General features: G+C 41.0%; 2 protein-coding genes across 2 annotated transcripts; both read right to left on the bottom strand.

The window, feature by feature from the left end:
• Positions 1-37789: 37789 nt before the first annotated feature.
• On the bottom strand, positions 37790-129883 carry SLC16A7 (solute carrier family 16 member 7). The gene is made up of 5 exons (XM_063446961.1): positions 129692-129883; positions 63318-63549; positions 48301-48444; positions 44899-45702; positions 37790-40706 (listed from the first exon to the last, which is right to left on the bottom strand). The coding sequence occupies exons 2-5, from the start codon at positions 63529-63531 to the stop codon at positions 40435-40437; spliced, it is 1434 nt and encodes a 477-aa protein (XP_063303031.1). The 5' UTR covers positions 63532-63549; positions 129692-129883; the 3' UTR covers positions 37790-40434.
• A 3519-nt stretch (positions 129884-133402) lies between these two features.
• On the bottom strand, positions 133403-133883 carry LOC134600733 (superoxide dismutase [Cu-Zn]-like). Its single transcript, XM_063445116.1, has one exon. It carries the CDS (start codon positions 133856-133858, stop codon positions 133403-133405), a length of 456 nt encoding a protein of 151 aa, XP_063301186.1. The 5' UTR covers positions 133859-133883.
• Positions 133884-144179: the final 10296 nt, after the last annotated feature.

Raw genomic sequence — 144179 nt, 5'->3', positions numbered from 1 at the left:
AGGAACAGATCCACGCCAGCTCTCCAGGTAGGGAGGCTGGGCGGAAAATGTTTAATTATAAAAATAATAATTAGTGAGTGTCTGTGTGATTGTGTTTGTGTGTTTGTGTATGTGTGTCTGTGAGTGAGTGAGTGTGTGTGTGTGTCTGTGAGTGAGTGTGTGTGTGCGTGTGTCTGTGAGTGATTGTATGAGTGTGTGTGCATTTGAGTGTATGTGTGTGCATGTGTGTGCATGTGAGTGCATGTGAGTGTATGAGTGTGTCTGACAGTAAAGAAAACTGAAGCTCCTGTAGGGGATCTGCTCCACTCGACAACGCTACAAGAGAGGTAGGAGGCACACCAGGAAGGGGAGTGTGACCACTAAGGGGGTGGGAGGGTGTACCAAGGGACACGGAAGGGAGAGAAACCCCAAGGGACAGGGAAAAGAGTTGGGAGGGGAGAGGAACCCTAAGGGACAGGGAAGGGAGGGGACCACTGATGAACGAGGTGGGGAGAGGGGCTGGTTAAGAGGCACATAGGTGAAGATGTTATTTTTGGGTGGGGGAGAGGCGAAGAAAGGCACCTTGCATATGTACCCAAAAATCCTTGCACCGGCCCTTCCTGGAACTCAATAAAAATTGCCCAATAAGGTAATGTATTTTATCTGTATATTCATATGCCCTTCATTCTGTCAGATAGAATATTTCCTTGTCCATTTCATAACTATTCATAATAAAAAAAAAGTTATCTTTCCCCTCTTTTTCTATGTGTTTTGAAGCTTATGCCCAACCACAATATGGTGGTTTGGGCCTCTTTGTGATATTGTGTGTGATGCCCTCATCAAGATCCAGGACTTTCATAAGGCAGGCGCGACATCACTTTTGGTTACCGTGAGCGGCAGTGTGTGCATGTTCTGGCAGCTTGTAGTGGTGTAACAAGCTCCCAGTCTTCCTATTCTAGAAATGGTGCCTGAAGCCATTAAGGAAGGGAAGGATGTCCATAGATGACTGTGAACAGACAATGATTGCTCACATGACATCTGCTTTTTGGGCACGATTATTTAAATATGGAAGAGGACACTATTAGATCCATGCTGAGTGAGGAAACTGTGAACACAGTGAAACACGTTTTGGCAATTTTATAAGGCTGGACTTTAGTCTAAGTGCATCTTTTATAATTTTATTGTTTTATATAGTATTGTTTGCATATACTAATAAAATAGATTACTTAAGCACTGTCACCAGCACTTTATATTGAGGATCCAAGACAGAGGAGGAGAGGCGTTGCTCTAAAATTTGACACTGGTTTAATAACCTTGGCACCATGGATTTACATAGGCTCCAATTAAAGTGAGCAATACTATTTTATTTTCTGCTCCATTGGATACTGTCCAGACATATTGCACTATAACACATTCCTGTGTTCTCTTGAGAGTGGAATATGAAGACAGAAAACAGATTGGGTGCTACCTGTAAAGGCACAACTGCACATAAAATGAGACTATATTCCTACAGGCTCCACTCCATGTGAGTTTAAATTTTAATTTCAGTATTTGAAAAAGCTCCGGGGGTAAAAAGAGAAACGCGTTATGCATGTGAGGTGAGACAAGACTTTGAGAGGGGAAAAAACACATACAAATTGAAGCGTTACAGAGAGTCTTCCATGTATTTTAATATTTGATTTGTTTTAAATTGTTTTAATTCTACTTGTGAAATAAAGGCTTCACAAGTACCAAAAGTCTCTGTCTGTGGTCTGGTTTATGCCTGGTGTATGCACCAATCTCAAAGAGCATGATCCCAACAGGGCTCTTAATGTGAGAGTGGCACACAGTCCATTCAAACGCAGTGAGTTTGATATCATACGATTTTATCTGATTATATGTTTTTAAAGTGTGTAGGAGCTCTGCATTAGATGTGCTTTTATTTTTGTCTTAAAGGTTCAACACAAGCTTAAAAGAAAGCTTGATATAAGTATCATCAAGTTTTTATGTTTATTTTGCGCACCACCTTTTTGGGTTGATTTATGTATGGGGGGGATATTTGCTTATATTGTTTGTTGCTGCTGCAATTTCGTCACAATGAGCACATATATATATGTTAAAAGGCCTGAACTTGTGGAGGCCTGAATTTGTGGGAGGAGTAAGTCCCCTACTTAAACTCCCAGCCCCTACTCACCTCTGCCGTTCAGCTGATTGTTTGGTCCCCATAGCAACCAGCACTTCCGGTTCCCGCCAGAATTTTTCTCGTGTTTCCAGCAGACAGACGTTCAGAACAAGCCCTCCGTCCGTTCGTAGCCTCCAAGCCGTTTTCCGGTCGAGGTACCCGGCTTCCGGTCTCAACACCGGCACGTACTCGTGAGTTAGGCGAAGGAAATAGCGTTCCGCTATTTTCCCGCCGTTCGGGCCTAAAAACGTGGGGGTAGGCTCCCTTTAAACTTAATCACACTATTACATGCTCGTTTAAACTAATCTACACTCGCACCGGTACTTTTTCTCATCGTTTGCATATCGTTTACATATCGTTTACTTATCGTTTACATATCGTTTACATATCGTTTACATATCGTTTACATATTCATACGTTATTCACGACTTAGCTTATGATTCCATGTACACAATAATTTTACCGGTATACCCCTCTTTACATGCGGTCACCCAGGACCACCTTATGTCATTTATGTTAAGTACAAACACGACGCTCCTACACATATGCGATTAGATCTTATTTAAATAGGCTACTGTATGCATTTAGGTCTATTTTAAATAAATCTACATCAGGTTACTATTTAATACCTACTCGTCTGTTTAGTGTTATATATTTAACTCATTTTAATACCAGCCTTTTCGATTTTCTATCAATGTTAGACAGCAATATGCATTTTTACTAACCTTAATACTCCCACTACTATTATAAAATATACGGCTCGCTACCCTAAATTTTCTGTAAAACGACACATATACTAATAAATACTTTGTCTAAACAGTAAATACACCCGGAACATTCACACACATGTGCTAAAGCATTTCTCATATAATCACGCCGCCACATATTTTTGACTTTACAGAATACTTCGGTATCTCACTTTCTGAGCTAAAGTTGATAGTTTCAAGGCCTTTTTCTTTACAGGAACAGGTATGGTATTTTATCACTCTTTGTCTTCATGGTCTAAGTAAAATTCATTTCAATATATAAAATTAAAATACAAAATGCATTACATACCATTGCACCTGTTGTTAACTATGTATATTTTGTTCAGTCAATCCTTAAGCTCCTGAATTTAACCTAGGCTTCCACCGGTCTACACTGGTAACCTACGACGTCCATACGAAATTTCTGTACGTCCTACCAAGGTATAGTTCTCTAATGTCTACTTACAAATCTTCATACAAGACCTCACGTAGTCTCATCATCTCCTTTCTGCTTTTTCAGAAGCTTACGCCCACGATACGTTAATCTCGTTATTTTTTCTATCCAGACATACGGTCATACGGCCTCCAGGCTCTGGATCATACACCAAATCCTGACCCGGTACTCAGCCATACCTTCAGGTACTTACGCCCTTCCCAAATACGTCCATTTTCCAACCCTAGGCCTCATTCAGCCTTCTCAAAAATAAAAAAAATCATCCCAATCAAACTCCATAAACCTTCCAGATCCCTCAACGCAGGATCACGCATGCTGCCCCTATCAAAAAGAAAACAAATCATACGCCACCACGATACGTATAAATACATCAACATCTTTCTTAAATTCCCAGGATTCTTCAACGAGGACAGCTAGACGACAAGACTCACTACACTTAATCTGCCTAAAAGGTTCCAGAAACCATTTGCGTCCAGTTAAGGTTGGTATCCACACACCACTCCAGGCCACGCATTATACCCTTAGTATACAATCGAACTGGCTACAGGGTCTAGGCCTTACGCCTTAAGCTCACCCTATTAGTCCTAATCCTATCCTGCGAGGCCATCCATCCCCGCCCCACCTCAACACGGAGGTACGGCCCCACGCCCAAATCATAGTTAGAAGCCTCGCATGCCCTACTATAGGGCTCTAGTCAGGGCCTCACCCGTCACGGCCACACGTTTTGATCTTTCTTTACTGTCACCGAGAGGCCAACACCCCGCCACCACGTCTGTGGCAATCACGTCATAAGCCAAATCATAGGTAGAGCCTCTCACCGCCACTTGGCATTAGCAGGGCCTCACCTACCAAAACATTCAACAGTTAAACTCTTCGCTTCGGCATCTAGCATTACAGTCCAGTTCTTCCATTTACCTCACCCCCCACACACCCCAAACTTCCGTACTCCCTCACTAATGTATCTTCGCATAATCATTTCCTTTTTAGAATGTCCCAAGAACCCATGCCAACCGAAGAACTGACTGAAGATATACCATTCACGCCAACCAGACCCGAGTCTCCAAGCGATTCTCTCACCCTTTCAACCCCCACGTCCTTGAGAGCATGGACTATTCCCAAAATTACGGCCGAACTTAGGCTCAGGGGAATCCCCTTCCCGGCCACAGCCAGAAAGGCTGAACTTTATAGGCTACTGACCCACCAAGCCCCCGAGCCTAGGCCAGGCACTAGCTCTCAAGGACTACCACCAAGTTACAGCACGTCCAACCAGGATACCCTGGCAGAGATCTTGGCCAATCTTCAGGCCCTCAATAACAGACTATCCAAGGTGGAGAGCGCCATCTCCTCCCCAGGTACTACTGCGGTAGTCCCAGCTCCTATCACGATAGTCCCAGCCCCTATCACAATAATCCCAGCTCCTATCACGGCTGTACCCATCATACCTACATGCCCTCCCATACCCCCCCCCCCCTAGCACCAGGCACAACCATTACACCATTTGAGTCACCAGCACACTCCGTCCCTGACTCTATCAAGAAAGATATCTTAGACGGGAAGGACGTGTGTCTGGTGTCTCTGCTCATAGCCTCCCAGGATGTTCTTGAGAACAAGGCCTTCAACTATGGCGACATTTCTGTGGTACTCAAGACGAGGGATCCCAGGCTTAATAAAAATTATCAATCCCACAGTTTGTGATAGCCTTCGGGATATATAGAGATGTTATTTGCACAGTGTACCCCCACAGGAGAGAGGAGTCAGACCTTTATCTGCACAAGGTGGTGGATCTAGGCATCAAGTACGGGGGCTCCTCGTTCTATGACTACCACAAGTCAGTGTCAGCGAAGGCGGCGACCCATCTAAAACAGTTCAATATCAAAATGAACTGGGGTCAGATGGACACTGAATTGTTCTGTCGCCACTTCGCTGGACTCAGGCCCCCGGCTTGTGCCATATGCAACTCGACATATAGTTGTTTTCAACTCGTCCTATGTAGGTAGGTGGTATCCTCCGTTTCGGTGGTGTGTTCGGTAGCACTGGTTCAGGGCTATAGATTGCCTTCAATTGTATATGTTGACAATTGCTTATGTCCTTTGCCACCGTGTACCACCATTCTCACGGGGTACAGATACATAATTAACATGTATATCATCTGCATCCCATACACTCCTATTTAGCATGAAACAGTTTTAGAAATGGGACCAGTCAACGGGTCCAGGTATGCGAGAAGAAAGAAAAGAGTAGAGGGGGGGGGGGGGGAGGGGGGGGGGAATAGGGTTGGGTATGGGCGTGTCCGTCGTCGGGTGAGCGGTACATGGGTCTGTAATTTCTTATCAGCGTGCTTGGTCAAACCTATCTGAGGCATGTTTCTCAACGATTGGTGTAGTCTTCCCATGGCTCCCATGTTTTAAGGAATAAGGGGTATGTGTCTCGAACTTGTGCCGTTAATTTATCCATGAGGTAGGCCTCTCGGATATTGCTTATGAGTGTTTCATGTTGTGGCATGTCAATTTGTAACCACGTCTGGGCTAGGGCTCGTCGTGCTGCCAGTGTAAGTTTGTTGTACAGCTTCTGCTCTTTATTAGTCAATGAGTCAACAGGTCTAGCTATTAGGAATGACCATGGGTCCGGCCTAATTGGCTTGTTTAGTACTTCGGTCAGGAGGTGAGCTACCTCCTCCCAGTAAGTCACCACCCTGGGGCATGTCCACCACATATGAAGATATGTGCCCTTTTCTCCGCAACCCCTCCAGCATGTGTCGGAAGGTGTTTTACCCATGCGGCACAGCTTAACCGGGGTGGTGTACCACCTCATGAGTGTTTTATAGCACTGTTCTTGGTGTATCACGCATATAGAGGCCTTTGCTGCTGCCTCACAGATATCTTGCCATTCCCCCCCCTCCAAGGTTTGCTGTAGGTCAGCCTCCCATTGTGTCACATATGAGGGGGTGTAGGCCTTATCAGGTGGTGCACTGAGCTGGTTGTATAAAAGGGTGATGAGGCCGGTACGTGGTCCCTCCGACACGCATAATTTTTCATAGAATGTGAGTTTGGCCCTGGCGGCTGTTTTGACCTGTGTCGTGCCTGCAAAGTCCCGTAGCTGAATGTATCTAAAATGGTCTCTGGTGGTTAGTGGGGCAAGGGCATTGAGTTCCTCGAATGTTCTTATCGTGTTAGTGTGGTATAGCTGGTGATATCTTTGTAGGCCTGTATTCTCTATTCCTCTGAAGTCCCTAGCGGCCAGCCCGGGCGGGAATGCCCTGTTACGTAAATAGGGCGTAAGAGGGGAGATTGGGTGTGTGAGCGCGTGTTTGTGGGCTGTAGAATCCCAAATTTTGATGGAGTTCAGGATAGCCGGGCACTTTGTGGAAAGGTCTGGTCTATCGGGTCTTGGTACCCAGATCCAGAACTGTGGAAGGTCTGTGTTCATTAGGAGGGTTTCAAGGTCAACCCACCTGTGGGTGTCGGGTGGGGAATGCCACTCTATAATTTGGGCTAGCTGTGCCGCCAGGTAGTAGGCGTGTAAGTTGGGTAGGCCCAGGCCTCCTTTGCTTTTGGGTGTGTGTAAGGTGGTTCTGGCTATCCTGTGCCTCTTCCCGGCCCATATAAATTCGTCTATGGCCGTCTGGAGTGGTTTAAGGTCTCCCTTGGTGACCTTCACTGGTAGAGCCTGGAAGAGGAACAGGAGGCGCGGTAGTAGATTCATCTTTACACTATGTAGTCTTCCTATCCAGGAGATGGGTTTGACTTGCCATGTTGCAAGGTCTTTCGTTAGGGTGGTCAGTAAGCGTTTATAGTTTTCTATGTATAGGTCGTTGTTGTCTGGCGGGAGTGTGACGCCTAAGTATTTTAGCGGTCGATTTGTGATGTTTAACTTGTAGGTGCTGGCTAGCCATTTGGTGTCTGTGTCCTGTAAGCCTAGTGGCATGCCCACCGACTTTTCAACATTTATTCGATACCCCGAAACCCGTCTGTACTCTTCCAATAGGTCTAGGAGGTTGGGTACAGAGTCCTTCGGTTCAGAGAGGGTTAGCAGAACGTCGTCGGCATACGCCGAGACTTTAAAGTCCTCTGTCGCTACTCGGAGGCCCCTGATCCCTGGGTGGTCTCTGATTCTTATCAATAGTGGCTCCAGGGCTAGGATGAACAGTAGGGGGGATAGTGGACACCCCTGGCGCGTTCCATTTTTGAGGGCAAAGGGGCACGGTAAGGTGCCCGGCACCAGTGTTTGTGCCCTGGGGTTTGCGTAGAGGGCCTGTATTGCGGTGACAAAAGCGACCGGCAGTTGCATTTTACGTAGTAGCGTGAACATGTAGGGCCAGAGCACCCTATCGAACGCCTTCTCCGCATCCAAGGCGAGGATCAGCGAAGGCGTTCTCGTCTCTCGAGCCCTCCATATGAGGTCTGCAGCCCTCCTTGTATTTTCATACAACTGTCTTGTGGGAACGAAACCCACTTGGTCCGCATGAATGTATCTGGTGAGCAGTGGGTTCAATCGGCCGGCAAGTAATTTGGCGTATGCTTTAAGGTCGAAATTTATGAGGGATATTGGCCTGTAGTTAGCGACTTGCGTGGGGTCCCTGTCTGGCTTGGGGATGAGGGCTATGTCAGCCGTCGTGAGGTCTTGGTGTGGTGTCTCCCCCTCTGTCCATGTTCTATACATTTTAGTGATATGTGGCGCCAGCTCGTCTTTGAAGGTCTTATAGTATGAGCCGTCAAAGCCGTCCGGCCCCGGGGCTTTATTCCCTTTGAGTCCTGCCATGGCTGCCTCTACCTCGTCCCTCTCAATGGGGGCCCCTAGTTGTTCCACAAGGTGTGTGGGGAGGCTGGGTGGCAGTGCCTTGTTGAGGAAGTTCGTGATCTCCCCCATATATTCCGTATTAGTCTCTGTCTGAGTAGGGGCGTGGTTATATAAGTTGGCGTAAAAGTGCGTGAATTCGTTATTGACCTCTGCAGGGTCTGTCAGAATAGTCCCATGGTTGTTTCGTATGGCTATGGTTGGCGCTTTGCTTGTTTTGGGTTTTAGAGCTCTCGCCAGAAGGGTGTCCATTTTATTGGACTTTTCGTAAAAGAGTCTTTTTGAGTGTCGGATGTCATTGCTGACTTCTTCCACCATTAATTCCCGTAGCCTACGTCTTGTGTCTTGAAGGGCTCTCGTTGTAGTGTGAGTTGCCGCCTGTTTGTGTTGCATTTCTATTTTGCGTAATTGCTTTTGTAGGGCCACGAGTTTGTCGTATTTTTCTTTTTTATGCTGTGTGGCCAGTTTTATGAGGAGGCCCCTTATTACTGGTTTATGGGCTGCCCAGAGGGTTGTTGGGGAGATGTCTGGTGTATCATTTTCCTGAAAGTAGTTACGAATCTCTTGCCTAATGCTTTCCTGTATGTGTGGGATCTTAAGGAGGGCGGTGTTCAGTCGCCACTTCCAGGGTGTTCGTGTGCCTGCTGTTTGCAAGGTGATTTCAATGTCTGCATGGTCTGACCAGGATATTAAGTTAATAGCAGTGGTCTTTACCCATTGCATACCCATTCTGTTCGTGAGGAAAAGGTCTATTCGGGAATAGGTGGCGTGTGGGGCCGAGTAGAATGTATAGTCATGATCACTTGGGTGCTGGATCCTCCAGGGGTCCAGCAGTCCTGTGTTAAGCATGAATTTGTGTAGGAGTTTATCCTGTCCCCCTCTGTATTGCGATCTCGGGAGTCTTTGGCCCCCAGTTCGGTCTATCGCAGGGCACGGGGTAGCATTTAGGTCCCCTCCCAGTATCAATATTCCCCTCGGTAGGTTGTTGATTATTATTTCCAGGTCTGCCCAGAACTCCGGTGAGGGGGAGTTTGGAGCATATACGTTCACCAAATGATATGCGTGGGAGTGTAGGGTGCCTGATAGAACCACGTACCGGCCTTCCTTGTCTGTGTGTACTTTTGTGACCTGCAACTGGCATCGTTTGTGGAGTAATATTTCTACCCCATTTTTCTTTCCTAGGGCACGTGATGCATACGCTCTTGTGTATATGTGGTCTGACAGTGTGAGTGTCACGTTTCGCGTCAAGTGTGTTTCTTGTACAAAAGCGACGTCGGCCTTTTGGCGACGCACTTCCCTGAGAAGTAGTCTGCGTTTAGTGGGTGTATTGAGGCCATTCACATTTAGGGATGTGATTTTCAAGGCCATGGTTCGTGCCGGGTTGAGGTGGGCTGACTTACCCCAGAGGTGGTGAGAGATTTGACAGTAGTGTGGTCCCGTCTGAGGTTGTACCGCTCACCCCCGTGGGCGTGAGCCCCGTAAAATGGATCGTGCCCAAGTCCAGAAGAAGGTGGAGAAAGTGTTGGGGGGGGGGGGGGGGGTATAGAGAAAAGGGGTGAGAGAAGGAAAAGGCTGTAGTGCGTGTACAACCTAGGTAGAAACAGATGTGTAGGTTAAAAATACAAGCAAATAAACTTTGTGAACTCGCAGGTTCACTATACGTTCAATACAGAACAGTAGTTAGTAACTTTATCCGGGTCTTATCCGTCGCCAGGAGCAATAGGGGGTGGGCGTCCACCGCGCTGAGGGTGTCTCCTCTAACGGGGGGGAAGCTCAGCCGATTCGCACCCTGGCGAGGCTCCCACTTTTATATTAGCAACCGTTGGTTTGTGTACCATGGGGGGGGGGGGGGGGGGGGGGGGGGGGGTCAGTCCCTTGTCTATTTCCCACAGGTGTCCCTAGTTCCGTCGGGGGGTACTCCTTCATTTAAGAACCTTGCTATCAGCACTGTTGCTGTGGATTGCCATTCCTACAGGGGTCAAGATGTTTAGCGTTGTCTGTCACCTCCCACTCTCCGGGTCCCTGGGTTTAGGGTGCTAGGTGGGGGGGGGGGGGGGGTGTAGCCTAGGTCCGCTTGCACGTATAGTTCGGCACCGGGGTACCCTTTATGTCTGCGGCATGTCTGCATACAGGGGTCCGGTCCTATGGCTGTGTCTGCGTGTATGGTCTCCCCAGGCCCGTGTCCCCTTCCAAGCGGACCCCCCATCTTAACGTCCGGGGGTGGATGCGTCTCGTAATCCGCGTCATTAACGGGGCGGGCCTCGCATCTGTAATCCCGTTCTCTGCCGCCCAAGTTTGAGCGGGAACGCCAGGTCACAAGGCCCGACTCTCCCGCTCTCCCCAGGGCGCGGCCCCTCCCTTTCACATAATGAAATCCCCCACCATCCCCACAATGGAGTCTGGTCCACCATATCGTACCCCTTATTCCCGCTAACATCACAAGGACCCCTTAGAGTGGGTTCTTCAGTAAGTTCCACATTAAAGTGTAATGTAGTTCGGCAGACACCATGCATAGGCCCAGGGGTGGGGGTAATGTATCGAACCGCTCATCCACCCTGGTGTAAAAGTTGTCTCTAGGGGCAATCCGCCTCCATGCTTTATTTACTATCATGGCCATATTCGAGGCGTTTTGTAAGGGCTGTGGTGCTGGCCTCTATCTCCCTTTCAGGTCCCTGGCCCTCCAGATATCTGGTACTTCCCCGACCCACCAGGCCCTTCATACTCTCCCCCCGGAACCCCCATCACATTTGTCATAAAGAGAAACCTAACCTCGCCTGGCCAAATGGCTTTAACTATGGCAAAATACATTTTCAATAAACTAAACAAAACATTAGTGTGCTTTCAGTTTGTTATTATACGTTGCTGAAGTCCTTGTTTCAGGCTGGTCGGGAGTTGCGATCCTCCCAGCTGTCAGGTAGTATTGGTGCCGTTGCCCCACTTATCGTCGGCAGTGGCAGATCATCCGGTACCGTTATGTCTAAATCTTTCATGAAATCTCGGATGTTCGTTGTTGGTAATAAGATAGCCGGTGTGGGACCTTGAAAGATGATGATCTTGAAGGGGTATCCCCATGCGAAGCGAATTCCCTTTTGCCTGAGCAGGTCTGTGACTGGCTTCCATGCCCGCCTGCGGAGAAGAGTCGCCGGTGCGATGTCTTGATATAAGAGGATTTCTGTGCCCTCGTGCTCGAATGGTCGCAGTCTGCTTTGCTTCAGGATGGCTTCTTTTGTGGTGAAGTAGTGCCATTTTATTATTATGTCTCGTGGTGGGGCGGATCTCGGTCCTTTGGCTCGGAGAGCCCTGTGCGCCCTGTCGACTTGCCAGAGGTGATCTGGGATGTTTGGGAGGTGTTGACGGAAGCATTGGACTAGTACCGCTTCGATTTCTTCCTCATTCACCGTTTCGGGTAGGCCCCTAATGCGCAAGTTGTTGCGTCTCGATCGATTGGAGACATCCTCCAATTCAATCTCCATTTCAGTTATTCTTTTTTGCAGGGAGTTTGTGAGTGTGGCGGTGTCATTTTGCGCTGCGGCCATCGTGGCTACCTTACGCTCCACTGCTGTTGTGCGGGCACCGATGGCGGCAATCTCGGCCTTCACCTCCGCCGCCGTGCGCTTAATTTCGCTCGCAAGGTAACCTTTGACTTCGGCCAGCGATTGAAGTATGGCGCCGGAGGAGGCGTCAGGGGCCTGTCCCTGTGCTGTGCTTTCGGCCGGGGAGCTTAGATGGCTGTTGTTGGTCTCAGCCATGTTGCCACGTGGCGACGGTCGCTGTGTGACGAGCATGTCAGCCACCGAGATGGCGTCCTTAGGCCCCTTTTTGTTGAGTTTTCGGCTTGACATCCGCGATGGGTCCACCTGGACAGACTGGGGGCAATATGTTGCTCTTTCTGGTGCTTTTAAAATTGGTTGCAGCTAGTTATTGTGCTGTTTATGGAGCCTCCGGTGCAGAGCTCTGACTTTAGGCGTCCATCACTGTCGGCAGTCAGGCCACGCCCCGACAACCTGGTTTTTTATCTAAGGTCTCACCCTAGCAGGCATCTGGTAGATTATCTCACCACAGGGTTCACTAAAGGGTTTCTCACGGGTATAGTTGCCATTCCCCCAGGTACATTAGAATGCCCTAATCTACAGTCTGCACGTTTAGACCCAGTCTCCACAGACTCCCTCATTGCCTCAGAAATCACCAACGGGTTTATGATAGGCCCCTTCACCTCTTCACCATTTTCCTCCTGGCGCACTAACCCCATTGGCATCGCTACTCACAAATATTCTAATAAAAAACGTTTAATTATTGATTTATCGGCACCGCACTCCTCTTTTGTTCCTAGCATAAACGCACTCATTCCAGCAGACGAATTTTCACTTCAATACGTAACCATCGACGACGCCATACATTCCATAATTTCATCTGGTAACCGACCCTGGCTTAGCAAAACGGACATTACTAACGCTTTTAAATTACTACCCATGCACCCCTCACTCTGGCACTTACACGGTATTAAATGGCGTGATCTATACTACTTCTCTACACGACTCACTTTCGGTTCTCGTAGCAGCCCCAAACTGTTCGACATTTTCGCAGAGTCGTTGTGCTGGCTGCTCCTGAACATCACCAGGTGTCACTCCGTTATCCACTACCTCGACGACTTTTTACTTATAGAGCCAGGGTCAACATCACCCACATCAATCAAAAGCACTACTGCACTATTTGCCACACTTGGAGTCCCTTTGTCCCCAGCCAAAACTATAGGCCCCACTACCAAATTGACCTTTCTGGGGATAGAACTGGACTCGATTAACCTCAAAGCTAGCCTCCCTCACGACAAACTGACACGTTTGAGAGGGGAAATAGACTTGTTCCTGCGGAATGATGTTTGCACTAGGAAGGAACTTCAGTCCCTTCTCGGATCCCTGAACTTTGCCATGCGCATCATTCCGCAGGGAAGATCTTTCATATCCAGACTTCTTTGCCTGATGCACGGAGTTCCGGACTCTGGCACAGTTTCTTTGGACCCCCACGCCAAGGCTGACCTAGCTATGTGGGGGAAGTTTTTGAAAGACTGGAATGGAATCTCCATGTTTATTCCCCCTCTCTCCACCTCTTCACCCATCATCCACACAGACGCAGCAGCCAATACCGGTTTTGCAGCCATTTTCGGGAACCACTGGTTCAGGGGCCATTGGCCCACTGAGACGGATGCCTTGCCAGGATTCAGAGAGACCTCAGCTTTATTTGAAATCTATCCCATTGTGGCGGCCGCACACACCTGGGGTCATCTCTGGTCTGGCAAGGCAGTCAAATGCTACTCTGATAACTCGTCAGCTTGCGAAATTGTGAACAAAGGGCGATCATCTTCCCTAACCATCATGCGGCTGATTCGCAAGCTGACCTGGTTGGCAGCATCCGGCTTAGTTTGTTTTCACATCCCGGGGATTCACAACACGGCCGCTGACGCTCTTTCTTGTTCTCAATTTCAGGCATTTTCTCAGGCACTCCCAACGGCTCACCTACAACCATCCAGGACACCACGGTTCCACGAGCTAATCCTGGATTAAGCACACTCTTGAACCACGCTAGAGCACTCACTCACCAAGCATTATAACCAAACACGGCTATCACTTACAATAGGGCACTTAATATATTTAATAAATTCACTGCAGAGTTCGGTCTACAAGGTGACTTCTCTATTCAAACCATGGTGGCTTTTGCCTCCTTTTGCCACCTACACCTAAAACTATCCCACAACACCATTAAACTCTATCTCACGGGGGTCCAGCACCACAGCCTCACCCTTTTCCCTAACAACACGCCTTTCCTTTCTTCATATCCCATCAAAAAGGTTTTGAAAGGTATAACTAAGGTTTCACCTCCACTCTCTACCATTAGATTACCTATAGATGGGCCTATCTTCAGGTCACTTAGCAATCTCCTTGACACAGCCCCATTCGACATCGGCACTAATACGGTGATTAAATCTGCTATATATCTCGCTTTCTACGGTTTTCTCAGACCTAGAGAGTTCACCGTAATTTGCCAAGGAGATATAAAGCTAAGTCTTAAAATATCACACCTCACTAAGATAGAGGATCACTACCAACTTTCGATCCCTACAACTAAAACCAACCAATCACTACATCCTACTATAATTCCTCTCTTCCCTACTGATAATGCCTGGTGTCCGGTAAAAGTATTAGATCACCTACGGTCATCTCTGCACGATCACCCACAGGACTCTCCGCTCTTAACACTAAAAGGGCACCCGTTAACCACCGCTAAATTGATGGTTCATATCAGAATTTTGTTAGCTAAGCTCGGACACAACCCGACGACATTCTCTGGGCACTCCTTCCGTATAGGAGCCGCCTCTGCAGCCTCTAGCACTAACACACCGGTCCATATCATCAAGAGACTGGGACGGTGGAAATCCTCCATATATACGGCATATATTCCACAGCCAGAGAAAGAGCTTCGCCAAGCTTTTAGGAACTTGGTTTTGTAAAAAAATGCAATAAAGTGTGTATTTCTCAAATTTATCTTTTGCCCTCTTTTATTTACAGGCCCACTCGTACGTTGGTTTTTCGGCACACCACAACCAACTTTGCTCACAGTTACTATTCATTACGTATTTAAATTCCGAGCACAAGTTAAAAGGCCTGAACTTGTGGAGGCCTGAATTTGTGGGAGGAGTAAGTCCCCTACTTAAACTCCCAGCCCCTACTCACCTCTGCCGTTCAGCTGATTGTTCCCACCCACCTACACCCTTTTATAATTACATTCTCCTTGGTGGGCCCTCTTTTATTTACAGGCCCACTCGTACGTTGGTTTTTCGGCACACCACAACCAACTTTGCTCACAGTTACTATTCATTACGTATTTAAATTCCGAGCACAAATATATATATATATATATATATATATATATATATATATATATATATATACCCCCTCTGCTCGATCACATGGCTGGAATAGCCAGCTTATGCAGTGCCTAATGCCTGCAAAAAAAAGATTATAAAGTTAATAAAAAGTTTAATTATGTAAACAAAAGTACTTGGATCATATATATATATATATAAATATATATATATATTTATGATCTAAGTACTTTTATATGCACAAACATACATAAACCATTAATAAAAGTGTATTTTTTCATATTAATATATATATTAATATTCAAATACATGTAGAATGACATTAATTATATATATATATATATATATATATATAATTCTATATGTATTTATATATAAAATAAAAATAATTAACAAATAAATTAAAAAAATAATAAAAATAAATAAATAAATAAAAAATATATATGCCAGTTTTAATTTGTTCTAACTTGTTCTAATTTGTTCTAACTGTATTTTGATATTAATATCCATATATATTACATTCAAAATACATTTAGAATGACATTATAAATACATATATATATATATATATATATATATATATATATAACAAATTCAGATAGCACTCTCAGGACTATTCAATCAAAAAATAAAACGTAACTTTTAATGAGCTTGTGAAAAAAATCTACGTTTCAGTCTGCTAACCACAGACTTTCATCAGGACTAATACATACAGTGCAATAACTCACATATATATACCAAAATACATATCAGCAATCAACTTACCCACCACCAGAATTCTTATAATGTTGAAATTGATGAAAACTAACAAAAACTATACAATGTGATTTAATGCTTTCTAGGTTCTATGTTAAAGTAACGGTATTAAACATTGTATGTTATGAATTTGGTAATAGTAAAATTTGAATAGTTTGAAATCAAACACATTATTTCATTAATTCATGTATTTGAACAATAAACATAATCAATTTAATACACTTAATACATTTGCAGCAGAATACAAATGTTTATACAAAATTATTCCCAAGTTAATCAGATATATTTGCAAACTGGAGGATTGATTTGCAAGTGCTGTTGGACAAGACACTTAAATGATTAAAATAGATTTTTTTTTTCATTTTAATGTGTTCCCATTAATCACCATTACTGAAATTAATTGGAAATGAAGGATTCATCCGTAGCTTGCCTAAGGTAATATTTGTCAGACTGATATTTTTCATACATGACAGAAGCACACAAATATATTCAATCTGAAGAACACATGGAAAGAATAAGCGCATTTCATTGGCCTTTACTTTTCAACCATAAAACTGAAAATTAGATGTCAGGGACGGTACAATGTAGCAATTCATTTTGGACAATGATTCAAATTTCTTGTTTGTTATCTGTTCTTTGTTTGTACCCTTGGCAATGTCATATCTATCATCATTTTCAGAATTCCATTCAAGTTCACATAACTATAGCTAAAAGTAGTTTGTTTTCTCATACACAGACATAAATACCATTCTACCTATGCAAGGATGGAAACTTCTATGGCATTTGGAGGGATGGCCATGAGGGCAACCTCACACCATTCTTCTGTGTATCTAAATTACAGAAGGTGAATTGGGATGTCTGTTAGCCGAGTACTGCATGAGTGATGTAGCAGGCAGGATTTGTAGATGAACTATTGCTATGGTGGTCCATCGCAATGTGTTCCAGGCTTGGAGTGGCCCACTGGAGGTGTTTAGAAGTGTCTGAAGGGTGAGATCAGACAGTGCTCTTATTATTCATAAAACATTGTTTGGTGGCGGTAGAGGCATGAAAAACATAGTCTGTCTCTTAGGCATGCGCAGATCTCTATGAATGCTTCATTGTGATGTGCAGTTAATTAATAGGGGTTGCGGAGATATATGATGTCACTCCTTGATGTCACAGCCTCTGTCTGTTAAATCAAATTATCACACACTCCACATAAAAAGAACGATACACATACAGATGCATGAATTACATGTGCAAAAAAAAAGCCATTAAATTGGAGTTGCACAGCAGACAGAAAATTGTCCACTCTTTATTCACTAAGCTGGGAATTTTGGTGAAGTGACAAGGAAATTAATGGTTTTAGGGTAAAATAGCTGAGCGGAAACATAGTGATGTTTGTATTTTTTTACAGAAAATTATTTTATTTTGTTCTATAATGCGGTATTCCATGACATTGTGTTTCTAAATCTTACCTTTCTTTGTATCTGTCTCTCGGCAACAGATTAAACATTATCCCAGATCTAGACTGTGCTGTTGAATTCTTTCAGTCTGAACTCCTACAAATTTGGAATTAAGGTGAGGGTAAAAGGAGCACATATGAACTGGATCACAGCTGACCTCATCCAAATGTACCAGTTTTGGGATTCTTTGTGGTCAAAGTTTAAGCGTACTGGCTCTATGAATGATCACTGTGCGTATAGACAATGGTGAAATATATGCACAAAACAGACAAAATTGGCCAAGGCTCAATATTTCTATGAAAATCTGAACAATAACATCTCAAACCCTAGAAACTTTTGGAAAGTCATAAATAAACTACAAACTCCCCCAATCCACTCCCAACCCTCCACTGTCAAAGTGAATAACCAAAACCTGCAACTTTCCTTAGATGTAGCAAATGCCTTTGACAATTATTTTGACGGATGCTCTACTGCCCTGATTGCCAAGCTAATAAATGACACGCATCCTGAAACTACAAATGTGGATCAGGTCCCACTAAATTTGCAAAGGCCCAATATAGACAAATTAATTTTTAGACCTGTACCTGTTAGTGTCAGTAAAAAACATCTTAATAATCTAAAAATGAAAAACCAGTCCGGACCTGATCAAATCCCAGCAATGCTGTTGAAGCTCAGTGCGCCGGCAATTTCTAAACCCGTCGCAACTCTAATTAATGAATCCTTGGTGTCTGGATACATACCCAAACTTTGGAAGACTGGGAGAGTAGTGCCTATCCATAAAAGCGGTGACACTACTTTGGTTTCTATCTATCGCTCAATATCATTGCTCCCGGTATTGTCAAAAATCTTAGAAAAATGTGTCCATACGCAACTATGTGAGTACTACCAACAATCAAACTATCTGACCCCTGATCAATCAGGCTTTTGCCAGAATCACTCCACTACAATTGCCCTCTTAAAAGTTTGCAATGACATCCAAACTGGCATGGAACAAGGAGACCTAACTGGAGCTATTTTCCTTGATTTTGCTAAGGCCTTTGACACAGTAGACCATGACATTCTACTGCACAAACTCAACAGCGACTCCCTCCCTCTCCCAGTCATGTGTGGTGTTCCCAAAGGTTCCATTCTCGCCCCCCTACTATTTACATTATTTATAAATGATCTGCCTAATGTCTGAAAATCCTCAAATGTACACATGTACGCAGATGACACAGCAATCTATGCGAGCAAATCCAATCTACCGCAGCTTGAGGCTGTGCTCCAAAACCAGTTAACAGAGGTAGAAAAGTGGATTGCAAAAAACAAACTCTTCCTGAACACTGACAAAACTGTCACAATGATCTTTGGAACAGTACCTAAATTACACAAATTACACAATTCCCACCTATCAATCAAACAAATTCAAATGGCCCATTGACCGCAGTCCACTCTTTCAAATACTTGGGTATGATGTTAGATCCCAATCTATCTTTTGGCCTCCACATAGAAAAGCTTGCATCTAAACTTTATGCCTGTTGTGGTTGGTCTTCCTCCTCCTCCTCAAAGCCACATTCCTCCTCTGTCTCCTCTTCCACACAATCCTCTTCCAGCGTTGCCGCAGGTCCACCAAGCAATGCTGATAAGACTGTTTCTGGTGGTGATGGTTACCACAACTCTTCCTCTTCCTCTTCACGCTCATCTATGGCCTGATTCAGCACTCTTCGCAGGGCACACTCCAGGAAGAAAACAAATGGTATGATGTCGCTGATGGTGCCTTCGGTGCGACTGACTAGGTTTGTCACCTCCTCAAAAGGACGCATGAGCCTACAGGCATTGCGCATGAGCGTCCAGTAACGTGGTAAAAAAATTCCCAGCTCCGCAGAGGCTGTCCTAGCACCCCGGTCATACAAATACTCGTTAACTGCTTTTTCTTGTTGGAGCAGGCAGTCGAACATTAGGAATGTTGAATTCCAAAGCATCGGGCTGTCGCAAATCAAGCACCTCACTGGCATGTTGTTTCGCCACTGGATATCTGAAAAGTGCGCCATGGCCGTGTAGGAACGCCTGAAATGGCCACACACCTTCCTGGCCTGCTTCAGGACGTCCTGTAAGACTGGGTACTTATGCACAAAGCGTTGTACGATCAGATTACACACATGTGCCATGCACGGCACATGTGTCAAATTGCCCAAATTCAATGCCACCAACAAATTTCTTCCGTTGTCACAAACCACTTTGCCGATCTCCAGTTGGTGCGGAGTCAGCCACTGATCCACCTGTGCATTCAGGGCGGACAGGAGAGCTGGTCTTGTGTGACTCTCTGCTTTCAGGCAAGTCAACCCCAAGATGGCGTGACACTGCCGTATCCGGGATGTGGAATAGTACCTGGGGAGCTGGGGGGGTGCCGTTGCTGTGGAGCAAGACACAGCAGCAGAAGAGGACTCAGCCGAGGAGGTTATGGAAGAGGATGGAGTCAGAGGAGTAGAGGAGGTGGCAGCAGGCCTGCCTGCAAGTCGTGGCGGTGTCACCAACTCCTCTGCAGAGCCACGCATTCCATGCTTGGCAGCCATCAGCAGGTTTACCCAATGCGCTGTGTAGGTGATATACCTGCCCTGACCATGCTTTACAGACCAGGTATCAGTGGTCAGATGGACCCTTGCCCCAACACTGTGTGCCAGACATGCCATTACTTCCTTTTGCACAATCGAGTACAGGTTGGGGATTGCCTTTTGTGCAAAGAAATTTCGTCAGGGTACCTTCCACTGCAGTGTCCCAATAGCTACAAATTTTTGGAACGCCTCAGACTCCACCAGCTTGTATGGTAAAAGCTGGCGGGCTAAGAGTTCAGACAAGCCAGCTGTCAGATGCCGGGCAATGGGGTGACTTTGTGACATTGGCTTCTTACGCTCAAACATGTCCTTGACAGACACCTGACTGTGGGCAGATGAGCAGGAACTGCTCAAGGCGAGAGACGGAGTGGCGGATGGTTGAGAGGGGGCAAGGAGGACAGCACTGGTTGACGTAGCTGAAGATGCTGGACCAGGAGGAGGATGGCAGCTTTGAGTTTGTGTGCTGCTTGTACTCATGTGTTGATCCCATAGGTGTTTGTGATGTGGGATCATGTGCATTCGCAAAGCAGTTGTACCTAGGTGGGTGTTGGACTTCCCACGACTCAGTTTCTTTTGGCACAGGTTGCAAATGGCATCGCTGTTGAGGCAGACACACAAAAAACATGCCACACTGCTGAGCTCTGCCATGACAGCATTCTGGTGGTGGACACAGCATGCATTGATTGGCGTGCTGTCTGGCTGACCCCGGGTGCCGATGCATGCTGTCTGACTGTGCCACTAGCTCCTTGCGACGACCTCCCCATGCTTCCAACTCGTCTCCTCCTCCTCTCTGTCTCCCCATCTGAACTTTCCCCCTGTTCTTCTTCTTTTCTAGCGGGCACCCACGTGACATCCACGGACGCATCGTCATCATCAACCGCTTCACTTGTATCTGACAACTCAGCAAAGGAAGCAGCAGCGAGTACAACATCATCATCACACCGTACATCCATGTGTGTAATGCTACCTGACTGAGACATATGCCTGTTATCTACATCCTCTGGCAATAATGGTTGCGCATCACTCATTTCTTCCAACTGATGTGTAAATAACTCCTCTGACAGATCAAGTGAAGCGGCTGTGGTGCTAGTGTTGGTGGTGGCGGCAGGCGGGCGAGTGGTAACTTGAGAGGTGCCCGAAGCTAAGCTGGAGGAGGATGGTGCGTCAAGGTTCCGAGCGGAAGCTGTAGAAGATTGGGTATCCTGTGTTAGACAGTCAACTGAACACTGGGCATTATTCTAGGGCCAAAGGGAATCACAGCAACACGACCACGACGGCCCCTGCGGGGTGGCCTGCCTCTGCCTGTCATTTATTTTTTTTGATTAGTGGTACTATGCGTGCAAGCTACTGTGACAACAGATATGAGTGGCACTGTGCACTGGCAGAAGTTGGCAGAGTAGACGCTGTATTCCTGACACACACGCTTGCGGACAACTAACTGCTATTCAATCTATTACAGTCAAAATTGTATTTTTTTTTTTAAATGTACACTACTGTTATGCCAGATATGAGTTGCACTGATGTGACACTGTGCCCTGGCAGGCGCTGCAACGCACACGTGTGAAGGAAACTGACTGCTATTATTTCACAGTCAAATTTCAATTTATTTTTTTATTTTTTTAAATGTACACTACTGTTACACCAGATATGAGTTGCACTGGTGTGACACTGTGCCCTGGCAGGCCCTGAAACGCACACGCGTGAAGGAAACTGACTGCTATTATTTTACAGTCAAAAAAGTGTGTGTTTTTTTAAAATGTACACTCCTGATACACCAGATATGAGTTGCACTGGTGTGACACTGTGCCCTGGCAGACCCCTTGAATGCACACGTGTGAAGGAAACTGACTGCTATTATTTCACAGTCAAATTTCTAGTTTTTTTTTTAATGTACACTACTGTTACACCAGATATGAGTTGCACTGGTGTGACACTGTGCCCTGGCAGGCCCTGAAACGCACACGTGTGAAGGAAACTGACTGCTATTATTTCACAGTCAAAAAAGTGTTTTGTTTTTTTTAAATGCAAGCTATCGTGACACCAGATATGAGTGGTGGCACTGGGCAAGTGGGCACAGTGTACGCTGTGAGCCTGACACACACACTGGCATGTAGGCAACTGCAATTAGATAACACAGGGAAAAAAAAGCAGACTGATGTTCTAGCCCTAAAAAGGGCTTTTTGGGGTGCTGTCCTTACAGCAGAGATCAGATGAGCCCTTCAGGACTGTAGTGGACACTGAATACACTAGCCTAGCTATCGATTTCCCTATTAAATCAGCAGCAGCTACACTGTCCCTCCTCTCACTAAGAATGCAGCTTCTGAATGAATCTAAAATGCATGCTGTCCAGGAGGTGGGAGGGTCTGGGAGGGAGGGTCTGCTGCTAATTGGCTGGAATGTGTCTGCTGACTGTGAGGTACAGGGTCAAAGTTTACTCAATGATGACGAATAGGGGGCGGACCGAACATCGCATATGTTCGCCCGCTGTGGCGAACGCGAACAAGCTATATTCGCCAGGAACTATTCGCCAGCGAACTATTCGGGACATCTCTAGTAACAATGCAATGATTTGTGGACCCAGGACATACTTGAAAATGAGAGAAATCTCAATGTATCTTTCCTGGTAAAATATTTTATAAATAAATAAATCAATCAATCAGTTTATGTCCCACATAGCTTTTCACAATCTCTTTCTTCATCACTGTATGTCTTTCATCTTGGGGTTTATTAACCCCTTAAAGACGCATGACATGTGTGACATGTCATGATTCCCTTTTATTCCAGATGTTTGGTCCTTAAGGGGTTAAACAGTGAATTCTATTGATTTGAAAACAAACTTGTAAAATCTATGTAACAAAGTCCTGATTTTGAAACATACTATGACACGGTTAGTGAGTGCATGGCTATTTTTTTTGGTTTTAATTCTTTATTTTTGCAGTGCAGTGTGTAATCATGGTCAACAAATGAGAGGAGTACAAATAAAATAAGTACAGAGACAATCAGAGCACGTCATAAGAAATGTTGTACAATTGTTCACATAAAACGTGTTAGCTCTTAAGACGAAGCCGACAGAGAGATAAGAATGCAAGAGAATGTTAACGAAGGGCAATATGAGCCCAGAGGACTCCAAGGCTGTGCTACAGTGTATGCTCACAAGGTGAACAAGTTAAAGAAAAGAAGTGTACCATATATACAGGTGTTGGAACACGCTTAGTCACAATCAGTGTGCGGGATGCATATGTTACAATGAAAAGCTAGGTGATGTACCTATGAGTAGATATTGGCACATCTAATAATCACGCATCCTTTCAGTTGGCCCTAACCAAGGGGGTAGCTGAGGGGTGGGGGAGAAGTTAGGTCATTAATCTGAAGGTAAAAAGCAAAAAAAAAATACCAAACAAGAAATGCAATCTCTGAGTGATACAATATGATGCAATCGTACTACTAAAACAAGAGAAAAAATAATAAAGCATGGTAAAGACTTAGATACAACATATCAGAGTTGGCTTTGCACTAACACCCCAGCCAGCAGACAATTAATATTTCAGTTTTGCATATTTCCTTCCTTGTATCCCTCACTGTCATCCCTTTCTCTCTATGTTGCTTGTTGGAATCTTACTGTCCACTATTTCACCCCATGCCCCCCCCCCCCCCCCACACCCCCTTTCCTTCTCCTCATATCCAGGACATACTAACTACTATTCACAAAAATATTTAACCATGCATTCTAATGATGATCTGATTAGTTATATCTCTGCCTACCTCTTGTAAAGTAGCATCACAAATTTGAATTGTGAACAAATCTCCTCTCTACAATGCCGCTTACAGAGGAAAATATAGCAAAGGCAGTTCCATCATTGAAAGCCCATAAAGTCACTGGCCCAGACAGTTATATAAATGCTTATTATGAATCCTGTTTACCACTACATTTTCTTTATTTACAAGCTCTGTATATATCGATGCTGGATGGTGACTCCTTTCCAGATTATTTCCTCTCGTTTAGCAAACTCTGAATCCCGATGAAAACTAATTAATTCTATATCTATGCTGTTAAAGACCCATACAATTTTACAACATGACAGGAGGCTTCATTATTTCCAAAATCTCTCTTTACTAGCTCCACAGCAGCAAAGAAACACATAGAAAAAAAAAACAATCACAAGAGAGTAGGATGTACATGAGGCTTTGCTGCTCCATCAACCAGACAGATCAGAGTATTACTCTTTTCCATTACTTTATGTTTCCATTGCCTTTTTTTTAAGGTTGTTTCTGAATGTATATTTCTTATATATTTTGCTGTTTGTTCTTGCTTTGCTTCTGTACTGTGTAAATCTGTGTTTTGTTATTAATGTTATTTATTGTGTTTCTACCTTATTCTTGGTTTCTGCCCTGTCCCCTTCTTGCCCTCACTTTTCTGGGGCTTGAGGGTCTTACTGGGGTTGCATGTTTATGTTGAATTACGTCATTTATATAAGCTGTTTAAAGGGATTCCTCCCATAACCTTGAATTAACTGTTTGAGCACTGATTAGTGCTCTCTGTCAAAGCTGAGGCCAGCACTCAAGGTTCATACCCTCTGCACCTGGGGTGAACCATCCTTCTATATATTTTACTACACTGTGCTACTGCGTGGAGACATGCTGCTACAGCCTCTGTTAACTGCTGAACAGGATTTCCAGGACATACTGCTTAAAGAAATATCTCCCATAACCTTGAATTAGCCGTTTGAGCACAGATTAGTGCTCTCTGTCAGGGCCGTGGCCAGCATTTACAGGTTCATACCCTGTGCACCTGGGGTGAGGCCCCTACTATATTTATACTACACTGTGCTACTCTATGGAGACATGCTACTACAGCCTATGTTAACTGCTGGACATTATTTCCAGGACATACTGCCTAAATAAATATCTCCCATAACCTTGAAGCAATGAGCAATGTGTAGGGGCCCTAAATGAAAATGGGGGACACACTTATTGTCCTCCCTCCCTGGCCCCCACCCATGAGTGGCGAGAGGGGGCCCTGAATGACAATGGGGGAGATTTATTGTCCCCCCACCAGCCCCTACCCATGAGCGGCAGATGGGGAACTTAAAGGAATATGGGGGGACCTATTGCCTTCCCCCCTCAGCCCCCATCGATGGGTGATGGGTGGGGCCCTAAATGAAAATGGGGGGGACCTATTGTCCTCCCCCCTGGCCACCACCCATAAGCAGCGGGTGGGGGCCCTAAATGAAAATGAAAAATTAAATAAAGCTCTACCTACCACCCTCACTGTAAAAATAGTGAGAGGGGAACAATAAAACTAAACACCTAAATAAATTTAAAAAACTCACCATTTGATGTCTTTTTTAAAAACCTTCTTTTTTCAGCCCCAAAAAAGGCCAAATAAAAATCCATAATACCCGTTAAACTTTGAAAATAAAATAAAAAACCTGAGTGCAAAAAAACGCCTAAAAATAAAAATCCTGACACACAAAAAAAAAAATCCATCTTCACCCAGCGAGTGCACCGAGCAGACTGAGCTCTGCAGGGTGGGGAAAGGCTTATAAAGCCTAACCATGCCCTGAAATTTGACTTAGAGTGCTCTGATTGGTTGATTCCAAGCCAATGAAGAGACTGACAGGTAAGTCTCTACATTTACCTGTCACTGCACTCTGATTGGTTGGCTTGGAATCCAACCAGTCAGAGTATTCTGAGTAATTTTACACAGCGTGGGAAAGTTATTTGGAGTTTTCTCATGCTGTGTAATTTGACTCATAACTCTCTGATTGGTTGATTAAAAGCAACCAATCAGTGTGTTATTATAAGTCAAATGACTCTCTGTAAAATTACTCTCTGATTGGTTGATTGAAAGGGTGGGGGGCCCTGAATGACAATGGGGAGACCTATTGTCCTCCCTCCTGGACCCCACCCGCCGCCTATGGGTGGGGGCGGGGGGGAGGACAATTGGTCCCCGTCCATTGTCATTCAGAGCGCCCACCCACTGCTCAAGGGTGGGGGCCGAGAGGTAGGACAATAGGTCCCCCCAGTTACATTCAGGGCCCCCATCCACCGCTCATGGGTGGGGGCCATGGGGAGGACAATAGCTCCCCCCCCCCATTTTCATTCAGGACCCCCCATGGGTGGTGGCAAGGGGGGAGGACAATAGGTCCCCCCTATTGTCATTCAGGGCAAACACCCGCTGCTCATGGGTAGGGGCCAGGGGTAGTACAATAGGTTCCCACCTCCATTTTCATTCAGGGGTGGGACGCTAGGTCCCCCATTCAGTTTAATAGCCCCCACCCAAGCAGCACAGGTGGGGGATCAGCTTTTTTTTTTTACAAAAGTGAGCAGCCACAAGCTGCTCACTGTTTAGTAGACATACCCATACTCGCTATATAGCCAGTAGGAGCAGAATTTACTAATGCTAAGTAATCTTTACTTAGTATTAGTAAACTTGGCTGAAAGACCAATTTAGGTCTTTCAGACTTTTGGTAGATAGCTCCCTAATACCGTGGGAATTAGGGAGTTATCTACTAAGCAGCTGCAAGATGCACCTGCTGCACTAATAGATTGGTATTCCATTCTTTCAAATTAAATTCCGATCCAAACAAAGTCCCGAATTGCATCCTAACATGAATGGAGAAACTGTTCTCATTCTGTTAGGGCAAAATTTGGTAGTTTTGCCGGCGTTCGGGAATACGGAAAGGAGGCATCACGAGAACACAGAGGAAAGGTGAGAATTGTGGGAAAATTTCTCTGACCACAGTAAAAGGAGCACACTTTGGTCAGGCGTAGGAAACCTACATAAGAACAAATAGTCCCTACTTTGGGAAAGCATTGGATTGGCTAATAATAGGCAATGCTGATGGTGTCACCAAGGGGGCGGAGCTAGCACTGGAAATAAGATGAGTTTTAATAACTTTTAAGGGTGCTAAGTGGGGGGCAAACCAACTAAATGGTGGGTTTAGCACTATAGGTTCAGGAATACATTTTTGTGTTCCTGACCCTATAGTGTTCCTTTAAAAGAAGGACAGCAGTCAAGGATGTAGCATTTTACCCATTCTTCAGTGTGAGGCCGAATTCAGTAAGGAAGAGCAAATTTGCAACTATCTTTTTTTTTTTCAGAAAGTGTTTGTTTGAACACATCGACAAGGGTACAGGTATTAAATTGTAGTGCCTCCCTGTAACCTTTAAGATGTTTAACCCCTTAAGGACACATGACATGTGTTACATGTCATGATTCCCTTTTATTCCAGAGGTTTGGTCCTCAAGGGGTTAAGGAGGACAGCAGTCAAGGATGTAGCATTTTACCCATTCTTCAGTGTAAGTCCAAATACGATTGAGGATATACATCAATCTTCTTGATGTATTCATTTTTAATCTGGACACTCTATACATCCAGATGATTGTTGCAAATTTTTTTCAGCCTGACTGAATTCCAATTGTTTCTCACTTTAGTAAATATGAGAATTTCCACTCCAGTGTTTAATGAATAATCATGATAGGGTTATTCACTAAAGTGAGAATTTAAGGTAAATTCAAGGTAGATTTCAGGTTTAAGGTGAAAATGGCCAAAGGAGAAAATTCTCTAAGCTAGCCATGCTTTCCATTCTGCTACCCTGGCCTTGAATTTGAAATTTACTTTGAATTTAATTTGAATTCTCACTTTAGTACATAACTCTGTGTGTGTATACATGAGGTCAGGAAGAAAAGAGTTAAAACTTAAGACAATGTTACTTACGAAAATATTTTTCTCTCTTTCTCTTTGCTTTCTTTTCAATTGCAGTCAGCAAAACGTGTTTTTCTTTTAGTCACAGATGTTAAAATAGCTTTGATCAGCTTACATTCAATTGTTACTGAGATCAAAGAGAATTGCTAAAATGCTTTCAGGCAACGTGCATAAGAAGTGCTTCCATGTATCCAAGAAATGAAACAGATGCCAAATCAACATTTTTCTTAAAGATGACAGTGCAACATATTGTATATTTTTTTTATTTAAATACTAATGTTTTCAAACTGATAGACGCTTCTACTTTAAAGGTTTATAAGATTCCATTTCTAGAATTGTGATCATGTCGGTGCTATAGATTTGCTCTCAAGTATTTCAGTTTTAATGTTCGATCCGCTAACATCTTTAGGACAATACTGGATGACATTTTGAAGCCACTTGACACTTGTATTGTCCACTATAACTGAATAATGTGCAGACCTAAACTGACCAAAAACACCTGACTAAATTCTTGAACTGATGCTGATATTTTCTTTATGCAGTTTTTTTTTTGTTAAGTAATAATTATTGAATACTGACTGCTCAAAGTTGAAAAATGTGGGCAGAGAGTTGACTGCTAAGGACCAGTCTTTCTCTAGACTTGGGACATGAGGAGATAATGCTTTCTTTTAGGTCAGAGCACTGGGCATCAAAAGTAGGGTAAGTGGCAAGAGTTATAAAATAATGTGATTTAATGTTGAAGTCAATAAAATAAGAATTCCATTTTCTTTTTTTAAATCATCCACCCAACGAGTCTCATGGCGATAGGAACTGCAAATCTCTCATGGATAATATAGGATCTTAGAGAACTAGAAGTTTTTTATTATTATTATTATTATTATTATTACTACATTGAAATGGAAGCAGTACGGAGGTAAATGTTGGAGATGTTTTGCTGTTTGTGTCTGCAAATTGCAACTTCCACAAAGCTTTTTCCTATCGTTGTACAAATGTAGCACTTATGGTGTCTTGAGGAAGTGAGTTACGCTCAGGAGTCAGCCACAAACAGTCTTACTATATAATACAGTATGTTTTTCTTTTGCTATGTGAGATTTTCAGTCATCTAGTAAATAGCTGTATGTTAGTTCATTTTATATCTTTATAAAAGAGTAAACTATTTATATCTGATTGTTTCATGAAGCACAATATATGTTGAATTTCTAAATATTTCGCAGCTATTCCAACAACAGGGTCTGGTGATGTGGCTTTGCAAAATGCAAGGCTCATCCAAGTATAATTGATGGCAATAGCAATGCACTTGAATGTGATACTGGCCATACTCCACAGACAGCAACCATGAGTGCTATGCTAAATACAGCATATACTTATAAAACAAAGGGCTCTTCAAACAAAAAATTATATTTATAGGAAATGATGACACATTTAATATGAATGTGATCATATTAAATAAATGTATGCAAATAAATTATAGGGAAAAAGTTAAAAATCCTTACAGATCAATATTGTTAAGTAAAAAATGTGTTTCAAATATGGCAAATTGGGTTTTCCACTAATGATGATGTAATTCTTTGCAGGGTCACTCTAAACACCAACACCAGTTCAGTATGCTGACATAATTATGGTGCCATTCTTTGACCCTGCAGTCTGTCATGCCAAAGGTAATTGTTGTTTTCTTTAAATTGGAGCATGGTTAATGCATAACATTCTATCCTTTATTATGGAGGGGTATGTCATCATCTGCACATAACCCACTAACAAAATGCTTCATAAGAAACTTTTTAAGGTACACATGTTTATTTTTTGTATTATTTCAATGTCACTGTTAACATTATAATAATGCATTATCTACATAATGCATTTGAAAAGAGGGGTTCATGTTTCCCTGTAATATGAATGAAACATATGTTTAGTGTAAAAAAACAAGGCGCAAGAGTGTACTGGGAACGGACAGCAGCTAAAATAGCCTGACCTTCGGTGGTTCCTCGCTCAGATCTCAAGCTGGTTTTAGCTCATCTTGTGCCATTACAGAGAGAACATATCTGAAGCATGTCAGACTGTTCCCACCCATACGGGCAGTCCAGATCTGAAATGCCAGCAAGTTCCCTCTGCACGAGAGACACAGCTACTTATTTTTCTCTCCTTAAGTTTAAAGGGCAATCCAGACGTGAACCCCTTGCTCATGGTGCCTAGAGAAATATTGGCTATACCTCATTGATGATACCTTACAAGGTTGAAACGATCGTATGGGGTTGTCGTATCTCTCATGCAGAGGGAACCTGCTAGTATTTTGGATCAAGACTGCCCGTACAGGTGGGACCAGTCTGATATGCTTCAGATATGTTCTCTCTGTAATGGCACAAGTTGAGCTAAAACCAGCTTGAGATCTGAGTGGGGATCCACCGAAGGGCAGGCTAATTGAGCTGTTGTCCGTTCTCACCTCTCTTGCTACTTATTTTTCTCTCCATATGTTCAGTGTAACTGCAATTCAGTAATACTCCATTAGATGGCAGCATGGTACCAAAAGGGCGTTCTGTTCTCGGTGTGTAATATAAACTAAAACATAAGAGAAACAAAATAAAATGCATTTAAACTAATTAAAGATCAAGGCAAAAGGTATTCAACAGCTGGGTTGTAAATCTGTATAATATAAAAATGATATACATATTTTTTTCAGATCTATTTTAACATATCCAAGTGGTGAAATGAAAAGAGACATGATGTTTGACTGGTTGGGGTGGAATGTTTTATAAGTAGAATGAAACATTAAATGTGGATGATAGTGGGTTAAGGGCGAGCAACATAATTTAGAGACCATAAACCTATATTAAACTTATATTCTAATGATATAGTGTTCTGCTCTGCATTTATTTCATGGTCCCACCCCCTAAATTCCTTTAACTCACTTTTTTTCAGCATCAAAATCCATTCCCTGTGGCCATTCGATCCACCTCCCACGATGTCACGCCACCTCCTCTGCTCATCGCATCCGATGCTACTCATAGAAAGCACCTGTAGTGGCTGTCAGGAAGGTGGCTACTAGAGGTGTATTTAACCCTGCAATTGAAAAAAATGCTGTTTCTATTAAAATGTTTTACATTGCAGGGTTAAAAGTAAAGTACTGCAAACAGATTACTTCATTGAGTCAAATGGTCTGGGTGCCTTTATATGTTCTTTAATAGTGAGTGGAATGACATGTGGCTTGGTTGATTGGGTTTACAAGACAAAATATGTAGAAAGGAGGGAGAAAAAAATCTGAGTAAATGTTTTTCCCCTTATTATTTTTCAGTAAAATGCAATTTAGTATGTTTAAAAAGTTGCCAGTTCCTGTCCTTTTCCTGTAGGCACTTGCAAGGCTAGCTGGTTGGATGGGCACTGAAGTATGGGGGTTGACTCCTGCCAGAGCCACATAAAATGACAATTTTTTACATTATGCTGGGAACTATTACATGTCTGTTAGTCGACCCATTGTACAGTGCTTTGTTAGTCTACCCATTGTACGAAATCTGATGGCGCTATATATATAATCAAATAATAATAATAATAACTATGAACGGAGATTTACAGTGCTCCCCGACTCCTCTTTGCTACCGTGGGGATTTGAGACAAAAGGTAGCAGGGGAAATTTGGAGGTGATGGCTAAAAGAGTTAACAGAGAGAAGCAGCTATTTGTAAATTGTAAAGGGAATGTAGAGGTAATTGAGTGAGAATCTCTAACAGCTGGAGGGGTATGCTATATATTTAGGGGGAACCTGGGTGGGCGGGAGGAGGGGAGGTTTGGTGGGAAGTGGTGAGAAAAAAAATGCAGAGCATCACATTCGATGTTCCTATGAGTAAGTATGAGTGCGAGATGAGGTCTGAAGAACAGAGATGGAGATAGAACAGTTATATGAAGGTATTTACAGTTAGGAGGAAAATAGGGGAGGGGAGAGGAGGGGAAGGGTAGAGTAGCAATGTGTTAAAAAATTTAGCAACCAAATTCTATCACCCAAAATATTAATAACTGTGTGCATGAAATATTGGTCAGAAACATTAAATGACGATTATAAAAACTGCATGCACGCTTGACACATAGGCCTTTAAAAATAATTACAAAAGGGGGCCTGGCAGCGAACATGGCCGGTCGCACGCTTTAGGAGCTCCAGCTAAGACAGGCACAAGAAAGCCACGATCGAATGACCCAAACGTATTAACGGTGACCATAATCGTACACAGCACGACGAGAGCAGCTGAATGGTATCGAACCGGCAACGGTGCGCTGCAGACAAACCTGATCCAGCTATGCGGCCTAAACTCGAGCGAAGTCCGGGACCCTGGGGAGATGGCTTCCCTTCCGCCACTGGACGGGCTCCCGGGCGTGGACACACTGCAGCCCTGCTACCCCCCCCTCTGGACCGGCGGGGGATATCCCGGTCCTCACAGGGGTTGAATAGCCCCATGCAGCAAACAATCCAAGCGACACAAACCCTGTCCACGAAGGACCACCAGGGCCAAGCTAAAATGGCGGCGCAGAAGCAGCGCAGAACGAGGCATGAGATGCACAAGCCACCCGAACACATAACCGTGTTCTTTGAACAGCTTCGCACGTACCTTTGGGAGAAGTACAAGGCCAAGAGACAGCCCTTCCAACAAGCGGTGAAAGCGGCGGCAAAGTGGATCCGCCCGGTGGTTCGACGCTACCTGAGGGGAAATCCCCCACGCGGCCCCAGTACAGCCTCCCGCAAGCGACCACACATAAACGAGCCCTCCATGAAAGCGACGTCTTCTAAGACATCACCAAGCCCCCTTCTCAGCACCCGGCACAGCACGATCCGGATTTCTGCGGTCACAGCCACAAAGAAAGTATCAGAGCGGCTACACACCTTTCTGAGCGGGGAAAACGAAGGGTCTTTCCCGTTATGGGAGCCAGCTGAACGGCCTCAGATGTTGTACCACACTGGAACTGTGACTCATCTCTGCCTTGGGCTGGACTGTGCTCTGCCCCTCGAGGGCATCGGATGAACTGAGCCGGCAAGTGGGACTCTCTGGGACTAACAACCAAAGAGTGTTTTCCTTCAGACCGCTTATTATTTCTTCTGTTCACGTTATTATTTTCTTTACCTTACAGATGATAGCCGATATACCAATATTCGGCCCTGATTGCTAACGCCTTCCCTTACCACTCCAAAGGGGCCTCCTAAGGGGTTAGTGTTGACAGGCCAATAATAAGTTTGGAGTTTAAATGTTACCCTCAGTGTTTTAATGCTCCGGCACCGCTGGCCTCCCTGCTTGGCCTTTACTTAACACCTTAGTCAATACCCATGCCTGGAATGCGTAGGACGGCCATTTTGACTCACAGGCTGTACATAGCAATGCCATACAGGACAGGCACTTAGGGAGAATAGCGATGTTGAGGCATATTATAAATTATAGGCAAGTTATAGATCGTACTTATTTTTGATTTTACTGAGCACCTCTGACGGGCTATACGTTACCCTGCCTTAAGCCCTTTATGTTATGGCCCATATATGTATCTTGGAGCCGCATTAGGTCACTAGCTAGCCCTATCTAAACTTAAGCTTAACTAGCGAGGCTTTATACACCTGAAACCTGGCATGATGTCCTCTAAAAATTGATGCCAAGCATATCTTAACACAAACAGTAAGTTCTGTTCAGCTTGTTAATACCGACAGTGTTCATGTCAACATTGTGCATACACCCTTACTAACATACCTGTTCCTATACCTCAAGCGACGCAAACCCAGCAGATTAAATTAACATTATTAACCCACGTTTGTAACTCACTTTAAATAGTCAAGCTACATATATATTTTCCTGCCTCACAGTTGGAACAGCGTACGTCCACATATTTAGTAGGGGCATATAATACTGCTTACTGAATGTTTTTTATTTAATCAGCAATAGTCGCTCTTAATATGTTGGTACATCTCCTTTCGAGGAATTTTCTGTCATACCACCATTTTGTTCTAACATCCCCTCTCTCTGTTGCATTATATACCGTCCACACCTATATGTATTCACACTAAGAGAGAGTACTCTACATGTAAAGCCTCATACTTTACTTAACGTAACGTTGATCCATATTTGTTCAGACATAGCAATTGTACATTAAGCGATACAACTAACAAGCAGACGCTGCAAAAACACTGTCTTACCTAGTTTAACCTATTAAGATTTTTTGCATACGACAGCCTATAGTTTGTTTATACATAGACAGATGTCCCTGACAGGCATCTCACTATACATAAAAGCAACAAGTATAATCTGTGTATCATACTAAACACTTACATAATAAGCCATTCTTTTTATATTTGTTCACTATTCTCAACTTGTAACCACTCATAGTCACAACTAGCCTTCATGTTATAATATACAAAAATGTGCATTGTATTCCCATGCCATGCCTCTGCCTATCTATGTTATCTGTTAAAAAGTGAGCACTTGCTGTTGGGGCATGTTAAATGCATTTGTAACCATGTTTTCTCTATGCACTCAAAAATAAAGAATTAAAAAAAAAAAAAAAAAAAAAAACTGCATGCACAGAAAATTACAGTGGCAAACTACTACAGGTATAATTGGAAACAATTCTATAGTAACACGTGATAATATAGTAGCAATGTAAGAATAAATGAGGTGAAGTATTTTCCAAGCTACAGTCAGTACATTGGCGTTGTGGGAGTTGCTGCAGGATGTTAAATGCAGAGCATCACAAGTAAGAATTCAAAGTAAATTCAAAGGGAATTTCAAATTTAAGGTCAAATTAGACAAACGGGCTTTTAATTTAAGTTCACTTTGAAATATCACTTTAGGCAGTCAATGGATTGTGTCTAATGCTTCCGAAGAACATTGAGTTTAGTGGCAAAAATTCATTGAAATACATGTTTTCATGTGAACCAAAAATACCCAATTATTGGACCTACTTTGATCCCTTAGTTTTGTTCTATGTATCTTCACCTATATAACGTTTTCTTACTTGTTGCTCATTTAAGACTCCACAGAAATGATCTTTGCTGGTAACATCTAGCTATTATAAGAAGTGGGGATATTGCTCAGCATTTGTGCTCATTTGGTCAGAGCACCTCAACTGCCACCATTGGGGTGGAATATATCAGTAAATGGCAAAGAAGGGGAAATGCAATCAAGCAAATCAGGTCAAAATAAGTGTTACAATTGAGGTGAGTATTTGCTACGAATGCCAAGTACCCTCTGAAATTTATCTAGCTTATTATGTATGTTTCTTGCCCCGTGTTTGTTTAAGGTAACTATTTATTAGTGACAAATTGGTTTCAGCATTTCAAAAATATTATATTTGATTCAAATTAACCAACACAAACACATGTAAAAGTTTATGTGTGTATTTTATTTTGCGTTGTATATATAACAGATTGTTGACTTATATACAGTAACATAGATCCAATAATCTTATATTATAAAAATAGAGCAGTGCCAAAATGTTTGCAAGAAAACATATCTAATAACTGAACTTATATATAAAATACAGGTTGAGATCAACATTTGTGTTTACCATCACAAGACATTCGTACACATGGCTGCAAGAAGAAAAAAATGTGAATTTCACATGTAACCAAAAAGCAACAACATGTACTGAATTTAATGTGACATGTTAGTAGCATAACTTGGGAGATCATATAGAATGCAGTTTTAACTCGTTTTTAATATTAAAATGCTTGGCAGATCTGAGGAGAGAAAGCATGAGAACCACTGTCTCTTAATTCGTATATACTTCAAAAACTCCTTCGATTCTAGATCCTTTTTGTCCCAGGTTACATGAACACAATTTTTATTTTCCTCTTATTTTATTTTACACAAATATTGAAGAGATAACATACAAGACATTCAGAAGCGATGACGTTCAACATATAATACTAGTGATCTCTACACTTTAATTTTTTATTTTTTTATTTATTCTTTGCATAAATATAGCAGAGAGTAGAATTTTAAGAGATTGTATTCCTTACCTGGCAATACCTCAGACAAGTAATGAAATATTGACCTATTAAGACAAATACCATTTTTTTAGATGCTGTCTATAGATGCAACAAAATAAATAAACAAAAACAAACAATATACTAATGAAATTCATGGAGTTTTTGGGATTAAAGCTTTCCAAGGATACCACCAGAATTTTAAAATTATTTCCGACCACATCCAGTAGTTATAGTTGCCTGGATAAAGACAGGCATTGGGCATTATATTTTATTATTGTGAACTCCAAATATGCTTGCACAGTGCACAGATCTTTCCATTAATCCTCTGACATCCTTGGACTATAAACCTTGTACAATGTGAACTATATGAGCTCACGTACAGTAAAGGAGATACAATCTCAATTGTAAAATTATAAAGTGCCCTGGATTATGTAGATGCTACATAACTCAAAATAATAATAATACTAATAATAATAATAATTGCATTAAGGGCATATGAGGTGCTACCATTGCGTACATGTGATCCTAATGTTTCAGAACCAATGACACACCAGAGCATTTACTGACCTGTATCAGATACATCTCACTCAGATACTAAATGATATGGGTGAGAAGCCAAATACTTACTGGCCTCTCAAACAAGGTGTGTTTGCAGAGCAGAATTGACCATAAAGTGACCCTGGGCAGCTGCCTAGAGCCCAGATGTTAGACAAGGTTAGATCAATAAATTTTCTTGGCCCCATTAACCATCCCTAGGTGAAGAACGAAGAGGGGTTGGTGCTGGTAACCTGCTGAGGGCTCTGTGGGATGTTATATCTTCTCAGCAAGTTGTAATGCAAAACTTAAAATGCACTTTTGAAAAGATATGCAGCAATACATTCGGTTTTATGTGCATGCATTCTTGTAAAATGTTATGCAAACTGACTCTGTGTGTATCTCATTGTCAAGGACAATTTTTGGAACTCTATAAAAACATCTATATTCCACCAAACCATTTACACCACTGTAAATGATCCTGTACCCAGAACAAAAAAACAACTAATTATTTGGATGTGCGTTCTCCCTAGTCACAGAATGAAAACAAAATAATAAGGAAAATTGCATTTCTAAGTCTCCAAGAATTTTGAAATCATGTAAAAAAATGTTTCAAAAATGACATTGATGGAAAAATGTTATATTTCTAATTGAACGGAAAACTATTAACATTTATACATGTTATGCTTATATTTCTAAAAAATACGTTTAAAAGCTACAATATCCCCCTCTGCTATCTATCAATCTATCTATCTATCTATCTATCCATCCATCTATCTATCTATATGTCCTTCTATCTATCTATCTATCTATCTATCTATCTATATGTCCTTCTATCTATCTATCTATCTATATGTCCTTCTATCTATCTATCTATCTATCTATCTTTTATCTATCTATCTATCCCGGAATCTGCAAACTTTTGACAGATTTTTAAAAATTCATTTAAGTTATAAATTGCTCATGAATTACAAAGCCTATGTATGCATTTTAGATTTTATTTGAATATAGTAGATATGCAAGGACTAAGTATTTTCACAAACTTTGCAACTCAGATGAATAACAGGGAACACCAATTGTTATATTGTTACATTGAAAGGTTCTATCTAAACACCAAAATCATTTTAACATTTCAGCAATTTACTTTATTTTTGCATCCCGATCCACCCCCCCCCCCCACACACACACCTGTGACTTACAAAGCTTCCCCACACACTCCTTGAAAGTGTGTCTTACAATGTGTTACTTTATACCTTCGTATTTCCTGTTCTAAAGCAGAGCAGCCTCGTGTGTGAGATAAGATAGTCAGGTAAAGAAAGAAGATGTCAAAACGTTGTCGGTAAAGACTAAGCATTCTTCCAACCTTGCAGACTGGACTGCATCAGAACATTATATTTTTGAACCTTTTTCTAACAAAATGTGAGCATTGTATTCTATTTATATCATTTCTAAAACATCCAATATTATTTAACAACATTATATATTTTTTATTAGTATTTATTTTCATTTTTTCATGAAAATAATTACTGTGTCACTGTGTCATTTGCTCTTATGTTGTTTTGTTTTAAAATCCGTGGAACACCCAGGGTTGTTTATTTTCCTAGTTTATTAATTATTTAAAAGCTTCATGTGTTTTTAAGTCTTTCTTAGTATGCAATCATTGTCAGTCCTCGTATATTTAGAATCATTGAAGTAACTAATGAGATCACAGAGTCTGCAGGTACATAGGGCAGAGAGGGGCATTGATGGAGGGGACATAGACACAGGGGGGTGGAGAAAGCACTTGTGAGGGTAAATGGTAACTGGAACTGCATTGTTCCTACAAGTAAAATTATTTCAAAAGGTTTCATAATCAGATTATGTACCTCATTCTTTATATGAACATGATGCAGTTGATAATATATACTATTAAAATCACGTACCTCCAGACATCATAATACCTGTCGAGAAAGCAACACAGCCGACCGAAGAATGCTCACATTTTATGACAATGGACCATAATCTCAAACACAGCCTTAAGTCATAGAACATTCACAATTATTGCATACATGACATAATATACACGGCACTGGCACATTAGCACAAAATACACTATATTGCATCCTGCAGTTTCCTGCAGAAATGCAGAGGCTGATTCAATAAACATTTGATACTATTTGCTAATTAGTGATTTGATAACGGCAAAACGTCTGCTATTTTGGATGCAAAGTACTACATTTTTAAAAAACATTCTATTGGTGTGATTGTTATTTGTCCAGAATAGCATCTGTTTTACCTACATAACTCTCCCCCTTTGGCTTGATTGACGTTTTAGTGCAGGACACTGCATAGTATAAAAACCATTCAGAGTTTATGACTATGTATTAACACACACACACACGTTTTGCTACAAGTATGGAAAATGACACACAGAAAGCACCATAAGTTATTGTGTTTAATGATTGTAGTTGTCATATAGTCATCTAATTTATTAATATTCTCCCTGGTATCATTAATCATAAGTAGAATTCTACAGTGCAATCTTGACTAAAAGAAAATGTACAAACTATATACAAAAGAGAAAGGAACGACAATACTAAGTGAATGTTCTATCACAAAATAATTTACCTATGTTAATGACAGCGATGAAGATAGGTTTACTGCATAGAGAGTAGTGTAATACCTGGCAATCAGTGCTATTAACCTTCAAAAAGAAGTAAGTAACTGAATAAACTATGAGAATTAGAAATACAAAATTAGTATTGAGGTAATATTAATGACTTATCTGTTTCTTACAATAACATTTATTGCCTCGTGAAATGTGTTTTGAGAATTAATTTAACCCATTTGTTGCGTGTTATTAAAAATAGCGTTTTTATTTGAAACCAGAGCTGCAGTATTTTCTTAGTTAGGTATAGTGCAGGACAGAGCTCATTGGCTGAGCAGCACAAGCGGGCAATGTGCTAGTCCTAGACCTTAGGTCAGGCCTAAGGTTCATGGCTAGCTCAGGAGGACGCAGGGCTTAGCTCAGGAGAACAAAGGGAAGCTCCTGAACTTAAGCTTATGGCTCCCACTGAGATGTTAAAGAGGTGGGGCGCTGCATCCAGTGGTCCCCCGGTAAAAATATGCTAAAATGGTTTGATTAAGTTCAATGGGGAGGTGAGTAATAAAAGAGCTCTCCTGGCACTATAACCAATACAGCACGCTGTAGTGGTTATGTTGCTTAGAATGTTTCTTAGAATGTTGCTTATGTTTCTTAGAATGTTCCTTAGAATGTTGCTTAGAATGTTCAAGGCGAACTGTGACAGTAAACAGAGTAGGGAGTTGCCTACATGTGCGTACAAGTACGATAAAAAGCACAATTTTTCAAAAATATTCTCCAAATCATGGAGCAAACAGAATTGGATTTTTTGTGGAAATTAAAAAAATGTCTCTGAGCCTACAGGTACTGGAAGGTGTAAATTGGGCCTTCACTGTTAATATGTCACCATATAAAACACATTTTGTGTTTTGGTTTTATATCTTGTATTTAAATTCTAAATTAGTAAAGTGAGCTATGTCCAAGCTTTCCCCCCCCTCATTTCTATATAGCACTTAACACAGTGATCTTTGATCTTTTGAGGTTATTTACATGAGCATTATTTTATATTTTGGATTTAGCAGTATTTGTAAAAAGTGCACAGAAAATTACTTGACCTTAAAAAAATAAAAAAAAATAAAAGTATATATAAACCTGAGTGTTTAGTTTCTTTGCCATTTTTCTAATAACGGTTTGATCCAATTTTAAATTGCTAATTAGATTTCTAATCCAAGTATAAAAATTATTGACTCTGATTTTTTCAATGAAACTTTAAATATAAAGTTTCCAGAAACATCCGTTTTCCATGTTATACTGATGCAGTAGGGGTTGTTTACTAAACTGTGAATTATGGTTTGTTCAACATCCAAATTGTTATCTGCCATAATATTTGTGAACATAACGTAACTCGATATGTGTCCAAATTCCGCTATTTTGGACTTAACTTTATTTTTGAGATTTTCAAATGCACTAAAATTCACGGTTTACCAAATAAATTCCAAAGTTACGATTACAGAGTTACATGTTAGATAATATTTACAAGAGAAAAAATTCCCTTTTCTTTATATTTAACCCCATGAAGGACAAAATCTAACACTTTCAGAGCTTGAATGTAGAGCTGTTTAAAAACTACTTTTGGTAAATAAACAGAACCTATCATATCATATACGATCTGAATGGAAGAGATTGTCAGGACAGCATAGACTTTCTTTGCCTAAAAAAATATGATTTTTTTGCCAATTACATTTCACCCTGATCTGATCCCAAATGTACAAACCAAATATAATTCAATATTAATGATTTAACAACATTATTTCCATTTTAATACTTGTTCATGTTTTTAAAGCTCCAAAACTAACCATTACATATATACATCAATTTCCACATCATATACTAGTTTCCTTATCCGATGGATTTGTTTGAGAATTAGGGGCTTCTTTTACAGCGATGTCAACACTTCCGGGGTTGTTCAGAGGTTCCTTTTCTGTCTGTTGTGGAATTTTCTCAGCAATGTCCTGTTCTTTGGCTCTCTTTTCCTTTTCCAATAATCTATAATTTATTGCATTTCCAATAAACAAATAAATACTAGCTACAATAACTATACAACCACATACAAAGTACATGTATTTATAATTTCCAGTGATGTCCACCAGCCAACCTGAAAATTAAAACAGAGATAAAATCTGTTAGCATGCCAGTTTAGCAATAATTGTGTTTGCATGTTGATTACTGTGCATTTAGTCAGTCATATTCACTTATAATAATACAATTTCCCATACTGCCACAACAATCCCATTGTTTAAAAAATATAAATAAATAAAAGTTTTAACGCATTCATCATTGACCACCACGGTAATTATGAGTGACAGGGAGTCTTGGGGTGTACATATACGTACTGTCTTAATTCTCCAGAATTCCTCAACCACTTCATTACTTGGTGGTTGTGGGGGAATGAGATTTAGATGTAAGTCCGGAACATGCCCCCAACACTTCTTTCTTAAAAAATGTTAGACCCCCAATGATCGACTACTTTAAAATTAAACATATGCTAAGTGTCAAAATTCTAATTTTATAACTAAGATGGCCATGTCTCAGATTTGGACATGTCATTTCACCCAATATTAACCAAGGTAAGCATAATGGTTATTTTGCTGCCAAGTACGTAGCAGACTACACATTTAGGTATATTATTCAAGGAGGGAAAAAAAACAAGTTTAAGGAATTATCAGCAAAACTACAGTGTTTTGTCTGTATATAAAATCACCTGAAAATTTAGCAGAAAGTTAATAAAATGGCAGCATTAATAATGTATAAAGAGTATAAAAAGAAAGCCTTAACTGTCCTTAAAAATACTATACAAAATATATCTGATTGCGTGCTAAATGATTAGGAGAGAACAAGACAAAACAAACATTTAAAAATTGCTCTTGGTCTCAAGGTGTAAAACAACCCTTATCACGAATGGGCTACTCATTTATGATTGATGGTTATACTATGCCATTAAAATAAACATATTTTTTTGTTAGTAATCTTAATAAAGTACAGAAGTTGTTTCAGCAAAATAAATAATTACATTCTGGGGGAAATGGATGTTATTTGAACATTAATATATGTATTCTAAAATTTAAGTAAAGAAAAGCAGATTCATGCTGTATTGGATTCAAGATAGACTTATGAACATAATTTCTTCATACAAAAGTAAATTTGCTTTCTATCCTTGAAGTTAATATTTTTATGTCAAATGTCGATCTTAAACCAATGATTCTTGGAAAAAGATCTTTATTTTATCACATTTTTTAAATCTTCCCTCACGATATTCTCCTGGGTTTTTAAAACTCCTTAAGGTAATCCTATTATGTCCTTCAGTAGACAGGTATTTATAATAAAGGATTTGCCAGTGAAATTGAGATTTAATGCTCACGCCTACGATAAAAGTCCAAATCTATATTTCGAGTTACTCAATCCAGTGTTTTAAGGAATCTGAGGGCATAGTCAACCATAACAAAGTAGCATGAATCCTTTTAATAAAAATAGTTTGGTAACAAATTATTTATTGGTGTATACATCATATCCCTGCAATCTCAGTGCCCAGTTTAATGACATTTATAAGTTAAATTACTAAGTTTAAGCAAACCTAGCCACGCCTCCCCTGGCTGTGACTCACACTCTGCCTACACACTTCCTGAAAAAGAGCCCACTTTTTTCAGCTTCCCTTATTGTACAGTGTAATTTAATTAGAACTTATTATACTCTGCTGTTATGTGACTCATAGAGCTCACAACAGAATCCTATATGTGATTAAAGTGCAATGAACAGAGCAGGAGATAATAAATGCTAAAGCACACTTAAGTGTATATAAAAATTAAACCTTTTTTTCATGGAGGCTGTGTGAATCACAGTCAGGGGAGGTGTGGCTATGGCTGCATAAACAAAGTGATTCCCCTTCTAAATGACAGAGAACTGAGCAGTGAGACTGTGGGGGCATGATCCATATACATCAAACTTGATTCATTAAACAAAGGTTGTTTTGGTGTCTAGAGTATTCCTTTTACATTGGGCACTCCAATCACTAGAGATGCATGAGTGAGTCATGATTTATGCATTTAATAAAATAGAAATCTTGCAGAATAGTATTATCCTATTGTAGCAGCACTGTATAGGTAGCAGAAAAAGTATTTATTGAAGTGTCCGCTGGCATGGATTTCTATATGAAGCCGGTAGCTGGCTTATATAATTCTGTGTTAACTGACATGTAATTTATTAATAAATGTAAATAAATACTCTTTGTTAATTTAATGTGATATGCTACTTACTCCCACTTAACTGTGAAAGCTATATTATTCCAGATATACTTGAAAACTAAAAAATGGGAAAAGTATCCTTCCTTGAAAAATGCTCTGACAATATATTATTCCTGTTTATCGGTCCATCGGTCCATCGGTCCATCGCTCCGTCCGTCTATCTATCAATCTATCGATCAATCTATCTAGATTGGATTAGCGGCACTAATCCAGTAGACAAGATGTCAAAATGCCAGAGTATAATGATACCTTTTTTGGGGGGGGGGATTAACATAATACATAAAAGACAAGCTTTTGAGAATTTTCCTATCGTTTATCAGTATTGCTTCAGACCTGAGGAAGAGAGGAAAAATTTGAAAGCTATATATATCAATCCAGTTGCACTCATAGGACTTTAAAGTGAAAAATAGCAATTAAATGTGAAAAATGTATAGAAATTACTTTATTTTAATGGCATAGTATCTGATTGACGTTTCAATCCCGCTGAGTCTTTTTCAAGATCTTATATATATTAGCTCTCTATCCATAAATACATTCATATATACGTGGATGCCCCCAGGAAACACATTGTTATAAACGGGATAAGTGCAGAGACTGATATATATATACATACATATTTGTTTAGCATTTTATAAGTGAAGAATAGAAACATGTATGCAGATGTCTGTTTTCAGAGTCAGGATGAAGTGCCAAGGATATATATTTTTCTTTTGTAAGCAATAATCATATCTACAGATTCCCATTAATGGAACGTCGAATGTAATTCTAGAAGAACTATTTGCATAAACTTTTATCATAAACTTACCAGTTGTGGTGGCATCAGCAATGTGCCTTAATATTCATTTTTTACAGGAAAAAAAGAACAGGATGGGAGCAGCTGCTTTTTTAATTTGTATATATTTAAAAATTCAATGATTTATTCTAGTTTGTTACTAGTAAACCTTTGTGACGTAGGTCATTTCTTTTTGCATTTCTGTTAACCCACTACATTTAAAACTATTATGACTTAGGGATGTACTCTAAAAGCCCCACAAGCTTATCTAATACAGTTCTTCCTACTTGGTCACTTTCATGCAAATCCTCAGGAATGGGGAAGCTAAAATTGGGATGAGGAACTGTTGCTTTCCAGGATTTTTAATATTATGTTTACGTATTCTCTATATTCAATACATATGTATCTATGAGATGTTAAATACAAAATGAAATATAGAAATTATCTTTATTTTGCAATTCTGCATCTTAGTTCCTTGTCACTTTACACCCAACAGTCAGCACAGAGAAAGCACACAGAGAAAAGGTGAAAATAAACAATGTAATTGTAATGTTTGCCCTGGATTTACCTTGTCTGCACCAGATTATAATGTGACCGGATTATAATTTGCTAAATATTTGATATTAGTTTTATGTAAAAGAAAATTGAGCATATCATGAAAAAAAGGTTAACAGAAGTTATAAATTATTTTACATTTTCAGGCCCTCGTCATTGGTTAATCCAAATTAAACTCCTACGAATATATATATATATTTTTTGTTTAGATGGAAGGTGTGTACTACTGTGAGGAGTATCTATTTCAGGAAGCAGGAGGTATGTCCATTTTATCCATAATAGGAGGGTCTTTATTTATTTTCTTTAACTTAGTGCAACACACATTTAGGAGGTGGTAGCTGGACATTACAAATATTCACCAGATACCAGCCCACCCAATGCTTTTTACTGGTGATGCACCAGCAATATTTCCTTTCCTGCTTTGCTGCGGTACCTTCTATGCTGGTGCTATCTTCTATCAATTGGTGAACAGCTGCCCAGCCCACCCCATTGATGCACAATGTTATAATGTCATATCTCATAGACTGGTTAAAAGAAGAACATTTAGGAATTCTCTCTTTGTTTTGTCCTACAATTTCTAGTATCCTACCACTATGTCATATCCCGATCTCATGTAACTACCCATTTAAACCTCAACTCCCACTATCCTCTCTCTCTTGCTACTTTCTCAGAATCCTTAATGTAGTTTATTGTGATGTAGAGTTAGAAAGAAGAACTCTTACCTCCTAAAGGCGGCCCAATTAGAACAGGACAACATTCCACAATTGTGACGAGTCCCACAGCGCTTGAAAATCTAGAGGCTCCAACAAGGTCCATTAGTGTTTCAAAGAGCACACTGCTAACCATTCCAAAGGCAAATCCAAAAAATACTGCATATATCACTAGACCAGTGTAATCATTGGCAAAAGGACACAGAATGTGGCAAATACCATTATATAAAATGGCAAAGCAGAAGAAATATTGTATTCGTGGACGAACGAACCTTGAGTTTGCAACCATTCCCATTGTAGGTCTTGCAACCATATCTACAAAAGCTAGGATTGAGAGCAAAAATGCAGCTGAATATTCATCAATGCCCATATGCTTGGCATAGGGTGCCAGGAAAACAATAGGTGCAAAAAATCCAAGAAACATTATCACGTTTCCAGATAAATAAATTAAAAATCCTCTATGTTTAAAAAGTGATAAATCTAAATACTTGTTAATATTTTCACAGACAGTCAACTTCTTCTCTTTGCTTGAAGTCATTGGGGCTGCTGCTTTTTCAACATCTTTTTTTGTAGGCTTGGGTCCAATTGGTCTCATTAAAGAGCCAGCTACACAGCAGTTTAAAAGAAGTCCCCCAAGTACTAAGAAGCTTCCTCTCCATCCAAAATAGTTGAAGAGAAACTGGTTAAGTGGAGCCAAGGTGCTTAAAAATACTGGACTACCAGCCATGGCCAATCCATTAGCAATCGGGCGCTTTTTGTAGAAATACTTCCCAATAATTGTTAAAGACGGTTGAAGATTAAATGCTAAACCAAATCCTAGAAGAAATAAGATGAAAACAACAATTAATGATAAATGCATTTATATTTCTATAGCTTTATATAATGTTATAGTGTTATAGCTATATCTAACTTTACCAATGTAAAATTAATTTGAAGAGGGCAAAAAATGCACCAAGACTATTTCATCTAATCATAGGTTGGGTGCAGAACCCCTGTGTGTTCAAGCCAGGAATGTAAAACATTAACATCTTTTTCAAACAGTAATATTTACATTTCAGGCATTACATAGTGGCTGTCTTCTGCTATAACTGAGTTAAGCTTGATTATAGCTCAAATGCTGCTCCTAGAACAGCATTTGATTGGTGCACTGAGGCATTTTGGTACACATGTGCACTAGCCTCCCAGTGCTCTCCTGTTTGAAAGCATTGGATTAGCTTTGATCATCAGCATTGTTTATATCAACTGAAGAAGAAGAGTGGCAGTGTGGAGACTGGCAGGGGAGGACAGAAAGGTAAGTAATATGGAGGGACACCTAGATAGGTGTCAGGACACTATAACCTTAGGAATATATGTTTGTATTCCTAGCACAATAGTGTTCCTTCAAAGTTCTTTATTTGTAACTAGACAATGACTTAAAGTTGTGAGGAAAGTGTAGCTAGGCACATTATGGGGGATAGAGAGTGCAATTTGACTGTACTTTACTGTGTCCTTTGCCATATCTACTTGTACATGCCCATGAACATGGATTTAGTTAACTGAGTGAGAAAATGAGGAATAAAAAAAAGCATAAATATCTTGGATGTTTACAGATTGCTTAACAGATAAAGGAAATATATAGAGGCAGACAAACAGACAGAGTAGTTAAACATGGATCTAGATTGCCTTACACTTGCTGTTTTTGTAAATGGCTAAACCTTTTGGAGTTGTGGTCCAACTGTAATAGGATATATAATAATCCAAAAAAACGAACTGAAAAGTAGACCTGTATTCCTTTGAGTATTTATTCAAATAGGGACTTGGGCCATTATACTTGGGCCAATAAAATATTTTATCAAAAATGTTATCATTACCAGTAGGATGAATCCCTAAAAGTATGAATTAACCTGAAAAGTCTCAATAATGGTAACAAATAGGGATTGTGGGGGTTGTACCTATGATGAGACTCAACATCACTAGACCATGAAGGCTTTGCACCACTTTGTGGCATTTTATCCTGAAGACCTGGAATGAAGCAAGGGTTACTTAACAAGGACCAGGAGTGATGATACATATCTTCCCCTTCTATCACAGAAGGGAAGACACTGTACATCAGAGGGAAGACACTGTACATCAGTCTCCACTCCTTCAAAAAAAACGTTAAAAACCCACTTTTTCATAAAAGGGAGTGGGTTTAATAGCTCCTGTTAATAGCTCCTGACTGATTCCTCTTCTGCAACTGTCACTAGTCTAATACTATCCTTACCTTTTTGTGTCGTTTTACCCCACTCCATCTAGCATGTAAGCTCATTGAGCAGGGCCCTCAACCCCTCTGTTCCTGTGTGTCCAACTTGTCTGGTTACAACTACATGTCTGCTCGTCCACCCATTGTAAAGCACTGCGGAATTTGATGGCGCTATATAAATATAATAATAATAATAATAATATCTGCCGCCTCCATTAATTGCTTTGCAGAACACCAACAACGGAAGAACAGGACAAGAGAAATTACTGTTCTCCCACACTATGGATCAACAAGGATTCCACATAATCAGCAGATCCTGGAGATACATTTAATTACAGTAAGTCTTATTTTCTCCCTCTTCTTCTCTTTAAAGTTATTTTCCATTATCTAAAATTACTCGCCTCAAAGTTTTGAGCACATGGTATATTTGCATTTTTCTAAACACTGCAAGATGTTTCATTTATCACCCAAGTGCCTCATTACAATATTTTATTCAATATACTCTTACTAAAATACTTCATAATATCTGTACACCCCTCAACTTTTTAGCAAACCTCATGAGAACAACTATTTATTGATCTACCTATGTACATTCGAACTTATAAACCGTATAAACAGAGCAAGGGCATTGTCAAGGCGGGACAAACAGTGGGAGATAAAAAAGAAGTTAGAGAAGATAACAGAAACAGAGGTTGAAGTTGATAGAAGAATGCATTCATTCTTCTATCAAAGAACCATGTTCTACCAAAATATATTGACTGATCTTAGTTAGTTTTTATGAAGTCTTTTTATGATGTCTAGGACAAGACATTCCAAAGCTACACATCTTGAACTGATAAGATCTACCTCTTTTGTTTTCTCAAATTTCTTCACGCTGACATGGACTGCCGTAGGAAAAACTACTATGCATATGTTTCTCATATAATCATCCATGGATCCAATGAAAAATAATTTTTAAAAACTCAATTTTTTTATATTTAGAATTCTCTTAGAAAAAAAAAAGATAATATCCATGTGTCAAAATCTACAGGTTAAATATATTATTGCATAGTTGTGAAGGTAACTATATAGGTTTTGCTTTCTCTTGGTCTAGCAAACTCCTATGCCATCTTTCTAATCTTCCTTTGTCTCATACAATATCGTTCGCACCAAAAAATAAAAAAAATATGGTAACAAAAGACTTTCGCACTCACCTCCAATGACACCAATGCATATGTACAGTTCGAGGACACTGTTGCAGAAAGAAGCAGATACCATCCCCACAGCACATAAAAAGCCACCTACTAAAACCACTGGCCGACTTCCATATTTATTTACCAGGATGCTGCTTATTGGACCTAAAAAATAAATAATGTTATGAGATTTTATACATTTGAGAATATACAAACTAGTTACATAAATATAGCAATTCTGTCTATCTGCCTATCTGTCTACACATACTTTTCACTTTCTTATTTTGTGAAATATTTCAGCATAAAAAATATTTCACAAAATGGATTGCCTAAAGCCGAATAGATCAAATATCAAATATTCAGGAAATTTTAATCAAGTTAAATTATTGAAAGCAAGGTCATACACAATTTAACCTTGCCTAGGGCATTTTATCAAGACACATATCAAAAGAACAGGTATATATTTAAGGAGAAATTAAGAAAGCAAGTACCAAAGGGGAAACTGCAGAATATAATATTTAACCAATGCATCAAAATGAGCATGTGCTTCTAAAACATCTTAGTCTGTGATGTATTTTAAGACTTGCTGGCCCGCATAGTTTAGGGGAAATTTAAACCATTTTATAAACACACATGGAACTGATCATCATGAACTAATTGTGCTTCCAGCTATTTTCAGAAAAGCATTTTAGTTGTTTTCAATATTGATAATCCAAGACCTTTGTTATGTGAAGAATAAAGGCTTTATGTGTAGGGACCAGGAATAGTCAATCACTTTAAAGATTATGAACTAAAGAACTGTCAAAGTTGTACTTAAACTTCAAAATAATGAGCAAGAGATATCATACGAAGATGACAGTGGCCATTGTATTGTCTCCATTGTGATGTCTACATATCAACATTTCAAGACAGGTAAATGTAAATGTATTTACTTGAAAAATGATGCCAATGTGAAATGAAATGAAGAATTAAATGATGAATATGGCTTTTTATCAGAACAATTCAAAGACTTCTTAACCACACATGCAAATTAGATGCTGAGAAGTACATGGCTGTATTGAAAACTATTACAACGGGAGTCCCCAAGAGGTATATCCCCAGCTGTTGCAAAAAGGCAATGGTCGTGATGCTTTGACAGCCTTAACGTTGCCAGAGCATCATGGGAGATGAAGTTTTGCAGCTGCTGGGAATCTACCATTTGGACCCAGCTGCCAAACATATTTCTATAAATGTGGACAGAAAAATATAATTTCTTTATCTTGCTAAGAACATCACCATGTGTCCCTGCAGACATGCCCAATATTTGGCAGATAATTATAAACATTGGCTCTACTGAACCAATGAACCAATGGAGCAAAAAGATACAGCTGTTAACGTTGCTGCTCGGGAAGTGGTATGTTGGTTCTAGACAGCGTTCAATATCATTTTATTATGATTTTCAATATGGCTTTCTGTTTTGCCAAATATTTTTATGAGCTTTATTTTAGTAGCCATGAGTTGTTTTAACAGTCAGTAAATCTATTGATGGGCAGTGTAGAGTTTCTCAATGCCCAGTGATGTGATCATCAGATGGTTTTTTTTATTTTAAGAAAGCATTATAATTTGGCCTGAGTCATTTAGGCTCATCCATGCATCCCTCCACCCAGCCGTTTACCCATCCATCCAGTCATTTATCAATTCATCCATCTGTCCTCTAATCCATCCATTCATTGATCTATCCATCCATTTATCAATCCACCCATCCATCCCTCCATTCATCCATCCATTCTCGCATCCATCCACCTATCTGTCTATCCATCCTCCCTTCCTTGGTCCATCCATCCATCTTTCCCTCCCTCCCTCCCTTGCAGTCTATCTCTGTCAATCAACAAATATACATATATTATAAATATATATATATATATATATATATATATATATATATATATATAAATGTGTGTATACAATGATTTGAGTGTATGTAAAGTTCAATTTTAGCATGGTAAGGGAATACATAAACTGCAAAAGCATTTCTGTCAGCATACTAATGAACTGATTTACACAACAAATTTCTAACACTTTTACATTGTAGACATTGATAAATATCCTTTAGCATTCGAAAAAGTATCAGAATAAAAAGCACTAAAACGACAGCAGAATTCTGACAAATAGGACAATAAAGAAGTGGCTAATACATGATTAATGTTAATAAAATACAAATTTTAATTTTAAACAAAAATGCACAAAAATATTAGATTTTCAAAATGGAAATATTTCAATTGATACTTTGTTTTACCAAGGATGGAGAGGTTTGTCTATAGCCTGTCCCTGCAGGCTTTTTAATGTACACACTGTCTTTTCAGAGAAAAAGCATCATATATATCGCTGCCTAGTAATACCTCTTGGTATTGTTACTCAGACGGCCACCAGAGATGCTTCCTATTCCAGTGCAGTATAGTGTGCAGCACCTATGTTCAGTGTCTCCACGCTCTGCATGGAGATGCTTAACATTCCTCATAGAGATGCATTGATTGATTGAGTCTACATGAGGAGATGCTGATTGGCATAGCAAGGTGTTTTGCTGCGCATGCACAAGCATTGGATTGGCTGAAATCATCAAGTGTGATGACTTCACCAATGGAAGTGTAGCTGGGTGGGGCCAGTCATGTTGTGAAAAAAGGTAAGTAAAAACAAATTTTTACTGCTATCTAAGGGGGACCAGGGCCCTAAATAGATAGTTAAACACTATAGTGTCAGGAATACACTATTGTTTTAAGAATACATTTAAAACCAAACCCAGCACATTGGGCACGTGTCTATATTTTCACACCTTTCTTGATTACAGTTTCCTACACAATGACAAGGTTTCTGATTTGAGCTTTTTACAAAGTTTATATCTAATATATGTCACTAACTAGCTTAATCTAATGTAGCCTGTTAACAGTAGGCATGTACTTGTTCGCAAAACAAATACTTCTGACCAGCACACAGTTGCCACTTCTCACAAACTCTAGTAATTGCCAATAAATCAGTATGTTGCTGGCACTCATGAAGGCACTGTCATAATCAGTCCACTAAGCCATCTTGAGCCTCCCCATAGCTACGCATGAGTGTTTGCATACATTGAAGGCAAGCAGTAGAACTGTCTTTATAATCAATATTCTACACATGATCTATACCAGGGCCAACTGGTGAAGTTTAACGATGGTGGGGCGCTGCCCTGCTTGACCTGTTAGGTCAGGTGGGGCGCTGCCCTGCTTGACCTGTTAGTTTTCACCCACTTTATTAGATGCTGGTTTTGCCCAGTTCAAAACCAGCTGCATCCCCAGTTAACAATAAAAACCCTTTTCAGTAATCCTTGCCATGCCAATCGATTTTTATTTTATTCATTTTTTTCATAATAAAAACTTGGGGACCTACCTACCACTATTGGACCAACCTCCGCTGACCTATGCATTCCTTTGCTAGTGGCATAGAAGTCTATGCTGTGAAATGACTAGTGGATGACGGGAAGGGTGATTTTCTTTTTTTTTTTTTTGTATTCTTTCTTTTATTGAGGCAATAAAGGTACAATACAGAAGAGAAAGGAGTGTTAGAGAGTAAGCACATGACATATGCAATGGTACATCAACTCCAGTGTACAACAGCCTCATTTTTTTTTTAAGTAAAACAGTAAAAATAAATCAAAAGCAAGGTTGGTAAGCTCCACAAACTCAGGCACATTATCCCAGACAGTGAAAAGAATCTTAGCTAAGCAGTAATAAGTCGTCTATGCAAGTGTGACGACAGTGGATATGTTAAGTTTGCGAACTAAACAGTTAATGGAAAGCAGGATACAAGTCAAGTGTTACGATTCACACGTGAGTAAGGCAGGCAATATACATTGATCTAAACATAAATATCACTGCATGCGAGATTCACTAAACTGGTAAACAAGCGGTACACGTTTGTTACATAAGGGGAGCAAATTAAGAGAAACAATTAGGCCTACATGACTGACTAAACACACTTAACAGTAAATTTGTTTAGGCTATCTTGACACAATTTATTGTGCTTAGTTCTAGTGCTATATATGTTAAGTGAAAGATTAATAATCTGCTTTGTCCCTTTGGTATCATTCTAACAGGTTAATACAAGACGGGTGCTTATTTAGGGTTAAACAGGCTGAATGGTGAATTGTAAGATTATAAAGTTACAGGCTTTTGTACACAGGTGAGACATTCTACTCTAGACTTGCTTATATAATAGGATACGTCTTTCTGGGTATAGAGTGATGATCTATAACATGCTTAGTTGTTGCTTCCAACGTGTGTACAGTTATTAGTTCAAAATATTTAAGAGTATGTCTGCCTAGTGAACAGAGATTAGGTCAAGGAAGAGTTAGCTTGCAGGCAAACCTGCAATTTATCAAATGTGTAGTTCTCCTGGCATATGCGTTGTCAAAGAATGTAAGGAGCCTGGTAGGACAGTCCGCTGGTGCCTAGCCGACGCCCAATCTAGAGGCCTTAACTTGGGCCTCGGGATGGACGCCTGTGGTCATGGATGCTGCAGGTACTCCTCCATTGCCTCCCAGTCCTGTGTGAGTGCCTTGGGTGGGGGGGACATATGCCTTGTGGTGTGACAGTGTCTCCGCTCCCCTTGCTGATTGGCGAGTGTGAGGTTCAGTGTGTCCCTTTGTTGTACTGGTGTAGCTCTTCAGAGTGCTGGTTCAGCTGTGCATCGCTGCAATGGGGTGGAGTGCTGACAGGTTTTCTGGCCTTCGCCTGGTGTAGGCCGGGTGCGGGTACCTCGAGTGCGCCAGTTTAGTTTGTGGGGCGGCAGGCAGAGTTTGGTGGCTCTCCGAGCTTGTCTGGACTCAGGCTTGCAGTAACGGGTGTTCGGTCTGCTGCCTTTAAGTCTTGGTAGATCTCTCACGACCTTCTGCTGCTTTGTGTCAATAGGTGGCGTTGCCTTGCGTTTCAACGGAGGTGCCTTTGTGTGAGTAGTGGCAGACCGTCGAGGGACCGCTGCGGCTTTTGAGCCAGCATAGCCTCCCACCGTGTCCAGAAGAGGTCAAATGCCGCTGCTATATGGTCCTCCTGATGGCTCACGTTAGGTATCCGCGCTGAGAGAGGTTGGGCGGGTGGGGGCATTGAGGCTCGGTCGGCGTCCGCCATCTTGGCCTCTGGGTAAGTGCTGCTTGCAATCCTGATAGCTTGTGGGGTTCCGTAGCCCTGTGGAGTCTGGACCGGGATAACCCCCGCCGGTCCATGGGGGGGGAACAGGGGCCCTTAGTCGTCGAGGTGGCTAGCCGTGGCGGTGGGAGGGCGGCCGTCCCTCCCGCGCTCGCCATGTGGGTAGGCCTCAATTGCTTGTTCGGCAAAAGTAGGTCATAGCATCGTGTGAGGGGTAACATTCTGTTCCGCTTATAGTCCCTTCACGGTTGGTGACCGTTGTGGCCCGATTAGTGGCTTTTTGAGCGGAATATTTGCGATAGAGTGCAGCTTATTGCAGGAGCTTGTGAGGTTCACGTCCTCCCTGCTCAGCAGTCAGGCCCCGCCCCCTCGTGATTTTCTTTAATTATAAAATTAGTAATTTATATATTTGCTGGTAATTCTGTTAGAAAAATGTTAATGCCTTGTTGTTAAGATAAAGTTGTAGTAAAACTGACCAGTATTTGTGTAACGGTCATTGCAGAAGTAATCTAGACTAAAAAAGATTGCTTGTTGAGAAACATTGAGCATTGCCCCCTCAAAAAAATCTGAATATTTATTTTTTATCGTTAGAAAATATCACTTAATCTGATATCCATTAAACGCTCGCATTTTGCAGGGATTTTATTATTAGTGGAATATTAAACGGAATTTTACTTATTGAATGTTTGTTTACTTATCACTTATATTTAGAAAATATGTGTTTGTGAGGTCTAACAAAGTTAAATTAACTCCTGAAATCTACACATCTCTCCTGGAATTCGTTGTCTTCAATTTAGCACCCTGTCAATCAGCATCATAAATGTTTTTTTTCTGTCATTGGACATAGTGGTAGAGGAGAAAGCAAAACAACGTTTTCTCTTTCCCATTTGCATGTTGTAGCATGTCTGTATCTGGACTGAACTATATTGTGATGTCCCTTGCTAAATCTTTGATATATATTTGAAAAGAAATGGAGCATCATATAAGATGGTTAACTGATGTTATTGATTAGTTTCAATGTTTTGTTCAATAGTGTGATTTCCATATCTATCTATCTATCTATCTATCTATCTATCTATCTATCTATCTATCTATCCAAATCCAGATATCTATCTATCATCCATACATTGATCCATCCATCTATCATTCCATCCATTCATCTATCTATTGTCTATCTGTGTTTATCTTATCTATCGATTTCTATTAACATTTATATTGTATTTCTCTTTCTGTGTAATCTATTTGTATTTATTGTCTATTGGATTTTTGTTTAATCTATTTTCCAGGGGCAGACATAACACCATATGGATGACCAGATGGCTTATTGTAGTTTTAGAAAATTAATTCTCAATATGAAATAAGTAATACACAGAATTATCATCTTTTTACATATTTGTTGTATTACATTTGCTTGTTTAATTCTGCAGTGATAGGAATTACTGCTGAAGTGTATGTAAAAGTCTGCTAAGTTATATTTTAGCATGTTAAATGTAATACTGATGAATACGTTTCAATATTTTTACCATTTTCCAAATATTGCAGCAGATTTAGAAAGGCATTCAAATGAAAATATCCTGCTTCTCACTATTTATTTCACATTTGAGACTTTCAGAGTTGTTTCACATTTAAGATGAATCGCGTGAATGAATTTGCGTTTGGTGCAACCTTCGCACGAGTGTAAAAATTCTGTCTAACAAATTGGTTATTTGGTTCTGCAAGTGTGTATCTTCAAGCCTTACTTAAGCAAAATGGAAGGGAAAGTAAAGGTTCTTAATCATGGAGCGAATGACGCTCCTTTTGAGACAGAGTTTCCTAACAGGACTCTATGGGTTATAGACCTAGCAAAGAATTCAATAAGTCTAGCAATTGGAAGGAAGGTCAATTATCCAAAGGAGGAAGACAAAAATACTTAGGAGTGTTTAAGGGATGTGGTAATACATTCTGAAGATTCCAAAACCCAAGTCCAAGGAGAGCATTTGTAAAGCGGCTACTTGGACTTCTTCTAATACCTTCATCTCTCATTATGACGTGGATTTTAGAGCCTCAAAATTTTCTTGCTTTGGCAGAAATGTCTTATATTCGGTTTCCTCTAAATAAAGCATTTTTGCATTTTGCAGCACTTTGTGTTTAGTTGCCTTTTGTTTTTTTATCACTTTCATGGATTTAGTGTGGGTATTACCTTATGGTAATGCTGCCATAGATTGTCCATGAACATAGAAAATTGTTTCCATACTTACCATAATTTTCTTTACCTGAACATATCCATAGCAGCATGGATTTCCCATCAATGTAGACTGAGGATATACAAATCCAAGGGGTGTATTTAAAGGTTTTACTAGTTGTTCTTAACAGCCAGATTGGTGGAGATAACCCTATGGTAATGCTGCCATGGCTATATCAAGGAAAAGAAAACTATGGTACATATGGAACTAACTTTCTATATTTCCTTCTTATGTGGCAATGGGCAATAGACTTGAGCATGGTGGAAAAATATGTTATGGTCGAAATACTTCTCCTGAAAATACAATATTTTTCAAGGCAGACGAATTTTGTTCACTTGGCAATTCAATTTTGCTGATTTTTCGTTAACTAAGAAATATTCTGGAAAACAGATCAGATGAACCACAATTGAGCAAAAGTGGGTCAATCAGTGTACAGCAAAATATATACAAAATACATGATACTGTACTTACAGTACACAGATCAAATTAGACAAATTAACTAATAGAGAAAAAAGAGGAGTAGCAGTAAAAATCACGATTTATTTATTATATCTGTATTTTTCTTTTACTGCTCTTCCTTGTTCCCTCCATTGGTCATTTGTCACGTGATCTGTGAATAGTGACTGTCCCCCATGCATCAATCGTTTTTTTCCCCCATCAGTCATCTCTTTTTGTGGTGCCACAGGCAGAATACAGAATCACAAAACAAAATGAGCATGTTCAGGCATTGTACATTTTGGTTGGTTCGTGATTCTAATACATTTCTTTTCTTTTTTTTATCATTCTAACATTCTTTATTTTTCTGTGCATAATAACAGTTACAGACATACTTGCTATGCCACAACAGCATATGCTAATAATATAATGGCAGAAAAACAGTGCACATTTTTATAGTAATTTGAGAAAATTAACTAGTTAGGCAAGTCAAACTGGTATGTGAACGTAAGATTAAACAAGCTAGGTCTAAACACAGTCATGGATTATTTAGTGTATTCAAGCAAAATATATTGGGACCCAAAAAGGCTTAGGTAAAAAGTGGCTGAGAGCAACCTCCCATGTAGCAGCATAATGCCCTGTAGGCATGTGCATGGGGAAAAATTTCGGTTTGGCATTCCGAAATTCGGAATTTTCGCAATTCGGGACTTCGGCAATTCGGCACTTCAACACTTCGGAACTTCAGCAACTTCGGAACTTCGGCATTTTAGCACTTCGGAACTTCGGCAACTTCTGCACTTCGACACTTCGGAACTTCGGAACTTCAGAATTTCGGGACTTCGGGACTTCTATTGCAGCACTTAGTAGATAACTCCCTAATTCCCACGGTATTAGGGAGTTATCTACCAAAAGCCTGAAAGACCTAAATTGGTCTTTCAGACAAATTTACTAATACTAAGTAAAAATGACTATACCGCGAGAAGGGGAATGACTATATCGCGAGTAGGGGAATGTATAGTAAACAGAGAGCAGCCTGTGGCTGCTCACTGTTTTAAAAAAAAAAATAGGCCCCCCAGCAGGTGGGGGCCCTTAAGTAAAATGATGGGGGGACCTATTGTCCTCACCCCCCAGCCCCCACCCCTGAGTGGTGGGTGGGGGCCCTAAATTGGTATAGGGGGGACCTAATGTCCTCCCCCCTGGCCCCCACCCCTGAGCGGCGGGTGGCGGCCCTAAATTGGAATAAGGGGGGACCTAATGTCCTCCCTCCTGGCCCCCACCCCTGAGCGGCAGGTGGGGGCCTAAATTGGAATAAGGGGGGGACCTAATGTCCTCCCCCCTGGCCCCCACCCCTGAGTGGTGGGTGGGGGCCCTAAATACTAATAAGGGGGGACCTAATGTCCTCCCCCCTGGCCCCCACCCCTGAGCGGCGGGTGGGGGCCCTAAATACTAAAAAGGGGGGGACCTAAGGTCCTCCCGCCAGCCCCCACCCCAGAGCAGCGGGTGGGGGCCCTAAATACTAATAAAGGGGGGATCTAATGTCCTCCCCCCTGGCCCCCACCCCTGAGCTGGAGTTATCTACTTATTCATTCCTGTCATTACACTGACTGGCCAAGTAACTTACATTTTATATGAATGTATGTTACTTGATTGTTGTAAGTGTTGCAAATGCTTACAGCTAAATCCTAGCTATGTTTGTATACTTTTTATTTAAAATTGTATACAGTGTAACATTCTTTATATAGGAGGGCAGTGCTGCTTCAACAGGTCTTATGGGGCCAAATGTATGTAGAGGCGATTAAGTTGTAGATTAGAAGTCCAAAAAATGTGCAGAATACTCGGTGCTGCATGGAGCACAATTTTGCGACCACTCAGCTTGGCTGCCAGGCCCCGCCGCCTCAAATATATATCTGCTCAGAGTTCTGGAATTCGAACAATCACAACTTAGACAAAATTAGGACAGCTTGCAGTTCTTAATTAAATTAATCTCCAAGTCTAATGGCTATTTTTGCCTGGCATACCAATTATTTTAGATTATTTATAGTGAAAATTGAAGTAACCAACAATATGTTTAAAGGACCACTATAGTGCCAGGAAAACAAACTCGTTTTCCTGGCACTATAGTGTTAATAGGTTCCGCCACCACCTTCAGAGTCCCAGTCCCGCCGGGCTCAAGACGGGTTAAGGAGTTAAACACTTACCTTTCTCCAGCGCCGGGCTCCCTCGGCGCTGGAAACTCTCCTCCCTTTTCCGACGTCATCCGACGAATGCGCATGCGCGGCAAGAACCGCGCGCGCATTCAATCAGTCCATAGGAAAGCATTTCTCAATGCTTCCTATGGACGGCAGCGTATTCTCACTGTAAGACTAATGCTTATTATAGTGAGAGAGTTTAGGTTGGGTTAACATTTTGATGGGAGGTAGCTGATGGACATCCCATGGACCCCTATAGAGAGGGTGTTTTTTATTGTGGCATAAGGACTCAGGACTCATTGACCCACTTGCTTTTCAAGGGACTTGACACTCAATAATCTTCTATTGGACTAGGTGCTTGGGGACCCTCTAGCTAACCATTCATTATTACCCTTCACCATATAAGACAAAGAGCGAAGGAAAGAGTAGGGGTCAGTTGTCGGCATGCTCTTACCAGGCAGGTTGTTTTTACTCTTTATATCCTTTGCACAAGCAAATTAACCCCTTAAGGACCAAATTTCTGGAATAAAAGGGAATCATGACATGTCACACATGGCATGTGTCCTTAAGGGGTTAAGAGCATCTGATTATTTACTGTTTATTTGAAGTACTTCTCTCACATTTGAAGTACTTTTCTCTCACCTTTTGATACATGTGGACCAATTGCGAGTCCCTATAAATTGTATTTTTTTTCATTGTTACACAATGTATTTTAATGCAGGCACCTGTGTTTTCTTTGGTATTGAACCACTGACAGTTGGATAGCTGAAAAGGTTCAGATACGATCAGCCTATTTAAACATATCTTCACACCCCCTACACTCCTAATTTTCATCTCTTTCTCTCTTGCAATAATACCAGCTTGTGGGTGTCAAGGCTCATTTTTTCCATATGCGAAGTTAAAAAAACACTAAGGTGGTCTAATTAAGTTCATATTATTGCAATCCCAAAAAATAAAGAGGTTGAATATAAAATTTACAAAACAAAGCATAATCTCACAAAATTCATTTATAGCTCATTTATTTTAAGTCAGGACCTGATTGAGGATGAAAATGTTTGTTTAGCAAAAAAATCAATGTACATATAGCACAGGGACTTTAGCTACCTAAGCCTACCGCTATGTATGAATATAAAATCTGGGTCAAAGTTCTCTAGGTGAACAATCAATAGGATGTTCTTGTTGTTTGGTCTTCTCGCATAACTTTCACCTAGATTCAGTTTTAGTACACAACAACATAAATAATTCAGTAAAAGTCATTGATTTCTCAGGTGTCTACTTGCTGGTGTTTTACATCTAGTGGTGTAAAGCTTAAGGTCTCACTAACTGAGTGTCATCTGTCTGGTTACCTTGAAAATACTCTGAAAAAAATCAATGTATGTGTAGCACTGTGACCTTTGTTACTGATGTGTATATACAGTATATCTGGGTTAAAGTTCTCAAAGATGAGCAATCAATGTCATGTTCTTGTTAGTTGGTCTGCTCTCAGAACTTTCACCTGGATTTGCATTTAGTAAACACACATCTCAACAGCACAAGCCATACAGTCGATGGCATTGATTTTCAGGTGTAGAATGGCCCACTTTCCGGTATTATTTCTACATGTTGTAGTACCATGCGTTAGATTTCACTCATAGAGTGTCACCAGTCTGATGACTTAGTGTAGCATTACTGGACATGCAGCCATCATTAAAAAAAAAAAAAACGTTCAGTGCCACAGAGCAGCACAACTCAATGATCTCTTCTTTGAAACTAAAGGGGAAAAAAAATATTTTGGTTGAAGGATTGTGATGACAGGGCCCCCATTGTCCCTCTCTTGGGTGGAGAATTATTTTAACAATTCGGAGGGCATCCTCTGGCCAGTTTGACATATGACTATCTGTGGACTGCAGGTTTGCCATTTGCCAATCCCTACCCAGTATTTTATTCTCTGCATCAACACCCCAGCACATGGGTCAAAGAAGAATTGCTAAATTGAACTTATGTCTCTAAAATACGTAAGCTATCGCAATCAGCAAAGGACTCATCTTTTTCAGGTAAATGTGAATCTTTGTCTGGTTGCTATGCTACTAGGAAAATATACCTGTATTAATATTTGTCCTTTGAGGACTGCAAACACAAAGAATCAGTTGTGCCCAATCAAATAATCATGTTTTATTCATTTTTTTTTTTTGCACGATTATTGCCATTTATCTTATTTTATTCACTGCTCTTTAGGTTTTGTATGAAGTCTTTTATAAACTTGTCTCAGATCATTTAGCAAACAAATAGAATTGCAGTATCTATTGTTAAAAACCTTAGGCAAATAGACTTATCATTACTGTATTATACCGGATACATGTTTTACACGGTGTAGCATCCTGGTGTATAATTTATCCTGCTTTACAGTTCTCCAGTAGTGTTATGGTTCCATTAGAAAACTACAAAACATGAACTTTTACAAGTCTTTACTGCCATAGGCAACAAAAAGTACGCAAAATGAAGGGGAGGGTTACCAACTGTGGACAATTTAATATGGAAAAATGATACGATTTAGGACTCTTGAGCTATAAATCATGAGATTAAATATGGATCATGTATAAGAAAATTATAATTTGTCCGTCATTAACCCTTTAAATATTTAAGTAAATATAATAAGCCTTGGTTACATCATCTAACACTTATAAAGAGTAAAACGCTCACATTTTTTAAAACAATAAATGGGTTTGCTAAATGCTAACCACTAGAGGGCAAATTCCATAATGTACACTAGGGCTACTAACAGGCTTTACAGATTCATATCTATCTACGCTTCAACTGTAAGATTTATTTTTTTCTAATTTTGTCAATTTGAAAGGGATAAAAATGACTACTCTAAATGAAAACTCAAAGGCTTATCTAAATGTCTAATACAGTGAGATGACATTAATTTATCTAGGTGAAACAAACTCCAGGTTAACTGGTTAAGATTACAGCTACTTGTGTAGATAATTTCTAACATCTGCTAGAAATATTTTAATTTTAATAATAGTAGTTAAAATGTTGGAGCCAAAAGATTTAAAAGCAACTGATACAGACCAGTGAGTGTCTGTATGTCTACAGAGGGTTGGTTACATTTAAAACATGAATCACATGTTTATTCATCCATGAGAAATTGTTGAGAGAGATATATATTGCATTATGGAAAGACTTTCAGAGATATTTCTTGGTAGGTGAATGCAGGTAAGGTTTTCATTTAAGTTTAAAGTTCTTCTCATTTAAAGGACCACTATAGTGCCAGGAAAACATACTCATTTTCCTGGCACTATAGTGCCCTGAGGATGCCCCCACCCTCAGGGACTCCCTCCCGCCAGGCTGGATGGAGAGTAAAGGGTTAAAACTTACCTTTATTCCAGCGCCGGGCGGGGAGCTCTCGTCCTCCTGTCCGCCTCCGATCCTCCCTTTCGGCTGAATGCGCATGCGCGGCAAGAGCTGCGCGCGCATTCAGCCAGTCGCATAGGAAAGCATTTACAATGCTTTCCTATGGACGCTTGCGTGCTCTCACTGTGATTTTCACAGTGAGAATCACGCAAGCGCCTCTAGCGGCTGTCAGTGAGACAGCCACTAGAGGATTTGGAGGCTGGATTAACCCTATTATAAACATAGCAGTTTCTCTGAAACTGCTATGTTTATAAAAAAAAAAGGTTAATCCTAGAGGGACCTGGCACCCAGACCACTTCATTAAGCTTCATTAAGCTTCATTAAGTTTAAAGTTCAGTCTATCTAGACAGGAGAGGTGAATGGGCCACTGGGTTATGACTATATTACATTTAGAAGATTCTATAACATTATGTATTAAGAGATATATGACCTATAGAATGAAAGATCAAGCCTTTGTTTGGCGGTAGTACCAGTTCTTCAGAATAAGAGATTAACGATTGAATAGGACATCTTGCAGAAATTGGTGATACGAAAAAGAATGGAATTGGCAGTTTCTTGAAAATGTTGTTTAATGACTGTGTGGGTTTTTATCAAAAGATCCGTGAGATCAAGATAAGTGTATTTTGTTGTGATTACTTTTTTGCCTATAGTTTGAATGAATAAGTAGATTGTCTATCTTTTAATAAAGGAGATTGAATGAGGGCATCACAAAAATAATTAGTTGCATGAATTGTCAGAAAAGTGTATATCTGCCTAATTCTAAAATGCTCATATACACAAATGGGAGAGAAAAGCCACCAATCCTGCTTTGCACAGGATAAGGTGGGGGGTCAGACTCTTCTTTCAGATACTCACAGACATGGAATGTAGTAGAACAATATTGTTGAGTAAAACTGAGAAAAAAAATGAATTTTTGGCTTATTCTAACTCTTGTAGACACAATGGATTTATGCAATGCATTCCCAGTCAATTTTCTAAGAAGGTCTGTTTACGGCTGTAACTTGCCACTTACTGCATGTTTTCTTCTGACATCATTCAAACTAGGTATTTACATGAGCAAAAAACATAGCCCAAAATAGTGAACTATGGTCAGATGTGAGCCTTGAATTTTAATAGTAAAGAACATAGACCTTTTTTTTCCTTAACAATTTTTTTCGCCTACTCTGCATTACCTGAATACAAGTAATTGCCCTAAAAAGATGCATTATAACTGATTGTTTTCAGAAAATCATTGTCAATGGAATTGCACATTCTTAAAACAAATATCATTATACTTTATTTGCATGTTCTGCAAAAATATTGTTAATTTTTTCACATGATGAGGCATGGTATACGGGACAAATGTCAACTAGAAAATCAGGGTCTCTAGGGCAGACCTTGTTATTTTTTTTTTATCTATCACTGCTGTTTTCAGCCACTTTTTGTGATAGTGGAGCCAAATTTGGTTGTTTTTTTTGGAACATCCCCCTTCCCTGCCCTTATAGAAACAATGAGACTTCCAGAACAACTAATCAGCAAAATTCCAAAATATTTACATAATGTGTACTAAAATAGTAATAGATATTACCTATATAATGTATCACTTAATAGCACAATGATCACATTCCAAATGCAAAAAGCATATTGAGGAAGATGGGATTTACCTCCTGCATACATAACAGCCAACATAATTGAAGATATCCATGCGATTTCACTGTATGAAGTGTTGAAGATCTCTTGAATCTCCTTGAAGAACACTGTAATAGCTTTTGGAAATGCATACGAGAACCCAATTGAAATAAAGGCACCAAAGACTACAACCCAGCCCCATTCTCCATCTGGAGGGGTGTGCTGCAGTGTCACCGGCATATCTGGCATCTTTCAAAAATGTATACCCTGTAAGATAAAAGGAAAATATATTTAGAACATGATAACGGTCTGTTATATGACAGCAAGAACAGGTTTTACATTGAAACATGTGTGTGTGGGGGGAGGGGGGGGGGGGGGGATTCTGAAAAATACCTTCAAATTGATTTGATTGCCCAAACCCAATTTAAATTTAAATTACATTGAATCAACATTGGAAAGTCTGATTTATTTGAAAATGAATCCCACCAAATCACATTTGAAGTTGCTGTTATATGGTATATTTACTCCTCTAAGACAACTATCAGGGTAGCCACTAAAAAAAAGAAAAGTAATTAATACATTGTCTCAGTTAACAAACACTCAAGTTACTGCTAATTAAAGTGCTTTCTGGGAACTATTATTAGGAGGGTTATGTGGTATTATTTATTAAGTTATGGGTCTGACTCCCTGCCTGTTTATTGTTGGTTCCGCTCCATTTTACCCCTCTCTCCTGGTATTCAACTTCCCGGTTGCTTGGTTACAGAATATACGAGGTTGCTCTAGCAGCCGTTTAACGTACCACTTCTATGGTAGTTAGAAGTGATCCCCTACATACATAATAGATCCCCTATTGTCATGCCTTAATTATGGTATCCTCTTACTTCCTGGTTCCACGGAGCTTAGCCACACCTCTTTATGACACGGTCTCCCTATTTAATCCGACCGCACCAGCTGATCGAGGCTGGATTATTGAACTACGTTCCGTACTCACGAACCGGCTGCAACATCGTTGTGAAAGCCCTCTGTTACCGGACCGGACTGGAAGACTTCAAGTTCCCTTCACCTTTCCTCATCCACGACTAAAGCTGAACTCTCTCCATTCAGGATAAACCGCCTCTGAGGAGATCTCGGGAACCAGTGTTCTATGTGCCGGAAGCTAAGTAAAACCTCTGTGATAAGCGTTGCATCTCAAAGCTGTTAATTCCTGTCTCCAAAGTCCTTCGATAAAACAAACCCGTTACAGCTAACTTCAACTCATACTTTGTCTCAGTTAGCTGCATCTGTCTTGCTTCAGTTAAAGTCTATGGAACAGCTATTGTAACTTCTTATCACCTAATTCATTAATACTACTAAAGGACTCTTTCTGATTCAGTGTCTGCTAATTACTACTGTTTACTACTTAAAGCTACAGTGCCTGTAATTGTGGACTTCAGTTATCGTTTACTACTTAAAGCTACAGTGCCTGTAATTGTGGACTTCAGTTATCGTTTACTACTTAAAGCTACAGTGCCTATAATTGTGGACTTCAGTTATCGTTTACTACTTAAAGCTACAGTGCCTATAATTGTGGACTTCAGTTATCGTTTACTACTTAAAGCTACAGTGCCTATAATTGTGGACTTCAGTTATCATTTACTACTTAAAGCTACAGTGCCTATAATTGTGGACTTAAGTTATCGTTTATTACAGTACCTGTAAATTGGAATTAAAGTCAATACCTTTTTACTTTTTATAATAAATATTCAAACTATAAGAAATCTGCAGTTGTGTTCCTTCATAACAAATGTTTAGACGTGACAGAATAATCCAGCCTTTGTAATGGATCCAGCAGATTTCGATTCTACTATAACTACGCTGAATCAAAGAGTTGATACACTAGCCCAAGGTGTGCAAGACCTGCAAGTTACTAACGAAAGAATTCTCACTTATGTCAGAGATCTACAAACTCATACTCCTCATACTATTCTGCACTCGGCTAGTGATCCTGCTGTATGTAACCCTGAAAAGTTCTCTGGAGATCGTTCAAAATACAGGGAGTTCCTCAACACCTGCAAATTATTAATTGCTTTGAAACCTAGATCTTATCCTACAGAAAGAACTAAAGTGTGTTCGGTTATTTCCTTTCTAAGAGGTGAACCTATGTCATGGGCCCATTCCTTTCTGGAAAACGATGACCCCATCTTAGACTCACTGGATGAATTTTTTGAAGCCATGTCTCTTCTCTATGAAGATCCTAACAAACAAGCTACAGCTGATTTAACAATCAGAACTCTACAACAAAGAAATAGACCCGTTGAAGATTACATTGCTGAATTTAAAAGATGGGCAGTAGAAACGCAATGGAATGACATCACATTGCGCAACCAATTTCGAATTGGTTTATCTGAAGCTGTAAAAGATGAACTATCTAGAACAGAACTCCCTACTACTTTGAACGCTCTAATTCACTTATCAATCAGCATTGACAGAAGATTAAGAGAAAGAAAGGCCGAAAAAGCCCTTTTTCATTTTAAAGACCGTAAACCTTTTACTCCCTCAAAAGCTCCAGAAAAGACTTCCTTACCAAGTGAACCTATGGAAATAGGGGTAATAAGAAGTCCTCTCACTCCTGCAGAGAAGAACCGAAGACGTCAATTAAACCTATGCATGTATTGTGCCTCTCAAGATCATCTGGTTTCTGATTGTCCCTTATTAAAACGGACAAAGGCCGGTAGGCAAGCCTATACCTCTGCGATCTTCAGTGCACTCCCCTCAACACCGACCACTCTGTTCACACCTATATTCCTTGTAATACAGTGGGATAAGGTGAGAATTGTTACTGAAGCTATCATCGATTCAGGTGCAAATGGAGTATTCATCGATTCAACCTTTGTAACAAAGAATAAAATTCCTTGTGTTCGAAAAACCATTTATGTTCCTATTAAAGTGATTGACGGCTCCTTTATCTCCTCGGGACCGATTCTTCATGAAACCATCCCTTTAAAGGTAACCACCAATCATATTCATACTGAATTTCTAGTATTTGATGTTATTCCATCACCTCTCTATCCCGTTATAATAGGGATCAACTGGTTAAGGAACCACAACCCTCAAATTTCTTGGTCTCCTTTCTCTCTCACCTTTAACTCACATTATTGTAAAGAAACATGTTTACAGCAAATTCCTATTCTTCAGATCTCCAAAGAACCAACCATACCTTCTTGTTATTCAGACTTTTCAGATGTCTTCAGTAAAAAAGAAGCTGAAACGCTCCCACCTCATCGTTCCTACGATTGTCCTATAGACCTCATACCTGGTGCCCCAGTACCTTTTGGGCACATCTACCCTCTCTCTGAGGCTGAATTGCTAATTCTCAAAGAATATCTAGATGAAAATCTACGGAAAGGGTTCATTAGACCCTCTAGTTCACCCGCTGCCTCAAGTATGTTTTTTGTAAGAAACAAAGTCCAGACTATACGTCCTATCATTGATTACAGAGCCTTAAACAAAATAACAGTTAAAAATCGTTATCCTCTTCCCCTCATCAATGAACTGGTTGAACGATTGAAAACTGCTACCATCTACACCAAGCTTGACCTTAGCGGGGCATATAATCTCATCAGGATAAAGGCTAATGATGAATGGAAAACTGCTTTCCGAACAAGATATGGCCTTTTCGAATATCTGATGATGCCTTTTGGCCTCTGCAACGCCCCTGCAACTTTTCAACATTTCATAAATGATATCCTTAGAGACCTATTGGACGTCTGTGTCATCATTTATTTAGATGATATTCTCATATACTCCAACACTCCTGAGGAACATAGAAAACATGTCAGATGGGTGTTATCCAGACTCAGAACTCACAAATTATTCGCTAAACCCGAAAAATTTATTTTTCACGTCAAAGAAATAACCTTCTTAGGTTATGTTATCTCCCCTCATTCAATAGGTATGGATAATTCAAAAGTCGATTGTATCATCAACTGGCCTGTTCCCTCTACAGTAAAAGAATTACAGCGATTTCTAGGGTTCGCCAACTTCTACAGAAAATTTATTAAAAACTATTCTGAGATAGCTCACCCACTCAATCAACTTAACAGTAAAAAACATCCCTTCGATTGGAAAGAGAAGGCTCAAACTGCCTTCAGTGAATTAAAGAGAAAGTTTACAACAGCTCCTATTCTTCAACTTCCAAATCCTTCATATCTTTATGTCCTTGAAACGGATGCTTCGGAAATTGCAATTGGAGCTGTCCTTTCTCAACACAAAACTCCTCAAGAACCTCTTCATCCTGTCGCCTTCTTCTCACGATCATTATCTCCTGCCGAAAAGAATTATCCTACAGGAGAAAAAGAATTATTAAGTATCAAAGTGGCTTTAGAAACCTGGAGACACCTTCTTGAAGGCGCTCAGAACTCTTTAATCATATATACTGACCATAAAAATCTCGAATATCTTCACTCCAATAAAACACTGTCTGCTCGACAAGTAAGATGGAATCTCTTTTTTTCCCGGTTCAACTTCCAAATCGTCTTTAGACCTGGGTCTAGAAACAAAAAGGCTGATGCCCTTTCCAGGATCCATAAAGACACTAAAATTGAACCTCCTTCGCCTAAAGTCATTGGAATCTTATCTTCTCTTATTGATGACATTAAAGATCTCAGTGAAGATGCTCTTGAACTTCCTAAATCAATTAAATTATCCAAGAAAAATGGTCTCTACTATTTTAAAGACCGGATTTATGTACCTCCCTCTTTCAGAATTAAAGTACTCGAATTTATTCATGATTCTCCTCTGGCAGGTCATCCAGGTATAAAAAAGACCCTTGAATTGTCTAAAAGATACTATTGGTGGCCTCGTCAAGACCAAACTATTGAATCTTATGTCAAATCTTGTTCTGTATGCCAAAGATCAAAACATGTCCATCATCAACCATTCGGTCAATTATTGAATTTACCAATTCCTGAACGACCTTGGCAATCCATTTCTATGGATTTCTTGGTAGAATTACCTCCTTCTCATCATCATACCACCATTTTAGTGGTAGTAGACCGCTTCACGAAAATGTCTCATTTCATTCCTTTAAAGAAGTTACCCTCATCCTCTGAACTTTCGAAAATATTTCTTGATAACATAGTTAAACTTCACGGACTGCCAGACGAAATCATTTCAGACCGAGGAACTCAATTTACCTCCAAATTCTGGAATGCATTATGTGCCACTCTTCTTATCCAACGTAAACTATCATCTGCATATCATCCTCAAACAGATGGACAAACTGAAAGAGTCAACCAATGCTTAGAACAATATCTACGATGTTATTGCTCTCACTTACAAGACGATTGGATAACTTGGTTACCTATGGCAGAATTCGCATACAATAACTCTTTTCATACCAGCAGTAAAATGACTCCATTTCTATCCAATTATGGATTTCATCCTTCCTCATTTCCTGCTCAGACAGTTTCTTCATCTAATCTCTCCGATTCGAATCAAATCTCTCATATGTCCTCTTTATTCAAGAAATTGCATGAGAATCTAGAATTGGCCTCCTCCAATCAAAAGAAGTTTTTTTATACAAAAAGACAACCTTCACCCTCTTATAAAATCGATGATCTTGTCTGGCTTTCCTCAAAGAACATCTCTACAAATCGTCCATCAAAGAAGTTAAGTTCTCTTTTTCTTGGTCCTTTTCCAATAATATCGGTTATCAACCGTAATGTTGTTAAATTGAAACTTCCACCAACTTTAAAGCTACATCCTGTTTTTCATGTGTCCTTGTTGAAGCCTCATCATCCTGACCCTTTCCAAAGAAATGTCACTACTTCTCCTGATCCCATATTGGTCCAGGGTGAAGAAGAATACGAAATTCAAAGTATACTGGATTCAAGGATCCATCGTGGCTCCTTACAATACCTCATCAGATGGAAAGGATATGGAATTGATGAAGATACATGGGAAAACTCCTCTGTCGTTCATGCTGACAAATTGATTTCCAAATTTCACAAGCGTTACCCTTCTAAGCCAAGTCAATAGCACCCAGAGGTTGCTCATTAAGGAGGGGGTACTGTCATGCCTTAATTATGGTATCCTCTTACTTCCTGGTTCCACGGAGCTTAGCCACACCTCTTTATGACACGGTCTCCCTATTTAATCCGACCGCACCAGCTGATCGAGGCTGGATTATTGAACTACGTTCCGTACTCACGAGCCGGCTGCAACATCGTTGTGAAAGCCCTCTGTTACTGGACCGGACTGGAAGACTTCAAGTTCCCTTCACCTTTCCTCATCCACGACTAAAGCTGAACTCTCTCCATTCAGGATAAACCGCCTCTGAGGAGATCTCGGGAACCAGTGTTCTATGTGCCGGAAGCTAAGTAAAACCTCTGTGATAAGCGTTGCATCTCAAAGCTGTTAATTCCTGTCTCCAAAGTCCTTCGATAAAACAAACCCGTTACAGCTAACTTCAACTCATACTTTGTCTCAGTTAGCTGCTTCTGTCTTGCTTCAGTTAAAGTCTATGGAACAGCTATTGTAACTTCTTATCACCTAATTCATTAATACTACTAAAGGACTCTTTCTGATTCAGTGTCTGCTAATTACTACCGTTTACTACTTAAAGCTACAGTGCCTGTAATTGTGGACTTCAGTTATCGTTTACTACTTAAAGCTACAGTGCCTGTAATTGTGGACTTCAGTTATCGTTGACTACTTAAAGCTACAGTGCCTATAATTGTGGACTTCAGTTATCGTTTACTACTTAAAGCTACAGTGCCTATAATTGTGGACTTCAGTTATCGTTTACTACTTAAAGCTACAGTGCCTATAATTGTGGACTTCAGTTATCGTTTATTACTTAAAGCTACAGTACTTGTAAATTGGAATTAAAGTCAATACCTTTTTACTTTTTATAATAAATATTCAAACTATAAGAAATCTGCAGTTGTGTTCCATCATAACAAATGTTTAGACGTGACACCTATAGACACACACTGCACCAACTACACACACACTACATTCCTGACATACACACCCTAAATCCCCTATGCACACACAAGACCCTCTATACTCAAAAACACAAACTATATTCCCTAAACATACTCCTTACACCCTTTTGCATACACTACATCAGCAATACATACATACATACACTACAGCCCATCTGCACACATTTTCTACACCCCTTAAATACACTATGACCCCTATACACACACACTCGCTCACTCTCTACAGCCCCTAGCCACACATTTTACACCACAAACACAAAACAACTGAAAACAACACAAAACACCACACTATCAGCTCACTCTACACACTGGCAATCCCACAAGCAGCCTCCAAACACATGCACAATATGCTTACCCTATACCACTTCTGAAGACACCAGAGACAAGTCACAAGCAAACACAGCGCAAGTGTTTAATTAGATCAAATTGCGCTGCGCAGATCAAACACAGGGACTTTTTCTCATGCAAGAGCTCTTCAGCAGGGCTCTGCGCATGGTCTGCCCTAGAAGTGCATTGAACCAGCATGCTCACTTTAAGAGGGGGCGTGTTTGTCATTGGTGATGTGAAAACATGCCCCCGTATTGGCCCCACCCCATTCTCAATGGACCACTGTGATTAAAAAATGAGACAAAATTGTTTTCTAAGTCCGGCCCTGTTCATAGGTCTTGTGCAATCAATGCCTTGACATATCAGAGCTGTTTTGGCAGCAAGTGAAGGACCTGCTTGATATTAATGTTGTGGCTGATCAGTGTATTGATATATTTTGTATGTACTATATATATTTAATAAATTATTTTAATAGTTTGAAAAAATCTTTAAAAAACTTATCCGAATATATTAACTCAAAGCCTTTATTCCTATCTTTCTCCCCATTAATCACTCTAACAGGGTTATTTAACCAAAGTTAATATCAGATTTAATGCCAAACTGAAAGCGTGGCTAACAGAAAAAAAAAATTCAGATCGGCTACTCTAGCCTTACATTTGGAATTCCCTTTGAATTCACTTAGAATTATACTGCAAAAAAGTGAATATTTACAAAAGCATACATGATTACATGCTAAAGTGTGACGTTTTGGGTATTCAAAGTAAATTCATACTTAATTTCAGATTTAAGTCAAAACAGGAAATGTAATTTTCCAATTTGTCCAGTGTCTCCTAAAATTTGACATTGGCTTTTTAATTTATTTCGAATTCCTGATTATTCACACTTTATTGACTAATCCTGTGAAATATAAATCCCACTGCCTCAGTCATGTACCAAAAAAAAATGTATAATAAATTATAATAAAATATTACCTTAAATTAGTTTTTTTTTTTTTTTTTTTTAAAAGGCAGTTCAACAGTAAACTGAAGTGTGTAAAACCCATCATGTGAAATCTACTGGATATATTTTTTTTTTTTAAATATATATTTCGATTGCTACGTCTTTTAAAGCAAAAGAAATATGAATGTATTTTTCACTCTACATTTTTTATGTTGCCTTTTTTATTCCATAACTGCATGCACTACCCGTCCAAAATCTAACAGTATGATAACGCAGCTGATTACATTTTGGGAACTAGGCTGAAAAACTTGCTCCTTATAGAAATTCAGTTGATAGAAGCATTAGCATGTTTGAGCTGGTTTTCGCAGGCACTTAAGCTACCAAATAAAAATGTGTGAAAATGCACGTTCAAAGGAGAAAGAGTGCATTCTCCAAATATTATTAAAGATACCGGAAGCAGCACATGGCATTCTAAAAAAAAACATCAGCTTACAGTAGTACTGCACATCTTCAGATAATCATTATGTATAAGGATTTCTCCACCCCTCCACCCCTAAAATGAGGAGAGTGCAATTTGAGATATTTTTCTTCGGCTATGTTAGTTGCTGGGTCTCTGTCTGCCACCTCTGATGTCATTCCATTGAGGAACCTAATGTGAATGCGTGGTGAGTGAGTAGACTTCCTATGGGGTTTTCTTTGATGCTGGACATCCTCATGCAATTTCTGGTATGTGAATGTAGGGATGTATGAGTGGAGTATCAGTGTGAGTGTGAATGCAGGGATGTATGCGTAGTTTATCGGCGTGACAGTGAATGCAGGGATGTATATGGGAATAATCGGTGTAGAGTGGCTAATAGCATGCCTTCACTCATGGGCAGCTGCCTCTGCTGCCTGAATGGCACCTCAATAAAAAATCCTGAAATTCCTTCTTAAAGGACACCAGGCATGTGCAAAACCTGCTGAAACAGGGCAGATTTCAAACCAGCCCATTTTTTTCTACAGGCTAGATGTTCTCAAGCAAGCTTCCCCAAACAGCTAACAATGAGGGTGAGGGTGCCTGCAGAACTAAACCTATTACAGAATTAAATATTTTTCCCCCCATATTATATTTGGCTTACCACCTTTCCTTCCAAAAAAATAATCTTAGTGTTTCTAAACTACTGCAAATAATATTTTTTTCCCTACATAAAAATTGGCGAGGTGCTGCCCCAAGTGGCCCTTCGAATAAGACTACACTGCTGCAGCATAAACATTTTATAAAGCACAGGAAAGCAAATTATTGTGCTGCCAATACAACATGAAGATATTCTATGTGTCTACATAATATTAGTTTTTTTATTAATCTAGTGGTATTTGAATAATTCTGCTTTCATGCTAATGCTAGCATTTTGGACATTGTTTTAATATTTTAATATTATAATACTATATTTCTATAAAGCACAAAAGAATTATAAAAAATAAAATTGTGTATTTTTTTATTTTTAATGTTACCCAAAAATCATTATACTATGTATATATTCTATATTTGTTAACTATTCTATTTCAAATAAATGGTATCCTGTTTTTTCTTACTTTTTAACCCCTTAAGGACCAAACTTCTGGAATAAAAGGGAATCATGACATGTCACACATGTCATGTGTCCTTACGGGGTCAAACGTGGTATTTATCGGGTTAAGCTATTTATATTATGTTAAGTTTGTTGGTAGTAATATTAGGTTTTAATTTTTTTTTAAATCTCCAGAGTTAATAGGCTATTGCCAGACTATATTTGTAGGTAAGTAAATTCTCCAAATATCAGCTGACATGTCAAACCTGTCCAAGAGGAAGGCATGTGATTAAGGTTTACATATTCAATGGCATGACTTCTTCCAGCTTCAGGGCTGGGCTGATAGTACTGCAGGTGGTGAAAGTCAAAAGTGTCACATTGCCTGTTAATCATTAGACAGAACAAACAATTATTAGGAGTAAGTTTCCCGTTAAGATTAAAACACATACATCCTAATTGAAATTAGTTTGAATTAATGATTGTAAAATCATTTCGGCTTCTCTCTGGGAAAAATAAATAAATAAATAAATAAATAAGATGGGGAAAGAAAATTTGGGAAGGTCAGATGCTGTATTTTTTGGCAGCTTAAGGTCCATGTATTTACCAGAGTTTGTGTTACCGGTGTTACTATGTTTCCAGGTAATTTCATTATATCTAGCACTAAACATCAGTACAAGGTCATTTAGAGAAACACTTCAAGTAACATAACCACTACAGATCATTGTTGTTGTTATGGTGCTAAGAGTGCCCTGGTGCCTTCGCATTGTAAGTAGTCTACCTGTTTTAGAACTGTTTGACTCTTTTCCTGGGGTTTGCTGGGTGCAGTTCCTGCTTAAAACCTTCAATTAGCTCTCACGTGTTAAGCCCTGCAGTGCTGAGAGTCTGATTGTTCTCAGCCAATGAGATAAGACATAAGCCCCACACCATCTTTATTTTCATTTGCCCAATATATTGATAGTGGATCAATGGGCGGGTGGCTACAGGAGTAAATAATCTCTTTTCACAATGTATTGTTAAGTTTCTCAATTTACCATGTCACATAAAATATGCGTGTGATCGATAAATGGATCCAAAGAAGCACCTGTATGCATACAGTCCATGCTTGGTTAAAAACATAAGGATACATTATTACATCCTATGGTTCCTTGAGGCCATGACCCACAATTCTGCTCCATCTTGCTGATTGTACCATTGATGCAGAACAAATAATAAATAATACAAGTAGAAAAGTGTAGAGTGATGACAACATGCTAGAATATATCAATACCATGCATTAGAGCAGGGGAAGGCAACCTTCAGCACTTCAGAGGTTGTGGACTAAATCTCCCATAATGCTCACAGAACCACAGGGAAAGCATCATGGGAGATGTAGTCCACAACATTTGTCATGCCAAATGCTGCCTACCCCTGCATTAGAAGATTGAGACAGTTGGTGTATAGGCAGACTATTCAGAGCTTGTGGAATATAAAGCAGGACTGTGAGTTTTTAGACAACTGGTTTGATTTTTGCCTTTGGCTAAAGGCTTTAGAGTAGGAATGGACTCCATGTCTGTTCTGGGGTAAAGGTTGGCTAGAGTTAAAATTGTTAAAATAAAGTGTAGGGGAAAAGTAATGACACAAAACTGAACTGGAAACAGCTCTACCATTAGAGAAAACATTTTGCGAGTGACTTAAATAAACCACTGATTTAATTTTCTTTAACAATGTCCAAAAACTTGAGATTGGTAGCTGCCTAATATATTTGCTTGCAAATGCCAGATGTTTGACAAGCAAAAGAAAAAAAAAGACCTAGAGATATTGGCAAGTGATGAACTAAAAGATTTCATTGTCGATATTGGAACACAGTGATATTTTATGCATGGCTGTGCAGTTAATTTAACCAGACTTTAGTAAGAACAGAGTAAAAAGCAACATAGGTAGGGCACAATTATACGTCAAACTCAAATTAAAGCCTAGTATATTACAATTACCCGATTCTTGATTAACCCCTTAAGGACACATGACATGTGTGACATGTCATGATTCCCTTTTATTCCAGAAGTTTGGTCCTTAAGGGGTTAAGATATTGAAACAAGTAGTTCAGTGAAGGGGAACACATTTTTGAACCAGCTAAACTGGTTCATATTTTAGCTATAATAAATGCCTGTATGGACCTAGTAATAACTCATAATTTAGCATTTATGTCAAACATCCAAGTAAGAGGATAAAAAAATTAAGTGGAATATTGCAAATGTTACAAAAATACACTTAACAACAATACCATGGGGTAACGAAAAATAAAAGAACCTAATTAAAGTCAACATGGCTTATCAAAGATATCATTAGGGAAATAATAAGTAGAAAGTGGCATTTAAGATGTAGCAGCAAAATAAATCAACAGTATAATGTAGGGAATACAAAGAAATACTGGAAATCTGCAAAATTGTAATAAGATTGCCTAAACAAGAAAACAAAAAAAAAATAACCATAGGGAGTATGTCAAATCAATTCTATTTTTCAAGTCTATTAATGGATAAAGTTAAAGATAAAAAAATAATCAATTGAAAAAAGAAATAGAAGAACTGGTAACATTAAATTAGCCAATATCCGATTTACTGACAATAGATGAAGTACAGAAGCAATTAAGGTCAACAAAGCAACATATGTTGTATATTTGAATTATTTGTGTTTTCTTCACTAAACATCAAATTGCAAATACAAATAACAAAAATAAAGCTGAAGTAGCCAAGGTAACTATAGCTCAGGTTGAGAACATTTTCAGATTAGCCAATTTTGCTCCAATTTTACAAATCATATCACAATATAGTACAATTCTGAGTTTAGAGAATACATATCTCAGTTCTTGAATAATCACAACATTTTCAATCTTTCTATTTTTTGGTCCTTATAGAATACAGAAAGATATGTGAGTTTTACCTCTGCGGAAATTATTTAAAAGGTTGCATGGGCGGATCCAGAACCGAATCACGTGAGAGGCACTTGGAGATTATTTACAGGGACAATGCAGGCATAATAACCACTACAGATCTCTGCCAGGATAGGGCCTGTAGCAGGAGAGAGGGGCACTAATGTGTTTGTGCGAGTTGTGCAATGTGTGTGTGTTTGTGTGTATGGGGTGCAATGTGTGTGAGTGGTGAAGTGTGTGTGTGAGGAATGCAGTGTGTGTGTATGTGTGTGTGTGTGAGATGTGCAATGTCTGTGTGTGAGGGGTGCAGTGTCTGTGTGGGAAGGCAGTATGTGTGTGTGTGTGAGGGGGCAGTGTGTGTGTGTGTTGGGGTGCAGTATGTGTGTGTGAGGGGTGCAGTGTGTATGGGGGCCATGTGTGTGTATTTAGGGCAGAATTTGTGTGTGAGAAGTGTAGTGTGTTTATAGGGGGCAGTGTGTGTGAGGGATTCAGTGCGTGCATGGGGGGGGAGGGAGCAGCATGCAGACAGAGACTGTCACTCACTGATCGTAGGCTCAGGCTGCCAGGGCAAGTTGAATTATGCTAAAGTAGTAGTCACTCATTGAGTAACACCAGCTAGATGGGCTGGTCCACCACGAACTCAGGGTTAAGGAAGGATTTAAAAAAAAAAAAAAAACTGTCCAAATGGATTGAAGACAGACCTTCTATATAAAATGAACTTAACTGCCTTGTATGAATAAGTAAAATATATAACAGAGCATATCAGTGGATGTGAGCTTTTAACATTTTGCTGTTTGATGTAGTTCCATGGATCACATTACAGTACAAACATAAAGAGACTTGGAAAACAAGCTTGCACTTGGTTTTAAAATGGATTTTTAAAAAAGACCATAGAGAGTTGTTAATGGAAAATAGATTTACCTACAGCAGTAAAAAGGTTCTTTATTGTAAGAAAAACAAAATTCACTGTGTTGAGATGTAGTGTTGTCACATTTAATACTTGGTTTTAAAAAAAGGGGGTCTAGATTAATTTAATTCCTCCACCCCTGAGCATGTTTGATTGAAAATATATTAGCATAATATGTATTTGAAGAATGGATGCATAGTTAGCATATATACATATTATAACTCAGCAGTTTTTGTGTATGTATTATTTGCAGATTCGTGTAAAAATAAAAATGTTGTAAATTTATACAAATTTTATTTTTAACTTATTTGTTAAGCCTTTATAAAAATGTTTGTGAAAAGCTGTAGATAATATACAGTGTCCTTCATCTTTCAATATTTTACACAGCGTCTGAAATGTTAGTATAAAAACAAAAATGCTTAGATGTAACAAAAAAGATACATAAAAATGGTCAAATATCTTGCTTAAAGGTATTTTTAAGGACCTTGAAGGCATTAATAGCAGAGCTGATTACTAAAAATGGCAAAAAAATAATAAAAGTAATGTCTATATTTGAGCATAACCCTATCATACAGCAAATATAGATTAATCATATATTTCTAATCTAAACACATTTAAAACTTTTATATGATTCTTTATCAATTTCTGAAATGCTAATATAATATTGACAGTGAAATGGTAGAGTCCATTCACTTCTCCCCTCTCCCTGACTGTAGGAATGAAATGACCCATTGAAACTTTCTTTACTGTTTGGAATCTTACATTTTCAGCACATTTGCAGGCCTTATATCAGTGACTAGTGGCTTCTTACAGAGACATTTGTTCTTCTACTGGATGGTCATTAAAACTTGAGTCTAAAATGTGTCAGCAAGGCTGTAAGGACTAGATTTTACTTTGTAAGATACATGAAAATAAAAAATATACTTGATTTATTCTAGAACTAATACTAAGATGATCAATGTAGGCCATGTTTTAAGGCAAATTATTTGTAATTTTGCTAATATGTTCAGATGAATGAACACATGCAAAACATCTCTGAAAATGGAAATGTCGTATATGTGTGACGAACTGCCGTCATTAAGTACCATGCCCACCGCTTATTCGTGTGTTTTTTCCCTTGCATTATGTGTTCCTACTTGTATTCCGTGTATTGTGCCTGTTTCCCCATTCTGCAGCACTCATACGAACAGAACCCGTTCGTTTCCTGAACGAGGACCACCCCGATAGCCCATTAGAATGTTCACACCAATCAATCAATATGTTCGCACCTGCAATATAAGTGCAAAACCACAAGGAAAGTAATTAATAAGTGCTTCCTTGGATGGCCGCCATTCTGTATAGACGAATGCCGCTCAAGGGGAGCATTTGTATCCCCAAAGGAGATGCTTCACTTGGGGGGGTCTTCGCACCGGGACTCCATGAATGGGTCCTTGAGGTTGGTCGGGACAACTTTGGGGTAATGGCGGTTCGATTCATCCTAACTCGTCCTAAAAGAGCTAAATCACTATCTGGGATAGAGGCTGCCCAAAGAGCGATCTCTCCGGTGCTCCCTGAGTGGAGATATCCACCGGAGAGAGATGCAAGCGCATTAGAGAATGCCTGGAACTGTGAGTGGCCACCTGGAAGTCTGTGCCAGCCAATAGGATCAAATTGGTTCACGCCCTTTCTCCCGATTGGCCGGCAAAACACCTTCCTTCCCTGAGCGCTGATTGGCACAATTTGGTTCGTGCCCTTTCTCCGGATTAGCTGTTGCTTGGTTTAGGCACAAAGTTTGAATTCACGGACTAAACCAAGCAACGCTGTGGAGATAATTTCAGGATATACAGAACCTCGAACCCAGACTTTGGACGATGATATCTCAATCTCTGTACATCCGATAGCCCCGCTATTTGCGTGGTCCTAGCTGGGACCCAGGGCTATCCATGGATGTATGTTTCATGTGTGTACCCCATTCCCTTACTGGGGTGTGGGGCTCCTAAGTGTTTCCCATATATGTAATGTAGAGCAAATAACGGGTCGCAAGAGTATTCTGAGAACGGACAGCAACTGAAATAGCCTGCCCTCTGGTGGGTCCCCGCTCAGAACTCAAGCTGGTTTTAGCTCATCTTGTGCCATTACAGAGAGAACATATATGAAGCATATCAGACTGGTCCCACCCATACGGGCAGTCCAGATCCGAAATGCCAGCAAGTTAATTGAGCTGCTGTCCGTCCTCAGCACTCTCTTGCGACTTGTTTTTAGCTCTCCTTAAGCTTAAAGGGTAATCCAGACGTGGACCCCTTGCTCATGGTGTCAAGAGAGATATCAGCTATGCCTCACTGATGATGCCTAACAAGACTGAAACGATCCTCTGGGGTTGCTGTATCTCTCGTGCAGAGTGAGCCGGCCTGTATTTTGGATCTGTTCTGCCCTTTTGGGTGGAATCAGTCCGAGATGCATGGTCTGGTTCTCTTTGTAATGGCACAAGATGAGCTAAAACCAGCTTGAGAACTGAGTGGGGATCCAACAAAGGGAAAGCTAATTGAACTGTTGTCCGTCCTCAGCACTCTCTTCTGACTTGTTTTTTTGCTCTCCATATATGTAATGTGTTTTATGGTTGTATTTATTGTGCAGTATGTATCTACCAGTGCGGGAGATGGTTATCTGTAAACCATCACCCTCCAGCCTGGGATTGTATTAAACAGGATGGAGGCCCCCTATGGGGGTCTGTGCTTAAAAGCTATGGATACCAATAAAGTATTGTCAGTGTTGTACCTCCAGAGCTGTGTCTCGTCAAGTTACTCGGGGGGGAAGGGTTAATCCCTAGGTTAGCTGTTCCAGCGGGGAAAGTCCTTGTGAGGAATGAGTAGCTCCCAGGACTGTGTGCCATCCAGCCCCTGGGAGCAAACAGAGCTAGTTCCCTTTCCAGTTCCAGCTAGAAAGCGGACCCTTTTCGGAGATATCCATACGGGGTACAGGGAGCTCTGCCATACGGGGTACAGAGAGCTGAATTGCTAAATTTAGGCCAATATATCCAAGCTGAGACTCTAGACAAGCTGGGGAATTTTCCCAGATCAGTGATTTAGGCCTGAAGTTTGCAATTTGGTTGTAATGTAGTACAGTTTCAGATGTTCAGTGAATAAATATCAGTGACTCGTAAAACAGTCATAGTGAATTAAAATCACTTGACAAGCAAATTGCTGTCAAAACAATCATATTGACTTCAAGAAGATAGATTCCATAACAAAGTAGCATATTTGCAGTCACAATTCAGACACGTCAAGAGAAATAGAACTATAGAGCAAAAAGATCAACACTCTGATATGATTTAAAATCACTGCTTATTTTCATACCTGGCAATACCAAAGGTTTAACCTTGAGTTTTCACTTAAATCTTAGCATCTCAAGATGAACCGACAAATTCTCAGGGTGACATGCACTCAGAGGAGAATTTTCCAGCAGATATGATTAGACATGAACCTCTCATCAGGGGCTGGGATATGGTTACTATTTTTGAATAACTGAATGTCCACTAGACTTGACTAGAACATTCATTATGGGACAAATCACCATTTGCCTGAATTTGGGGCAATTAGCCATTCGGCTTAAAGGACAAATTCCAAATTGCCTTTGACGAGTCATGAAACAGTTGAAATAAACAATGGATGAGCTGTTTCATTTGTTTTGTGACTTAAGTGCCACCATTTGCCTGCTGGCGATACTAGACTGCTGCTACATAAACAAACATTGCAATAAAAGGGTTACTGCATACCGTCTAAAGCTTTTCATTGCCCAACATTTTTTATTTCTTTTAACTTTTTTTTTTTTTAAAAGCAATCTATACACATATTTGCTGTTTATTATATGTTTACATGCTGGCTACGCAAAACACAATTTTAAAACTGAATTTAAAGTGGTCTCAAAATAAATATTTAAAGGGATACTATAAGTGTACACTATAGCTCCCCCTGCTTCCTATGTCCATCCCACCCCCCCACCCCACCAGGTAAATAAAAACCCTTTATTTACTTGCCTTATCCCATCGATGCTTGGCCCCCTCCGACGTCCCACGACGAGTGAGCGCTAATGCATTAGACCTCCCCTTAGGAAAGTATTGTGCAGCACTGCCCCAGGAAGCACCTTTAGTAGCCATATGAGGAGTGGCCAGTGGAGGTGTCCCTAGGCTGTAATGTAAACACTGACTTTTCTCTGAAAAGACACAGTGTTTAATACTTAAGCTTGCAGGGACTGACTATTTTCAACAGAACAACTACATTAAGCTGTAGTTGTTCTGGTGACTATAGTGTCCCTTTAAAGTATTAAATCATTGATGAAAATAAATATGGAGAAAAAGTGGAAAAAGGTTCAAATAAACTGTTAAAAAATAATTCTGTTCAAAAAGCTTTGTAACTTATAAATTGAAAAACATAACATAACTTTTATAGCAAAAACATTTTTACTACAAATAAACTATAACTAAATGAAGAAAAAAAAAAGAAAAGAAATTAAGACATATTTTTTTTCTTTGGGATGCTATACACACAGAAGATCAGACAAAATCAATCACATAATCTGCAGGCACAAAACAAGCTCTGTATATGCAGTTTTAGGTCATTTAAATAACTGCATTATTCTGGTTTCAACTAAACTAAAAAAAGTCTACCAACCACTTAGCCTTCTCATGACTTCTTTACACTTTTCTTCTGAATCTTATCTTGCTGAAAGTGAGAATTTAAAAAAATAAAAATAAACGTGCACATTGCTCTTTGGTTCACAGATCAAGTTTGAAAAATCTAATTAGAAATAAAATATATATTTCAGATGAACCAATTCGCCAAACCAAATATTTCCTCCGTGTAGTCCTTGTTATATCCTAATTATAACTATTTTACATGCCCATATTAAAAAAAATAATAATATTCAAGTTTAACAATAAATGAGGTTTTGTGGCTGCCCATAGCCCAGCAGCCACTGGAGCTGTGGCTAAATCATAAATTCTACCCTTTCATACCATGATATGCCAGCAATGGACAGCTGTCATAGACTGAAATCAGTCAGCTGACACTCTCAGCCTGTAACCACTGCTCGTTTCTGTTCGGGGTAAGTCTTCCTTGTTAGCCTAGGCAGTATAGAGAATAAGGTCTGCTGAGAATGCTTGTTTAGTGTTAAACAACTAAAAATAGTTTAACACTGAATGACAGTACAATACCTACAGAGTTCCTTTAATTTTGTATGTTTAATAAAGACACATAATAAGAAAGTATATATTTTCTTCCTTAAGTTTAGAAAGTGGTTGTACAAGTTGAAACTTGTAGGGTAAAATGTAATCTAACTAGTTTACTCACTTCATATATCCTAAAAGCTTTAGTTCCTGTTTTCGGACCCAAATAATTTACGTCTTAACCGTTTGTACTTAAGGAACACCATAGGCACCCACACCACTTCATCTCATTGAAGTGGTCTGGGTGCAGTGTTCCTGTCCCCTTAACCTCTACCAGACAGCCACTAGGGGCGCTTCCTAGTGTTTCACATGCTTGCGCATTAGGTTCCTCCCATCAGCTGACGTTGGAGGAGCGTCGAACCAGTGCTGAGGTTAAGTAAGTGCCTATAGGGTTATTTAAACCTTTCATGGCTGGGGGAACCAGGTAATATGTCTGTCAACAGCTCCCTGATTGCTCACTGTTCTTAAGGTATTCACTGCCTGAGCTCTCTGCACACAGTCATCATCTGTCTTCATATGTCAAGTGTAGTGTTCACTATGGTCGATTTGCCCCTTGCTAAACCTGCTGTGAACGCATGTCATGTTGATAACTATTACTTATTGTTAATAACCCCTTCAGTCACTTACCTGGGTCCAGCGCCGATGTCCCTCTGCGCTGGCTCAGCTCTTTCCTATGGGGATTCCGGCGACGCTGGAAGTCCTCATGTATAGCGTGAGGACGTCCAGCATCGTTTAAATGACGAAAAGTTGTCTAAGAAGGGTGATGGGAGTTGGCACCCAGACCACAATGAGTTGAAGTGGTCTGGGTGCCTACAGTGTCCCTTTAAGAATAAAGGTGATTGAACAGAGAAAGGCAGCCTTAAGGAATTCTCAAGGCACCATAATAACTTTATAGCAATCAAGTTGTTATGTTGCCTGGAACTCTGGGCACCACACTTACGATTTGTACCCATGTGCCAATGCTCTTAGATAATCACAGCAGTTCCCCCTCCCCGCTCCCCCCATTATGTTTACTAATGCTTCTACATAAGCCTGGAGCAGAAGAAAAGAGAGAGAGATCAGCACTTAAGGATACCTCTTACGTTTAACTCCTAAAGGTAGTACACTATAAGGGGATTTCAGGAATGATAACAACTTCATTTAGATGAAGTTGTTATGGTGCCCAGAGTATCGCTTTAAGATGCAGAATTCTGCAAAGCATTTTTTAATTATTTAGACCAAAAGCCATACATTGCATACATGTTAGATTAATGGCTTATGTGAGTTTCTTTGACCATTTCATAAGCCATTGAGATGACTAATTATCATCTATGTAAGGATAATGCATTCCTATTAGTATCCTCTGAATGTCATGACAGCTCTATAAGGAGCTTTTCTAAAAATCACTTGAACTCCACTGTTTATAAATTGACACATTTAGGACTGCTGGAAGAAATAGCAGACTTTATATTTACCTTACATTTTGGAAATAAAAAAAAAATCTATTTTGCTGAGAGCCTGTAATGTTTAAGTAGATTAGAGTTATTTTATATCTATGGTACTGTTAATATTAAGCAAATTTACCTTGTCATGTTGCGTACTTGGTTTCAGGTTTAGTAGGCTGATTTCTTTGAATCATGTTGCGTATTTTATTTCAGGTTTAGTAGGTTGATTTTTTTAAGGTTGCATCTTCTGCAATACATGTGGCCATGTGTTTTTATTTATTTTTAAAATAATAATGTTCATGATTTTGTGCTTCATTTGTGCCTTTGCGGTGCTTATGTACTGACTCAGACTCAAGAGATGCTCTATTTTTGTTTACTTGTCTAGCCTCCCTTGTGTTTGTCTTTCGGAGTGTAGAGCTACACTCAGTAATTAGATGGAAGTTATTTAAGTTTTTATTGTTTTTATCCTAAGAGCTATATGACAGTTCTGCAGCATCGGCATTCTTGCAATGTTCTTTTTGTCATCAATAGTGTATTTGACAATGAACGTAACCGCCGAATTTGATCTCCATGATGATAATTACAGCTTATGTTACATAACAGCTTAAAAACAAACATTGTGTTACAATAGTATCCAATGTGTATTATCAACAAAGTGGCTAGCAAGGGTTAAATGGATTCATAATATGAGTCCAGTGATAGAGCAACCAATGTCTGATATTGTCATTGGATAGAGGATGTTTTAGAATATGCCTGTGTTCCGGGCCGGATTAACATAGGGCTGATGGAGCTGCAGCTCCAGGCCCATGCCCATGGAATAGGCCCATTGTTAAAAAAAAAAAAAAAAAAAAATGTTTCTTTTTTTTTTTTACTTCTCTTCACATGCTCTTGCTTAAGTATGGAAACTTAATAGGGATGTAGGGGAAAAAAAATAGAGATTCAATACAAATAAATGGAAAGTCAAGGAATTTGGACTGAGGAACCCACAAGCCACTTATACATTTAATTCAGTTCATTTAGGCATACCATTAAATAAAAAGGATTTGGGAATAAATTACAAATAACTAACTGGGCAGCCGGATGCAGTGCCGGTCTGTCATTGCAAAGGCTAGCGATGTCATGCTAAGTGTCATGCCGTCTTGGGGTTGACTAGCCTGAAAGCAGAGAGACCAGCACTCCTGTCCACCCTGAACGCACAGGTGGATCAGTGGCTGACTCCGCACCAACTGGAGATCGGCAAAGTAGTTTGTAAAAACGGAAGAAATTTGTTGGCAGCATTGCATTTGGGCAAGTTGACACATGTGCCGTGCATGGCACATGTGTGTAATCTGATCGTACAACGCTTTGTGCATAAGTACCCAGGCTTACAGGACGTCCTTAAGCAGGCCAGGAAGGTGTGTGGCCATTTCAGGTGTTCCTACACGGCCATGGCGCACTTTTCCGATATCCAGTGGCGAAACAACATGCCAGTGAGGCGCTTGATTTGCGACAGCCCGACACGTTGGAATTCAACACTCCTAATGTTCGACCGCCTGCTCCAACAAGAAAAAGCCGTTAACGAGTATTTGTATGACCGGGGTGCTAGGACAGCCTCTGCGGAGCTGGGAATTTTTTGCCACGTTACTGGACGCTCATGCGCAATGCCTGTAGGCTCATGCGTCCTTTTGAGGAGGTGACAAACCTAGTCAGTCGCACCAAAGGCACCATCAGCGACATCATACCATTTGATTTCTTCCTGGAGCATGCCCTGCGAAGAGTGCTGGATCAGGCCGTAGATGAGCGTGAAGAGGAAGAGTTGTGGTCACCATCACCACCAGAAACAGCCTTATCAGCATCGCTTGCTGGACCTGCGGCAACGCTGGAAAAGGATTGTGAAGAAGATGAGTCAGAGGAGGAATGTGGCTTTGAGGAGGAGGAGGAAGACCAACCACAACAGGCATCCCAGGGTGCTCGTTGTCACCTATCTGGTACCCGTGGTGTTGTATGTGGCTGGGGGGAAGAACATACCTTCAGAGAGATCACTGAGGACGAGGAACAGGACATGAGTAGCTCGGCATCCAACCTTGTGCAAATGGGGTCTTTCATGCTGTCGTGCCTGTTGAGGGACCCTCGTATAAAAAGGCTGAAGGAGAATGACCTGTACGGGGTGTCCACGCTACTAGACCCCCGGTATAAGCAGAAAGTGCCTGAAATGTTACCGAATTACGGCAAGTCGGAAAGGATGCAGCAGTTCCAAAATCAATTAAAAAGTATGCTTTACACAGCGTATAAGGGTGATGTCACAGCACAACGGGAATCTAACAGGGGAAGAGGTGAAAGTAATCCTCCTCCTCCCACGACCACGCCGGCAAGGACAGGACGCTTTAGAGACGTGTTGCTGATGGAGGACATGCGGAGCTTTTTAAGTCCTATGCATCGCCACAGCCCTTCGGGGTCCACCCTCAGAGAACGACTCGACCGACAGGTAGCAGACTACCTCGCCTTAACTGAAGATATCGACACTCTGAGGAGCGGCGAACCCCTTGACTACTGGGTGTGCAGGCTTGACCTGTGGCCTGAGCTATCCCAATTTGCGATAGAACTTCTGGCCTGCCCTGCTTCAAGTGTCCTGTCAGAAAGGACACACAGTGCAGCAGGAGGTATTGTCACTGAAAAGAGAAGTCGCCTAGGTCAAAAAAGTCTAGATTACCTCACCTTTATTAAGATGAATGAGGGATGGATCCCGAAGGGACTGAAAGTGGGCAATACATTCGACTAAAAAAGGCCTGATGAGGGGGACTACTTAACACACCACTCCTATCTGGTGGCACATTAGATTGCACGCGCAGTGCCCCAAATTTGAAGTAGGAGGTCCGACCAAGCATCTTTTTCCATCTCCCGCTTCCTAAAATCGATGCCTTATATACACGTCCCCTGATAGGGGCCGTAACAGGGATTAAACTGATAAGAATAGTACTACTTAACACACCACTCCTATCTGGTGGCACATTAGATTGCACGCGCAGTGCCCCAAATTTGAAATAGGAGGACCGACCAAGCATCTTTTTCCATCTCCCGCTTCCTAAAATCTATGCTTTATATACACGTCCCCTGATAGGGGACGTAACAGGGATTAAACTGATAGGAATAGTACTACTTAACACACCACTCCTATCTGGTGGCACATTAGATTGCACGCACAGTGCCCCAAATTTGAAGTAGGAGGACCGACCAAGCATCTTTTTCCATCTCCCGCTTCCTGGGTGGAGGAAGAGAGACCTTCAATTACAGCAGTTTGCGGTTGTGCAAATGGACTGTTTGCGGTTGTTTGCGGTGCGTTAAACGGGGAGTTTGGTCTGTCACTGTGAAGCGGACGTAACCCTTACACTACCTGATCGATACAACATCATACATGATGTTTTAAAGCACGTTATTTCAAACAATTTAGGAATGTTAGGTGATTTATGCCCTTTATGGATTAAAACCAGACTCTGCATCAACTATGTAATTTTCCATGGGAGTTTTGCCATGGATCCCACTCCGGCATGCCACAGTCCAGGTGTTAGTCCCCTTGAAAAAACTTTTCCATCACTATTGTGGCCAGAAAGAGTCCCAGTCGGTTTTAAAATTCACCTGCCCATTGAAGTCTATGGCGGTTCGCCCGTTTCGCCCGTTCGCGAACATTTGCGGAAGTTCGCGTTCGCCGTTCGCGAACCGTAAATTTTATGTTCGCGACATCACTATTTATAATAAATTAATATGGAGACTCCAAATTTTAGGTGTGTCCCATTTCAAATATTTTGGTAAAAAAATATGCATTCCTCTTTCAATACTCCACAATTCCGATCTTGAAGGGAAACCATACACTTTCAGAGGTTTTACCTCTGCTTGTACATACAACATAAATGTATACAGCAGATATCTGTAATCAAGCTTGTCTTTTCAGTCAGCATGAGATTGACATTTTTAAGTGAATTGAAATTGTGCTCCTTAAAAGAAAAACAATGTTTTGTTTAAAGGAATCACCTTACTGGTAGTTAATCTATGATAATATATTATGTTTTCTTTCCATTGTAGCTACTCACTAAAGACTTATGTTTCAAAAGAGGGTGGGTACATAGTTCAACGTATGCACCGTCAAACATTACTCTCCCAATCTGATCAGCCGCCTGTCAGCTCATTCCACAATCAGACCATTTCTAGGAGGCTAGCCCTATCTTCCCAGCCTCAATGTGTACATTGTGTTTTATTTAACCCCTGCTTCTACTACACAAGCTGTTCAAAGTACTCTAGCATAGGGGCATGAAATGTGTTGCTGTAAACACAATTGGCTGGATTCCGTTACTTGAACAGCAATTTTACATAGACATTAATGCAGGATTTGCTATTCAGTTAGCAGAGTAAATCCTTGGAAAAATCATTCAGCACAATTCAACAATGAAGGCTGCTAAATGCCCAATATATTTTACATTAAAGGAGCCCTATGGTGTCAGGAATAAAGACATGTGTTCCAGACACTATAGTGCTGCTATGGGCTGGTGCAGCTGATTAGGTTAATGGCACTGCTCTGATTGCCCTAAAAAAAGTGAATTTAATCACCTTACTTCCAAGCTTCACTGGTCTTGCTGTGCCTTTGCCTCCATGACTAAGAGTATCAGTCATGATGATCTTAGCCAATCCAATTCCCTTAGGATTGAGAGCAGGGATGTTTTAGCCGCGAGGCAAACAAGGCATTTGCCTTGGGCGCCATTTTCCAGGGAGCGGCAAAAAAAGCCGCCCCCAAATGCCCAGGGCAAATGTCTTGTTAGCCTTGCGGCTAACAGACATGCCGGCGGGCTGCTGGGTGGTCGGGCGGTCGGGCGGGTGGCTGGCGAGGGAGCACTTCCTCTGAGCTGTCTGCTCAGTTCCCTCGCGTGCCGCAGAGTGAAGCTGGGAGCCGGAATATGACGTCATATTCCGGCTCCGCCTCCCAGCCTCACTCTGCGGCGCGTGAGGGAGCTGAGCAGACAGCTCAGAGGAAGTGCTCCCTCGCCAGCCGCCCGCCAGCGCTGCCTGACCGCCCAGCAGCCACTGGACCACTATGGAGAAAGATGACCACCCCCCCAGCATTCCCAATGGTAAGGAGGCTGGGGGGTTAAAGTAAACAAAAAAAAAGTGTTAATGTAAGTGAGTGTGAGTGAGTGTGAGTGTGTGTGTGTCTGTTAGTGAGAGTGAGTGTGTGTGTGTCTGTTAGTGAGTGTGTGTGAGTGTCTGTTAGTGGGTGTGAGTGTGTGTGTGTGTCTGTTAGTGTGTGTGTGTGTGTCTGTTAGTGTGTGTGTGTGTCTGTTAGTGTGTGTCTGTTAGTGTGTGTGTGTGTTAGTGTGTGTGTGTGTCTGTTAGTGTGTGTGTCTGTTAGTGTGTGTGTCTGTTAGTGTGTGTGTGTCTGTTAGTGTGTGTGTGTTTCTGTTAGTGTATGCGTATCTGTCAGTGAATGTGTGTGTGTGCATTTAGAAGGCAGGGCGGGGGGAAAGGGTGGCGTGGGGGGGGGGGGTGCCTGAGTTTTGTCCTGCCTAGGGCAGCACAAAACCAGGATACACCACTGATTGAGAGGCTATTGTGCATGCACTGCAAAATGCCGCTCTGCCCCAATAAGTATCTCCGCATAGAGATGCATTGAATCAATGAATCTCAATGGGGATATTCAGCACCTCCATGCAGGGTGTGGAGTCTCTGAACGCCAGTGCTGCACACCGTAATGCATTGAAATAGGAAGCATCTCTAGTGACCATCTGAGTGGCTGCCACTAGAGGTGCTTCTAGAGAAAAGACATACATGTTTACACTGAACAGCCTGCAGGGACAAGCTATAGACACCAGAACTACTGCATTAAACTGTAGTTGTTCTGGTGACTATAGTGTTCCTTTAAGTTTACTCTTTTAAAAGGAATAAACAGGTAATTCCAATGTACAGCCATTTGGACTACAAAATCCAGATATTGTTCACACTATTTAACAATGACTGGATTTTGCAATTCGGGCCCCAAACAGGCCTGAATTTTGTCTGGGTTTTAAATGGCTGAACGCCACTGAATGGCTGAAAATAATCCAAACTATTTGCCGGGCCTAATGCCCACACACTGGACCCCACGTATCATGTTTCTTTGCTGTCAGAATGCTCTGATTGGTTGGCTTACAAGCCACTAATTAGAGTACTCATTGATAATACATAGTGTGGGAAGGTTCCCTACGCAATGTGATAGCTGACATGGCATGGAGAGACTTAATCAGGGCTTTCTTTGCTATGCAAGTTCAGTCTGTGGGATGGGATGGGGTATTTCTGGCGACTGGGCAGCTAGTTTTAAACTTTAAGCAGATATCACCGCATAGGGAGTTTTAAAAGGCCTTTAGGACTCCCATGTTATAGTATAGTATAGTCTCCCTTGTAGTATAGAGTTTTCACATGATATAGGCACTATAAAAATACACATTTTAATTTGTTGTCCCTGCCACCCTCCATACTGGGTTTATCCTATGTTATTTGTATCAGATATTGGATCATTTTCTAAAGAAAGAATTGTTGGGTATTCTTAGTGAATTCAAAGTAAATTACAAATATAAGTCCAAATAAGCTGAACTGGAAGCTTAGTTGGCTTGGCTATATATTTTATAACTTTGAATTTAATTTAAAAAAAATCATCTTTGAACGATGAAAGAGAGGGTCAGAAAGGATAGGATAATGGAGCAAACTTAATTATATTTGAGAAGAATAAAAAAAATACCTGGCGCAACAAAATATCATAACATATGCATTGCTCCTAACTTGCATGGGTGCCTGGAATGTCCCGTTATTTAACTACTTAATAACTGGGTTATATAAATTCTTCACTATCATTACAACCCTGAAAAGCGTTCATCTCTCTCACACAGCACCAGGATGCTGCTCACTGTAGGGAGTTTATCATACAGGCTCAAAACAAGAAGTATTTAGAGATGTTAAACAACAATTTAAAAATGAAAAAACTGTCATAAAGTAGAATGGTTAACCCCTTAAGGACACATGACATGTGTGACATGTCATGATTCCCTTTTAGTCTAGACGTTTGGTCCTTAAGGGGTTAAGGCAAAATATGACCAAGTTAGGCTGCTATGGAAAATAAAATAGTAGAGCACACTCGACTATGTATATCAAACAAAGCAATCAATCCACAAAGCATCACGTTGCATTGGTTAGTTACGATTATTCATGTTGTTTATACAGATTAACTAGAGAGATAGTGACAGTGGAATTTTCATTGGAGTTTGCTTAGGTTAGTTCCACCAAATTGACGTTCTTATATGTCGTCTTTTTTTTCTAGAACTTTTTAGGAGATTACATTTTAGTAAATGTTTCTTATGTCGAATTGTTAAACATTCCTTTTTGGCATCTGTACTCTATAAAAACATTAAAATAAAAAAACTTTAGCATCCACCCAAAATATGTGTTCATAGGGACACCACAGACAGAATAACCACTACAACTTATGGTAGTGACTAGGATGCAAGTCCATGCAGACAGTCAGGGCTGATTCAATGATCCTTGGCTACACAGGTAAAAATGCATTTTGTCCATCTTCCAATCTTCACACTCCTCACCCCTCCGCTCTCCACAGTTGCAAAAAATATTGAGAATAATGAGAGATGCTAGCCGCTACTTAGCCAGTGGCTTTCAGTAGACGTACCTGGTAACTCCCTGTTGCTATTTGCAAAATTTGACAGTCTGTAAGTAGCCGTCACTTGCTGAAATCAGTGACAGGCATTTCAGAGAGTAGTTGCTGGCAAAAAATAGCAACAAGATTATAAATGAGACATCTGGGAATTTTATACCCCCAGCTGGGGTGCCCTAAGGCAGCCACCTACGCTGCCTTATGGTAATGCCAAATTTGGATACAGTCTCTTTGTTTTGTCTGTCAAACAGTTTTCAAGTAGTTGGCAAAAAAAACAGGGTTCTCCTTGGAAAAAGAAACCAGGTCTAGAAAGGTCCATTCATTCTGCCTTTGCTTTCTCAATCTGAAAGTTTAACTTTCTTATCTATATGGACTATTTAAAAGGGTTAGCTGCACCATATCACTATTAACACCTTCACTGCAGTCAAATTAAGACAGGATCTTTCATCAAATATGATTTTAATAGCTCTGAAATGTCAAAATCAAGAATTCATAATAGATAATTAAGTGACTTGGGCTGATGCAAACATTTATACCTTAAAAATGACCAACTTCTGTTGCTGTAAAAACTCTAAATAGCTTTGAAATTAACCCTGGTGAATCGAACTAACTTTCTATAGTTGTATATGACCGTAAAATAAGCAACATTATTAAAAAGTATATTTCTGCTTCATTTCAAAAAGATTTCCCAGAATAGAATTTTAAGCATAACCTCTACTGAACCAGTAACTTGTACAGCTGGTCTGGTCTCTTTGCACTTATAAAACTGAACTCATCTTTGCATGCCTGTCGAGAATTTTTCTGAATGGCAGATGTGCTAAAAATATATCTCAACGTTTTATAAGTATATGAAACTAAAATTAAAGTCTATGCCAGCCGGTAATATATCTTCCACTTTTTTATGAGTCTGTAAGTACAATACTAGTGGTGTTTTTATGTTGACTGCCCAGCACCCAAAGCACACTAAAGCAGCATTTTATCACAAAAAAAATATTAATTGTGTAAATATATATATATATATATTATATAATATGTCAGTAATTTTTAAAAATAAAAATCCATAGGAACTGTTGATTTGATAAAGCAGCATTTTATCATAAAAAAATATTAATTGTGTAAATATAGATATATCGTATATTACGTCAGATATTTTTAAATGAAAATCCATAGGGATTGTTGATTTGGAACACTAAGCAAATAATAAAAAGCAAACAGCAGTGACATAAATATTCACTTTCCTCCGTTAGATATGAAATCATTTATTCTAACTATTAAATAATTCTAAATTATGAGCAACACTATAGTAGATAGAAATATAGAACCGGCTAATAAACAAATTAATTGCTACAAATGATTAATCAAAGCTTGTACTATAAAAATAAACCCAATACAACACCTGTTAATGCTGGAAAAAAAGCTGTTTCAAAAAGGTGGCTTTTCCTGAAACTTTGATTGCTGGGCTCTTTTACTTGTTCTGGCTGCAATGTAATGAGAAGTTCAGAACACTTTAGCAGTGGAATGCCTTTGTTGCTGATTGGCTCACAGTCAGCCATACCCCCTTCATTGTTTCCTAAAAATATTATACTCTATTATAACAAGACACAGTTCTCGTTTGAAGGGCTACTACGTTTATCTATTTATTCTGCTAAAAAGATGGCTAACAAGTTAATAAAATTGAGCTGTTTTATTTCTAGAAATGATTACATAACTTATCAAGTTGCTAAACTATTTGGCACAGTAGAAAAAAATCTCGAAAGTCAGCTGCTAGGATTTATTGTTTGTATAGATACTTTAATGTACACGTCTGTCTCATTGACTTTTTTTTGCCAAGCAACGATTTTCATTTGTATAACTATTTTGCTTGATGTAGTTTTATTATTAAGTTAAAACAAATTTTGTAAGTACTATAGCTACCAGAAAGCAAAAAAATGAATAAAAAAAGACTCAGATTCCCAGTGTTGGTTTTGCTGATATAAACCAAAAAGTGCAAATTGTATCTTTTTCTTGTGCATCCTTGACTCCTTTCCTTTTATTTAGAGATGTTTTAGTTTGTTTACAAACCTCTGTGGCAAAACATTCATTCATAAAAGAAACACTGATTTTATATGTTTTAACCTCTTCACTACCAAACGATTTGAAAAACTACCACCGGTATCCAAGTATTTTGGGTGTCCTGGAAAGTCCTGGAAATGTATTTTTCATTTCAGTATGTACAGAGGGGGTGTTATTTTATGTAATAAAAAAAATTGTTGGACAGGAAACATTAAAAAAAAAAAAAAAACGGGGGCGGCGCCTGACTTCCGGTGCGGATGGCTGCTTTCTGTTAGAGCTCCGTACCGGCAGGCATCCAAAGCATCGATAACAGCAAGTATACCCGACAAACTTATTCCCCACTCGGCCCACAACATTCCCACAACGGCCCCGGACCGACCTGACATGGGAGGGGGAAGGAAATCCAAACATCACTGCCAGCCTGAACGATCTGACGCACAGAACCACCGCCATTGAGGATCAATTGGACCGTACCTCCTCGCGGACACAGACGAATGAGACCGCCATTGCTGCCCTACAAGAGCAGGTACACCAGCTGGAAGAGGCCCAAGAAGACCTCAATAACCGTTCCCGCCGTAATAATATACGGATTCGAGGGGTACCAGAGTCAGTGGGTATTGACACACTAGCATCCACGCTGCGAGAACTGTTCTGCGGCCTGCTACCCGAAGCCTCACCAGCCGAACTCCTGCTAGACAGGGCACACAGGGCTCTCAAGGCCCCCCTCCCCAATGCAGCCCAGCCCAGGGACATTATTATCCGCATGCATTACTTCCACATCAAGGAAGCACTCATGAGAGCGGCCAGAGACACCCCGCTACAGATAGAGGGACATCAGGTATCCTTCTACCAAGACTTAGCCCCGAGCACTCTGCGCAAAAGGAGGGAACTGAGGCCCCTCACCCTGGAACTGGCCAGAAGACACATAAGGTACACCTGGGGCCACCCCTTTAAGCTGCAAGTCAGACAAAATGACAGAACCCACACCTTGCACAATATCTCGGAAGCCACTGAATTCGCAGAACGCCTGGGTCTACCCGCCATCGACTTCTCTGCAGAACCGACAGACAGGCGACCCATTGGAAGAACAGCACCCAGAGGCCCACACCCAAACCCGATGGGAAGCCCAGCGCCCAGAGGATCTCGCCCCCCAACCACCAACTAACCACGATCAAAAGCAAGCGGCACCAGGGAACAGACTACCACTTCCGCCATAATCCCCACCAGCGACAAGCCACCAGGACAGCATGAAACACATCCTTGAGACTGCCGAAGCTACGGACTCACTCACCAGAAGACCGCACTCTGCCCGACCGATTGCCGACAAGAACCAGATAAGATATGACTTTCTCCTGTACATGTATACTCAGCCCTTGCTCCCATGACAGACTTAAGGGACACGATAGAATACCGGTTTCGGCCTTAGCCGTATCAAAATGTACCAATAGGGGAGCCGGAATGGCCCCGTTAGGCCTACCCCAGACTTCCCGCGAGCAACACTGACCCCCAAACTAGGGCCTCCCTGCTCCGATAGCCCTGATTACTCCCCACCCTCCCCCCCCACCACACAACAAAAATAAATAAATAAAAAAAAAAAAACAACAAAAAAAAAAAAACACAAATGCAAATGCATACAAAATTTATATATATGTTACCGCTACGAGAATCATGATTGCCTAACCCTCTAGCACAGATCCTCACCTACAACCGAGGAAGTCCGTACAGGCACGGGCCACTACCCACGCTGTATCTATACCCCTCTGGCAGCATCACTAGGAACAGGTGGAGTAGGGGACGCCCAAGCATAGCTAGGCAAGCGACTCTCCGCTGCCCCTGTGGGGGGGATGCGCGAGACACGCAGGCAATTCAGGATCCACACCCACCCCACCATGTCCCATACGCACTAGACGCTACCCCGCATGCTACCAGTGGAGCGCACCCAGGGAACCCATCGCCAAAAGATCAGGCATCCCCTTCTCCCCATGCTCGCAACCCCGCACAGGGCCCCTTAGCGAATGGGACTCTCAGTGTATATGAAGCTAATCTGCATTACGGAACATTCAAGCTGTTGATGTTATGCATGCCAAGTTTTAACTGTTTTAACTGTTATATGTTTTATTCTATGTGACGCTCCCTCCCCTCTGGACTTAGCAAAGGCTACATGGAAGACAGGACCCACAGACACACAAAGGGCGACACGGACAGCTAACCCGATCGACAACTCTGGGATGCTGTACCAACTACACCACGACCTAACGGCAATGACCTACGACGATCACGACTCCGTACGAGGTGAGACACCACAGGCCTGACGGAACCATCAGTGACATGGACCGACCAATACACATCAAGGTATACACACCACCAGCCTCTATGCCTGCCGGCGACTCTGTTAGAGAGACCGCAACCCCTGACGACACAACACCACCCGGGTAAGAATACCCACGGAGCGGTTAGACGCTCACCCCCGTTTACTACTGGCCACACTATAAGCCCAGTAGCTCATCCCCTCTGACTTCTCGTCTACACTCTCCTGACCCCACCGACCTTTCCTCCCCGCTTCCCCCCTCCCCCCCTCTCCCCCCTCCGGGAATAGAGCGCTAGAGCCCCCCCACTTCTTCCTCCCTCTCCCCCTCCCTCAGCCTTGCAGCCTTGGACCGCCCGGGCGCGGGCCCCTCGTCCACTTACACTCCCTACACAGCTACCGCTCAGGAGCGCCACTCTAAACCAATGCCCACACACCTACGCTGCGTATCCATTAACGCAAAAGGCCTGAACTCTCCCACCAAACGACACAGCATACTCAGATGGGCACATAAGCAAAACATAGACATCCTACTTATCCAGGAAACCCATTTCACAACCCAACGAATCTTTCCCTTAACGAATAGATACTACACGAAAAGTTATATGGCTCCCTCCCCGGACTCCAAAACCAAAGGAGTCGCCATTCTACTAAAAGCCAATTGCCCCCTCTCCGATATAGTATGCAACAGGGACCCGCAGGGACGCTACGTCATGATACAAGGGAGGGTGGGCACCACGGTCTATGCCTTCTCCTCAGTTTACGCACCTACAACACCAGATACGTCATTTTGGCAACAATTAACAACACACTTCAACACCTATTCTACTGCATGCCTCATCATAGGAGGAGACTGCAATGCAGTCCACACCCCGGCCATAGACAGGACGCATCCCCATACCACGCGCACCCATCCATCGCAGAATGACGCCCTATTCTACCAATTCTTAGCATCACAAAACCTGATCGACATTTGGAGAGCGCAACACCCAACGACCAGAGATTATAAATTTTACTCCCACCCGCACGGCACGTATTCCCGCATAGACCACTTCCTTGTGACCCCTAACCTGGTGCCCCAGGTCACCAAATCAGAAATAGGCTCCATATCATGGTCAGACCATGCAGAGATTGCGATCACCCTGACCCTACCGACCATCCACAAACACTGGACGTGGAGACTAAACCCACTCCTCTTACATGACGACCTAATCAAAGACAAAATTACAAAAGAGTTAAAAGACTACTTCGATCTTAACACACGGGCAGACACCGCACCCGCGACTATATGGGCCGCACACAAAACGGTCATCAGGGGCACCCTCATCAGCTTAGCGTCACACCAGAAAAAACGCTCGCAACAGCAAATCACCGACGCGATGACGGAGCTCCGCCACCTAGAAACCCTACACAAAAAGAACCCACACCCCACCACGCTAACCAAACTGACAGCACTTCGGGATTTACTCAAAAGCCTTACACAAAAAGACACCGCTAAAGCCTTGATGTGGCTGAAACGCACATTCTATGAAAAAGGGAACAAGGCGGACACAATGTTGGCCCGCCGCCTCAAGCAACGAATCGAAGCCAAACAGATCTCAGCTATACGCACCACAGAAGGAGACACAAGCAATTGCCCAACACGCATAGGTAGTATCTTCCAAGAGTACTACACTGACCTCTACAACCACACCCGACACTCCCAGACTAACCTAGACTCCCTACACGCCCGTATAGATAAATTCCTGAATAACGCATCCCTACCCGCGATGACCCAGGAGGCTAAGGCCTCAATGGGTCAAGAGGTGACGGTGGAAGAGATGGCGTCAGCCCTCGGCCCCTTCAAGCCCAACAAGAGCCCAGGCCCAGATGGCTACTCTGCCTTATATTATAAGGAATTTAGCCCACTACTACTTCCCCACCTGTGCAGGGTATTTAACGCCACACTACGGGGAGAAACCCTCCCACCGGACATGACTGGCGCGAATATCTGCCTCCTGCCCAAGCCCGGGAAGGACCACCTAGAGCCCTCTCACTACAGGCCGATATCTCTACTCAATGTAGACCTTAAACTCATGACTAAGGTTATGGCAAATAGACTGAACCCGTACCTGGGCTCCCTCGTCCACCCAGATCAGGTGGGATTCATCCCCCATAGACAGGCCGCAGACAACACCCGGCGAGCAGTGGACCTTATATGGCTCGCTAACCACAGACAAATCCCAACTGCAGTAATATCACTTGATGCCGAAAAGGCCTTTGACCGCCTAACATGGTCATTTTTACACCGCACCCTAACGCACATAGGATTACCGCCGGAATTCACCTTTTTCTTGCAGGCGATATACCACGCCCCTCAAGGAGCACTCCTGCTACCCCACATACCACCCCCGCGCTTTCCCATCACCAACGGCACGCGTCAGGGATGCCCTTTGTCCCCCCTGCTATTTGCCCTCTCCCTGGAGCCCTTACTCCAGGCGGTGCGAGCCAGCGGGGAGGTGGAGGGGATCACGGTAAGGGGGGAGACATTCAAGATCTCGGCGTACGCCGAAGATATCCTCCGGACTCTAACCAACCCAGAACACTCCCTAGGGCCCTTCCTAACCATTGTACAGGAATACTCCGACATCTAGGGCTATAAGCTCAATTTAAACAAATCTGAACTCCTCCCTGTACAGCTAGACTCCGCGAGAATAGAAAAGATACGCCAAACATTCCCACTTAGGATCTGCCATATGGCTATTTCCTACCTCGGGATCCAATTACCAGCTGACGTCTCCTCCCTATATGCCAAGAACTACACCCCTATACTCCTTAAAGCACATGAAGACCTCATCAAATGGAGGCCCCTGGGGATATCGTGGATGAGACGCGTGACCTCCATTAAAATGAACCTCCTCCCTAGGTTCCTCTACCTCTTCCAAACCCTCCCCATCCCACTACATAAACCAGACTTCAAAGCCCTCCAATCGGCTATTGACACGTTCATATGGAACGGACGTAGGCCAAGGGTACGTAGGAGCACACTATACGTGCCCAAGAAAACAGGAGGCCTGGGCCTACCGAACTTCTTGCACTACCATACGGCGGCACACCTAGCCCAGATCCAGCAATGGCATATCCCGCCTGGAAAGAAAAGATGGGTGGACCTAGAACACCTGATCTTTGGACGAGACCATCCGTCCCTATACATGTGGACACCCAGACCTCATAGACCCCTACCACCACCGACGGCTCCCGCGATTAACCACGCACTGGACCTGTGGGATAAGACGAGAGACAAATATGACCTCTCCTCTTTCCTATCCCCGATGACCCCAATCTGGAGGAACAAACTGTTTCCCCCAGGCCTCACACCCAAACACTTTGCCAACTTTGAGCAAAGAGATATCTCCAGAATAGGGCACCTCTATCAGGGCACCGAAACCATCCAATTCGCAGACATCCCAGAATCCTCTTCCCTAACAACGTTCGACCATTTCAGGTACATCCAACTGCGTAGCTTCGCGGCTACACCGAGTATCAGGCAAGCGGGGACGGCCCCGCCCACCAAATTCGAACACGAATGCTCGACCCGCCCAAACAGAAAAGGCCAAATATCAGACCTATACATGACCATCGCCAACCACCCCACACAACGCTCCCTCCCGTACATTTCAGCGTGGGAGAGAGACCTAGGCCCACCAACTGAATCGACGGACTGGTCCGACATCTGGGAGGCAACAGCCTCAGTATCCATATGCGTAACACACTCAGAGCAAGCATATAAAATGCTGTTTCGGTGGTACCTCACACCACAACGCCTGGCCTCCATGCACCAGACACCATCTAACACATGCTGGAAACAATGCGGGGAGACAGGGACATTCCTACACTGCTGGTGGACGTGCCCGTAACTCAGCCCGCTGTGGCAAAGCGCCGCCCAATTAATCACCAAACTGTTACACAAACCGTGCCCGGTGGACCCTTGGGCCCTGTTGCTATCCAAACCCATAGACCCATTCACGAGATCAGAAAACAAACTAATAGCCCGAATCGCACTGGCTACCCGCAGAGCCATCGCGGAACTCTGGTCCACGCCCCGTATCCCACCGCAAGACATGATCACAAGAAAAATAATAGAGAGCTCGCAAATGGACAAATTGACTGCTCAACTCCGAGACACCCCTAAACAATTCCACAAAATATGGGACCCATGGCTAGAGGGGGACACGACCACCCCCTGGTGACATGCACACACAGACAGGGAAACGATCACCACCATGATTGAAGACTGACCCGCTAACACATCATCACAACACAGGCTCACCACAAAACTCATACTCAACATCGCACACTATTGGCCCTCCCTGGGTTCAGGCGGGGGAGCACGGCGCCCCGGGCGGTCCACAGGCTGCATCCCCTTCCTATACCCCAACCCACCCAAATAAAGCCACCCGCAGGGACACCAGCCAACCCGCCTAACCCCACCATCCCAACATTCCTTCACACAACCAGACGCAAAGCACACCCACGGAAAAGGGAGACGCACAGATGACCACTATACCAACACACACACTACACGAACCCGCCGTGAGAGGACCGTTACTGAGGCCCTACAGATAGAACATAACAGGGACCGCACAAAGCTCTCCACACAAGACGGGAGGCTGACAGACCCGACATCAGGATCTACTACTGGCTTACCCTCCATACGAGTCCCCAACACCCTTACCACTCACCGCCAACTCGACGAACAACCGAGCATACCCAAGGACGCAACTCTGAACAAACCATCCCCAACAGACAAGATCCAACAACGTCCCTTACGGGACAAGACGCTCTAACCCTGACTGGACACATGACTCGTCCAGACCCCCACCCTCCCTAACCTGAATGGAAACCTCTCACCATGACGACACTGGTATGCACAAATACTAGCCCACAACCGAGCAAGAGAGAACGTATTGACTCCTAAAAGCTAATCAATGTCGATATTCCACTGTATACCATTGTACTACAATACTCTTATGTGTACCCTGCGATGGTACAAATCTGTTCGGATGCAAATGTCATTCCCCCACCCCAACCCTTCCCCTCTTTTCTTTTCTGTACCCCCTCTCCCGAATATTGATATGTTTATTCACATACACATAAATCCGATAAATAAAGAATGATTAAAAAAAAAAAAACATTTACCAAATAATGAAGTTACAGATTAGAAAACAGTGTTGTAAATAAAATAAATTTGTAAATATGTAATACTGATAATTGTCCATTCATATGCCCTTACATGAAAATCATTTCATATGTGCTCATATTGTAGATAGATAGACAGACAGACAGACAGACAGACAGACAGATAGAAAGAAAGAAAGATAGATAGATAGATAGATAGATAGATGCATTGATAGATAGATAGAATTATAGATAGACCGATAGATAGATAGAACAATAGATAGAATGATAGATAGACTGATAGATAGATAGAATGATAGATAGACAGACAGACAGACAGATAGATAGATAGATAGAGAGATAGATATATGGATAGATAGATATATAGATAGATTGATTGATAGATAGATAGAGAGATAGATAGATAGAATGATAGATAGGCCGATAGAATGATAGATAGATAGATAGATAGACCGATCGATAGATATATAGATAGATAGATAGATAGATAGATAGACAGATAGACATATAGACAGATAGATAGTTGGATTTCTCTCTGTTTAAAAATTACCATTTACAAGTACTAAACACAGGTACTAGAAATGCTAGTATCTGTCGAGGTATCTCATATTGGCAAAGAGAAAAAAAAAATTCTATCTTCATCAAAATGGAGATGCAGAAATAGAATTAAATTCAGATATGATATCTGAAGTCAGTGAAAAGCATCCTCACTTTGATTACAATTTGAAAATAATATACATCTAAAAGTATTTGATTTGTTTATTGCATGATAATTTGAATTACAGACACAATGCAAAAATATCTAATTTATTGATGAATGTATTAAGTTCTTGCATTAGGCAACAATTCAATGAGAGTGTTATAACGAATGTATTAACCTCCCTTAATAATGGAGCTCACATAACTTTTACCTGTTTTATCTGTGTAATTGTTTTAGACAAAACTGGATTAGAGACTACTTATTTTAGGACCTCTGTGTTATTTGAGGCAAAATGTGCATACCTATATAAATACCTTCTTCTCATTGGTCTTTCCAAGACTACTTGAACCAATCAACTTCCTGAAACTATGGACACACCTATACTACTTGTCACGGAATTCGTATGACTACTGATAACACAACAAGTTAAATATGTCTAGAATATCTCATTAGATTGTGTAAGGTTATATTGAAATACACCAGCACTTTTGTTTCCACTTGCATTTTCCATTAGAGGTTTTAGAATTGGCGCATTGGTGTTTAGTCACTAAACAAAACATTTTTATAGTAGTTTGTAAACAGAATTCAGGCTACACTAGTAACGCTGTGACTATAACTGGGGTGAATTTTGCCAGTGTAGCATTTTTATTTTGCCCAAACAAAGTATATAGTTCAGTTTTTTTAATTCACTCCAATTCCAATTGAATAAACTATATCACTGGAAATTGGTTATAGGGAGAAAATAATGTAAAGTTGTCGCGGGAGCAAATTTAAATGAAAATGAGAAATGCATGACTTCTCACAAAAAAATATTTGTAGGCTTTAGGAAGTACAGAAAAACCATGCTGCAAGCAAATCACAACACTGGGAAATTAATTTGTGGTGGAATTCATATGTTCTGATTGGAATGCGCAGAATTTATTAACCCTTCATGTAACCATATCACCTAAACGAAACCTACATACCTAGCAATAACTGAAATTTGTATTTATAGATCCTTAAAGAATTACTTTAACCTCTTTAACACACATCTGTTTACCTTATAATCCCCTATAACTAGCTCAGGAATAGATCATTACACCAGCGCTCTGTGTGTGCCGATGACAGACGTATATTTTGCACAGAATTGATAATAGGCAGCCTCGAGCATAGTTCCATGCTTCCTAAGTCACATGTGATGTAAATGACACTAGCACCCATCAGGGGTAGATTAAGAGCCCACTGGGCCTGGTTCTGTCAATTACAATGGGTCTAATTACAGAATCTTATCATTAGAAAACACTAAAACAGTCATACCCCCAAGCGTCATGTATCTGGCGGAGGTGGTGCTGGAGAGAAACTCACATGATGCAATGATGAGAGAACTCATACCCTATGCTAATTGTAACGGACCGTTTCACTTACAAGAGGATAAAATCCGTTTAGGCGATAATCCTCTTTTTGAGAGACAGGCACAGCTACTGCAGAACACCAAACTCCCGAACTGGATACAAGATAACACTCCGAACTGGAACAGCTGAACAAGAAAAGCATACAATCCGCTTACACTCCTGGCAGTCAGCTTACAATCCAATTCCCCCCAAGAACGAGACGACACTTCATTTTGAGGGTTAAGCAGGAACTGAGGACTGGCTCATCCAGCCTGGCTTTTATTTCCAACTCACACATACAGGCCAATCCCAGGGGGAGGCATAAAAGAACCAATGACATAGATGTTACCTCCCACACATCCCCTCCCCTTAGTGTGACACATAATCCCATTATGCATACAGTTTAAAATATACTTTTACACAACTTTCCTTACTCTAAAACCATACATCACATTCACATAAAAATACATATCCACAATCAATCCATTCAGGGGAACAACATATTAAAAAATGGCATGGATCAGACCAGGGGTTCAAAAGTTAGTAAAGTATCTTTTAAAACCCCTAGCTTCCCAGCTCAGACTGTTTTTTACAGAGCCTTCTCTGTGCTGGAGAAGTAATCTAATTATCTCCAGCACAGAGACAGACTCCATTAACCACATGGTTACAGAAAGACATAAAACACTTTAAAATACAGAAAGTTACTTTTTAACCATAACACACAGACATTTCACATATCCCCAGATAGCTGGGATCTGAGCGCACAAAACTACCGAATAGCGCGCAGATCCTATTCACACAGTACAATTGCCATGGAGCTAAAGTCTTTCCCATAGTCTTTCACTATATGTATAGGCTCCATGGTATAGCTATCTGGGGTATCACATTCCCATAAAGTCTGGTCCATAGTCCAAAGGCAGCAGGCGGGCAACCAGGCTTCTCCAGTTCACAGTGGCGAAGTTGGTTTCGCCACACTAATCTCTCGCTTTCATTTCTCAAGGAAATTCATACCCCCTAATAGCAGTATCCGGTGAAGCAAAGCATCTGTGGGTGGGCTAAATGGGTGAGCCAATGACGCAAATCACATAAGCGGCACCGCCCAAAGGGGCAGACATGCCCAGAAATGGGGCAGGTCTACCTGAATAATTGAAGATCAGCATGGCGTGAATGCCTGTCAGGCAGTCTGCTAATCATGCAGACTGGCTAACTAAGGGACCACAGACAGGTGACTGGTAAATATGACATTTTATCACAGGATTTTTATTTTTCATATGTTGTATCAGCCCTTTCCATAAAACTTATAAGTAGGATGCTTTATATTGAAGTCAATGGCAATCAGGGTGGAGTGATGGTAGCAGGTTTGGGGGGACCCTAGCCACTGAAATGGGGGTGGTGCCCCAAGCCTGTAGAGGTTAAACTATTTGCAATAGAGGCTAGATTATTACATTGGGTAAGAGTAATACCTAGCCTTATTTATGGAAGGAGTTGGAATATATTATTAGGACCAATTAAATAGCCCTTACCTAGTCCACATATTATAGGACTAGGGGTTTAGCTCTACTAGCTAACATTACCCCTGACTTCACTGATCAGGGTGATGGGTAAGAGCCAATTCACTTTTCTAACCTTAAAAAAAATAGTTGGAAATAGAGATAATTGTTGTCTGCAATCTTAAATTACGCTTTTGCCATATACTCTCCCAAAACCATGTACACTTTGCACTTTGGTTGGAAAAGATTCCTAACGTTTCATTTACTCTTTCTATATTTTCTTTTATTTACCAGAATGTATATTTTAATGAAACACTTGTAGACTAAACTGTTAATTGTAACAAAAGCTAGGAAGTAGCCGGGCATTTAATTCCTTTTTTTTTTGTCTAGAATGATAGCTGCATCATATTTTCCTACCAAGTCAAAAGAACCTTTCAAGCCACTTGTGATCTGTAAGCCTGCAAAACGAACAAGGGGACTGATTGTAGAACCTAATTATCATCTATTACTTGCTTGTTCTTGTGTGCTTAGTACACTTCCCTCCTACTAAAAATAAATCCTTATGATGCGGGCCTAAGAAAATAAAAAAATAACATTTGCATTTTACAAATATTTCTTGATTAGAAAACAAGTCACCAATATAAATATTATAAATGTAATTATTGATGTAATCAACATGAAATTCAAAATCAGCTTTAATTTAGAGTAGCCTGCAGAATAAATGCACCACAAGTATCGCCATAGCATGTTGATTATATCAATTATAGTTGACATTTAATACAGAAAAAATAAAGCTTCTCACAGCATGTATGTCCTATAAAAATGTACTCGTTTGACTGGTATTTATGTTTTAAAATACATTTTATTTCAGGTCATGTAAAACTTTGTCACTTCAGAATAATGTTCAGCATATGAAATGCATGATCACTTTTTAAATCCTAAATTGCACAGAACATCGCTCTATGAATGTGCGGACTTAGCATATTGCGAAGTGTGACTTACCACTGTGAATTGGAGGACCTAAGTTGATGGGAGAAACTCTCATTAAAACTCTTATTAATTTTGCCCCTCTGGCCTTACATTCCAGAGACGGGTAGAATGAGATAGAAATAAGCGTGATATATAAAGGAATTCAAAGTGGATAAAAAAATTTGAAAAACTACTTTCTAATTTTTGTTGCAAGCTGTAGTTAGATGTAGTCATATAGTGAAAAGCACAAATCAAAGATGTTATGCAACATATCATGCCAGCCAACATGAAATTAGGAGAAAGGATTGTCTGTCAAATACTACCTATGAGTGCCAAAGGGATATAATCTCTTATATATAGTGTACATATGTGGTGTACCCACTGTGTGGAAAATGTTTGCTGGGCAATAGTCCAGTTTGAAAGATGTTTGCTTGATTTCTTGCTGAATGTTAACCATGTTTCTATAAAATTATATTTTGAAGGATCCTATTTGTAGATAGCAGACTTGTGCATTCAGTTTCAAACATATCCAGATTTTGTCTGGAATTTTGGGCAGCCTGCAATGCATCTGAGTTCGTAACTCTGATTGACCATATGACCAAATTACAAAACAATCGAAACGAGGAATGAAAGATCCATTTAATTTGTTTCATGATTGGGACATATGGAAGGGCTAGGGGGTAGAAGGAATGGGACATATGGAGGGGCTGGGGGGGGGGAGTATGGTACACATGGAGGGGCTGGGGGGATGAGGTATGAGATTCATGGAGGGGCTGAGGGGGGAGAGGGAATGGGACACATGGAGGGGCTTTGGGGCAGAGGGAATGAGACACGTGGGAGGGCTTTGGGGTCGAGGGAATGAGACACATGGGGGATCCTGGGTGCGGGAATGAGACAAGGAGTGGGGAATGAAACACATGGGAGGAGGGCCCCAGGGCAATGTTTGCACCGGGGACCGGTGGTTTCTAGTTACGCCTCTGTCTCTAGGCTTATGCTATGTAAACTAGTGCATTTTGATCATGTATGATCCAGAAAAGTTTACTCAGTTTGTTGGTAGAATAAGTGTCCATGCTTTTATGAATGGTTACTTTGCATTCATGTTTCAAAGAATTGAATTTATTTTATTTTCTAGTGTTGCTCTGTTCTTCCAATTCATCCTGTGTGTTCACTTTATTCACTTATTCACTGGGATCCTGTTTTGATATGTTGATGTCCTGTTGTTGAGTGAACCTTGTCAAGGGCATCACATACAGCATGGCTGGCAGAGGATCATGTAGTTTGTGTTCTGGAATTTAAGCTCTCTCAACACGGTCTTGTTTTTCTAGAGGTGTCTACATTCCATGTTGTGAGTGTTCATCTAATAACAACTGCAATAATAACATAGTTATTTACTAAAGAGAGCATTAAAGGTGAATTCAAAGAGAATTTCAATTTTAATGCCAAAGTACTTGAACTGAAAGTCTCTAAATAATGTATCTAGTTTGGCTATTTTGACCATACATTTGAAATACACTTGGAATTCTTACCCAACCCCATACAAACTATTTTAGAACTATTTGATTCTTACCTGGGTGCTGCTTTCTTTTCCTGAGTGCTGCTCTCAGCCGCCATTACCATCTACAGGAGAGTTGGAAGCTTTCTCTGGGATAAAGGTGCTACCATCACCTCCACCTCCCAAGCTCACTGAGTTGTTGTCTTTGACTCCATCCTCTCCTTTACCCCTCATGTCCAGTCGATCAGCAAATCCTGTCGTTTTCATTTTAAAAATATAATGTGCACACACCCCTATTTAACTACGGACGCAGCTAAGGTGCTGGTCCATGCAGTTGTACTCCCTCTCCTTGACTGCTGCAATCCGCTTCTCAGTGGCCTTACATGTTCCAAACTTGCCTCATTATAGTCTATAATGAATGCGGCGGTGAGGCTCATTTTCCTGTCCGCCCACACCCCCCACCCCCCCTCTGTCAGTCCCTACATTGGCTTCCCGTAAGATATAGGGCTCAATTTAGATTTTGGTACTTGCTTACAAGTCTCTACATAATGCTGGTCCAACTTACCTATTGTCTCTTATACACAGGTATGTCATGTCTAGGCCCCTACGCTGTGCCAAAGACCTACGTCTATCATCTTTTCACACTCCCACCTCTGATGCTCGCCTTCAAGATTTCTCTAGGGCTGCACCATTCCTGTGGAACTCCCTTCCCTCCCCCCTGTCCCCATCCCTTCAAAAAAAATCATTGAAACCTCACTTCTTCAGGAAAGCGTATCAATTAAACTGTTAACAGGTTTCCCTCATCACACCCAGATTCCTCTCCTGCAACTGTCAACACAATCTAATACCACTAAGCCCTCAGTGAATACTTTAGTAACAACCTACTTTTCTACCCTTACCTTTTGTTTCACTATACTCCAATCCCTCTAGCATGTAAGCTCATTGAGTAGGGCCCTTGACCTCTCTGTTTGTGTGCGTCCAACTCAGTTGGTTACAATAAAATGTCTGTTAGTCCACCCATTGTACAGTGCTGCAAAATTAGTTGGCGTTATATATTGACATTATATATTGTTATATATTGACATAAATAATAATAATAATAATAAGCCTGGCGGTGCAGGAGTTAGCTTATAAGCTTATCACATTTAGCCAATCAGCTAGCATTGCATTTGAGAGGCAGTTAGCCAGGCAGTTAGCAGTGCCTGACGAACCCCAGGTAAGGAGTCCCACCATAAGACTTCTTACATGGGGACGCCAGGGCACTCCTGACATCATAGCCACTTCAGTACTCAGTAGGGGTTATGGTATGTGGAGTGTTCCTTTAGATTCTTAAATTAACTTTTGAATTGCATTATGGACTTCTTAAATGCCTCTTTTCTTTTAGTTTTTTGTACTTCGATAATAATCTGTTTTTCTTTTGCAAATTACAAGTAGCTGAAGATGTTTCTGATTTATTCTTCAGCATGCAGTTATTATATATATATACATATATATATATATATATATATATATATATATGTAAATATATATATATATATATGTAAATATATATATATATATATATATATATATATATATATATATATATATAAAAATACAAGTAATGTTGCACTCACTGTGGTTAATATTCACTGCCGGGTGCTTGTCTGGCAAAAATATAAAGAAAAAGTAGATAGCACTCCACGGACTCACTTTGTTTAAATATAAAATTTAACTTTTAATGCTCCAGGTTAAAAAATCGACGTTTCAGTCTGACCAATCAGACTTTCATCAGGACAAGGTTAGCAATAGACAAGATTCCACATATATACCACACCAAAACCCCTAATCAAACAGTGTACTCACCACACCTGGCTGGGTGAAAGCCCCCCCAAGCCGTCCGGTCAATTGCCCCGCCGAAAATGCCGGTCGCGTGTGGATGACGTCATCACACATCGCACACGCGTCCGTCCAGCGCACGGCACTGAGGGGAGCGTCTCCATGGCAACCAGACGCTATCCTATCTTAGCGGGCGCGGACAGGGGCTTACAGGGTCTGCCTCCCAACAAAGCAAAATGTGGTCAGATTCACCAACTACGAGGATAAAACAGTGTCATAAAACACACTTAAAAAAGAAAACACTCAATAATATACATAACACATGTTATACATAAAAACAAATGTTGGAGCTGGGGGACTGTCTGAAAGACCCTGTCTCGGACATGCAGGGTATGGCTACTCCCTTAAAGGAACATACAATCATGAGACAATTATGTGTGAACTATCTTTCTACATTTTAAGCACTAACAATGAAAGAAAATGGGGGCCACATCAACACACTTCTATCTGTTATAGTCCTGCCAGTCACTTCAGCTGACTGGATAGTAAATAGTGCGGAACTATGCAAAACCATATGTCTGCATTTAATTGTATAAGCACTAACAACCCTAATTGATATCATGCTGTACATCCCCTGGCTACTAAGCATCGCACAAGGCGATTAGTTATTTAACAAAGAAGTCTATTCTGTTTAATGATATGGATCACCTATTAGAATCTGCGCTTAAACCTAAATATCCTTTGCTAGCGTTATCCAAGAATAAGAAACACCAAATAGGTCCTAATCAGACCGCCTCATATTAAGGGAATGAAATAATAGAACATATGAACAGACCGGCATTTTCGGCGGGGCAATTGACCGGACGGCTTGGGGGGGCTTGCACCCAGCCAGGTGTGGTGAGTACACTGTTTGATTAGGGGTTTTGGTGTGGTATATATGTGGAATCTTGTCTATTGCTAACCTTGTCCTGATGAAAGTCTGATTGGTCAGACTGAAACGTCGATTTTTTAACCTGGAGCATTAAAAGTTAAATTTTATATTTAAACAAAGTGAGTCCGTGGAGTGCTATCTACTTTTTCTTTATATATATATATATATATATATATATATATATATATATATATATATATATATATATATATATATATATATAAAATTAAAAGAACATGTACCAGTGTATACACCTCCCCAATGTGGTCACAGCAAAAGAAATGAGTAATATTACCAATAAATAACTTGACTGTAATACAGACAGCATAGAGCTTGATGGGGATATGGACTAAGACAAAAAAGAAATAAAAAACAACATAGTGCAAACTGTATAATGACTGATGAAAAGTAAATGAACATATGACTCTCACTCACATGCTCCAGAGCCGTACCAGGCTCTGTAGATCAGGCTCAGGGGTGCCAAATACTGGCTAGCGATCCAGATAATTCAAGTAGATGGGACTCCAGAAATGAGTACAAAATATTTATTGTATAAAAGTATATTAAAATTATATTAAAAATATATACACTACTGGGCACTATGGGGAGGGAACCCAAAACATTCAATGATGTAACTTGAAACAAAATTGGAGTTCCACTTACCCCTATTACTATAGTAGCCCAGAGTGAAAGAAACACATAAAATAACAAATAACAAATGTTATAGATGCAAGCAGACGCGTTTCGGCTAGCAGCCTTCCTCCAGTGCTTGTCGTATATATATATATATATATATATATATATATAATAACTGCATGCTGAAGAATAAATCAGAAACATCTTTGTCATTTGTTTGTGCTTATTCACTGATTCTGTTGCCAGTTGAACAACTGTTACCATATACGGAACTGCTGCACTTGATCTATTTTACTTGTAGATATATGACTAATGTTATGGAAACTATTTGAATGTGAATGTTGGAGGTTTTAGCAAGATGCCTTATGAACTATAGTAATATATTACTGACAACATGATGTTTAATGCAGTAAGAATATGATAGGTTAAAACATAACGCAACATAGTAGTTTAAAATAATAACAGGTTTATAGACAAGATAATTGTACTTATAAATTATGTAAATTATTTTAAAGTGGCTGAATTAAAGGGTATTTAACATGTCTTGTCTGCAGGCAAATGTTGAGAAGGAGAAAAGAAAGAAGAGGATGGTAGGAAAGTGGTATAGCACTAGGTTTAACAATTGTTCAGGATTGATCCTCAAAATTAAGCTGAAGGAAAGATGCCGCTCTCTGCTCTTTAAATATCCATGGATATTCCCCATTCCGAAACTAGGACCTAGGATTCAGTCCTGCCCCCTCCTGCTGACTGCTGGTGAGAGCAGAGACTAGAGGTCCTCTGGTCTATCTTGAGATGGCCACCTATGATGTAGAATTATTAAAAAACCTTATTGTACTTGTATTCAATTATTGCACTAACTCCATTTTAACCTTATACTGTGACAATCCTCCATTTTGTCCTCCTAACCTGACTTGTTCATTTTAAAACTACATTACATGACAGTATTTCTCAGCACATCTAATACAATAGACAAGGACAGTATTCTCCATAAGGATATGACTAACCCAGGAACTGTTGAATTTCCCCTAACTCGCAACATAATATAATTTAAAGGCCATGAGAACACAGTAGTAATGAAATGTTCTATTCATAAGAGACCTTGCACCTAACCACGAGATTTGACATCACCGACCGAGTAAAATGACGCTCAAGACCCCTTGTCCCCCACCCGTGTCCGGAAAAGTACCACCTCTTGGTGGGTGGACACGGAACTAACCACTTAGCTTTTGATCCAATTAATTATATTGATAGGTGGACACTAACCCAGACACTTAACAATTAATCCAATTAATGATGTTTATTCACTGATATCTTGATAATCAATGATGACGAAAATGTCTCTTAAAAGGGCCTGCGCGCCCTCTGATTCTGCACTTGCCAATAAATTTCCTCGAAGTTATTTTAACCTGAACTCCGTGTGTCAGACTGAATTACTTCAGCGTATATACGCAATTCAATTCTCTTTAATTTGGACAGGAACAGATAGACACTTAAACATTTTGGTTTACTGAAAAAGTACCATAACAACTTTGGCGCCCGAACAGGGACTCCGGGCTATGTCTGGCCGGTGAGCCGTCCTAAGGAAGACAAGGGTGGACGGAGGAATCCAGGGGGAAGGAAAGGGAGACTGATCACCTCCAGTTACACGGTAGAGACTTCTGCAGAGCCACCGGTACGTTCCGGCCCCTTTGATTGACCCGTCCACGTGTCTGTGACTGCTTCCCGGGAGGACATCAAAGACAGGTAATATCTTGCCCGGAGTCTTATTACCCATTTGTTACCTGCATTTAGTCTATCTGTTACCTGGGTGTGTCTAGTTTGGTTGCCCGGGCTGAATGTTTATTTGTTTCCCCTTTTTGGGATAAAGGGGGGGGTGGACCCGTGGTAGTTTGTTTGAGGGTCCTGTGTTTGTCTGTCTTCCCCTTTTTGGGATAAAGAGGGGGGTGGACCCGAGGGGTTTGCCTGGAGTCCTGTTGCCTGTTTTACTCCTTTTAGGAGCCACGTGTTTGTGGCTGTAGGGAAAAAGGGGGGTTGACCTGTGGATGTGTTCCTGGGGGTCTTCTTTGCCTGTTTACTTCTTTTAGGAGCCTCGTGGCTGTGGCTGTAAGGAAAAAGGAGTTTGTGGAATTGTGGGATCTGTGTAGAATCATAGTTTCCTGTGATCCAATTTTGTGGCACTTTGATAGCCTAGCTAGCTTCACTGTGCGCTTTCGGACCATCCAGCTCTAGTTGAGTTGGGGACGTCCTGACCCGGACCATCCAGCTCTAGTTGAGTTGGGGACGTCCTGACCCGGACCCTTCGGCTCTAGTTGAGTTGAAAGGTCCACTGATTATTTTAACTGTGATAGGAGACTTAGCCTTGTGGCAGGGGACTCAGTTTCCTGGGGGGATTCAGGCAGGCATTGCTTGTTTTCCGCATCACGTGGTAGTGAGACTTATAGAGTGGGTTTTATAAGGGCACTACGGGAGTGAGGGTGGCGTGGCCACTTTAAGTGGACTGCTGTAACGAGGGAGGCTAGAAAGGATTTCGGACCGGTGTTAGCTGTTATCCTTGGCCGCTGGTAGTGAGACTTGAGGAAGTCATTCTCCGAGCGGGGACACTACGAGGTTGAGAAAGGTGACTTTGGAGTAAGCACATGTAGAAAGAAAGGGATTACTGTTGATTTCATTTGAACTGTGATGCATGCACTGTATTTCAACTGTACTGTTGTCTTGTTTGTTTAATGTGGAGTCATTTAAACTCCTGTATCTGTCTCTAAGGATTTTCCTTCCCTTACTCTTTACCTTTTCTACACTTCCTGTACTATTGTACTATCCACTCCCATTCCTCTTAATAGAGAAGTGATTGGTCACACACTTCTCACCTCGCTCCAATCCGTGTCTACCACCCCGGGTAGGCGGATTCAGTGACTAGTCTACGTTTTGGGAAGACGCACTTGAGAAAGACCCACGATTCTCAGGTGGCAGTCGAGCATTGTAGACGTTCTGGTTCAATTTTCCTTATCTTTCCCTATATCTGGGACGCTGGTGTAGGGGAGAAGGGATTATGGGGCAGGATTTAGGTAAGCCCAGTAAGGGCTGGTTAGCATGTGATTTAGTTGATGACAGAGAGGGTGAGGAGATGGTTAAAGGTGTTGAAAAGATTGCAAAAGTTTGTAAAATTGCTGTGCCGACATGTGGTAGATTACAACCAGAAAGTTGGCGTAGATTGTTGATGGAAAAGAAAGGCAAGCTTGCAAATTATAATTTATTAAAAACAGCTGAAGCATGGTACAGAGTAGCAAAGGCTATTCAGCAAGAAGGTTGGGTTGAGGAAGAAATAATTCACAAGGGTGTGAAATTGTTTGTGTACCATAATAATTGTGTTGCTGGGGCTCTTCCTCAGCCAGCGCCCCAAAATGGCGCCCGGGGGATGTCTATCCCAAAGGTCCAGTCAGCAATGGGAGATTGCCAGCTGACTATGTATCCCACTCCCAATCCTCCCAATCCCCATCCCGTCACCTCTCCCGTTTGCCCGGTCCTAAATTCTGATGGATCCTACTTTTCCCCTTCTCCTTCCCTAACATTCCCATCATCCTCATCCATCCCCAAGCCACCTTCTGAGTCTAATGCTAACATCTCGTCTGCCATTCCTTCCTCACACTTTGTCTCCGTAGATAATCCTACCCTCCCATCTGCATCTGCCCAGTTCACTAACCCCTCCTCTCCTGCCACTGTCAATCTTGCTGATCCCACTCCGGCTCCTCCTTCTTCACCCGCCTCTACTGACTCTTCTCCACCCTCTCCCTCGCCCGCCCCGACCACAGCCCAGGTTCCCACCCCCTCTGCTAATCCCTCCCCAACCTCACTGCCCACTCCAGGTTCCGCCCCAACCCCCACCCAAATGGCCTGGCCATACCCCTTCCCATACCCCTATCCTCACTGGCCATACCCCTTTCCCCAAGCCACTCCCCAGGTTCCGGTCATGCCCAGTCCGGTTCAGTCTGCCCCGGATGTGCCCACATCCAACATGGCCGCCACGTCTTCCCTTAACCCCAATGCAACTTCCTTCCCCGCCTCCAATATGGCGGCCCCCAGCCATTCAGCACCCCTGATGCCGGTGCTTCCCGGTGATTACCGGTCCCAAGATTATGACCCAATGGCAACTCCCGCCTCCGGAGCTCCCTCCTATCCCCCGGCCCTGTCTCCTCAGGTGATCCCCTCACGCAGAAGGTCCCAGATAATAGAGCTAGATGAGGGAGAGGATGACAGGCTGTCCCAGGTTTCAATGGAGGCTGCGAGAGCCCACCGTTCTATTGAAGATCCCTTCGGCCATCAGGGTCGGGGAGAACAGGCCCCTCCTAAATATGTCGCTTTTAACCCCACACAAGCTAGTGCTTTAATGAAATCTCTCCCTGACCCAGAGAAACAGCCTATGCCTTTTTACCGAGGGATAGTTCAGATACAAAAGACTTATTCCGCCGCCTGGCGTGACCTACTGAGCATTTGTGCTATTAAAGCAGGGGATGCATATTGGCCCAGCATGGCCCGCCACCTCAGTACAGATCTGCTTACAAGTGATGTTGATTATCCCTCCGGAGTAACCTTTTGCAATCAATTGAGAGATTGGGCTAAGGATAAACTTGCAGATCAAGCTGCTGGCCTTACTGATGTTGTGCAAGACAAAGGAGAATCAGTGGAAAGGTTTCATGCAAGATTATATCAAATGTTTACAGATTTGGGATTTGATCTCACTGACAAAATTCATTCACAAATGCTATCAGGTGCGTTTGTCCAAGGTGTTAAAGATTCCATACGCAAGGGAATCATTGCTGCACGCCCTGAATACAAGGTTGTTCCCCTAGATACGTTACTCCTAGTTGCTAGAGGTTTGGAATCTGCCCAAACCCCCAGAAGACCCAATTCAGCTCCTCTCATGGTGGCCCGTGCCACCCCCATCACCCCTGGCACCAAGGGTGTCAAGTTAGAGGACGTATCATGTTTTAATTGTGGGGCTAAGGGACACTACAGAAGTGACTGTCCAGAACCCAAAAGGGAACCGGGGGAGCCCAAAAAGTTTCCTACAGGGGAGCCCAAAAAGTTTCCCAAGCCTGCCCCGGCCCCTAAGACCATGAAAACGGTTCCAATTGTTGAGGAACCAGATGATGATTAGGAAATTGGCAAACCTGTGTCATTAACCCCTGTCATGGCAGTGTTTACAGGGGATAAGGGAGGGGGGCCACTTGCCACAGTAACTTTACCCATTGAAGGCCAACCTACCACATTTCTTATTGACACAGGCGCAGCCCGAAGTGTTCTCAGAGAACAAGACCTGCCAGACCCATCTTTCTTGTCAAGTATTGATGTCTCCTGTGTTGGAGTGGATGGCCAACCGAGACACAGTCCTCTAACAACCCCTCTGCGGGTTGGCACAAGCTTACTTGCTCGTTTTGTAGTTTCCTCCACATGCCCAATTAACCTGTTAGGCGCTGATGTCCTTTCACGCCTACAGGCGTCTATAACCTTCACTCCAGATGGACAGGTAGAAATGTCTACACCTCTATCTGTTTCTGACACTTCAGCCCTGTGCTCCATACCTTTGATGCTGCAATTAGATATATCCAATGAGCAAGCAGCAGAACCTAGGTCCAATTTCCCAGATGAGTTAAATACTCAGGTGCCTGCTAAGTTATGGTCCTCAGGCCCAGAGGATATAGGTCATCTAAATGTCCCACCTGTGGTGGTTAAGCTTATCCCAGGAGCTAAGTTACCAAGGAAACCACAATATCCTCTAAAACCAGCACAGGCTGCAGCCATTTCTATTCACATCAAAGCGCTCCTGGAAAAGGGTGCTTTAGTGGAGTGTAAATCAGAATGTAATACTCCATTATTTCCTGTGAAGAAAAAGACTCTAAAAGGTGAGCCAGTAAAGTACAGGATGGTTCAGGATCTCCGTGCAGTCAATGAAGCCACTGTCCTGGACACTCCTCTTGTACCAAACCCCCATACCCTGCTCTCTGGCGTCCCACCTTCTGCAAAATACTTCACAGTCATTGATCTAGCTAATGCCTTTTTCAGTGTTCCACTAGATCCATCCTGTCAATACCTGTTCGCTTTCACCCATGAAATGCAACAATATACATGGACTGTCATGCCCCAAGGGGCACAAAATTCTCCAAGTCAATTTGCCAAAGCCATGTGTACTATTCTTGACCCATGGCAAGCTGAACATCCAGAAGTTGTTTTACTCCAGTATGTGGATGATTTGTTGCTCTGTGGAGATGATATACCCACTACTGAAAAATGTTCAATCAGTCTGCTTTGCTATTTGGCAGAACAAGGATGCAAAGCTTCACTTCTCAAGCTGCAATTCTGTCAACCTTCTGTGATTTTCCTTGGACATTGTCTATCTCAAGGTACCAGACATCTCACTCGGGACCGAGTCAGAACAATTCTGGACATTCAACCCCCAAGGACTTCAAAATCTCTTCATGCCTTCTTAGGCCTCATTTCCTACTGCAGAGCATGGATCCCAGAGGCCTCTCTGCTTATGCAACCTCTCTACGATGCACTCAAGTCAGATCCATTCGGCCTGACCAACGAAGCTCTGGACAATTTCAAATCTCTTAAGCGTGCCATTGCTTCTGCTCCTGCCTTGGGCCTACCTGACTACTCAAAACCTTTCAAATTATTTGTCTCTGAAAGACAAGGCCACGCAACAGGAGTTCTCACCCAAACTAATGACTTAAGAGGCCGCCAGAGGCCTATTGGATATTTCTCATGTCAACTGGACATTGTGGCCAGAGGGACCCCTTCCTGTCTCAGGGCTGTTTTTGCTGCAAGAGAGCTCATAGAAAGAACCTCAGACCTGGTCCTTGGCCACCCCCTGGTTGTTTTGGCCCCTCATGACATTTCTGCCATCATCAACCAAGTCCAGCTCAAGCACGTGTCTCCAGCCAGACACCTACGCCTGCAGTGCCATCTTCTTCTACCTGACAACATTTCCATCCAAAGATGTCAAGTTCTTAACCCTTCCACTCTTCTTCCACTCCCTGAGGGGGGTATCTATTATGGATTTATCACAGATGAAACCTACATTTACCTGCTTTGTGGATGTATCAAGAAAGTCATGCATCCACATTTGACATTTTATGAAGATGAAAAGCCTCTCTGTGAAGGCCCAGATTACGCCTTCTGTACCATGTGGTACAAACCAGACATTACTCCCGAGCCTTGCTATGAAGATGAGCTCTACCATTGGACTGATGTTAAGCTCACTGCTCAAGATTTCTATTGTGACTCTGAAGGCAATAGCATGGTCTTGGTCCAATTACCTCAACAACTTAACTACCTTTACCGCCATAGGGATACTGCTATCCCACATATTCCTGTTACCAAATTGAAGACAAAGTCATGGAATGATCTTGGGCCCATGGCAAAGTTATGGGCCACCATGGATGAAGAACAGCTACAGGAAAATGGTATTGTCAAATACCCAACAACTGACCTTCTGGAAGCATGGCCACGCCACTTCCTAGAAAAAGAATTTAAAGACCTAGTTATAACAAATGACTATGACCCAGAAACTCCTCATGACTGTTTCGAACAGATGAAAATGGAAACAGTACACTTACCAACTGTGCATGAGAATCCATTACCGGATCCGGATTTTACTCTGTTTGTGGATGGTTCAAGGTATGCTGATGAAGAAGGAAAATACCATACAGGATATGCCGTAACCACAACAGAGGAAGTTCTCAAGTCATCACCTCTACCGCCAGCAATGTCTGCGCAAGAAGCTGAATTGCAAGCCCTGACTTCAGCATGCAAGATTTCCAAGGGAAAGCGTGCCAACATCTATACAGATTCAAGATATGCTCTGGGTGTGGCACATGACTTCGGCCTCATTTGGAAGACAAGAGGATTTCTTACCACTGCCGGTACACCAGTCAAACACAGCTCTGCAATCAAGGAACTAATGGATGCCCTCCTACTCCCTGAAGAAGTGGCCGTTTTGAAAGTAAAGGCACATGGGAAATTGGATTCAGATGAAGCAAAGGGCAACCATTTAGCTGACCAGGCTGCTAAGCAAGCGGCCAGAGATTTGCAGGAAGTGGATGAAGAAGTGTCCGGTCAAGAAGAAGAAGTTCCTATCTTTACCTTGCAAACTCTTCCTACTGACCTAAGAATTTTGCGAGAACAACAAGCTGCAATTACCCCTGAAGAAATCCAGAAATGGAAGAAGAAAGGAGCTGTCCTAAAGGACGGAATTTACTACAACAATTCTAAATTTTGCCTTCCAAGAAGCTTATACCCAGCAGTTGTCCAATGGGCCCATGGGCCTGCACATCTGTCAAAAGACCTAATGGCCGCCCTCATTCAAAAATATTATGAAGCACCTGGAATCACAACCCTGATCAACAGCTTCTGCAGGGCCTGTGTCATTTGTGCAAAATGTAATCCAGGAAGACCAATCAAGGTGCCTGCAAAGCACCTAGCAAAACCCATGTACCCATTCCAGAGAATTCAAATTGATCATATCCAAATGCCCAAGAGTGGGTCTCATGAATATGCACTAGTAATAGTGGACATGTTCTCAGGCTGGCCAGAAGCCTACCCTGTAGCCAATATCACTGCAAAAACAACCGCAAGACGCCTACTTACAGACATTGTATGTAGATTTGGACTTCCAGAAGTCATTGAAAGTGATCAAGGCCCAGCCTTTACAGCAACAGTGACTAAAGAAATTTGGACTGCTCTGGGAGTGACCCTAGCCTTCCACACCCCTTACCACCCACAAAGTAGTGGTAAAGTAGAGCGCATGAATGGCACTCTAAAAGCCAGAATGTTAAAAATGTCACAAGAAACAAAAATGCCCTGGCCAGAAAGTCTGTCAATAGCTTTGTTCAGCGTTAGGCACACACCTAGAGGGAAACACTCGTTATCCCCATATGAAATTCTATTTGGGACAGCACCCAGGCTAGGTTGTTATTATCCACAGCAGTTACAGCTTCAATCAGATGTTTTAGTAGACTATGTAACTGAACTTGCAAGTGCCTTGAACAAAATACATGCCCAAGTTTTCTCTTCAATTCCAGATCCTGATCTGAACACAGGTACCCATAACCTGCTTCCCGGAGATTGGGTTCTGGTTAAGAAGTTCGTGCGGAAAAGCTCCCTGGAACCAAGATTTGACGGGCCATTTCAAGTTCTCCTGATCACCGCAACCTCCGTCAAATTGGCCGGCAGGCCACATTGGATCCACGCTTCCCACTGCAAGAAGTCTCCTGCCCCAGAGGAAGCAGATACCGCACAACCATGTACCTCTGGTACATTGTCTCCTTAATTAGTTTAATTAAGGCCCAGCAAGTAGCCATCACTAAAGATGCTAGTGGGTACACCTTCTGGTATAATTCATCATGTACCCGTGTGGCTACCTATACCTTTGATTATTGTGACATCGTAGAATGCCCATTCACTACAACACAGATCCAGAATATCTATAGAGATATCCCTCATGCAAAAGATCCATATGTTTGTGTAGTTGACAAACAATGGGGACATGATTGTGGCCATTGGGGGGCGGCGGGATGGAATGCCGGGCCTTCCTGGGGCTACAAGCCAAAAAGTGCCTTATCTAAAGTAGATGATCATGGTAGGTCCCTCCTTCAAAGAATGACTCTGAGAAAGCCTGGAGGAGGCACACCAATGAAATTAATTCTTAATGTTGAACATCCAAGCCCAACAGATGCAGACCAGTATGTATTGGGAATGTACTGGAAAAAGGGCCACTATACTAAATTAGGGCATTTCTACCTTAAAGATATGTGTAATTCCCCTGAGTGGCGAGGAGCTACTCATATGGTCACAAACCCATTAAAACCACACATCCAGTCCTTTAAGGACATGATGGCCATTGCTAACCCCACCTTTGAAGATACTATGGCCGCTGAAACAGGTTTTAATGATGTTAACCTATGGTTAGAATGGATGAAATATAATGCCAACAAACATAACCGAACCGCATGCTATGTGTGTGGTGGTGCCCGGCCTCATCTGGGCACTGTACCTTTAACCCTGCCAGTAAATGAAGAAAATTGCATTTTAAGTCTTTTTGCCTACCAATATAATTTCAACAGGTCTCAATGTCAAGCATGGACAACGGAGTATCCTCTTATAGCCAAAAATGTAAGACCTCCTCATGGTGTTACTGTATATAAAGGTAATTACACTTGCTATGCCAAACATGATGGGATTGGTAAATTTGTGGGTAACTTTCGCGCAGGTTATTGTAGTACATATAGAACTGTTCCTGTACGTTTGCTGCAGCAGCACACTAGGTCACTGGGAGATATTTACTGGTTGTGTGGGGATTTGCAGTTAAGATCCAGAATGGACACAGAGTGGTGGGGGGAGTGTACATTGGCCAAGGCCATTATGCCTATACACATTATTTCTGACACACACACCAACACCCATGAGTCCAGTCACACTAAGGCCAAGCGTGAAGCCCCAGTAAAAGGAAGTTTTGACCCTCACATTTACATTGATGCCATTGGGGTGCCTAGGGGGGTACCCAATGAATTTAAAGCAAGAGATGAAGTTGCTGCAGGATTTGAATCAATTTTTACCATAGTTACTGCAAACAAGAACTTAAATTGGATAAACTACATTTATTACAATCAACAGCGTTTTGTTAATTACACCAGAGATGCCCTCCAGGGATTAGCCGAACAATTGCAGGCAACATCCCAAATGGCCTTCCAAAATAGAATAGCCCTGGATATGATCCTAGCCGAAAAAGGAGGGGTATGTAAAATTTTGCCCGACACCATGACATGTTGTACCTACATCCCAGAAAACACAGGTCCTAATGGTAAAGTTACATTAGCCATAGCAAAATTAAATGACCTCTCAGAAGAATTAAAAAGGAATTCTGGGATAAAAGATCCCTGGGACAGATGGTTTAGTTGGATGACAGGTTGGAAAAAGGCTTTAATGTATATTGGTATGGCAATACTAATTTCTTTTTTTATCTTTGCTCTTCTCTTTTGTTGTGTCTTCCCCTGCCTAAGGAAAGCTCTCACGAAGACTATTGACCAAGCGGCACCCACTTTCACACTACTTGATGTTTATGACCAAGATTTCCAGGATCTCAACTCACCCTGTTTGCCGCTGCAATCCATCCCTTTTGATGATAAAGTGCAGGAATTCTAGGAAGGGACTAACTTAGGGACAGCATCTGTCAGTGAATGGTAAAGACCCCGTGTTGGAGAAGTGGTGGATTAGCTGCCATGGGATACCCATGGGTGTGAAGTGTCCGAGAGCCATACTGACGGATGAGTTAGCCTATCAGGGTCAGAACTAGGGACAGCCTTGCACTTTGCATTAACACCTAGCTAGCGGCCACAGGGTTTCTGTGCCTTTGGGTTAACACGTCTTCCTGGTACTAACTTAATAAAGTTTTATCTCTTAGAATCTAACATTTCATAGGGGGGACTGATGTAGAATTATTAAAAAACCTTATTGTACTTGTATTCAATTATTGCACTAACTCCATTTTAACCTTATACTGTGACAATCCTCCATTTTGTCCTCCTAACCTGACTTGTTCATTTTAAAACTACATTACATGACAGTATTTCTCAGCACATCTAATACAATAGACAAGGACAGTATTCTCCATAAGGATATGACTAACCCAGGAACTGTTGAATTTCCCCTAACTCGCAACATAATATAATTTAAAGGCCATGAGAACACAGTAGTAATGAAATGTTCTATTCATAAGAGACCTTGCACCTAACCACGAGATTTGACATCACCGACCGAGTAAAATGACGCTCAAGACCCCTTGTCCCCCACCCGTGTCCGGAAAAGTACCACCTCTTGGTGGGTGGACACGGAACTAACCACTTAGCTTTTGATCCAATTAATTATATTGATAGGTGGACACTAACCCAGACACTTAACAATTAATCCAATTAATGATGTTTATTCACTGATATCTTGATAATCAATGATGACGAAAATGTCTCTTAAAAGGGCCTGCGCGCCCTCTGATTCTGCACTTGCCAATAAATTTCCTCGAAGTTATTTTAACCTGAACTCCGTGTGTCAGACTGAATTACTTCAGCGTATATACGCAATTCAATTCTCTTTAATTTGGACAGGAACAGATAGACACTTAAACATTTTGGTTTACTGAAAAAGTACCATAACACCTACAAGATAGTTAGTGTATGCTACATGTTAAACCAGTTAGTGGACACAGAGAAGAATATTTACTTTTTAAAAAACTTTAGCGGAGCTCCCTGTACCCTGGCTGGGTACCTCCGCCCAGGATTGCTTCCTATCTGGAACCGGAGAAAACTGCCATTCTTCTGCCCCTGTCGCCGTGGCTTGACTGGGGTTCTTCTGGAGCTTTTCCACCTGACCAAGCTGCCGCTCTCCTTCCAGGCAGGTATCGTCCCCTCTACCTATTCCGCTGCAGCCCTTCTTCCAGGCAGGTATCATCCTCACTGCCTATTCACTGCAGTCCTTCTTCCAGGCTGGTATCCACCTATGCCTGCAATGTGATTTCTATTGCCTTTACAAAGGCACTCATGGCTCTCAGGCGTAGCTCTCTTAATTTATCCAGGGATTATGCAGCCAGCCAACAGGTACAACAACTTTGTGGCTGGGATCCCTAAAAATCCACACAGGACACCGCTCCAGAACTAACATACAATACTTTAGTTTACTTGGGACTAGCCCATACGTTCATTACGTATACATTGCTGTGACAAACATAATAAAAAAAATTCAAATAACCAAAACCAAAACGTGTCACAAAATAATGGCATAATAACATTTATATATAACCTTTATTGCACACTCTTTTTTTCTTCTTTCTTTTTTTTTTCTTTATAATTTTTATTGTTTTTAAGTAAAATTACAGTAGTAAACAATGCGAGTACAAAATCATGAGATTCGTATAAAACCATGAATCATACATTATCGGTATTGATAGAATGTTATTGATAGAATGTTACAACAGTTTGCTCTTAAACAGCAAGTTACACATCGTGATATAGCCTCAAGAAGATAGTTACAAATAATGCTTTATGATGCTAACATTATAGGTTATGCATACTCGGAGACTAACTCGGAAACAATTCTTGGTGCAAAAAAGTGTCTTTCCGTCTGGTATTAGTGTGTTATTATTACAACTATTCAACTGTTCACTCCCTATTCTTCTCCAGGTTAGTATCCGTTACCTATGTGTTCATTTTAGTGGTGAGCGTCAGTACCAGTCGTGTTTACTGTCCTTATGGAAGAGTCATTTGTTATTGTCCGTCTTGGATCAGGAGTCCCACCGCCTGCTCGACCGTCCCCGACTCCTTCCACACCCCCGTCTCGCCCCCCAGTTCCAAATACGGCATCGTGGGGCCTGTCATTTCATGTTAAGTAGTGTTTGCGTGTAACAAATGTATTCCACAACGCCCAAGTTTTGGTTAGTTTCGTATGATTCCCTAACTTGGATTGTATGATTACTTCCATTTGTTTTATATCCTCTACTCTTTGGATCCATTCCCTAATTGAAGGGGGTTTTGTTTGTTTCCAGTATACAGGAATTAATTGCGAGGCCGCCATGGCTATATGTTTGAACAGGGCTGTGTCAAGTTTCGAGAAGCCTTGGGGAGGTAGGAGGAAGATGTATTGCTCTGGGGCCAAAGGGAATGTGGTCTTGAAGATAGTTTGGACAATGGAGTGGATTCTGTTCCAATATTTTGCTATCTGTGGGCATTGCCACCATATGTGTGCGTGATGTGCTCCCACTTGATTGCACCTCCAGCAATGATCTGTAGTCGTAATATGTATCGCGTTTATTTTCGCTGGTGTGAAGTGCCATCGTGTGATTGCACACTCTTTTTATATTAGAATTTCTCGTCTCCTGTTCAGTTAATAGTCTTCTAGACCTGGCAGGTCACAGACAGGGAAGGTGTGACTAGGGCTGCATAAAGTGAAACAAAGGTGATTTAACAACTACTTGTCAGAGAATTAAGGAATGAGAGAATGATCTATACACCAAAATTGCTTCATTAGGCTATAATTGTTTTGATGACTATAGTATCCTTTTAACTACTTGGACTTTATTATTGACTGCAATACTTGCAGATCTGGAGTTAGTACTTGTTTCAAAAGTTGGTCTGGGAATCTTGCTTTCATTAGCATAAATGCAAATCTCACCTTGAGTAATAATTTGAGATCTATAGATTTCCTGTGAGTTCACAGAGAAGACATTGAAGCCACTAGATGGATAAAAGAATAAAGCAGCAAAAAAATTGCTGCCTTAGAAATGATGCTCTTTTGAACAATATTTTTTAGGCTACCAAAAAATAATTTGCAACCTGTGATCAATCTCCAAGGCTTTCACTCCTGGACAAATGCAGTGGCAAATGATTATTTTGAAAACTCTGTAAATGAGAAACTAGTTGATGGTCCAGCTGAATCAGTTCATATTCATAAAAATAATAGATGATAATAGATGAGTAAGTTATTTTAGTTAAACTGGATAATACAAATTGCAAAATGTAAAAAGTTATAATATATTACTTTCGGTGTGACCCTTCACTTCTCTGCAAAATACATAATTGAAAATTCTTTATTATGTGTGTGGTCACACCGACAGTAATAAATAACCTTTTTTCATGTAAATATCTGATTTATAATAAATACATTTGAAATTTTTACAGGGTTACTTACTAAAGTGAGATATCAAAGTAAATTTCAAATTTAAGGTCAGAATAGCAAAACTGAAAGCATAGTAGGCTTTTTTTTACCTAAAAAAAAAGTTAAATTTGAACTCATGGCACTTTTTAAGGGGGGGGGATATATTAGGCAGCAACATATAGCTCTTGAATTTCATGTGTAGGAATCAGGAAAAATGGGCAAGCGAAAAGGTCTGAATGACTTTGGCAAGGGCCAAATAGTGATGGTTAGAATACTGGTCAGAGCAAGTCCAAAACATCAAGCCTGGTGGGGTGTTCCCAATATGCAAAGGTTAGTACTTACCATAAGTGGTGCAAAGAAGGGCCTAGGCACACAAGGGCTAGCTCAGATTGCTGAAAAACGTAATGCTGGCAATGATAAAGAGGTGTCAGAACACACAGTGCATCAGATTTTGCTGCATATAGGGCTGCATAGCCGCAGACCGGTCAGAGTGCCTATGATGACTCCTATCCACCACCGAAAGCACCTTCAATGGGGATGTGAGCATTATAACTTGACCATGGAGCAATGGAAGAAGGTTACCTGGTCTGATTCATTTTATATTCTTTAGATCAAGTGCATGTGTGTCATTTGCCTGGAGAAGCGATGGCAGTAGGGTGCACTTTGAGAAGAAGGCAGGCCAGCAGAGGCACTGTTATGCACTGGGCAATATTCTGCTCGCAAAACTATGGGTCCTGGCATTCATGCAAATTACTTTGGCATGTACCCAAGGCATTTGCCTTGGGTGGAACCTTCCGGGGAGCAGCAAAAATGCTATCCCAAAAGGCCCTGGCAGATTCCTTGTTAACCTCCTGTCATGGGTGGCCAAGATCTGGTCGGCTGGCCATCTTAAGCCCCATGAGGTGCTCTGCTTCTCATATTCTAACCGGTCAGTGAATGTGTGTCTATCAGTGAGTGTGTCTGTCAGTGAATGTGTGTCTATCAGTGAGTGTGTGTCTGTCAGTGAGTGTGTCTGTCAGTGAATGTGTGTCTATCAGTGAGTGTGTATCTGTCAGTGAGTGTGGGTATGTCTGTCAGTGAATGTGTGTGTGTCTGTCAGTGAGTGTGTCTGTCAGTAAGTGTGTCTGTCAGTGAATGTGTGTGTGTGTGTGTGTGTGTGTGTCTGTTAGTGAGTGTATACCAATGCATGCATCAGTGAAGTCATGTATCTGTCTGTCAAAAAAGTGTGTGTTGGTCAAATCAGCAAGAGATGCAGCCTTGACAGTAAGGGGTGCGGTGCATTTAAAATAGGGGGGTGCCTGAATGCCTAGGGAAGCACAAATCCAAGGTACACCACTGCATGTACCACCTAACTAGAGATTGATGCAGACCATGTACACCTCTTAATGGCAAATGTATTCTCTGATGGCACTGATCTCTTTCAGCAGGATGATGCACCTTGCCACACTGCAAAATTGTTCAGGAATGGTTTGAGGAACATGAAAAAGAGTTCAAGGTGTTGCTTTGGCCTCCAAATTCCCCAGATCTAAATTAAATTGAGCATCTGTCGGATGTGCTGGAACAACAAATCCGATCCACAGAAGCCCCATCCCCCGCAGAACTTAAAAATCCGCTGCTAATGTTTTTGTGCCAGATACCACAAGATACGTTCAGAGGTCTTGAGGAGTTCATGCCTCAATGCATCAGTGCAGTTTTGGCAGCACAAGGGGGAACCTACGCGATAATATTAGGTAGGTGGTTTTCCTATTGTGGCTGATTAGTGTATAGTGTGAATGAGAGTGCATGTGTCAGTGAGACTGTGTATGTTTCAGTAATAGAGTGAGTGTGTGTCAGTGAGAGTGTGTCAGTATATCAGTGCATGTCTGTCTGTGAGAGAATATGTGTGTGCTCTTTTGCAAGTGAATGATCATTTTAAGTACTATTTGAAGAAATTATTCTAAAAATGCTCAACCACATAAGGATTAATTATATGGTGGTTGGCCCTCGCTTGCTAGCCAGCCACCACATTAAAAAAGTATAATAAATAAATAAAATAAAAAAAATAAAAACCCTATAGGGGGGTCTTATTTTTTTTCTATACTGTAAGTTAAAATTCTGCTTATGAATCCACAATCCATGCTGCAGCTGGGGGCATATCTACTAAATGTTTCAAACTGGTAACCAGTCTTTGGGTGTGGTCTGGGGAGGAAACTAGATTCTTACCAGGAATATTATAATTACAGCCCCACCCACTGGCAATGTTCTGAGGCCCAGTGGAGACACTAGGCTCTCCCCAATGAATATAACAATTAGTCCCATATGTGATGTACACAGGTTAGGGCACGGTAGGGACTATATCCCCCCATCAGGTCCCATGTGATGGGTCTTTCTAACAACTAGGCAGTGCCTACCCAGTCACTAGTTTTAGCCAGTTATCAGATATGTTTCTCACCCGCCACATGGTGGGGGCATAGGGTGGTTTTAAACCTTCATTATAGTACATGGTTGTCTTATAGACCCCAATAGACTTTTTTATTTATTTCTTTTTAGCTATTTAATATAAATAGTGCTAGCCAACCGTCACATATTTAACCTTCATGCTGCCAAGTGCTTTTTGACTTACATTTGGCAAGCTGAAATCCAGACATTGTTGAATAGCATGAATGTTGTCTGGAATGTGCAGTGAGAATAACTCCATATTATGGTTTTGACCCATTCTGTACAGGACCATCCGCACTTTTGTGAATAACCCTAATAATCTTTATAAAATACTAATGCTTACTGTGTTAGAATGTTATAGAAATTCTGATGCAATTCAAAATATCACAAGACAAAGTGGGGACCAATTTGGCTTATGGCTCTGCCATGAGCTTTTTTACAATCCCAGCAGCCACCACAAGTGCTATGGGATTCAAACATGGTCTCACTCATTTAGTGCCCTGAGAGCTGTTATCTGTTAAAAATAAAATGCCATGACAAGCTCACTTTAAAAAAATAAAATAATAAATATATTTATTTTCTCTCTCTCCCACCTCACTCTGTGATCTTCACACAAGATATTTATGACCCTCTGCAAGAATGATATCTATTTTCTAGTAAACCTGTGTCTTTTCTGCACTCATGTCACTTAAACCCCTGTATCACAACTTAACTTTGAATTCTATGTGTCGTCTTGCTCAGAAATGCTTTAGACTTGAGAAAGGGAGGTTCTCCCGAAAGCTTGTCATTAAAAATTATGTTAGTCCAATAAAAAAAGGTATTACAAGATACAAATTGTATCTGTTTTTTTTTACATATATATATACAAACAAACACACACTGGCACACGCTATGCAATGATGTAATGCATTACAGAGATGGCATACATTTTTTCCACGGCTGTTTTGCATTTCCAGTCTGACCCTGTTGAAAAGTATGAGCTGGAATTAAAAGCAGATCTTGCAATAGATTTTTATTTATTGAATAGCCCACGTATAATTATTTCACCCGATATTGTGCAACTCCTGACATGTGTTACCCAGTTACAGTGTTCTTGTTACCAGTTAATCATTCACATTCACAAATTTCAGCCGTGCATTTTTGTAAAAGGACTTGTGGATGAGTAAGGATGCCTCTTTTCCTGCATTTTACAATCACTATATGCTCTTTATCAAATAAGATGTCAAAAGAAAAAAATATAGAACATTCAGATATATTTTGTGCAGAAAATAACTTTTCCATTTGCAAATAAAATGAGAACCACACACATGGACAAATTAAGTGCAATCAGTATAGTTGCTATTTGTAAAGTGCCAACCTATTCTAATGTGTATATTCCGACCGGTATGGGCCCTTCGGAGTGTTTACCTATGCACTAGGCCACACATACGAATATGTGTTGAGCGAAAACAACAATATGTAACGCTTTTCACAATTTTTTATGCTTTGCATGTGTTTTTATACAACTTTTTCGCCACTACTCTACTAGAACCACGTTAATAGCAGTATGAAAAGCATGATTATGCAACACACAGTTTTTATCCTAGTACATCATGTACATGCCATATAAAATCTGTACCTAATTATTTTGCACATGGATATGATTAATGAGGCCAAGCTGAAACAAACGTCCCACTAATGTTCTGCTTGCATTACAGCAACATTACCAGGGAGCACATGTGTTTTCGAACGGTACAGCCATTCTGATGACACCATATGGTCACATTATTTTCATGAAGATTAGAAAAAGGAGGACACGGAGTGCCGCACGTTCTAAAATAAAACAGATTTATTGGGCCAGTTCTCTCTCTCAAAGAATTGTGTTACAGATTCAGAAATTGTTGAATGTTTGCTTCTTACGCCTTAAAATCATATAGATGTTTAACAGAACATTCTATAAAATAACAAAATATTCTATTATTCCATTCTTAAGTTAGAATTTTTTTTAACAGCTGAATAAATATACATATATTGACTGTTTGGAATTTCAAAGTAAATATACAGAAACCCTGACACGTCAGAGGCTGCCATATCACCAAAACAAACAGGAGTAAATTGTGTGAATCCGTATACGTCACAAAGCTAGAGTCATTTTTCTCCACTCACAGCAGAGGAAGAAAGGCACCGCCCCAGTAAAATCTAGGACAATCACAAAGAAATCACACACAGAATAGGGTCTGCACTCCTATTGAGCAAGCTGCATTTCCAGTTGCATGTAATTCAATGCTTTGTTACAAATCACTGACGATGTACACTAACAAGTCGTGTAGACGGTAATGCGAGGTGAACTGCAGAATGTTGCTGTGTGTATGTTTTTGTTTGCGTTGATAAGCATATCTGGCTTGATTGTGATCATCACAACTGAAGGTATATTAAATCATCCACCACCATGCATAAACAGAGAGCTGAATCAGTTTACCTTGTCACTGGAAGTGTAGATGTCTTACTGTCGTCCTGTGTTAATAATGGCTCTTTACAGTATGAATGGGAACATTTGAGTTTTTTTTTTCACTGACGTTTCAGATGCTTTAGTGAGACGAATGCATCAAGAATGGTCTTGCTGTGTCGGAAAGGAAGGAAAAAAGGGAGGGGTGAAGGGTTTCTGGGCGGTTTGTGCTGGTCCTGCTGATGCTAGCTCAGTGAGTGTGAATCTCAGCCAGCTTCCACTTTGAGTAATTCTGCAATGCCTCGGGGCGACCCAACCCTAATATTTCCATAACTGGCAATTTGCTTTACGATAAATGTTACCTGTGTAAACAGAAGGTAATTGTGAGATTTAACTTCCCTAGAATTGATCATATTACGTCTCTGTTAGTCCACCCATTGTACAGCGCTACGGAATTTGCTGGCACAATGTAAACAATAAAATAATAATAATAATATAATGTGCTTTCTGCAGGGATATTAAAGTTCTCAAACCCTCCTGTGTTTAGGGGGGGGGAGGGGGGAGGCTCTCGTACGTTCCTATATTGTCTCTTGCTCTCTGAAATGAGGATGTGGTTCTTAGTGTTGATCATTAATTCCAGAAAATATTCTATTTCTTTAGTTGTAAATGCCTTGGAGAAAGCTGGCATGAAAGTAAATAGAATAGTCAAGTTTTCAAGGATTATATCAGCTGAATTCAAAAGAGTTCAACTTTTTGAGGTTTTGAGAAAAATCATGCAACAAATTGCAGCATAATCTGTTGAGTAAATTTTGCACCCTTAAAGGGAGCATTCCAAGCACCATAATCACTACATATCACGCTAGGTTATGGTGCCAAGAGTACCCTGGCCATGGCTTTTCTCCTGCTAATTACTCCTGACTAGTGATGTCCCGAACAGTTCGCCAGGAAACGTTCACCGGCGAACATAGCGTGTTCGCAGTCGCGAACACGCGCGATGTTCGGTCTGCCCCCCTATTCGTCATGGAGGTGGGAGGGTCTGGGAGGGAGGGTCTGCTGCTGATTGGCTGGAATGTGTCTGCTGACTGTGAGGTACAGGGTCAAAGTTTACTCAATGATGACAAATAGGGGGCGGACCGAACATTGCGCGTGTTCGCGACCGCGAACACGCTATGTTCGCAGGCAAACGGTTCCCGGCGAACTGTTCGGGACATCACTACTCTTGACTAATTAATTGATGTTTGATTGTGCTTCACTCTTTTGGTGGATACTACATTTCCACTACCAACAAGACTTGTGCACACTGGGATTCTTCGGTTAGGCAAAATAAGTTTTCCAGAAATGTAAATTTTGTTCGGGATGTTTGATGCTCGTTTGCGTAACAGGTAGATTCATTTAAATGTTATTCGTGGAGAAGTATTTGGAAAAAGATTCAGGCAAATCAAAAAGGGCATGAAAATGGGCCAATCAGTGTGCTGCAAAATATATACGTAATATAAACATTCTAAATATATTTTGCAGTACACTGATAGGCACATTTTTCCATCATTTGGTTCGCAGATCAAGTAAGAAAAAGTGACCAATAGAGGAAAAATTAGGAGAAGTAATAAATCTATCGAACGATCGATCTATCTATCTATCTATCTATTTATCTATCTATCTATCTATCTATCTATTGATCGCTCAATCAATCTATCCATCCATCGTAAATATGTAATGTATAAATATTGTTTTTTTTTTTTTACTACTATTTATTTTCTCCCTTTATTGGCTTTCATCTTTCATCTCTTTTTTTGGCACCACAAGTAAAACTCCAAATCCCGATGCAAATGAACATGCATTGCGCTTCATTTAGACGGTTATATAAAATCCCTATAAAAAAAAAAAAAACAGTAAATCTTGAGGGTTTTTTTTGAGTGCCTCCTGTCATCAATTGATCGCCTGACATTCTTATCTTCAGCCCATGGATAAATAGGCACATCAAAATAAAGAATGCATTGTTGCTTGGAATTGGTTTAGAATGGATCATTGTGATTAGCTCAATGTGATATTAATTTTACTTTAAGATGTGAACTTGAGAACAACAGCTGTCACATAGTTGTCAGGGCAAAGTAGATGGTGGGAACCGCACTCAATCCCAGCGGCCAAGGGTGCTCCGGATCAGGACCAGCAATCCCAGAATTATACACGAAAGAAGAAAGGACCACAGGCACTCCAAATTGAAACCGTATGCAGATTTATTAGGAAAAAATGCAACGCCAAGCAACGTTTCGACCAACAAAGGTCTTTTTCAAGCTGACACCACACAGTGAAAAATGTGCTTATATAGCAAACAAATAACAAACAGGAAATCAATCCATGATTTAATTAACTAATGAACAAAAGTTGTTAATTGATACAGCCAAGAGATTTTTTTAAAAAAACATCTATCAGAAAAATATATAAAACAAACACAAGGGAAAATTCTTTATATCAAATACAAGATACATTAATATGTCAAACACCAATTTAAAAAAACCAATTGCATAATTGTATAAATAGCTAGGGATAGTATGAGGTATGTATAAGTAAATAGAAAACCCATGGAGACATCGAAGGTAAATAATTGTACCCAGATGTCTGCCCAGGTGGCTTACCCATAGTTGTCAGGGCAAACAATGTTGGTGCACATATAAGTACCTAGAATGGTTTAATATGGTCTGGTTTGTGATACAACCTTTTGTCACAGTTAGGTGACAATCCCCATGTAGATGGGTATTTGTCCATCTCTGTAATTAACATAAATGCTAAAGATTTAGAGGCAAGAAGTACAGGCAATATTCACTATCCAGTCTGGGATGACATAAGTGAATCCGTTGATTGTTAACACATTAACAGCAGACAGTTCAGGAATACATTAACTTAATTAAATAAATAAAAGAAACAATAGCAAGATGGCTTAATTTTTTTTTTTTTTTTGTAATGCAGCCATGTATATGGATAGTATTGCAAGTCAAAACAGGAATATGGATTTACACCCACAGCTTAAAGAGTCAAGTGGTAACACGCAAGTCACACAATATGAGTATCATAGTATACAGAAAAGGCAAGATTGTAAATACAAGCAGAGGGATTGAGAAGACGTGCAGGTAGAGAAACAAACATATGGTATTGGACAAGGTTTGGGTTCAGCCTGAAATAGAGCACAAAAGACAAAATAAGATTAAATTCAAGGAAAGTAACACTGCAGGTCCCCGAACGTATCATAAAACATGCAATGGCCACTTGAAATCCCTGTGAGGAACAAGAGCCCAAAATGTATGATGGAAGTTACATGGTAACATATTCATTCTGAGGCATAAACATGGCATGGGTACAAAAGAAATACCCATACCCAAAACCTAGAAAAGACGGCATGTCTACAAACAGTGCACCTGTAATTTAATTTTCCTTCGAAAAGTTATGCATTTTGGGGTTAAGAACACTACTTTTACTACTACCACTATCCTTCCTGGCACGGAGTAAGAAAAACAGTAAACTTGGGAATAGTAACAAACCACATATTTTGCAACAATGAGCAATAATATTTAGCTATTACAAAGGCCAGTAAGGTACTTCATAAAAATAGGCATTAATTGATAGTTTGCATATTTATATAACATTTTGCATTTCTGTATAGTGGTTGGTCACACAATGCTTTTCCAGCAGTCTTACAGGTGGATAGTAAATTGAACAGGAAATATAGAATTTCTTTCACATACATCCATGTTACTGAGCACGTCTGATTACACCACATGCCAAGCGGCCACCGGCATTGACAGTCACCAGGCTCTCATCATTCCCACATTTGCCCAGGTCATATTCCTTCTCATGGATCACAACAGTACGTCCAATAATGTCGTGTTTGCCACGAAGAGAAATCACACTATCTGTAAACTCAAATTTTGCCTCACCATTCGCAGAAGTTATATTGCCAAGATCACCAACATGCCTAACTTCATCTTCAGGGCCCCCATGAGTTATATTTCCTGGGTTGAAGTGTGGGCCAGCACTAATACAGCCATTGGTGTTATCGCCATAAGCATGTATATGGAAGCCATATTTTCCATCAGTCAATCCTGTAATAGTCCCCTTAAATGTAACTGACCTATCACCCTCTTGGTGTAAGTGCACCACGCCTTGCACCTCTCCGGTCCCCTTCATTACACACACCGCCTTCAACATGACTGTACTAAGCTCGACTTCCACTGACTGCCCATATTTATAAATCAAACAAAGGGCCAATACAAACAGTTTTCTAGTATCCTGTTCCTTAACAGGACTGCATGTAGCACAAATGGTTACCAATATAGTGGTTCTGCAGGTGGTGACCACAGACCACTTCTCAGTTCCTATGCTTCCTGGCTGATGTTTTGGTCACTTTTGAATGCTGGCGGTGCTTTCACTCTAGTGGTAGCATGAGACGGAGTCTACAACCCACACAAGTGGCTCAGGTAGTGCAGCTCATCCAGGATGGCACATCAATGCGAGCTGTGGCAAGAAGGTTTGCTGTGTCTGTCAGCGTAGTGTCCAGAGCATGGAGGCGCTACCAGGAGACAGGCCAGTACATCAGGAGACATGGAAGAGGCCGTAGGAGGGCAACAATCCATCAGCAGTACCGCTACCTCCGCTTTTGTGCAAGGAGGAACAGGAGGAGCACTGCCAGAGCCCTGCAAAATGACATCCAACAGGCCACAAATGTGCATGTGTCTGGTCAAATGGTCAGAAAAAGACTCCATGAGGGTGGTATGAGGGCCTGACATCCACAGGTGGGGGTTGTGCTTACAGCCCAACACCGTGCAGGATGTTTGGCATTTGCCAGAGAACACCAAGATTGGCAAATTCGCCACTGGCGCCCTGTGCTCTTCACAGATGAAAGCAGGTTCACACTGAGCACATGTGACAGACATGACAGAGTCTGGAGACGCCGTGGAGAACGTTCTGCTGCCTGCAACATTCTCCAGCATGACCAGTTTGGCAGTGGGTCAGTAATGGTGTGGGGTGGCATTTCTTTGGGGGGCCGCATAGCCCTCCATGTGCTCGCCAGAGGTAGCCTGACTGCCATTAGGTACCGAGATGAGATCCTCAGACCCCTTGTGAGACCATATGCTGGTGCTGTTGGCCCTGGGTTCCTCCTAATGCAAGACAATGCTAGACCTCATGTGGCTGGAGTGTGTCAGCAGTTCCTGCAAGATGAAGGCATTAATGCTATGGACTGGCCCACCCGTTCCCCAGACCTGAATCCAATTGATGTCACATTTTCATTGTTTTGCATTCATGTTTTCTAAGTCACAATGCAAAGTGATTCCCTTTGTGAAAGTACGAACCATTTGCACTACAGAATGTTAAGCGTAGCTTGGTCTGGCTGGTTGATATACCAAGGCACCCCAAGGTTTGCACATAAAAAATGTTTATTCATGCATTGAAGAAATACATCAAGTAACTTTGACAGAAAAAAAGTGCATAGAAAGGTACATACCAAATCAATAGTACCAGCATCACAATAGTAATAAAGTGCTAATTAGATACACCCATAAAAAAGATATACTGACCAAGAGCATGAGTAATGAAAACCCTAAAGTTTCGGCTGAGCAGATCAGACGGGCTTAGTTGAGGGCAGGGGCACTAAAAAGAGAGGACCTTGTCCCTCCGTTAGGCCGTTTAAAGAATAGGGTAGGGCCACTTGATCAGGAGTCACACTTGATTAGGGTGTCACACAGTAACAATCACGAACTTATCCTTAACCTTTTGGATGAATATAACTGTCCACAAACGAGGAGAGCTAAATACAATATCAGTACTAAGGATGTGGGGGTGGGGATTTCTCCTGTCTTTACTATGGTTTTCAACAAATGTTATGATGATATTATTAGTGTCGTTTATAAATACTGGCCTATCCTTAGAAAGGACCCTTTACTTTGTTTTAGTATTCCAGAACTCCCGAAGATTACCTTTAGGAGAGCCCCAAACCTGAAAAATATATTAGCCCCCTCTAAACTAAGGGACAATGTGGAGGGACCAGCTACTAGTAAGAATGGTGTCAACAATTTACGTTGCGGGCGGAGCAGATGTCTGACCTGTGGGTTTATTTGTCATAATACGTCCACCTTTAAATCATATAGGGGAGAAGAAACTTTTGTGGTTAACCATAGGACACAATGTAGTACCCCCTTTGTTGTATACCTTTTGATTTGTCCGTGTAATCAGCATTATGTGGGACAGACCACCAGACCACCAGACCCCTGAAATCTAGATTTAGAGAGCATAGACTGGCTATATTGAACAAAGATAGGAGATCTTCGGTTGCTCGACTTTTTGAGTTGTTTCATAATAGTGACCCGGCATCTATTAAAGTGATGGGAATAGAGTTTATACCTCCCACTAGGGATTTTTCTATTAGGAAAAGACACCTGATCAGGGCTGAGTCCTTATGGATTTTTAGGTTAGACTCCCTCACACCCAACGAGGAGATAGAACTTTTTTAGTTTGAGGTCCCTTTTCTATATCTAGTTGGTTCATTGAGGAAAATTATATAGCTATATTATTGAGATGTAACAATAATATAGGGGGCATCTGCACTGCATTCTCTTTGTATGGAGATGTTTTTTTCCTCTGACCTAGATTTTTGCTGTCTAATAGAATTTATTATAAATTTCTTTTATATTATGTGTATAGTTTTAATGGAGCTTTATATGTTAATATTAAACCAGATTGTGTGGAAATAACTCGCTAAATTTTTGTTTATACGCTAATGTTAAATCAGATTGTGTGGAACTAATTTGTTAAACTTTTTACCTGTGTGTTAAACTGTCAGTTTAGTGTATGTATCATTAGCACCTGTTCTATGTTTAACAGGTTTCACTGATGTAGCTTGATTACTGATAATTATCCACTCCGGGGTTCACCTGCTGGTTTTATCTTGAGCAGGTATTTAAACCCTGGGTGGTGATCTATGCACAAGTACTGATCTTGATAAAGTCCCACAGTTTGGGACGAAACGCGTTGATCTGTGGGCTGCTGGCTGTTCCTTTCTTTCCATTTCCCCTGGGTTTGACGTTCTGTCTTCATCTTTGGCTGAATACCGCGGTCTTTTTTGAAAATACCGACCGCGGTTTCTATCTGCTGGTTGCTGTCTGGGCGGTTGCTGTATCACTCTGCACCTACTTTGTTCATCTTCACGGCTTCACCTCCACTGTGGTCTTTTTTGAAGATCCCGACCGCAGTGTGAGAGAGTTGGAGTTCCCATAACGAGGGTTTATCTGGTTGCTCTAATATCCGCCCGACATCACCTTTATTCTGCCTACCCAGGGAGGACTTCCGGACAATTACTGTTTTTTTCATTTTATTTTATTTCACTTAGTATTATTGTTTCTTGTCTTTTGTCTTTTATTATTAGATATTTCATTTATTCATCTTCTGGTTATATCTACCTCAGGTGGGGGCCCACACCGAGGACAGATATATATTTTTCCCACTTATTATTACTATTGTGTTTATTGGTATATAATTTTTTTGCTCTTTTGTATCCACCCTACCTTCACTTAGTGAACGGACCTCTATATATATATTCTTTATATTGAGGTTATTCCATCTTTTCGGCCATTCAGTGCAGTTAGTTTGTGGATACATTTGGTGTCATTTAATTTTTTTGTTATTCTGTTTTATGATATTTTTGTATTTAATTGTCCGGTTAAGGTATAACAGTGGTGATCGGAATTAGTCCTTTGCTGATTTATTTTTTACTTAATTAATAAATTATTTTTGATAATTTTTATACTATTTATCTAGTTTTATATTCTTAAGTGCACACACCCTATATTCTTAAGTGCACACACCCTATTTTCCATTTCTGAGTATATAACTCATTAAGTCGCTAGAGTGGGTGTGTAGCTGCTACTCTTCTTTTTTATTCATTTATTGATTTATTTGTGGTGTTATCACTGCATGTACCGTTTTCTAATTAGATACACCCATAAAAAAGATATACTGACCAAGAGCATGAGTAATGAAAACCCTAAAGTTTCGGCTCTCAAGCCTTCCTCTAGGGGACCTACAGTTAGGGTAACCTAACTGGCTGTTAGGGTACCCTAGGTGGCAATTGGTAGTATTTGTTTGGCTTCTTGTCCAATTACATAGCTGTCCTGTGAGGCTAACTCTCATCCTCAACTACTGAGGTATTTTGCCTCTACTCCCAATTCATAGTTAGTGCCTTACATCTCCGCCCTCTTGGCAAAGCAGTCAGGGCCTAACCTGTCATTGCAAACCTATAGTGAATAACTTTAATCATCACTCAGAAGTCAACACCCCGCCACAACGCTTGGTGGCATACTTACCCAATAGCCCAACTAATAGGTAGAGCCAGTGGCAAAAATACAACTAGTGCAGCCAGTGTGGGTAACCCATTGGGTGACCTGTGGACTTTGGGCCAACTGATGGGTATCGACAAACAGGGGCTCAGTCAGGCATTGAAGCCCCCTAGAAGCGTGACTGGGCCCCTGTATCAGAAAGAGATGGGAGCTTTAGACAGCAGCAACCCAAAAAAGTCACCCCCCTACAGATAAAAGGTATCTGCCTGCAAATATACCGTATATACTCGAGTATAAGTCTACCCGAATATAAGTCGAGGCCCCTAATTTTACCCCCCAAAAATGGGAAAACGTATTGACTCCAGTATAAGACTAGGGTGGGAAATGCAGCAGCTACTTGTAAATTTCTAAATAAAATTAGATCCCAATACAATTATATTAATTGAATATTTATTCACAGTGTATGTATATAATGAATGCAGAGTGTTTGTGTAGTGTGTGTGTATATAATGAATGCAGTGTGTGTGTATATAATGCAGTGTGTGTGTATGAATGCAGTGTGTGTATTAATGCAGTGTGTGTGTGTGTGTGTTTGAATGCAGTGTGTGTGTATAATGCAGTGTGTGTATATAATGTAGTGTGTGTGTGTGTGAATGCAGTGTGTGTATATAATGCAGTGTGTGTGTATAATGCAGTGTGTGTGTATGAATGCAGTGGGTGTATGAATGCAGTGTGTGTGTATGAATGTAGTGTGTGTGTGTATGAATGCAGTGTGTGTGTATGAATGTAGTGTGTGTGTATGAATGTAGTGTGTGTGCGTGTATATTGCAGTGTGTGTGTGTGTATGTGATGCAGAGTGTGTAACCTTGGTGGGGGTGGGCATTTTTATTTTATTTTTGTAATTATTATTTTAATATTATTATTATTATTATTATTATTAATAATAATATTAACATTTTTATTTTATTATAATATAAATTTTTGTTTTTTTTTAATATTATTAATATTTTTTATTTTAATATTATTAAATTTATTATATTATTATTTAAATTTGTATTTATTTATTTTTGTCCCCCCCCCCCTGCTTGTTAGCTGGCCAGGGAGGGGGGCTCTCATTCCCTGGAAGTCCAGTGGCATGGGCTGTGTAGGAGGGGGGCTGGCAGGAAGCTGTAACTTACCTTTCCTGCAGCTCCTGTCAGCTCCCTTCTCTCACCTCCGGTCCGGTCAGCTCCCCTGTCAGCTCCACTGCAAGTCTCGCGGTGTGAGTGCCGCGCGGAGCTGGGAGCTTTAGACAGCACCAACCCTGCGGCTCTCGCGAGACTTGCAGTGGAGGAGAAGAGAGCTGACTGGACCGGAGGTGAGAGAAGGGAGCTGACAGGAGCTGCAGGAAAGGTAAGTTACAGCTCGCTGCCAGCCCCCAACAGGACCGCCGGGCTTGTAATGAGCCCGGCGGTCCTTGTCTGTATTATGGCAATGTAAGTTGCCATATTACAGACACTGACTCGAGTATAAGTCGAGTTGGGGTTTTTCAGCACAAAAAAATGTGCTGAAAAACTTGACTTATACTCGAGTATATACGGTAAGAAAAATTATGATATCTGTGTTTATATGTTAGTGTGTATGTACCAGTATGTGTATATATGTGTGCTAGTGTGTGTATCTGAGTGTGTGTTTCAGTGTTTTCGTACCTGTGTTTCAAGGTGTGTCTATGTGTCACTATGTGTATCTGAATGTATGTATATGCAAGGTAGTGTATCTGTGTGTGTATGTGTTAGCGTGTATATAAATGTGTGTATGTGTCACTGTGTGTATATGTGTTTTAATGTGTATGTATTTCTGTGCATGTATGTATGTGCATACATCCCAGCAATCAAACAGCAACACAAGATGCAAACAAACCCTTGCAAACACAAACAATACAAACAAGCACACCTCTGAATTCAAACACACCCTTCACTCAAACACCAATACTACATCCAATGTACATCCGCATTTAACATACACCTCTACATCCTAATACACCCTTGCAGGGAAATGCAGTTATTACATGCAAACACACCCCTGTATTAAAATGCTTATATTATAAACAAACACCAACTCTACACACAATAGCACACCTGCATTTAAAAGCACACATTACACATCCATGCATTCAAACACAAACACTACACACAATTACATGACTGCATTCCAATGGCAAAAGTACATACAAATACATTCAGTGGTGGCATGAAAAGTAGAGAGGGCCCCGGTTTAAGAATTTGTTTGAGGCCCCTCTATCGCAAAGATGGAAAAATAAGTAGATCCCCATCTGTTGTGCAACTCTCACAATGCTTTTCCAGCTGGTGATCTACCATTTGCCAGTCGTTGCAGGGTTCTGTTTAGCACTGAGCAGTGTTTGCATGTTTGAATGTAAGCATACTTTTTATGGAGTATGTGTGTGTGAATGTAGGGGTATATTTGAGTGCAGTGTTGTGTTGTATGTTTTTATGTACAGGGGGCTTAGTTCATTTATGTTCATTTATTTTTGCCCACTTTTTTCAGGCCTACGCCATTCGTCAATTTCGTCACACCACATCCGACTCGCTACCTACTGGTAAAGCTCAGACCTTACTGTATGCCCTCTGCCTTTGATCCTGACCACAAATATATTTATATATTGAAATTAACTATTTTATTTTTCAACATCAAAATGGATCTGTCTTGTCCACAAGTATTCAGCAATCTTACAAATCACAGCACAGTCAGAACATTCTTATGTGAAGCTTGTGAAATTAAATTAGCATGTCCTTCAAAGTCATTGAGATGAGGTCACACCACATGACTGCTTTTTCTTTCCAATAGCCTTATGTGAAGCATGCAGCCGGATAAAAGACAAGGAATCTTGCCGGGATAGCATGTAGTGAAGGGATTAACCGTACATTTAAACACATTAGGTCAATACAGGTAATCTGGGTGGTTCTATCAGCGAGGCTTGCTTTTCACTAGTATTTGAATCTAGGTTTATGTAAAAGTCAAAGTATTATAAAAAAAAAAATGTGACGTGAGAAAGGATTATTATGCATAATGTAACACATATGTTATCAAACCAAAAATTTCCATTTTCTTTGTAATAGCCTTTTCTATCAGAAGAATCAGAAACACTTTAATCCCACTGGGAGACTTTGATTTATAAGCATGCAGTAAGAGATAGCAGTGGTAAAAGGTTTTTCTATTAATGTTGTGCTAAACTGTTAGAGTAATTATATGTTGGCTGCCTGCCTAATTATTTCTGCTGGCAACGACCGGTGTATATTGAGTGGGGTGAAGAGCTCCTGCAATAGAACAGCACGCTAAGTAAATATCGGTAGTGAATTAACGGAACTAGCATTAATGGCAGCCTTAATAGCAATGTTAAGGATCAACAGTTTAAAGCAGGTAAGACTGTTAACAAAAGAGAATTATAATATTATAAAACTATTTAATTACAACTCCACCTACAGCCCAGTGTGCCGACACATTTATTATATGAGACGAAATTACTCCAAAACTCTTCTACAGCTTGGTTATTAATATATAATGCTTAATTTCTTTTATAGGTTACAGTTCAATTTGTCTATGAAAATCTGTTTCTTCCTAGTAGCTTTGAAGACAGCTCACAAACCGTGTCAAAGCCTTATGTTCATGAAATTATTTTATTTCCTCTGCGACTGCCTCTTTCCCATTGTTGGCTTCTCCTGAAAGGACCACCATGCATTGAAACCTTTTTTTGTGTGGGAAAAAAAACACAACAGTTTAGTAGATATACCGCCAATGAATATATGCTACATTTTTCATACGTGTATTCCTGGGATACATCTTAATCTTAATTGAAGCCTTTTCAAGCCTTCTCTTTTTCCCCCAGGAGAGAAATAACAGAAATAAATGGAAATAACAATCATAGGCTTTGTGGAAGCGCTGATGAATACGCTGGTGTGAGGTCTGTGGGGAATAAGCAAACTCAAGTTGAGTGCGACTGTCACTTCCATAAACTCCGGAGTTAACTGAAGGAGGAAGCAAACCTCTCTGGCTGTTTGATTAACATGTTTGGGGTCTTCCATTATCAGGGTGGCCAGATCTTCCATGTTTTCTGGGATACATATTCCATATACATATTTATGGGCAGCATATAAAAGGGGTTGCCCTGTAGTATGTAGAATTCAGAATAAGATGTATAAGATTTAGCAATTAGGCATTTAAACATCCTGCAATTGAGCAATTAGGCAGTAGACAATAATGCAGAACATACATTATACATACTGCAGGGCAACCCTTTTAATGCGTTTTCATAAATATGAGAAACTTGTATGTGCTTCCTGAGTTTAGCTCCACTGAGCTAATGAAACCAGGAAGTAATGGGATCAGTTGTCTGCTTAACAACGAGGGGGGTGTTACCAGGTTAATTTATAAATGTGTTGATTTCTATTGAACTGCACTTTTTGCAAAATGAAATAAAGAGGACACACTTTTCACACATAAAACTTTTCAGCTAGCTAAAGTGCTTTAGGCGTCTGGAATATTTATTTTAATAACTATCCAGTTAATCTACTAGTTCTTTATTTTTGTTGACATGGATCCAATATATGTATGTGGCATTAATTTGGAGACGTATTAGCTCAAGTGTAACATCTTATTAATATGCATATTAATATTAATATTGCCAAACACATTGTTCAATTCTTCTTAGCATTAACAGGCAGTGGCGGATTCATACATAGGAGGGGCACATAAGGGGCCAGGGACAAAACTAGAAGGGCAGTTATAAAATGGGTATATATGTGCGTGTGTGTATATATTTATGTGTGTATATATATATATATAGTAAGACAAAAAATTCCTGCACTCCAACTTATTAAATTATAGCCTGGTGCACAGTGAAAAAACATATAAAATACAAAAAATACCGGCACTCTAGGTCTTCCAAACGGAGATATTTATTTTCAGATCATCCAAGGTCAACGTTTCAGCCCTGGTTCAGGGCTTTCATCAGGACACATAAGAAACATTCATAAAAATGGCAAGTCCTATATAAGCTTGCCATTTTTATGAATGTTTCTTATGTGTCCTGATGAAAGCCCTGAACCAGGGCTGAAACGTTGACCTTGGATGATCTGAAAATAAATATCTCCGTTTGGAAGACCTAGAGTGCCGGTATTTTTTGTATTTTATATATATATATATACACACACACACACACACAGGGATCGACAAATCCCAGACGCTAGACATTTCGCCCTGGCGCCTGGCATTTGTCTGCCCTTTGCTAAGCTGCGCAGGAAACATTGAAGCCGGCCGCCACGGTAAACATGGAGACAGCGCGCAAGGGAGCAGTAACCTTCCTGCAGTTCCTCTCTGCTACCTTGCGCACTGTTTAGTGACTTGACGCCACTACAGCCCCGGCATCACTACATAGAGCGCGCAGGGGAGCACAGAGAAACTGCAGGAAGACTGAGAGAAAAAACACTGGACGCCAGGGAAAGATCCACTCCGCTCTCCCAAAGGTAGGGAGGCTGCGTGGATTAAAATAAAAATAGCAATTTGTGAGTGTGTGAGAAAATGTGTGTGTGTATGTGTCTCAGTCAGTGTGTCTCTGAGTCAGAGAGTGTGTGCCTGTCACTGGATGTCTCTCAGAATGTGTGTATGTCTGTCAGTGTGTGTCTCAGTCAGAGATTGGGGCGGAGCTTGCATATGGGGAGGCGATCTTCCATGCAGGGGCAGAGTTGTGTGCCGGGGAAAGTTGCTGCACAGTGGCGGAACTAACTTAGAGTGGGCCCTGGTGCAAAAACTGTTTTGGGCCCTGGAGACACATGCCCATCGGGTGGCTCTAATTGTAACCGCAACACCAGCACTCCCTTTAGTTCCATCACTGTGCCTTCCTTATTGTAGACAAGAAACCTTTTCACGGAAACTGGAAACCCTTTTCAGGAGATGCAAGATAATTTTCAATGGTGTTTAGAAGGGGCTGTGGTGAAATGTGTGTATAGAGGAGTCTGTTTATGGTGTACTATGTGTAACTAGTGGCTGTAGTGTGAGCACGTGCTCATGTATACTAGCTTTTGAGATAGTGTGTGTGCTGAAAGGGCCTGTAAAGTGTGTGTGTGTGTGTGTGCATCTAGGGGCTGCATTGTGAGTGTATGTGTATTGGGGTTGCATTGTGTGCTTATCAAGGAACTGTAGTTATT

The sequence above is a fragment of the Pelobates fuscus genome, chromosome 3 (genome assembly GCF_036172605.1).
Source record: "Pelobates fuscus isolate aPelFus1 chromosome 3, aPelFus1.pri, whole genome shotgun sequence".
In the NCBI taxonomy this organism is placed as follows: domain Eukaryota; kingdom Metazoa; phylum Chordata; class Amphibia; order Anura; family Pelobatidae; genus Pelobates; species Pelobates fuscus.
The sequence above is the reverse complement of the archived record's forward strand: the minus strand, read 5'-3'. Positions and strand labels throughout refer to the sequence as shown.

Excerpts from the sequence above, each read along its gene's own strand:
- SLC16A7 (XM_063446961.1), bottom strand. The coding sequence starts at position 63,531 with ATGCCAGATATGCCGGTGACACTGCAGCACACCCCTCCAGATGGAGAA. Across the intron at positions 45,703-48,300 it reads ATGCATTGGTGTCATTGGAG|GATTTGGTTTAGCATTTAAT; the intron begins GTGAGTGCGAAA and ends TATTTCTTCTAG. Across the intron at positions 40,707-44,898 it reads AATTGGGCCGCCTTTAGGAG|GTTGGCTGGTGGACATCACT; the intron begins GTAAGAGTTCTT and ends TTTAATTTTCAG.
- LOC134600733 (XM_063445116.1), bottom strand. The coding sequence starts at position 133,858 with ATGTTGAAGGCGGTGTGTGTAATGAAGGGGACCGGAGAGGTGCAAGGC.